The following is a 144,179-nucleotide window of genomic DNA, read 5'->3' as shown; positions in this document are numbered from 1 at the left end:
CGACACAGTGGCAATCGACAGGTTTTGAGCTCGTCGATAAGCTACTTTTACATTTGCATCAGTAACAGTAACAGTTTTGGACGTTCTGTATGAGGTTTCCCCCCCGACAGAGCTGTTATACCTGTATTATCTCACAGTCTCACCTGTGTGAAGGTGTCTTTTAGGCTGTAGTCCACCAGCACCATGATGAGTATGGCGATGGGTACTCCAAAATCACCAATGATCCTACGGAACTGAACAACACAATATGTTTACTTTTATCCCAACTGCAGGCTACTGTATGAATGCCAATCCTATCAGTCTATGCTCACAGTAGAGTATCGAAGTCCTGACGTCACTCCCTTATCGCCTGGGTGACCGAAGTATTTTCTATTCGAAATGCCATATGGTCAGACTCATCTATAAACACGTCAGATAAGAACTGTGTTCCAAAAATGAACAAATCAGCCTGTAAATTCTGTCGGGTATGTGACTGCGTCTTTATGCTACACACGTCTGTTTGGAGAACACCAATTTGTACTTTTTCACCGTCAGTTAATGCAATGGTATTTTCAATTGAAAGAATGTATGCCGTGACCGAGGGGGATAGCGACAGTGATGTCAGACTTCAGTTCTCTACTAAGTACAAGCTGGTTTTCTTCCACTTGGTGCAACTGCTATAATTTATTAAAGCACTTAAACCACATATTTCAATATACAGGGCATTGCATGTAGCCTGGTAAAACAACCCAGCCACGGAAATAATCAATATCAATGTCATATGATATCAGGTCTGCTGAATGAAAGTGAAATTGAATTCCACTTTCGGTTTACCAGGCTAGAATTTTATGCACATCCATTCAAGGCTTTAGATTAGAATAAGCTCTGGCATGAAATGACAATGAATAAATATTACATATGGCTGGACATGCCAATTTTGCTTCTGTTCAGCAACAATGGGCATTTGTCGCTCAATCAATAATGGAGGGTCGTGGCCTGGGCCGTGGCTCAGCGGTCCAGGCACCTTGGCCGGTAGCCCAAGTCTGGCAGTGTGCCGCGGGTTTGACTCCCGATCCCAACAGCATGCAGGTCACCCCCCGTCCCCCCCACGACCCCATCTCTCTCCACAAAAAAAACAAACATTAAAAATAAAATGATAATGGAGGGTCCTTCAAAAGGCCAGGGGAACCCAACACTTTGAAACATTTGAAAAGCTTCACCTATATTAATGACATATGCCCAAAACAAGGATGCCATATCAAAAGTGCATAATTGCCGCAATGTTGTCCGTCATAAAAACAAAGTCAAGTAATGTCTCTAGTCTGTTCTTTACCCTTCCGGGGAAGAAGGCGCTGTTCTTGAACTTGCGGAGGTAGAAGGCGATGAGGAAGGTGCCGGCCATGAGCACCAGAGACAGCAGTGCGGTGTTGGGCTCCCCGGTGTTCTCTGCCACGACGGGGATGCTGCTGTTGCCTAGCAGCAACGTTGTGATGTTCCCTGTCAGTGTGTCTTCGTCAGTGCTGTTGTCCATGTGGGGACAACGCTTCAGCGGGAACTCCTTGAAGATCTGCCCGGCAACAACAAAGTGATCAAACAAAGATCGCACACAGACACACAAAGTATCTGCACGCCACACGGACAAATGTCATGCACTGTACATACAGTAATGCATACAAGTCACATTAAAGCACAGCTTTCCTTTACCCGATGGGCGATGGCACAGTAATGCACATAAGGCACATTAAACTGCACAGCTAAGCACAACTTTCCTAATGGCACACATACTGTAACAGTGTCACACACGATTACTTTAGAGAAAGAAGAACTGGCACATCTACTGGACGGCAGGTGCAGGACCAACAGTGGATAAGGGCTATTATATACAAAATGTAACTTTGTAACGCTCCCAGGCTTTATTATAGATTAATGATTCGACAGTCTTCATCAGAATGAGGAACACACAATTACGTTAACACAGCCTCCAATTTGGCATTCATCACACTTATATATTGTAAAAGGGCATACGACAATAACAATGGAGATATGAATAATAAATAGAGAGATTACAGTTAATCGCTTTCAATGCTACACCATGCAGCTCTAAAAGTAATGTAAAGCTTGGATGAGGATGCATCCAACTCTTAATCAATTTGATCTCCCATTCTCCCATGGACAGTCCATCACCCAAGATTTGTTAGACAAAAACATGCTTATTTTGACCCCAGGATTTGAAACATATGGCTCTCCGAGTTCACATTACCAGTCAATTGTTTTGCATTTGAAGTAAGGAAAATAATAATCATCACACTGATGTATTGTAGTATCACAACACTACAGACACTCATCTTAAGCCTCTTAACCCATTAAGATCTCAAGCTTCAAGGAGTTTTACTGTCATTCCATAAGAATGAAATACAGAATGAAATGTGTTTACCCTGGAGCGCATCTGTCACTTTAGCTTTTAACCACTTTTTATACTTTAGCTATTGAAAAATGGTTGATATACACTACAGGCTCAGATATAAGTGTGTAGATCTGAGTTTTTTGAAAAATGTGTGTGTGTGTGTGTAAGTGTATGTGATTTAAAGCAGGGGTTCTCATAGTGTCACCAGGGTCTATTCTTTTAATAAAATAGACATTGCCAAAATGTTTGGGTATTGTTTTAGACATTATTTTAACACCATAAATATTTTATGGGGTCCTTGGCACAAAATATTTTTCAGATGGGGCTCAACGGCCAAATACACATTCGTTTAGGGGTCCTTGACATGAAAAGAGTTGGAGAACCACTGCCCTAGGATGATTAAATCAACCACTGTATGTTATCATCCGTCGTTGTGGCATTTCCATGTTCGCTAAACCACCACCACTTTGGGTGTGGTTCTATTCCCTCTATTGACTGAACAATATAGGATACTGTAAGCATTGATGACGGTAGATACACACCTGATACAACACACAGGGCCCCATAGCTCAGTGGTTAGAGCACTGGTCTTGTAAACCAGGGGTCGCGAGTTCAATTCTCGCTGGGGCCTATCAGCTTTTTAACCAGAGTTGATGAAAGCACAGTCGTGCACACACACAGAACAAGGGTGAAAGTGAGAGAGAGGTGAAGAGGTGAAAAGGTGTGTGTGCGTGTGTGTGTGTGTGTGTGTGTGGTGCCAACGTGCTCGTAACCCTGAGCTTAGCGCGCCACTTTGAATATGTTATTTTTTCACAGTAAACATTTCAACTCAAATCTTTGCTTCTAGGGGGTCCCTGAAACAACATATTTTCAGATGGGGGTCCGGCGGCCAAATACATTTGGGGTCCTTTGAGCACCACCGATATAGAAACATAGAAAACCATTAATGGGTTAGTGTTTTATATAACCGCCCAACCAAAAGGTGATAGTTATCCCAAGTGTGCAGCAGCCCTCCTACCCTGGTTAGTGTTTTATATAACCGGCGACCGCCCAACCAAAAGGTGATAGTTATCTCAAGTGTGCAGCAGCCCTCCTACCCTGGCCAGCTTGATGAAGGTCTCGCAGATGAAGATGAGGGAGATGAGGAAGGAGAAGATCTCCTGGGTGAAGCGAGAGACGAAGCGCACCAGGAAGCTGCCCTCGAACGCCACCATGACCACCACGATGATGATCAGCCAGAAGCCGATCCACACACGGCCCGTCAGGTACTCGATCTCGTTCCCTTTGCAGAACTGTCCAGACAGAATAGAATACTTGTATTAAAGGCAATTTACCTCGTAACCGGATGTTATAGGGAATACCTATTGGGTGGCAAAAAATATATATACTTTCTGGCCTTGACAGGCCATACATCCAAACAGAAATGTTTTATCTGCAGCTCTACAGAAAGATTGAATTTGACATCATGAGCTACTGCTAACATAAGCCGTTTCTTACAGTGGCGGTCTGCGAGTGAGGAACCCGGATGTGAAGACGACATGGTAGTCTAATTATGTGGTCATTTGGAACCCACTCAAGGACACTTTGAGACCCACTGTCTGTTTCCAGTCAGCCAACACACACAAAAGCTGCACGCCTGACTCTGTTCGACCAGAATGGAACATCATCGCTAACACCTGTGGCCATTGGATTGTGGTTTTGCCAGAGATCCATCAACTCACCGAGTAGAAGGCCTCCTCAAACACCAGCAGAGGTCCAGAGAAGCCCACGATGAGCAGTGGCTGAGCGCCCAGCAGACAGAAGATGATGCCCTGCACCGCCGTGGAGACGATCAGCTCTGACACACCGATGAGCCCCTCCGTCTTCTCACCTAACACACACACACACACACAAACCCATTCAGGACGGGAACCCCTTTTGGTGTTTTAAGCATTATAGGTTATACTTTAGCTTTTGAAAAATAGCAGATCTACAAGCTCATAGCGCGGCACTGAGATTGTAGATCTGCTATTTTTGAAAAGTACTACTTTTCTACTACTCACCGAGCAGGCCTCCGAACGTGATTGCCGGGGAGAGAGCGGCGAAGTAGATGAAGATGACGGCGGCCATGCACTGGGCGTTCAGGGCGTCCTTGAAGTCACTGACGTAGAGAGGGTATCGGCGGCGCACGTCTCTGATCAGCCCGCCGAACGGCCGTCCCGTCCTCGCCAGGGGGTCGTCCTTTTTAGAAGGCTGAAGAAGAGCTTCTGTGGGGGGGGGGGGATGTATTATGGCAGGGGTCGTCAACAGGGGGTCTGGGGACCCTAGGGCAGTGTTTCTTAACCTGTGTCCCGCGGTAGTTTACTGTGCCTTCTGATCTGTCAGGTGTGCCTCGAGATTTTGACCGAAAGTAACACTAGCCCACCCCCGAAAGCGATAGCTAGGCGTCCTATTGTTGTGTTGTTGTTGTTGTCACACGTGCGATAACGACATGCCGACGGAACAATAGACTCTAACGACCATCGGCCATAGAAATGTTAATCGCGCCTGGCAACTTTACTGTATAAATGGGGCACAGTCATGGCATTCACATTGTACAGCTACTACAAGATGGAACCAGCCGCAGACACAACGAAGCAGGCAAGTCTCTTGATACGCAGTACCACTAAGAGTTCTGAAAAAGGTCTGGAATTAAGCTACGAAATCGCAGAGATGTTGGCACAGTTTAAAATGCCACATACATTGGCAGAAACAGTAGTAGCCAAAACTATGAAACTCATAGGGCGTCACTATTTGCCACCAGATATTGTAAAGGAATTAGCAAATGTGCCGCTCTCAAATGACACAATTGGCCGACGCATTGAAGACATGTCTGCAGATATCGAGAGTGTTGTCATACACAAAATTATGAGGAGTGGTAAATTTGCACTGCAAGTGGATGAATCAACAGATATAAGTGGACACGCACAGCTGTTGGCAAACGTGAGATTCATTGATTGTGACGCAGATGGTGACTTCATCAGAGAGAATTACCTGTTTTGCAAACAACTGCCTGGAAATACAACAGGAGAGGAAGTTTTCCGGGTGACATCGGAATATTTGGAGAAATGGAATTTAAGCTGGGAAGACTGTGTCAGTGTGTGCACTGATGGAGCTGCAGCTATGACCGGGCGATACAAGGGATTTGTTAGCCGAGTGAAAGAGATTAATCCTGACGTCATGGCTACACACTGTTTTTTACACCGTGAGGCGCTAGTTGCAAAGACTTTACCAAAAGACCTGTTAGTTGTGTTGGAAAATGCAGTAAGCGTCTTTAACTTTATTAAAGCAAGACCACTGAAAAGCAGGATGTTCGCCAAACTGTGCGGGGAAATGGAGGCGGACCACCAAACTCTGCTGTTGCACACCGAGGTTCGATGGCTTTCCAGAGGAAAAGTTTTGTCGCGTGTATATGAACTGAGGAAGGAATTGCAGTGCTTTCTGTCCGCTGAGCAATCCAAATATGCCGAACTGTTTGCAAATGAGTACTGGTGTGCAAGACTAGCATACATGGCGGATATTTTTACCCATCTGAATGAACTGAACAGGAAAATGCAAGGGCGAAATGAGAACATTCTTACAACCACGGCAAAACTGAACACATTTCGGAACAAACTCGCCATGTGGCGGCGTGCTGTGGGCACGGGCAAGCTAGAAATGTTTCCTTGCAGCAACGCTGGATACAAAAACAATCGTGAATTGTGTGGGGTCATTTCTGAGCATCTGGAAACTCTCGAGGAGAAATTTGCAATTTATTTCCCCCAAGTTTCCGCCGAAGACTTTGACTGGGTCCATGACCCATTGACCGCGGAAAACGTGAACAGCCCAATGCAGGAGCAAGAGCAGTTATTGGACATACAGGGGGACTATCAATACAAAAAGAAATTCAAGGAACTAAGTCTGGACAGGTTTTGGTTGGCTGTTGGCAAAGAATATCCAGCCATCACAGCCAGCGCAATGGCAGTGCTGCTCCCCTTTTCCACAACCTACCTGTGTGAGCTTAGCTTTTCAAGCCTGACTTGCATAAAAAACAAACACAGAGAGAGACTGAGAGCAGTTGATGAGGAGCTCCGTGTCTGTTTGTCCAGCATCCCAGCCAGGATAAAAACTATTTGTTCAGGAAAACAAGCTCAAGGTTCACACTAAGACAGAACTTGTCAAACATACTTTTCTTTTTATCAATTATTTTTTACGATTTTCTTTGTACAAAAGTGCTCAAGTTTAAGACCATTGTATTGTGGCAAAAGATGTTTTTCTCTTCTTTTTTTTTTTACAACTCCTTTTTTTATTTAGAAGTATTACTTTGCATTGACAAATTGAACATGTGTGTGCTATATTTTGTATGAGTTTTCAAAAATAAATTGGTGAAACTGAGGCACTGTCTCTGTCCATTTCTTTCTCTTTAAAATTTAAATTTGACGAGTGCTGTCATGCGTGTTTTTAAAAGTATATTGGGTTCATATATATATATATATACATACACCGGTGTATATATACAGTATATACACACACCGTATATCTAGGTGTGCCCCGAGATTTTTAGGCTATGAAAAGTGTGCCCTGGGACAAAAAAGGTTGAGAAACACTGCCCTAGGGGGTCCTCAGAGTTACATGTTTGGGGTCCTTTTACTGTCTACTCTGGCATTTGCACCACCCACACTGTTTTGAAGTTGCTTGATTCAAATTCACAGTTTTAACCATGATAGATTAATTGGAAACACCCGTCCTTTGTTCTGGTGACTTATGTTGTCCTTCTAATGAGTGAGGGGGGGCTGTGGTTTTTCTACTTACTTTTTTAATTTATTTTGTATAATAGATTTTCTTTTGCAAAATGAAAAGTAAAATAAAATACATGAAAAGTTATAGAAAAAACCAGGCGACGTGTGTTTTCAATGAATCAACGGTTAATGGTTAAACTAGGAGGTGGATGATGATAAGCCGAAGGTGCGTGGTACCTTTGTCCTCCAGACTCTTGGGCTCCTGGGCCATCAGTTTGGCCCCCTGCTCCTCCCGCTTGCGGAGCATCTCCTTCTGGAAGCGCGCCACAGAGCGGAGCAGCTCGTCACCGCCCATCTCGGAGGGCGGCAGCACGATGCTGCAGTCCAGGAAGCTGTTGATGGCGTTGAGCAGGTCCTGTCTGTCGTCCGCCATGTAGGCCGCCTCGTGGAAGTGCTACGACACACACACACACACACACACACACACACACACACAGCCAAGAGAATGATCGTCTCAGCAGAGCATTGGGAGGCAGGCAGCGGATGCCTTGGACAGCTGAAGATAAAGTGGCTTTTGAGAGAACGTTCCATTGAATCAGCGATTCCCGAACTGTGGGGCCATGGTTATAAATGACACGTTTCATTGTTGCTGTCAGTGCAGAAACCTCTTATCCCCCATATTCTAACTTTTAGGATTAAAATTTTAAAAATATATAGCGAGACTAGACCAACCGCAACCATATACAATTATTGTAGTGTTGATATTGACTAAAACAATATCAACTAAAACAAATTTTGTTTTAGTCGTAGGGTCAGAAATAGTCAAGATATTTAGTCTTAGTTATCATAGCTTAGTTTTTATGAAACGGTACTCATACTTTCGTCATAGTTTTAGTCAACAACATAAACACTAGTATCTTATCTGCCCCACTATGTTCTGCACCAGGACCTCAGCCACCCTCACCTTGTCGGACATGAGCGTGGAGATGGAGCGTCCTATCTGGTGGTAGTCCATGTTGCTGCTGGGGGGTCCCAGCAGCACGAAGATGAACCTGCAGGGCACCGGGACCTCCAGCACAGAGTCCAGCTCCACCGCCTCCTGCAGCCGCACGAACGCCATGGTGGGCTGCTCCAGGAAGTCAACGCTGCCTGAGAACAGCCCCAAGATCTTTGTTTGCTATTTTGGTTCCTAAACATGTTTTCTTTCAAACTAAAGCAAAATAAACGTAAAAAAATACAGATTTAGATGTTTATTTTGATAATTTATTTTGAAAATCCACCATCTCTATTTTCATGATTAGTTGTTGGTACAAAGGAAGTGACCATATTTGGATCAGACCACAGTCAGCTCGAGGTCCAGACCTTTCCAATGATATATGCCATTATATGTTGTTGCCAAGGTTTGGATGAGATATTTTGTCTCAAAATAGTGGCTTCAAATAAAACGTTTTGGAATTTTAGAAATCTTTAAAGGCTGTTTTCTCAAAATTAGTTTTCCTCATACCTGGGACAAAGAATCTTCACTTCAGTTGAACTCACATACACCAAACGTTCCAGTCTTATTCATAACTATATTCCGCAGAAATTTACAGAGGGATTTGTTGATACATCATTCACAGCCTGATTTACATCACATTTTATACCTAAAAACATGCCAAAATTGGGTTTTTTATGCCTGTTGACACTATTTTCTGATTTGTGGAGTGATAATTAGATATCAAAAATCCCATCTGTAATTTTTTTTGTCTCTAATGTGTCAACAAAATGAAATGATAATTTTGAACCTGGCTTTATCCGATCTTAAAAAAATCTTTAAGTTTTCTTCTTCCTTCTAATCATTTGTTCAGCCCGAAAAATTGTGTTTGTTGTCATGATTTGTCACGACAAGAGTTGGCTTTGTCCACGGCGTAAACGACTTTAAATAAATACTTTCTGAAAAGTCTATGAGGAAAATTAACGGGGATTTCTTTTCCGGGTCTCTCGAGGGGGCGAGACTGCGACGCTCTATACAGGTAGCCGTGTACAGGATTACTCCAATTTAATGAGTGGAAGAAAAACTCACCCACGAGGACCACCGTGGCCTCAGCGTTCTCGGGGATCTTCTCCAGGAGTTTCAGCTCATGTTTGGACTTGGAGCGTTGCATGCCTGAGCCTGCTGCTGGAGTGGACTAGAATACAAGCACAACATGGGAGGAAACCAAACTATGGAATCATGTGCATCTTTGACTGGTGCTTACCGTGCTTTACACACACACACACACACACGCACGCACGCACGCACGCACGCACGCACGCACGCACGCACGCACGCACGCACGCACGCACGCGTGTGTCTGTGTATGTACAGACAAAATTGTTTTTGGATCCCGACCTCTGCCAAGGACCTGGTTGTTAGTGAGTGGAAGTGCGAATTTCAACGTTTGTTTCAGTCATCTATGACACCCCTGTTGACTTCCATTATAAAAAAGGTATAACTTATGTGAAAATAAATGAGTGGAGATACGTCTGTGGCCTACCTGTGTGTGTGTGTGTGTGTGTGTGTGTCTGTGTGCCGGTGAACGGTTTGAGAGAGATTAGCTCTGGACACACAGGCAGACACAGACCCTTATAGACATGAATGTTGCGCTTGGCTTTCGTTTCCGACGACCGCACGTGGCCTCACCTGCAGCTCGTGCTTCTCGACGTCGATGCGCGTGATGTCCGACTCCACCGCGATGGTGGTGGTGCCCATCAGGGGGTCCGTGACGGAGGGCTCCGTCTGATGGATGTGGTTGGCGCTGTGGTGGTGGGCCATGAGGCTGCCCAGGCTGGCAGCAGAGATGTTCCTGGGGAACGGGCTGGTGTGCTCCTTCTCATCGCTCGGGTGACTGAGGGGACGAGAGGAGAGGAGAGGAGAGGAGAGGAGAGAGGGACAGGCAGTGGGTGAGTAAGTCAAAGTAGTATTCTTTTGTATTTTAACAGTTCTACTGCGAATCACGCTTTACCCGCATTTTAATCAAATATTCTACGCTGCCGAGATAGTTTTATTACCTTTAGAGCATACGCTGAAGTATTTGGGTTTTTGATCCGTGAAAATCAGGCGAAAAAAACGTTCGTCCGTTTGTTATGAACGATCGCACCACCTGCCATCTTGGTGCACCACAAGACCGCACCACAAGACCCTCCATGAGGCGTTGTACCCCATTCATTTGCAAACTGCATTGGCCTCAATTTCCCAGAAGCCCTAGCAGCCCACAGCATGTGTTGATTTCCGGTTTCGTCATCATAACATGAAGGTCTCGTCTCCAGCTCCGCGGCAAAGACGGAGTTTCTTTTTAATTATTAAAATACGGTGAATTAAACACATAAAACAAACAGCGGGAATGTCGTATTAAAATTAGCGGCCGTCACACTGTTAAAATTGCCTTGTGTGTGAGTTGAATGCATGTAAATAACTTAACACATTTGCGGAGTACTGTCTACAGTAATTTGGTAAAGAGATGCCTCTATGCTAGAGTTCTCAATCTCTGCCCGAACCCGACCCTACCCGGCCCGACATTTTCGGGTAGGGTTTAGGCTACTATACTATGTGACCGGACTGCATGGTGGAGGAGGCAGCAGCAGCGCACCATAGAAGTGACAATAGAACCGTGGTTGTTGAACTTGCTTGCTACCGCTGTCTGGCCTCTGGTTTGCGAACCAAATTAGTTTCTTAGTGCTCAGCATTGTCGTAGAAGTTTAGATGTAAACATTTAATAATACCCCTTTATAAAGAGCATCTCCTCTAAGTTACAGTCTGAGATTATCTCATCTGTCACACCCCTGTGGAACCGTTTTGTTTTACAATGTTACTGTCCCATTTGTTGAACTGGCTCAAGTCTTGAGGCTATGTTGGGGGTTGGCTGTTGTGGGAGTGAAAGCTACAAAGGCTGTGACCCTATGTTACTCTGGGAGTCAGACTGGGGTTTCCATACATGAACATGTAAGTCTTGGCTCCTTACTCGAGTAAATCCTCATACTTCCAAACTCTGAATTCTTGTGTTGCCTCATTATTATAATTGTCCTTTTGAGCATGTGTCCTACAGACTGCCTAAACAGCATCAAAGTATAGAACTTAAGTTAACTTGCCATATGCTTAAATATTAAAGACCATCAATTCATCTGCAATAGCTCGTTTTGGAAACTTCAGGGCTTAACAAGACACTATTGTCTCGTTGAACCCAGCTGGGTGAATAACCTAAATAACCTAATCAACGTCACCACGGTAAATGCTCCATATAACTATTATGAATGTATTATTATATTATTATTAAATTATTATTATTATATGTACTATTATATGAAAGCGCTAATGTTAATGTTCACTCACTGCATACACATAATATATAGTTACATGACCAAGCAATGTTACAGTCCACTGTAGGCTACAGCCATTTGGTTTACAAATCGTAGCGCTGTACAGCAATTTAATTTCCCCATCGTAGCGCAGTGCGCCTCATTGTATGCCCAAAAGAACAGATCTGCAAGCTGTTGACACGCAATCGAGCGGCATGTTGATTGTATGTCTGTTCTTTTGGTTAGGCAACGCACATTACATGTGGTATGTGGGTTTGCGATGCAATGATTTATGTAAACTATATAGGCATACAGTAGCCTAGTAGATTATAGCCAAGTTGACAGTTGTCATAATATTGTTAGCAAATAACAAAAACAACGTTAGCAAATGGTGAATAATGAAAAAGTTGCACTTTGTTAACGGGGACAGACTACAGTATTGGACATATGAACTGTGTCACATCAGAGGATCGCTACTACTACTTCACAGATGTTTACTCACCCCTGGAAATCTCTGGAAACCATTAGAATGTTGGAAATGGAACATTATCAGCCAATTAACGTGAGTTACATAAATCCTTTATTTCGGTGATCAGTCCGTTCACACTCGCCTCAATAACATTTGAACCACGGCGCAAGGCGCCGCGGCCATATAGTGGCATTTTTTTCCCCCTTTTTATTCACTTTTTCAGGCCTAACATTATGGTCATTTTTAGGGTCGGGCCGAGCCTCGGGCCGACCCAGTTAGGGTAATTCTCAGGCCCGATGAGAAGATTTATGCTGGGCAGCAGACTCGGTCACAATTTATTTAACGTGAGCGAAAGTGAAAGGACGCTAGTTTGGACGTATTTGGGATGTCGAACAACTTGTTATTGCAACAGAAGACAAACTGTGGTTGTACAAGGAATTGTATGTGTATCTTTTATACTGAGCTAGTGAGCTAGCAAGCTAGTGAAAGTGAATTCAGATTTATGGAAAGTTATGCCACTATAAGTGCCTTTGTGCCTTGCACCTCAGTAAACAGTGAATGCCCTACCATGCACCATAAATTGCTTGAATAGGGTCCTTAGTCTTGTTCGTCTACGCTTATCATTTCCATCAATAAACCAAGCTATGAAAAGTGAAACTTGCAACCGCTGGTCACCTGTGTTTGAGCAGCAGAGCTCTCAGGACGTTGGCGCGGTCCTCAGCCTTGATCTGGTCGGAGATGATCATCTGCTCCACCACCTGGTGGGCGATGCCAGGCAGGGTCTTCTGCTCCAGGTCCAACAGCACGGCGCCTGAGGAGGAGCAGCATCACAGCGGGCTCAGAGCAGGACGCATGGGAGTCATTGGGAGAGCCTATGAGCTCCTGTAGCACAATGGTTCTCAAGACCCAAAAGAGACATTTTACTACTAGATCTGATATTTTCAGTACATATTTTTTTACCAGAGGCTTGAATAGCGCTGGTCTATAAATACCCATGAAAACTTCACGACAGGTCGACCCAAACAACAACACTGCATGTACAACGGTGGATTCGAACCCACAACCTCTTTCAATTCAATTAAATTGCCTTGGGTCTGTCTATCTCTTGATCACACACACACACACACACACACACACACACACACACATACACACACACACACACACGTCTCTTACCGTGCGAGATGGTCTTGCGTAGTTCCAGCAAGCTGCGGAAGGACAGCGAGGCTACGTGGGGCTTCCCCCAGCGGTCGGTCTCCTCCTCCACGTCCTCCTCAAACTTGATCCAGCGAGCCGTCTCCTTCCACTGCATCTCCTGGTTCTTGTCCATGATCAGTTCGTTCAGCTCCACGAACACCTGGGACAGAACATGACGTGGTGAGGGGAGGGGAGAGATGTTGAGGCGTAACGGGACGACGCCGTGGGAGAAAATACCATGCAGGTCCACTCCAGCGGGTGCTTAAATATTAAGTTATTAAACTGTGACGTCAAACCAAAAAAAACGGCAGATCATTTTGTGTCAGTTGTGTTAAGCTGGAATTTGATAGCAGTGTCACTGTACCTGTACATCTTACCGGTGAGACCAAGTCACACGTTAAAGGAGTATTTCATACAAAACAAATTACTTATTTTCTAGCAATTACACACCCCATGAAACCTTGAATTAGTGGATTTGTTTGTTTTTGTCGCATTCATAAGCCAATAATTTCACTCTTTTGGCTGGAAACCGCCGAGTCAGGAAGTAACATCCGCTATTTAACGAGTGGCCGAGTCTCCGGTAGTCTTCTACAGGGTCTGCTACTGACCACAGACCTAGTCATTAAAATATTGGCTCAGGAATGCGAGACAAAACATGAATTCAAGGCTTCATGGGTGTAATTGCTAGAAAATCAGTATATATTTTTTGCAGTGAACTACTCCTTGAAATGTTAACACACAGTTGACATGCTCAAGGTACCCGCAGCATACTTACTGTACCTGTAGAGTGATGCAAGTAAGCCATTGGAGTCACATCACCCTGTCATTGTTACGATTTGGGGAAATGTAGCAAAAGCTAGCATTAAAAAAAAAGATATATATAACAAACTGCCATATTCACTTTGTCCACCAGGTGAGACTTCCACTGAGCAGAGCAACAGCTGGGTAGAAACCCCATGCTGATCAATCAGCCGTTAAAAGGACACACCTCCAGACAAACAACGCCACCACAAAAGCCTACTGTACGAAACGGCATCAAGCCCTAACGGCACTAAATGTGCAAATGTACAGCCTCACATCACATCAGCCATGCCTGCTGTGATAAAAAAAACAACAACACACACACACACACACACTCAGGCACTCCTCACAAGACCTCAAACCTGGCTTTATGGGTCCCTCACCTTCTGGCGGGGAGCCATGTGACTATAGAAGTCCAGGTCTATGGCCTCTGGCCGCGAGGCTGAGCGGTACCAAATCACCGGTAACGGCTGGAGCGGAAGAGGAATGGACTCAAACACAGACACTAGCAGCACACACACACACACACACACACACACACTGGGCCCTCACATCTACAGTATGTACAAACACACACACACCTGACAGGGACTTGTTGATTACCTGTCATGCTGGGGGCTTGTCGTCCGTGTGTGTGTGTGTTGCCATATCTGCTTATTATAAGCAACTTTGGGCTTCCTTTTCCTGTAAAGTTCACAATTGTGAACTTGTAGATCGGCAATTTACAAATAGCCAATGTATACAGTATTCAGGTTTAAAGTGCTCATGTGGCCTATTAGTAGTTGTTTCTTTTGGGCTCGTTTTCATAGACCTGGTTCCTTATCTCTCGCACAAAATCTGGCAACACTGGTGTGTGTCCGTGTGTGTATCTGCGTGTACGTATGTGTACGTCCGTGCGCGTGCGTAAATAAAACATGGCTCCCTCTCTCAGGAGCTCCCCGTATCTGATTACGTGAGTGCCTCTCTTCCCCCTTTCTTTCCACAAAGGAAAGAAGTCAATTCATTAATTTTGAATTGTGCCCCCTCCCCGTCTCATTCACAAAAGAGATGTGAGCGGTATAACGAAGGGAAAACCTTTCCCAGGATTGTTACACTGAAAAAAAACTATTGTTTTCTGACAGACACCACAGCCTTGAAGCATAACATAAGATTCTAAATACATACATACATACACCTACTACTGTGAAGAAATACAATATACTGAGATAGCTGTAGATTGTGGACATCATCTTATTCAACAACAACAACAAAATATTCTAAGACAAGTTTTGGGCTGAGTGACTAAAGCTATGGTGGTCCATGGCTCAAACACTGAATAAATAATGGACCTTGATATGAAAAGGGTTAAAAACCACTGTTCACCCTCACATGCATTTCACAAGCCCTTGCCACTTGGAACTTATTTTCTTTCGTTATTTTTCCATTTCTTTGTTTTCATTGTTTTTGTTTTATATGTTAGTATCTTATCTGTCTGATTACGTTATCAAATTATTGATGTACACTGTCTTGTATGCAAGTCTGTCTAGTGTTGTCCTTGTGTATGTCAAAAAACCCTCAAAATAGGCCTGGGCTGGCCGAGCGGTCCAGGCACCTGGGCTGGTAATCCAGATCAAATAAATAAATAAATAAATGATGATTAAAAAAAGAAAACCACTGTTCTAGTAGAGCACTGAAGTATGGCGCTAGAGGTCGCTATCCCAGTGGCATTATTTCTATACTAGAAATTCCCCAAAGAGAAATCTGAGATTGTGTCATGCAACTCTGTTACAAACATAAACAAATCAGTCGGGCAATTTGACTCATATGGACATGAGCTCCATATCAGCTGACAATGAAAAAAGTACAAATTCATCTATATACATATATCTTGTAACAAACAGTGTAACTCAATATCATAAAGGACACACATATCTGACAGAATTATCAAGCTGATCTGTGTGTGTGTGTGTGTGTGTGTGTGTGTGTGTGTGTGTGTGTGTGTGTGTGTGTGTGTGTGTGTGCGGGGGGGGGGGGGGGGGGGGTTACAGGGAAGTAACAGGGAAATACTTTCACAACAGTGAATGTAGTTCTGAAATTGCCCAAAATTGGCAAAAATAAAGTTCTTCATAATTATATCATAACTAGAGCAGAGCCCGTTGGGCTCTGGCCTACTTGAAACGATGCAAGTTGGAAATTAATGCCCCACCCAGTTATTATGTCTGTGTCCCTGTTATATGGAGTTCTTTGTGAGGCATGCCCAAATATGGATGTCAGAACATCATTGTGATGTCAGAACAGGGAAGCTCAACTGTATGGAGATCCAGGGGGTGATCAGGTGTGATCAATTGGCTGATTAGGGCCCTGTCCAGAGCCGGGGTAGAGGCCTTTGTGCTGGTTCTGCACAACCGGCTATCCAACAGACTCCACACCGCACTGCACAGTCCCTGCGGTGGTGAGGAACGCGTGTGTGGGGGCAGCGGTGGCCGAACGGTTTGCGGAGCGGTTCGTATCCCCGGACCGGCACGTTAAAATTACCACCGCTGAAGTGCCCTTGGACAAGGCATTGAACCCCTACCATGAAATGTTCTATGAGCAGGGCCTGGCTGTAAACAAGTTCTTGAGCTTAGTCCAGTTACCCTGGGTAAACATAGTACCTTTCCTTTCCTTTCAAATTTGAAGTCGGTGGGGCGAACTCTTTTCAAGTTACATGGATTACAGACGTACATACTGTACACACGTACAGAGACTTGGTGCATATAGAAGATAGATGTGGTGGTGGTTCTCACCTCATGTGGGGTGCGGTCCTGCTTGCGGGTGCGGACGCTGGGCTCCTTGTGCTCCTTGTGGTCTTTGCCCGTGTGCACCACTTGGCCCTTGGTGCTCTTCCTGACCAGGTGCCTCCGCACCCCAGGGACATCTTCAAAACGATGGCCTGGAAGAGAAACACCACAACATAGTGTTCACTGGGGGGCACGGTGGCACAGTCGGTAGTGCTGCTGCCTCACAGCTAGAAGGTCCTGGGTTTGATTCCCGCTGGGGGCGTGTTCCCTCCTCCATGCCATCAGTGCCCATACCTGAGGCGGGGTTGGCGAAAGGGCCTTTCTGTGTGGAGTTTGCATGTTCCGTTCCCCCCCCCCATGTCCCCTAGGGTAGGTACCCTCACAAAAACATGCAGTAATCCTGGTCTCTAAACTACCTCCCCCTGGCCATCCTGATGGAGGGGAAAGGAACTGGTCGGAATAACGTGTTCCTTCCACGTGCTACGTCCAGCCGGGGAAATTCCCCCCCGTCAGGTGAAAAGAAGCAGCTTGGACTCCTCATGCATAGAAGGAAGCAAGGTCAGTCCGCTCCCCCCCCAGGTTGTACAGTACAGTACAGTACAGTACGTCATTAAAATTACTGAGATGATAATTTGGTCAGCCTACATAGCATACCACATCTAGGCTGACGCCCGAATGTCATTTTTGATGTTGCTAAATGTTTTTGAATTAAAATAATATATCTTTTCGGAGAACTTGGATGTAGAAGCCGTTTCTAAGAATCAGCCTCTAAATGGGCTCATCAACAGCTATCCCAATTTAACTAGTGTGGCAACCGTCAACACTCGTCACTTACAGACACGCTTGGCTCACATGCAAAAAACAAACAAAATAAAAACATTGTGTGAATGCACAATGCACATTGCACAAATATATCAAAAGACGTCATCCAAGCAACGGTGAACAGAGCTGGACATAAACGGGCAGGACTTTCAACAGTGGCACAGTTTAGCACCTGCAGACCTCAGCCTGCCTCAGTGACCCACTTGACCTGACAGATAAAATCTCAGTCCTCCAAAAAGGTCATGTGAAGGCTGGGTGGCTCTGGCTATTGTTCTTGTATACCCCCAGTAGGGAGTATAGAGTTACTGTATGCTGGCAGCACACAAAAGCACAGAGACACGGACCACAGTATAGGGTTACTGTACACTGGCAGCGCACAAAGCACAGAGACACAGCTCACAGGTCACAGACAAGAGACCTGTACGGCAGGGAGTACAGTACACTGTGGGATCCTTGGTCGGAAACTGCTTAAAAACACATTAACTGCCATGTATTCATTTCTAATTCCTCCGCTACCGGCAGTGTTTTTCAGTGCAACCACTCCCTTACGGAGCTATGTGTGTGGGTAGCTGGCTAGCTGGCTGGCTGGCTGGGTATGAGCACAAAAACAGCATGGTTGTTTTTCACCACCTGTGCGCAACCTAACGCACATACAAACACGCACGCACGTATTAACTGTATGCTTTCGGGTTTGCCAGTACAGTGACAGTACAGTAGAGGGTACAGTGCCCCCCCCCCCCCCCACTTATCCTTCAGTCATCATCATCGTCATGCTGCCTAAGCCAACGGGAGTCTTACCCCATACCTTCAAACGCCACCTAAGCCAATGGGAGTCTGACCCATACTCCAGAAACACCGCCAACCAATCGCATAGTACGATTGCCTGCCTCCTAAGCTATCATGACACACTGCCAGCCAGCAAAACAGTTGCTAATGTTATGAGCTAACGGCATGGATAGCAGGAAAGCCACAACAAAACAGTGATTGAACCACGCACAGAACGTCGGGACACGAACAAAGGACAAAACACGGCTCGAAGTGACACGTTTTGAGCTCGTCAGCTCCAGAGGAATGACTAGATGGCACACAGCTTGGTTCTCCCCCATTTGAGACAAAAACATCTACACACTCCTAACGTATTCTGAGATCCGGCTCTTTGTAAGACAACACCGTGCGATAGGGAAATCTCTAGGTACTACTACTGCATCTCTCTGTGTACGCGCAGTCACACACTACTTATTAGCTTCCTTCCCTTTTGTTTCACTGCCCCTAATGACTTGAGGTATTGACCCGGGCCCCGTTCCAGGGGCCTCGGCTGACAATTTAATTACACTGGCCTGTCTGCCGCTCCGCTCTCTCTGATAAGCTGCTTCTCCCCACAGAGGAGTCTGCCCCCTGACGTAAATCACCCTGCCCATGGGCACCACATGCTGGGTTACAGGGACCAGGGAGGGACGTCACAGGGTCAGTGCGGTGGGGGCAGCCATGAAGGGACTCACGGTTGTTGTTAAAGCTCGGCTTAGACAGAGCTGGGGTTTTGTTTTGTTTTTTGGTTCACAAGCGGATGATTTAGACTAAAAGCAGCAATATTATATTTGTCAGAAATCTAAATCTTAGAGAACTTGGCTGCTGTGTGCCTTCGTAGGGCAGAAATGCATATCGTCTCTATCGGGTGAAAACCTCATGTATGTGAAAAGAAATCATGTTACTTTTCAGGATTCAAATAAAATAAAAAATAGCAGATCTACAATCTCAAAACTAGCTTGCGGATCTGCTATTTTCAGGTTTCTCCCCGACAGCAACAATATACAGGACATCATGTTAAAACAGAGCTTAGACACACACTAAAACCCTGGTGGGTGAAAGGTGACATGAAAAGGTTCCACAGAGTCGTTCCGTAGTAAATAAAAAGTACTCACTCTTTATTCCGTCCAGGTCGGCCGAGGCCAGCGTCTGCGCCTCGGTCTCGTCGGTGGGGATGCGCTGGTACTTGGCCTGCTCGGCGCCCGTCATGTTGCCCGTCCGTCGGCGGTCCTGCAGGTCGTAGCTACGGCTGGCGGAGGACGCCCGGGCCAGCGGAGGGTGGCCCGGCTGGGTGCTGGTGCTGCTGGTGGGGAAGACCGGGCTGGGAGACTCAGAGGAAAGCACCTTTCTGTTTGAAGCAAGGAGGGGAAAAAAATGTAAGAATGAGGCCAAAGCGGAACCTTGTTTAGCATGGAGAGATGAATAAGGACTATGTTACTACGCTAAAAGGTGATTTCCTTTTAATGACCCAACACGGTCAAAAAAATGGTATGAAGACTATGAAGTAATGTGGGCGTGTTCACTCAATGAAGTCGTCCACTAAGACTAATTCTCTGTTGAATCACCGTAAACTTACCGTCCCTTTGACTGTCAGATCTCCCAATATAGCGGCCGACAGACACAGAAAACTGGGCTTGTACGGGAAAAGGTTTCACACCGCAGGCAGACAAAAATGTAATCGGCTTTTGAATAGACTCTCCCTCCAGCTGATATCAGGAAAACTTGTGCCAAATCCTCTGTGATAAGAGTATCTCCAAAGAGAGTAATAAGGAAAGGGTGTACGTGAGGTTTATCGCCACCCGCCCCGAGACAAAATACAGCAACTTATGTTTGGTGGAAGAGTAAATGTCATAGGCGGAGCCTTAACCCAATAGAACCGGGAAAGCATGTGTCATTTTAGATTTTTGCATTGGCCATTAAGAAAATAGCAGATGTACAAGCTTGTGACGCCGCTGCTATTTTCTTCTTTTTTTTAATCTAAAAAAGCATGAGAACCAACTGATTTAGAAGGCATTTGTAGAAAGAATCAGCCTCAGGTCTTCATGGGTTAAGTGGGTGAGGTGTACTGTGTTTTCCAGAAGACGGGTGATGTATGGCCCTGTGAGGGGACGTTATTTGGGCCCGTCAGAACAGGCCCACCCATCGGGGGTCCAGATGCCTGGAACATGGTAACGTACAGTGTGTTGCCCCAGCGGCCAGGAAGGAAAACTGCTCGGTGTATCTAAAGCCGGCCAAAGCAGGGGATTTCAACCCCGTTTAATTTCAAGGTCCTTTGTTTATTCAGAAATTGAGATGATGAGATTTATGAGATTTAGCCTCTCAGACCCAAGACTTGGAACATTTTGCTGTCGTTGGATATTATTTTGTCCACAATTCCATGCTGTATTAATATTGATGTGGTACCCTAGAGAGATGATGAGGCAAACAATCAAAATAACAATAATTGTACATAATTGTGTAATGTGTAGACTACTTGTAAATGAGGTAATGCAGATGTTTAACAATCTAACTCTTGAGACCACTGGTCTAAAGTCTCAGTTACACTTAGTTGCGTGCCGGTGTCGTGCTCAGTAAACAGCAGATCTACAAGCTCTCGAACGTCACGAACATGACGCGTTGTGAGCTTGTGTATCTGCTATTTATGGCAGGCAACACCGAACGTGCAACAAAGTATAAATCAGGCTCATGTCTAATCAGGACTGTGTCACAGAGAGAGGTACCGTGAGAACATCTCTGGGGACGTGATGAAGACATGCGTTATGCAACCGTCACAGCGTGGCATTAGAACCATTACAAGGCCAGTAGGGAGAGGCCTCTGGATGTTTGTGTCCATGTCTCTGTCATCCCACTAAAAACGGAGCACGTAACTTTGGGAAAGTGTCATAGTAGCTTGTTTACAACTGAAACGGACTTCCTGTGCATAACTTCCTCTTCAAAATAAGAGCCACGTGTAATGATTAGTCAACACTAGTTTTATTTCTAAGTCTACTTACAGGACATTAACATCACATCCGAGTTCCTTTTGAATGCCTGTCAGATTTCTCTACATAACTGTCTCAGCTGTTGGTGCATTAATTAAGATTCGAGTGCTAACACTAACGAGCGAAGGTTCGAACCCTGAATGTTCAGGGACAGCCGTATTGGCCATAGCAGAAATCATTTATATCGGATATCGTCCATCCCTACTAAAAACAATCAGCATCACTGCTAAACAATAGACCCATGGGCAGTTTGTCCAGGTGACAATTATTTATTTTTGTGCAATTTTAACAGTTTAGTAAAACCGTCACACACCTAGAATAAAACCGTTTAAGAACAGGTGTGTAGGCAAACAAGCTGCACATCAATAATAAAAACAATACGCCTGCAGCCCTGCACACTGCCGAACAGGAGCAGATTTATTTAAAGAATAATGACGACCTTCAGGCATGAGCAATTCTTTAACAAAATGTTCTAAAAATAGCAGATCTCATGATCTGATTGCGTTGTGAGCTTGTAGATGAGCTACTTCAGCTATGAATATGTAGGTGCATGCCTTGAAATGTACAAAGTATAGTTTGACTCACTCTGTTGAGGTTGCGTCATCGGTATCGGCTCCCTCACCGGACTGTGGCACGATGTCTAGCTCCCGGGCTGGCTGGGGGCTTTCCGAGCTGGACTTGGCCACATGGACATCCTCATCAGAGACAAAGAACTGTTGGAGGACCCCCCCAAAAGAAAACACACGAGTACAGTACTATTGAAGAAGAACCGTTTCTGACAAAGAAAGCTGTGTTCATTGATGAGTCATTGTGCGAAGCATCACATGTTAACAGATGGGAGTCTCAAGGAAAACTTCACTTCTGGTTTTCGGTTTAAATTATCTGAAATTATCTGCAATTCTGTGTCCTGTGTTCTGTGAAGGGTAAATATTTTTTAATACATATATTGTTTTAATATCAAAATCACACCCACAAATTGTTGTGGTGAATCAGCTTGGGGAACCCAATTTTGGTCAGATACCCATCCAACACTCGCCCCCCCACCCCCTCGGACTTGGATTGGCTTTAGATCAAGGGTGGGCAACTTTGACGATGGCCAATATATTTCCACATTCACTCCAGAGGGGCCACGTTGCATATTACTGTCGTAGCAAAAATAGCTATTTTTGCTATATTTGAATTGAAAACCTGAATAATTTTTAGCTATTTTTGAATTGAAATCCTGAAAAGTAACCTTTTTATTGAATTTCAAATGCATTTAGTTATAGTTATGTTAACTTTATGAACTGTTAACATAACTACATTGGACACAAAAAGACAACATTTTAATACTATAGTCAACTGAAATCAATACTATATCAGTATTCTGATATTAACATGCGGGCCGCATTAAGTGAAGGTGGGGGCTGCATGTGGCCCCGGGGCCGCCAGTTGCCCACCCCTGCTTTAGATGGACAATAATCTCAGTGTAAGGTAAAACCAACTGATGAATGATTAAGGCCACACTGCAATATTCATGGAGGAAAAATATGTCTTTAGCCCAATGCACTGTATACTACAGTAAGTGAGCAGCATAGGGTCAACTAGTGGTGACCATGTCATCTCCGTAACCGTATTCTTCTGACCACTCACTTACCCACAACAATTAAACACCATCAATTTAATAGTTATAGCCAGTCTTTTGAATAAAACTAGTTTTAGTCACATGAATTATTTTAGTTTTAGTAAAAGATTTTAGTCGACTAAATCTATAGTCGATTTAGTCGACTAAAATGTATTTTAGATGGTGTCGCAATCCCCGATTTGTGGATCTGCTACCGAAAATAGCCGATCCATCTCAGAGACGCGTTGTGAACCATGCGCAGCCAAGCATAAAATGACTCATCTTAGTTCTACTCAAACTCTTCCCAACTAATCCCTATTCCCTACCTAACATTTTAGTCTAGTTTTAATTTGTTGACGAAATTGTCAGTGTATTTACCGGTAGTCATAGTCATAGTTGTTACAGTATAGAATTAAGTATTTACAAAATGAAAATGTAATCGCCAAATTAAAATGAGTTGCAGCACACAACCTAGATGTTACTTGTACTAGGATATTAGTAACTGCATGCATTCATTTTTACTGTAGTTAGAAAAAATAACAGTTTTGATTGAGCGGAATAGCGACACGTTTCTCAGTAGCAATTTACAGGGAAATAAATCTAAGAAATTCCTCGGTTATGAAATTATTAGTTTGAAGATAGTTACGAAGATCTTAGTGACTCCATTCTCTTAAGTTTGTGTATCTTACAGTAGTAATGTATTAACTAATAGCTAGTGCAACCAAGTCCTGTGCTACAGGACAAATGCAGTTTCCACAGAATGCTTTTTTCTCAGACTAGTGCAACCCAGTCCTGTACTACGGTTGGGCCCGTCACAATTATTACATAATCGCCTGACCGCAATTATTTGAGATAATCGCAATTACTTTTGCATAATCGTCATAATCTTTCATGTTGAAAGATGTCCATACATTTTCAAACATTTTTCAAATTTTTCGTAAATAGTTGATCTACAAGCTCACAACACTACTGTAAGCTTCTACTATTTCTGCTATTTTGTAATTTTTTTGGAAAGAAAGAAATATTAAATGAGTTAGTGATTTGTGATTACGAAGCCTAAAAGGCAAACAAAAACGATTACGAAGCCTAAAAGGCAAACAAAATATGCAAAAGACACAATTAAATTGTTAATCTCAATTATTTGTGTGACAATTAATCATCAACTAAAATGTGTAAACATTGACAGCCGTAGCTACAGTCAGGAGGACAAATGCAGTTTCCATAGAATGTTGTTTTTCCCCCCAGGACAGAAAAGCCCAAAAATCATATTTGTACTCAACAATAACAGCACAATTCCTTTCAGGATGACCCATGCCAAAAGACAGACTGGTCTGGTACGCAGACAGACAGACAGACAGACAGACAGACAGACTATACCTGCACGTCTTTGGCCACCGCCTCAGACTCAGAGTGAGTGGCCTGGCTCTCCGTCTCTTCCTCCTCCTCCTCTTCATCGTCTCCCTCCTCTATGGGGGTCCCGCTGGGCCCCGGGCTGGCCCGGTGGTCCTTGTCCTTTTTCCTTTTCTTGCCGCCCTTTTTCCTCCGTCCGTCGGAGGGCAGCTTGGACAGGGGCCGGTGGATGTGATGAGAGGAGTGACGATTGTCTGGGGGAGAGTCAAAAAGACAGGAAAAACATGACTTCACAGTAAAATGGCATCACATCACCCCTGTACTCATCCGTTACTGTAGACGAAATTGTCAATATTTGGTGTTAGTCATCATAGCTTAGGTTATTATTTAGTTTGTAGGTGAAAAAAAAAAAAGGTAGTGGAATATTTTTCATGTCATGGTTGCCTTACACTCAATGTCCTCCTCATGGTAGTTGCGGTTCTCAGAGACCACAGCGCCGGGGTTGAGGATCTGCTGGAAGCGCTGGACGCCCAGGGCTTTGTTCAGGTCCCCATCGTCCTCCGAGTCCGGCCGCCGCGTCGGCCGCAAGGACGAGGCAGAAGACACCTCTGGCTGCAAAGATGATAATAATAAACACACACAATTTATATAGTGCTTTTCTAGGTATTCAAGGTCACTTTAAAAATAATTCACACAGGGCTTAAATCCTCACTATTTAAGCCCTCAGCCAATCAAATCATCGCTATGGGGTACGCACGAACAGACAAAGCTGGCTCATTTCCTGTTTACCATGTGATCACTACAGTATACACAAGAGTGAGGACGGCGTTGCTGAGATGAAAGATATATATTTTGTTAGCTTATATTAATGTCCCAGATGAAATAAAGGTATTTTATATACACAATTATACTACCTTTTTTGAACAGTAGTAGGAGATGCAGATGATTCACTGATCCAGTCAATCTATGAGTATGCCTTTCACCCAAAGGACCACTAGAGGGAGATCTTATCATGAAAGGAAATCTTGCCCTGGTCCAAGGACAAGATATACAAGTCTTTCTCATGGCATGACTTCTTGAAAAACCATCCTTTAATTGGAAACAATGGCCACGTGTTTTGGTCAGTTCCTCTTTTTTTCCCGGTGGTATGATGATATCACACCCGATCTCCTATCGGTTTGATAGGAGATCTGTTTTCCTTCTGCGGGACACCGAAGAGCCCTGTTGTGCTCTGCTGTTGTGATAAGGGTAGCCTTAAAGGGGGCCGTGCAGGTGGCAACAGTGATTTTGCGAGAGAAACAATATGAAAACAAGCCTAAAAGAAGAGACTAGGTCACGGCTAGCATATTTGCATATTAATGGAGGTCCTTGCGATAATGTTTACAAAACAACCGGTTTAAATATTAACAAGCACAAATAAGCAACTAAAATTCAGAAACAAGCCCCCCAAAAAAACGCAACCCGGGCCGCAAGTACCTTACAGAAAAATGTCACAATGTCACCTTACAGAAACATTGCTCTTGCTAACACACAAACACGATTACCCTGCGGTCACCTTGAGGGACGGCCGCCATTTTCCTTGGCTCCCCGAGGCTCCGGCATAGGAAGGGGGTCGCCGCGAGGAACGCATGGCACCACAGTAAATTTGACACCCCTTCACACGCCCTTCTCATACGGTCCAATACCGTCATCTATACATTGAATCCCTCATTTCCATCACCACGGGATGCTTCGATCCAAAAGAAATGAGACGATATGCAATTAGGGCTCGTCCCCGCCTCAAGCTAAGCCTCCTGCCAATTCACCCTGCTGTGGAAAACACCACTTGTATTTCAAAGATAACTTGTGGTCTTATGTCTACTAGAGCCGCTTATGAGTCTATAATCTACAGCAGTCCACAGACCTATACACTTATGCAGTGCCATATGGAATAAGGCAAGGGGCAGCTACTCAAGTTGTCATGTCATTGTCATTAACAAATACAAAATACTACATGTCATCAACAAATACAAAACACCAACTCAGAACTGGCTCATGTAACCACATGAGCATGAAGAATCTCAGCAGTGAACTACACTGTACATGCCACACACAGGTGTGAAAAGCACCACTGACTGAAAATGCTGTTGCAGAGTGTTATAGAAGAGCAGAGTCGACACAAAACCTTTTGCCTGTCAGACAGGCAGTGTTCATTTCGTTGACCAAAACTATGATGAAAAATGTTCGTCGACTACCTTTTTTCCACTGATGAAAACAAAATGAAAACGTAGCTATGATGACTTAAATCAAGACTAAATATACTGAAAATGTCATCAAAAAAATGTAAACTAGACTAAAATGTTAGGGTTTCAAACAATTCTAAAATAAAGCTGCAGGGATAGCAGAGTAGGGGGTTCACTGTCACATAATGCAGATGGGTGTCACCGTCACTGCATATTATTTACAACCAGAGTGGTCTGAAATGGTACTGCAGTCTGCTATTCCTTTCCAAAATCATTACAATTATGTTAAAACTAATGATCAGTTTGTCGAAGTCAAAACTCTAAAATAGACACACAGACAACGCAAGCTTTAATTATATCTCATCAGCATCAACGCCTCTCCCCAACGTTTAATTAGAAGTTTACTTAGGAAACCCTGAAAAACCTATATACACATTTTAATTAGAAGTTTACTTAGGTATCCCTGAAAACACATGTCATCTCAAGGGCATGGATCCCCCGGAGAGCTGCTGTACTGAGTGTACTCTCTCTCGGTCTGTCTCTCTCTGGTAGCTTATTTTTTTGCAGAGGGCTCTCATTCATATGCAGGTTTCACAGTAAATCTCCACAGGTGGAGGAGGCATGCGAGGGATTCTCAAAAACAAGCGAAAGAATTTTCCACTACCCAAAACCGCATGCGCAATAACAACAAGACCCGGGCAGAATGTTTGGCCAGAGCCATTGCGACAGCGGACAAAGGTGAGCCTGCAGTTACAAAAAGATGAAAAACAACAACACTTCAACTAATTATTGGCAAACAGTCAAGTATAAGTCCCATATTTCCTACAGCAATTTTATGCCTCCTTCAGCAAGTGTTTTTTTTGCTTACCTCACTCATGGTACAAAGGGATGGCAACGGAATCAATAGAATCGCGATCGGAGGCAAAAGGTATCAGAGCCGGCTACCACCATAGCAACACTGGAGTTTGGAATCTCCACACCTCGATTAAGAACGGCGAGCGGGACATATCTTCCCTGTCTCGCTTATCAGACCCCTCGTGATGGTTTAATCAGAACCATATCTCGCCGCATGCCACCTTCGCCAATCTGCCCATTGTGGCGAGGGGCAGAACAAACAAGACTCTCTCGTTCAGCCTTTGAGGACAAATGGCTGCCTGAAAGGACATGCCGGTGTTTGAACAGCCGGGAACAATGACGGCAACATTGACATTAATCTCAAAAATGTTTTGCCACATGTTAAGCCTAAATATTGACCAAGGCACTGTTAGTTAAACAACCTTGGAGCACATTCACAATGCAGCTGAATTGGCACCAACGCACCCAGTATGCCGTTCTAGACACATTTTTTTGGTCCGTGTCTCCTAGGAGGGCTGGAAAGTACAGAAACCTGCCTACCTGTGATATGGGGAATCCATGCTATAAGAGAAACTTCAGGTTCTTTCTATTCCTTGCTCTCCAGCATGCTATAATGGAAGCCACTGGCTCGCGTTAATAAAAATAAAACATTTGAAACAATCTGCCCAACGATGTCACAGTTTTTGAATTGTCCAGAGCACTCCTATGGAGACACAGACAGAGTAGGAAATAGTACCAATTAATTGCGACTGCAAGTTGAATTTACTATGAAATGTTAAATTTTTGTCCGTCAGTCAGTGTATCACTCAAAATCCCCATACATGGGAAAGCCCCCATATACCAGTAAGACGCGCAAACGCGGGAAGCGAACGCAGCTGAGACCCTGCAGATCATGTCTGTCTGTCTGTGTGTCTGTCTGTCTGTCTGTGTGTCTGTCCCGCTGTTACTGTATATGTGGACCTGGCCCCTTTTGTGCCCATATATGGAGCTGAGTGATTGCTGATGCAACACACTCCATATTTGGATAGCGGGACAGACACACAGACAGACAGACAGACACACAGACAGACAGACAGACATGATCTGCTAGGTCTCATAGTAAGTGCTCACTGCGTTCGCAATGATGCCCAGGTCTCGTGACATCATGTGACATCATCAGGGATGGAGATGTCATAGTCTAAGTTAAGCCCATATATGGATATCCCTGATGTCATCAATATTGGCCAAACCTCAAACCCTTAGATCTCCATATATGGATATATGTCAGAACCTGTTCGGACATTCCATATGTTGATCCTTCCCCATCCATCCTTCCTCTTCGATGTCTCCCTTTTCACAGGCCTGCCACAAAGTTATTAGTGCAGCCGGCGAAAACCGACCCACTTGTCCTGACATCATCATTTAACTTGTTAATAATAAAAAATAAACAATGCTAAAATAAGTGTAATAGGAAAGTCCTCAAACTGCTTTGGGTTTCAGGTCAGGGTGGTAATCGAGTTCAGGGAAAGGTATGTGGATACCACTTTGAGGTTTGGGTTGTGTAGTTACCTTGCCATGATGCAACCCAAATGTGGAAATAAATGTAAAAAAAAATCCACTGATTAGAAATTGATCATTCTTACATTGTACGCTAAAACAGCTCTCAAAGTCACTCTTTTAGTATGTAAACAAACACAAACAAAGTTGATTCAGACAATATAGAGCATCACCAAAGCTCATGTGGTTTTATTTTTTCATAAAAATTTTAACTTCCTGTTGATTTTACTATTTGAAGATCTGGATCCACGGATCCAGTCCGGGTTTTCTTGCTAATAAAATCGACAAATCAACAGGAAGTTAAGATTTTTATGAAAGAATTAAAACCACATGAGTTTTGGTGATGCTCTATATTGTCTGAATCAACTTTGTGTTTGTTTACGTACTAAAAGAGTGACTTTTAAGAGAGCTGTTTTAGCGTACAATTTAAGTCAATGAGGAGCATATTTTGAATGATCAATTTCTAATCACCGTTATTTTTGAGTGGTGCAACCACTCCTACAACCAGCATTCAATGTCCGTGTACCGGTTTGTGTACGTCAATGAGCACGAGTGGTGTGTGCATGCGTGAAATTGGAACGACAGAAGTATGTGACATGGCTGCCACCTGCTGGACGCAAATCCAACTTCTGACTATCTAGGTTCGTTAAAGAAGGAAAGGCCGAGCCAAAATAATAATGAAAAAATAGTTCTCAGTGACGCGGATTGATATCCATAATAAAGCTAATCTGACGGAGCAGAAAGAGAGAGAGAGAGAGAGAGAGAGGGGGGAGAGAGGGGAGTTGCACCACTCGGTTCACACAGGTGTGATTTTTTATTTCTTGTCCACATTTGGAGTTACATCATGGCAAGGTAAGTTTTAGGTAACTACATGACCCAAACCAAGGTATTAGGTGATAACCTAACCAAGTAAGTTAGTAAAAACAGAGAGATGTGCTGTGGTGAGCGGTGAGTCGCTTATTACCGTGGCTCAGTGACGTCATGTTGTAGTTTTCCAAAACACTGCGTTGAGTAGGTTACTAGGTTATCACCTAAAAACTGGATTATAAGCAAGCCTTTAGATTCTCAGCATTCAGATCTGCTCCGTCCAATATATTCTCAGCATTCAGTCTGCTCTGTCCTATTAGATTCTCAGCATTCAGATCTGCTCCTTACCGTCAAAAGTGCAGCAATGTATGGAGCAACTTTGTACAATCTGATCAAAGTGTCCTCCTCAACGTTTCATGCGGAACATACCGTGCGGAGAGTTTCACCCTCTAGCTTCTTACAGCCAACACGCTCGATGTTTGACTGTGGACAGTGAGTTTGACAATGTGTGGCGGCATTCACCCAGCCTCCAGGTAAAATGGGGCGATCGAAATATTAGGTTCATAGATTCGGGATTTGCAGTGCGCCTACCCCCCCCATCCAGTTATTATACTCGCCCGGGGGCACAGTCCTCAGCAAGATAAAAGAAAGAGAAAAAAAAACAGGAAGGAGTAGTAGGTGAGTCTTAAAGCATGTTTTTAAAAGTCCATAGGGTGGGGGGGGCAGCTTTGATCCTCAAAGGGAGTTTGTTCCACAACTTCGGTGCCAACACAGCAACGGCACGGCCCACCCTTCCATATACTGCGTTAGAATGTGCAGTCTTATAGAATAAGGCTCCAATAATAATCAATCATGTCGGGTGATTCAAGGCAGCATGCTACCGAGGTCTGTCTACTTGTGCCCTTGAGGGAGAACATCGGGTACAAATTGCACTTCCCGATTTAGAATCATATTGATGGATTTAGGAAATTAAGACTGAAGAGAGAGATGGTGGGGGGGGGGGGGGGGGGGGGGGGAGAGAACATAATCTACCACATGGGGCTTAAGTGCTCCATCTATGAAATTGAAAACAGAAACGTGTTTACAAACCATTTCAAGAAGTGTGCTCTGTTGTGAGCCAACATGCATGTGCTGAGGGCACAGCAGGTCATGTAGCCTACTGTATGCTACATATAGAGAGAGGGGCCGGAGTTATGGGTGTGTGTCGTATATACAGTAGGGCTCAAATGGCACACAGTCAGCACTTGGAACGGGAAGAGGAGACGGCAGCAGCGGATGAAGCAGAGCTCATATAATATAGGAGCTGTAGCTGATGGTCCACAAACCGCTGTGCGCCGGGGGACTATGTTAGTATGCACAGCTTGACTGACTGAACAGAACATTATCATATTGTAAGGCAGGCGTAGGAGACCTTTGGCACCGGTGCCAACATTGGTACAAAGGAGGGCGATGACTGGCACGCTGGCATAAGTATGAAGCCCAAACCACACCAAAGGGTCAGGAACAAAACGTTTATTAAGGTCAACCACACCAATGAAGTCATTGCAACTCAATGAAAATAAAATATTTGAAAATAAATGAAGTCTCTCACATATGTAAGGAAGTGAGTTAAATTAACATTGGTTTTACAATATAAATTGGGGTCCCCGAGATAGAAATGCCATTAAATGGGGGTCTGTAGCCTAATGCATGTTAAACTGGGAGTCCTTGAAATAAAGGGTTGAGAATCACTGCTACAGCCGTAGAAATCTTCTCTTATGGGGGTTCCTGGCATATCTCTTCAAATGGGGGTCCGCGGGCAAAAAAAAAATCAATGTCAATTTGGGGGTCCTTGGCGTGAAAAAGTTTGGGAACCTCTGAAGTAGAGGGTGGCAGAGTCACGTCAGAGCTGAAGGAAGTGGTATCAGCGTGGTTATCACAGACACCTCCATTAGTTTAACAAATCTCTCTTTTCTCATTTCCAGAGGTGGTGATTATGTGGATGTTCCATATTAGTCACAGATGCACACTAAACGGCACGATGTAACCTTTTTTAAATACCAGGCATATAACTTATACAATTGAATTGGGGTGGTTGCATTTTGTCTCCCTGCTCTTCTATCGAGACATTTAGATTGTGTCAAAGGTCATAAATCCCACTCAAATTTGCAGTTGAAACATTTTTTTCTCTTTTAAATACTGGTTTTCCTTGAATCACAGTAGTACGATCCAAAGTAAAGTTGTGGAATGCACCAACACCATCCATTAAAGGATGTGTAACACTGGTGTCTTTCAAAATTGGCCTGAAAGATATCCTATCAGTAGACCACAAAAGGAGGTAAATGTAATTTCCCCATCTCTTTTGTACATAGTGTTTGTATTTAACGTATTATTGTGTTAATTTGTATGCTACAGTATGTTGATGAATTGAATACATGGGACCAAACTGTAAACAAGTCCCCAGTACTTTTTTGTGTAGCTTTAATGTCCGACTGTGCCTCATGCCGTTTACATTTCCGACTAATAAAGTATTCAATAAAAAAGAAAAACTAGGTGTGTACTGTATTTACAAATGGTTTGACCGAGGAGGTTTTAGGAGAGGCACACAGTGTTCTGTTCTCTGGCTCAGAGAGACCCTGTGGGCTCCAGGCTCCTGGCATCAGTAATCCAGGACACCTTAAGACAACACTGAGAAGTAATTATTACCTCAGTTCATGGGAACCCAATACTAGCGTGTCACAAGCCCACACATGAGCACATGCATGCCATCCACAGACACACAGGAACTGGACAGGACATTAACCAACAGCTAAGTTAATGTTAAGCATTTATGTTTACACAAAGGAGCACATTCATTCAGAACGAGCACGTAAAACCTACAACTGTCAGTCTAAAAAACAACAAATTGTGACATACAGCGAGATTGTTTGAAAGCCTCACTAACAATCAACAAGGTATTCAATACCATTCAATACCAAGGGTCCAATGAGCAAAACAACCATAGTTGGGATTCTTCCATTATGGTGAATCCTAACAATGTTTCTTTTTGTTCAACCGGCACAAACTCACCTTTGATGTGTATAGAAACTCCATCAAGTTCCATATAGGGTTTTGTTACTTCGACCGTGGTTAAATATAGGGTGAGGACTTTAGCTTTTCCTGGGTGAAAGATAAAAATATCAACCTAGACACGATGACCTGTTTTTTTTTTAGACCCTCAATGCGGTATGTTTCCCGTTTCACTTCAAGTTCTCCCTTGTCACATGACTAGGGAATCTCTTTAGCAGCAGGAAGAGGCTATCACACGGTTTCACAACTTCAGCCCATCCAAAAAACCAAACAGAGGATTATCTGAACTCTCCCTGCACTACACACACACACACACACACACACACACACACACGTACAGAGAGACACATGCATGCACACAGTTATGGAGAATAATTAACTTTGGGAGAGGAAAAGCAAAGAGAACAGCCAACGACTGCTGAGGCGCTGTCACACAGCAAATAGTTTTATCTGCCATGAGTGTCTCCATGCCTAGGCTGTGTATGTTGGTACATCTACCATGCATATTCATATAGAAATATACCATGGGCCAATTCATCATTCTGGTTGAAATGAACCCATTAAGACCTGAGGCCGATTCTAATGGCTTCTAAATCAGTAGTTCCCAAACGTTTTTGTGCAAAGGACAACCAAAAACAAAATATATTTTTCAAAACATTTCAAAAATAGCAGATGTACAAGCTCGCAGTGCAGCACGAAGTGACGTGCAGTGAGCTTGTATGTCTGCTATTTTTGAGAATAACTGTTCTAATAATAATTATACTTTAACAAATTTCAAATAACCACAACGACTTTTCTGAAAAACGTATGTTGCTATATCTAGCTCAAATCTAAAATGACACGGCATAAAATATGGCCGCCCATCTCAATAAGAGACTTGTAATACACTCCCAATAAAAACGGATAAATTATGTATCTTTATGGCAGCCGAGAAAGATAAAGAGAAATGACACGCCGATTGTGCAACTGAAATGAATGAAAGCATGACATGTTATGGGATCGTAAAATGCCAGGGTTAAATAAAGGTGCAGCATCTGCAGCGGATGATCATATTTTGTTTAAAGGACACAGTTTTCTTTTACCTAAACAAAAAGGCCATCGGCGGGTTTAGCTTCTTGTATTGCATTACTGTAGCCACCAATTTGCATCGACTTCAGACTTTCATAGAAACAGCATTTTGAATGTCTGTTCTAAGGGAAGGCGCTCTAAGAATGTCAAAGCGTTCCCACTTCATTTCCTGCACACAGTGTGTTTTGCAGAAGGAGTGGGTGGGGTATGGTTTCAGACAGGAGCGGCAGAGCCTTTCCCTCTTGGTTGTTTGTGTCCAGATAGCGTCTGTCCACCTCCCAGGAGTCAGGCAGCACCCCCGCGGGGGTCGTCTGGACGGCCGAGGGATTGCGCAACGACATTGAGGATAGGATAGGAAGCTGCTGACTGGATGCTGGGGGTAAGAAAATGCAGACGTCAGGGAAAGCAGGCATTTCCTGACGCGGGTGAGAGGGGTGAACTTGAAGTGAGCACAGTAGCTCTGTAGTGCTGCTTGTCGGTGTCTTCTTCAGAAGGTAGCGTAGATGTGGGACTGGATGGACACCAGTGAGGAAACAACTACACTCTTTCAATCACCGTGCAATGTCAAACTAGTACACGTTTAGACATGGGAAGCATCCATGTCATTTTAGATTTTAGTTATATAGCAACATAAGTTTTTCAGAAAACTGTTAGGATTTCGAAAACATTTTCCTCCTCATTCTTATCTCCTTATAACTTTGTTTTTCTTTGTAAATCAACACCCTACTTGATCATACAACAGCATCACATAATCTAAGCAGATCTGCAACCTTGAGCTTGTAGATCTTCTACTTTTGGTATTTTTGAATTTGAATCCTGAAAAGGAACAGATGAGGTTTCCACACGACAGTGACGACTTGTAGAATCGGTCTCAGGTTTAAATGGGTTAAAAGGACTTTATATTCCTTGTTGATCACGGAGCAGAAAATAGCAGATCTACAAACTGGGTATTAATCCGGCTTTAAGGGAACAGGAGAAGTGTCTCTATCTAGAAGTCTCTCAGGAGAAGTCTGTTTCTGAAATGTTTCTGTTTTGACTGTGCATAAACCAGACCCGTATTAATTTAACCGATCTATAAAAAGGTTAACAGTCTGTAACATAATGGCGCCTCTAATATGATCTTACTGAGAGAGCCCTCTTGAGGGAGAGAAACAGTGCTTTCTTTGGCCAGTGACACTGACCGTACCGCAGGCCAGCCACTGGGCCAGTTTACCACAAGGGATCGCAACAGCAGCAATGCAATTACAGTGTGTTCAATACCAAGTGTTCAAGCATGTTATTTTTGTATGCAAGCACTGGCAAGACCGACACACTGAAGAAGAAGGAGAAGGATGCCTTTTGTGCCTGTTGCGCAACGTTTGATGTCCCCACGTGACTCCTAAGTTTAGAAACCGCAAGATTTCAAAATGTATATAGCAACCGTGTCGAGTTTACAGTTGAAACATTTTATATTATCCCATTAAATTTAGCCTCACAATCATTTTAACCATTTATATGTTGGTTATTCATTCAAATAGCAGGTCTACAAGCTCCCGCCGCACTGCAAGCTTGTTCTACATTTGAAAAACATTGAAAAGGATCAGAAAATTTGGAATAATTTTGATGGGGGTCTGGGGGTACAAAAGAAAAGTCAGATGGGGGGGGGGGGGGGTCCTTTAGTTTGAGAACTACTGGTTTATGTTTCATTGTGTGCATGTAATCAGGGGTGCTTGGCTGCATGGCTAGACAATAGACAGTGACTAGATGTGTATGTGCCCTCCTCCTCTGACTGCAGAAAGAACGGCACAATCCAAAACATACACTCCCAATGCCAGGAGGAAGAAGTCAAAGAGCTGACGCAGAGGAAACCCAACAGCATACAGAGATATTGTGTGACGACGGTGGACAAATATGTGTGGCCATTAGGAAATCAGGTAAAGTGATGCACATAGAAACTAAAAACAACAAAAAGACAGGAAGCGATTACTGTTAAAATATTTCGAAAATGCACACACACACACAATATGGGATGATTCAAGGGCAATGACGAATGCATTCTACAAACGTTTTCGTACCAAGGACCCGCAAATTGATAAGTATTTGGCCGCGGATACCCTCATCTAAAATAATTATTCAAGATAAAGATAAGCATGTTGGGCGGCACCTACGTTTTTTTTCCACGCTTGTTTGACCTTGTTGTTGGTTCTTAAGCAGGGAGGTTTGCTGGCGATGCCAGTTCATTCACGGCGGTTACAATTTTAGCTCATGCAGATTAGTTAGATGCCAAAAACCCTCTAGGGAAGATATGGCAGCTGAACAATCCGTACGAGCTTATGTGATAAATATATCCATCAATATGCCAACGTCAGCATGAGAAACAAAAGTTTGACCGTTTTTAAACGGTCAATGTTGCCTCACATGGTTCATGTGATTAATGTTGGAGCGTGCGTGCGTGCAGTACTTACACTCTGGGTGACCGATGAGACCAGGTTGGGGGAGTTGGGCTTGCTCATGGCTCACGCTGTTGAAGAGGTTGGTGAATGTTGGAACGTGTGGAAGAGGTGTGACTTTAGCCCTTCTCTTCCAACTGGGACTCAGGCAGCTTTTGCGGAACAGCATAACCTGGGGACAGAAGTTTATGGAACGTGAGTCTATAAGCAGTGGTTCTCAAACATATTTAGCTCAGGTTACCCCCATTAATACCTTTTTTCTATAAACTTTATAGCACCTTTTATCATATTAAAATGAAATATGTAAATCTTTCCCCCAAAAGAAAACTGGAGAAAATTAGAAGCCCTAATCGACAGTACTCCGACATAAAGCTTTGAAAACAAGGGACGAACAGTGTGCTCAAATAAGGGTGACATGTTAAGTACTGTAGATCAGGGGTTCTCAACATGGGGGTTGCGACCCCTCGGGGGGTCCAGAAATTCAAAGCCAAAAACTTTGAGAACCCCTGCTATAGATCCTCCAACAATGATTTATGGATTTTAGCATTTCATGAAAGTTGTCGATATGGGCCCCCGAATTCTGAGAAAGAAACTACCACCAATCTGGTTCAATAGAAATTCTCAGCAAAGTAAAAAGTAAAGTATCACTTGCATAAAGTAAAGAACGCAAGTCATATTTGTGTCTATGCAAGATCACAGAATGATTTGAGACAACAAACAAAAAAAATCACACCCGTGATGGGTGCTTTTATCATCATGACGCAACATGTCGATTTGCTCAGAATGGCAATAGGACAAAAAACTACACTATAGCTGAATATAGGAGGGGATAGCGCCACTCAAAAAATGATTAATTCAGTGGCTACTATGACAGCTCTGACAAACGGTAAACAAAGAAAAGCATGTCTCCATTCATTACTATGACTATGGGGGCCTGCAGGCTGCAGCACTTCCTCACCGCCATCCAAGGTCATTAGCTACTGTAGTCAGATAAGAGCTTGATAACACAGTGCTGCTGTGGAGTGGACGCTTTGATAAGTGGCGGCACGTGCCTGCCTCGGTCTGAATGCAGCAGAACATAATAGTTTAAGAGTTCAAGTAATTGTTCAGGATTTTCTATACTATGCGGTGATATGCAAGATTCATGTATTCGAGTAAATTCTCAAGACATTTTATTGTTTAGACAGACAGGCAGACTTGTAGATTGCTTCCTAATATTGTCTGCTTGACCTGAAACATGAAACACATGATATATGCGAGGTCACTCACAATGACCATGTCATGTTTAAGGTCTCTGTTTAAATGAAGATGGGAAGGAGACAGGACATATTAGGATATTATTTGACATGGATGCTGAGGCTGGATGCTCATATGATTGAAACACCTTGTGATTGGTGGGTAAGAATATAATTATGTCTGCTTGATAGGGAAAGAAATATTATATACTGTAAGTTGCTTGAAAATGAATGAAGAATCTGCCGCCACCTGCTCTCACGCTTCTTAGTTTAGTCCTAGGCTAGAACTAATGTTGTAAATGTACTTTTGTGCTGAATAAATAGTGCACATGCAGACTGGTTTGTCATCTTTGCTCAAAGTGCTCAATCAAAAGATGGATTTGGCTGAGAGCACAGGATGTTTGGGTTTATTGTCTTGCTTAGGGACACAGCCTGGGCCAAATGGTAACGGGTACGGTCGCCCCTATTCCATCTCGGCCCCGCCTTTTTTCTGCCGACCTCACACCGACCGCTTGGTGCGGCGGTTCTTGTATTCTTTGTTTTGTTTTACTGAGAATAAGGTTAGACATATGTTTAGGGTTAGGCGTAGTTTTACTGGGGTTAAGTTTAGAAATAGGGTTAGGTTTAGGCATAGTTTTACTGAGGTTAAGGTTAGGAATAACTAAGGTTAGGTTTAACCGTTTAAGCATAATTTACTTAGGTTACTTTAGGAATACCAGGCCTCGGGAGTTCCGCCGGCTGTACGCCCGAGGCGAGTTGGTAAAGGGGCGAGTTGTTTTGGTAACAGGCCAAGGGTCAAACAAGAGGCCTTCTGAATTCCAGAGGGCTTCTCTCAACCATAGCTACCTCTGCATTAAGCAACCTCATTAGCTTACAAGTTTTTCCATTGCAATGTAAACAAAGGCAAAGCAGTGGTTGCAATCGATCAATGACACACTGCTAAATGCTTCGGTTGACCAATCAGAACAGAATATTCAACAAAGATTGTGTACATTTTCAGGATTCAAATTCAAAAGTGGCAACAGTAGCAGTACAAGCTCAAAACAGAGCTTGTGGATCTGCTATTTTTGATACTTGTGTGAAAACCCTGTAATTCAGTGTACTATTATCAAGTAGCTGTTCTACAAGCTCAAAGCGCTGCACGAAGCAATGCGTTTTGAGCTTGTAGATCTGCTACTTTTGCTGTAATTTGAATCCTGAAAAGTAACAGTTTTGGACATATGGGGTTTCCACCCGACAGAGACGATGTGGTGTAGGTGAAGAAGAATGTTATAATAAATCTATTAGGTCAAAATATTGTTATGACATGTCAGATGCTGAATCGTGAAACAAACATAGGCTTTTTCCTCCACATCTCTTTGGTACCCAAGTGGGACTTCCTTTTAATCCTGGCTTCAATTCACCAGGCCTGGGTCTCTTTTATACGGGCGAGTGTCTTAGGAATAGCAGTGGTTTTCATTCAAACCTCGGCCAAAAAGCTAAGTAAAGGACTCCCTGCCTCCATCAATTACAGACTCTGAATGCCTTTTTCGGTGACACCACAAGAAATCATGCTCAGTCAAAAGCACTCTGACTCTCTTGGCAGCGGCTATCAAAGTCATGACAAGCCTCGCTGATGCCAGAGCATAATCATATCAATGACCTTGTTTACAACAGGGATTTGCTCAGATATAGTCCTGCTTTTAGTTAAAAGTACAGTCCGTCTATTGCCCCAAGAGATTACATGCTAGCTAGCTACACAGAGGTTTTGAGGGCCAGATGGTAGGGAAAGTTCGTTGATTGTGTGTGAGCAAAGACATGTAACATGACTTTTTGACTTCTATGTTTAAAAATAAAAAAATATATATATATATACAATCATTTTTGCCGTCTTCACTTTTCTGCCCTCACTTTTATCTTCAATATAAACTTTGCTCAGCCAATCAAGTCATCACTATGGGGTGATCAGCCAATGTATGTGTCCTGTTCACACAAACCCGGAAAGCTGGGAATAGGACGCCCCTCCAAAATATAAAATAGAAAAACAATGTATTTTTGCTATGCAAAATAAATGAGTGAGATGAAGAAGTTGGGACAGTAGATGTAGAGAACTGACTCGCCACCACACAAGTCTAGGACCCATCCATGAACTCCAAATCATTAACTAAATAATAAGTGCTATTGCAACACATTAACTAAATCATAAGTGTTACATAACACTTTTAGGTAAAGTTTTATCCCAACACATTAACCAAATCACAAGTGTAAATTAGTCAACTTAAGGTCAAACTCAAGAAGGGATGGGCAAACTTCCATAAACCTTGGCGAGAAATGAATGACCATTAGACTGATTATTAACATTTGGGTAAAAAATGTCAAAAGGATACCATCAAGGACACGGTCAAAATTATATAATATTCCATATCTCAGGAATGGACAGACTTGAAACAAGAGACGGTGTGAGCAGTGTTTGCACCTCCCCAGTGCCTTTTTGATTAGATTGATGTGACATTTTCTCATTAACTGAACCAACTCACAGGAGAGTACTTTCGTGACCTACAATAAATTAAAAAACACACACACACACACACACACACACACACACACACACACACACTCACTCACTCACACTCACTCTTCAGGCTAATTTTCTACCTTTGAGCTGCCACCATCTTGATAAAGATGCTCCAAAAAATCTAACACTTTGAACACGTTCCACAACATTTATTCCATTGTCTTTCCACTCATAAATGGCTACATTTATGGCTCAATCGGCTCAATAACAAATCATGGGACGGTTTTCAAGCGGATTGTCATGGATCAAAGGCGCAAATACTTCGGCGTAAGCTCAACAGGTAATTAAACAATCCCGGCAGTCACAGTATCTTGTCAATTATACTATAACGCGTGGAATGTGTTAACTGGCCTGGGTGTGTGTGTGTTCACAGCTTACTTTCTCAGTAAATCTAGACCCCACCGCTGTGGGTGAGGTGAGGAGGGAGGGCAGAGAGGCAGCGATGGGCTAAGGTTACAGAACACCAGGATCCCCCGACAGCAGAGCCATGAGAACCGGGTTAGATACCTCTGTACACATGATTTGTAATAACATGCATAGGGGATAACAATAATGATCTGAACGAAAACCGTTTGGAATAGCGATCTTGCATCGGTCAAAATGATGAAAAATACCTATGTATTCTAAAGATCTAACGTATCTAATGCAAATCATCTAATGCTGTTAAAGGCCTCCATACTCTTCGCTCATCCGCGGTCCAGTTCACTTCTTAGTTTACCGCTGCAGAAATAATGCCTCTTATCTCCTAATCTAGGGAGCTCTCCGTGGTTTTGATCAGATGGATATACTAAGCTCTTCATTTCTGACTTCTCACCTGCCTCTCGTTCAAAATATGAACGTGAGGGATTATTCAGCGATAATATTGAAACGAGAGAAAGCAAGCAAAAATATGTCTAAAAAATATGCCCCCCAAGGGGGGGGGGATTTACAGAGTAAAAGCGGCCATATCTTCCAGGCGCCCCGAGCTTCCATTCTGAAGCACTAATTGTGTTCATGGTTTATTAACAAGAGGGAAGTAATAGCTTATAAATTTGGCATGACCAACAGGAATTAGTCAAATGCTTCCATTACAAAAGAACCTGACGTCAAAATGGTCAGTTACCCTTCTAGGATATAGCTACATAATTCTGTATTCATGTGGGAGGAACTCTTGAAAACAGGAAGGCGGTAATGGCCTGTCAACACAATCGGTCATAAATAGAACCGGCGTTCAATTTGATATTCTTTATGTCCATAATGTGAAATCAATGAGTCATGTCTCACCACAGGACTGGGTATAGATCTAAAAAAATACTCAAAAAGTATAATACTATCATGTAGAAATACGACTGGAAGTGACCAACCTAGTTTAATTGGACACAGTGCACATGCACAATAAATGAAAGATGAGCGGTGGTTTAAAAAGTATTTCTTTTTTTACTTAAATAAAAGTATCAATGACACAATGTAGAAATACTCTGCTACAAGTGAAAGTCTGGTATTCAAAAGTACAGAAGTATTTGGCATCAAAAAAATAAAAATACCAAGAGTGAAAGTACTCATTAAGCAGAATTTCCCATTTCCCATTATTCTATGCGTGATTTCTTGAATGTGTACTTAAGTATAGTACTCGAGTACATGTACTTGGTTACTTTCCACTACTGTCCTTCACCATAGATGTCAGAGCAACTACCGTTACTACTAACTAGAGGCTTATAGAGGGTATGCGCATGCATAAAGTCAATGGCAAATCGAGTGGCAAAGTGACAGGTAAAGTGAGTTTAACATTGTTTAATGTCGTTTAAGGCAATTTAAATATGACTTTTCTGTTTGGATGAATGGGCTGTCAAGGCCAGAAAGTAGTTTTTAGCCACTCAGTAGGCATTCCTGCATAACTTCCTGGTTTGATGATGTCACGCGCATACCCTCCATTCAGCCAGTCACATTCACAGCACAAGCGGCAGCCACCAGTCATCTCCATGTTCCTCCTTGTAAAGAGACTGTACTTCTAAGAACATGAAATCCAACCATGTAACATGAGTACGGAAAACAAACCATGAACCAACATGTTTTTGCTTTTGACACAGATATTGATAATCATGAGTTGCAGAAGACCTAATACTCCTCCTGCATTTCATGTGTGGCCCTAATTAGGCACATTTCTGTTTATACTCAAAAATGCCTAGAACTACAGAATAGTAAACAGAATTGCTGCTGCATAATATCCAGGAACAAGCGCCTCTATTTAAAGCGCAAATAACTTGAGTCAGAATTGATTACATTTCATAATCCAGCTGTGGCCTGCAGGGTATGACCTCCAATTTACAGCCTCACAGGAAGATCTGCAGGGATAGTAGAAAAATAACACCTTTTCTTCTTAGAGTGCATCTTATCTGACGCAGTCCATCTTTACAGATTAAAGCCATTTAGAGGTCGATTCCATTTTCAGTAGTTCTCACACTAAAGATTTTTCTAAAATGTTCAAAAACAGACAAACTTGAATATATGGCAGCCGCTGATGGATTACTTGCCCAGGGATCTATCTACTGTGATTTATAAAGGAAGTGATTCACTGGATTGGAGAGCCCCAGCTGTACTCTTGCAATTTGCCTTCTGATGTGTGTAATATTCCCCATACTGAATAACTGACTGTATTGTGTATGTGCTGCTCGCCATTTTCTTTTGTTTCCGTGCTTTGTGTTTTTCTTTTATCCGTTTTATTGTATTGTGCTTAGAATTTATAACTTTCTAGTTTGTCTCACTTTATCTATACATTTGATTCATCTTTATGTGAAAACATAAAAATTCAATACAAGATAAACTTGTATAACTGCTATTTTTGAATAGCCAATGCGAAAATGACAGTCCACGGGGTGCATATCTCCACCAGGCCGGGTGGCCTATCCAGGGCTGCGTAAGTCGTGGGTTACGTAATCAGGTACAACTGATCAGGTAAAACATTTGTGAAAAGTGCTTTTGGAAGTGCAGAAGTGAAAAGCACTTTATTAGAGAGGTCTCGAAACATGCACTTTCAATTTATGGTTGATTGAATGTTGCTTTCATGATATACTAAATTTACTGTAAAAAATAACCACTGATTTTGGAGTAAGTAAGTAGTACCGAATATGAAGGACGAAAAATCTAAAACAAAAGGCAGTTTGAGAAATATTTTTGTCACATGACTCAGACGTCCAAGATCATGTGAACATAATTTTGTCTGACAAATTGGTCACAAACAGTGACATTTGTCACATGTGTGGTGATTTTGGCTGTGCGTTGTGTAGGGGCGACTGGGGCGTCTCATTATGGTATTTAAATGTGGGGTCAATCAGACAATGCATTTTTTTTAAATAGGCCTCCCTTGCAAACGTTACAAGCCAATTAGAGCCAATCAGTATGAAATATTTAAAAAAATGTGTACGCTACATGTTTATCACATGACTCCAGAGATCATGTGTAGCAATGTGTGAGAGTTTTGAACACACTTTGCAAAGAATTCAAAAGGTATGTTGAAGAAAATGAAAATGTTTAACTGTACAACCTAAGAGTTACAGTATAGGGCAGCCAAAAATGTAAATTGGGCTACTATAGCGCCACCATGAGGCCAGTTTGAAAGATTATGGGGTTGATTGAGTCCTTGGCCTACTGGCAGGTTGCACAAGAAGTTTGATGCCGATCGATTAGGTCTGGATTCACAGACAGACATGAAAACAAACTCTGTCCCCCGCCTGGTGGAGATAAAGAACGGCTTGTAATCGTTTTGATATCTGTGTTATTCTAACATTGATAAGAGCTGGTGAGATAAAGTAAGAGGGATAGATAAGCTGATCGTCCGTCTAATATTCTGCCAATGTATGGCATGCATGTTTTTCTTCTTTATTATTTTCCATCACAAACTTGCATTGCATCTACCGTAGATTCCCTGCAACCAAAAAGTAGTGTAACATCTTTTCTAACATTTGATGAAAAGGCGCCGATATGCTGCCCTCGCCTCCAGACAATGTAACACAACACAATAAGTTCACGCACTGTTGTGCGTTTAAGATCAGTTAAGGCACATTTTCAGTTAACTTTTACACAGGAAACCTGCAGCAGATCGAGCCGAGTCAGCTAAAAGTGATATTCCACCGCAATAATGGAAAACCCACATGCCAAACAATGGTCTGAGCCATTTCTGGGGACTGCCCAGTCATTTCTTAAGCAAGTTTGTTTAATTTATTTGTATTTATTTATGCTGTGAATCCATTTTTTCTTCGTACTTCATATCGTTTGTCATTTTCCCTCTTTTTTATATCGTTTAGACTTGTACCAGTGTCTGTACTTTGCAGGTCATGTTTATCTGTGTAAGAAAAAGGACACAGCTCTTAACATAATAATACAAAGTCAGCATTAGTTGACTGAAATCCAATCCCTAAGACGTTAAATATAGACTAGTTGTGTGCTCATCGATGCCATAGTGGTTAAGACACTGGCCTCCAGGACCACATGTACTGTCCTGTACTGGCTGAGAATCAAAACCCTACTACGGAGAGAGACCTTCCTCCCACAGCCTCTGCTGCTTACCTTGCTTATAGGAACCATTCATTAATGCGTAATTGATGGCACACAACGGAAACGAATGACACAGGGGGGGGGGGGGGGGGGGAATGACAATTTCAAAGAACTGAGAAGTAAAAGAAAAAGTATTGTTTACATGGCATGGTGCTCAGCCAGAGTCAGCCTAGGGATCGGCTGAGCCACCGCATCCGGGCCGGATTTCAACCGGCCAGTTTGGCATAGAAGCAGAGACCACGGAATGCATGTGATATTCTACAACTTCTATCAGAAAGTCCAACTTTAAGAACAGACCGATAAAACATAACTGTCTGCGAATGAAAATGCCTCTCCGGAAATGGACATTGGAATATAATTTCAAAACCACCACAGCAGCCACACAGACAGACCCGTACTTTGACACAAAAAAAACACAGGACAATGAAAGGGACGGAAGGACTGTTTCAACTAGAACTAGATTAGGCTTATAAAAAAGGCAGCCAGACAAATGAGTGATTTATCTTTCGTGTCGAGCACTGCCGAATTTGTACTGAATGAAATGTCCAAGGTGGTCGTTTTGTTTTTCTGTTCTTTCTTAAACGCTCGTTTAATTTGCACTACAGCCTTATTTTGTGGCCTTGGAGGTTTTGTATTTGTATTTACTTCAAATGATGTGATACAGCATTCCGCACTGTGTACGATTCAAAGAATGGATAACACTATCACCAATTTGATATAATTACAAGGTTCAATGTGAATAACAAACTTGAATCAAGGGCTGACTAGAAGAAAAATAAGAATTTGGCTGAACAGTGAGTGGTTTAAAAGAAAACCGACGTCAGTCGCTATAACGGTCCATCTTGAATTGCACGCAGCACTTACTAAAACCCTCCATCAACTCTAAAGGCTCTAAATTGGTATTTTATACGACACTGAGGAAGGACTCCTGGGCCATTGAAATGCTAGTCGGCAAACCCAACCAAAGTAAATTCAAAGGTTTTCTCATGCCAGTAAACTGGCATGAGAAAACCTACGTTTGCCAAAGCAAACATTATTTAAACCCAAATAAATCTAAACTACAAGATAATACGCATAATAAAATAAAGATCTGTAACAACAAGAAAGCTTTTCCAGTGCGCAACTTTAAATATTCGCAGGACCTCTCCTTCTCAGCTGAACTCAATTGTTTTCTTAATTGTTTTCCTTTTCAAGATCCTACAATAGTGTAAACACCTGGGCAAACAACTCCCTGATGTGTGATAAGCCTTCACACGATACGATTTGTAGGCATTTCCCAGTAACACTAACCCAGATCATCAAACCATTCAAATTACCGGTATTCAATTAAATAAACACATTGTCACTTATAATTGACGAGACAAATATTTCAACGGAGATAGGTTGAGCTGAGGGGTGAAGATGACAAACCTGGCCGGTGAAATGTCAATTAATGTGGAACACAAAAATAATGTAAGCGTTAACTTTTTACTGTACCTTTGTGTGCTCAATGCTGAGGAAGCTCCGATGACATGGCAGAGGTGTTCTGAAGGCTGATGTACGTTAGAGACCAGGACCTGGTCAGAGAGTGCAACACAAACGAACAAACAAAAAGAAAAGAAAGAAAGAAGAGAAAAGGGTTTAGAGATATTATGTACTGCAGTGCTGCATGTAGTCGAAGAGTCTCTCTAGGGGCCAGCCAATAAGGGCTCTCTCCTTCTCAGGCCAACATGCACAGTCAGACTGATAACAACAGCCTTCCTTCTCAGGATTATGTTTCCTCTCGGAGGCCGGTGACAAGTAGCCATGTGACTCTCCAGGACACACTCCTCGTCACTGAGTCAGCGTACTGCTGCTGCTCACATGCACGTGCACACACACACACACACACACACGTCACACACATGCACTTTAAAAAAGCTGGCATTTCGTGACATGAAATTCTACAAATTGATAAATTGGTCGCTTACTGAAACATTGTTAAATAAATACACAACACAGACCAGAACTGAAACGAGAAATATACCATAAAACTGTGCAAAAAATGTTTACCCCAGGGATCAATATCCAGCCTGAATAACAACATGAGTGGGAGATTTCTCAGATTTGTCCAATGTCATGAAATCACTGTTATTCGTATAGTCATATTGACAATGACAGACACTCGTGTTTTTTTGTCACAGAGACAATAGTTGACCAGCTGTCACAGTGCATTGTTTTGCCAGGGGGCTGAGGTGGAACATGAAAGAGGTAAGCCACAAATGAACGGTTTACCACCATGTTCAAACAATGGAGCACTGAGCTTAATAACACGGTTCATTTCAAATGGTAAACAATGGTTACAAGACAACCTACAGACAGTACATGCAATGACGCATTCACCTTTCCTCCTTTTGGCCAATGGAAGACTAAGTCCATGTCTTATAAAAACCACACAAAGTTGTATCAGAGAAGAGAAAAGGCTTTATTGTAGTGTTGTTTTTGCCCTGTGGTGGTCAATCTCTTTAATGGGCAATTAACCACATGAACCCTAGCGTTCCTATTCAAGGCATGTCATAATAGGCATAACATTCTGCAAAAAATAGCAGATCTACAAGCTCAAGACACAACTGGTCGCTTGTAGACCGAGTATTTTCGGCGAGATTTGGTGTAGAGGTAAAAACTGAAAAAGTACAGATGCCCGGACAACGAAGTATAGGCTACACTGCTACAGTGTTTTAAAACCCATTTAGACCGCAGGACGATTCTACAAATGTCTTCTAAATCCTGACAGTTTTCTGAAAAACCTATGTTTCTATGTCAGTGGTTCTCGAACGTTTTCATGTCAAGGACCCCCAAAAATAGATTTAATTGGCCGCCGACACCCCCCATCTGAAAATATGTTGTTCCAGGGACCCAGCAGAAGCAACCCATTGATGCCTGGTGCAACCTATACGTTGTTCTACCCTTGATGCCGGCACGCTCTCAGCTATTGCTAATTTGCTATACATGTAGCAACATAACTATTAAAAAAAGAATCATCAGAATTTGAAGGTTTTCAGAAACGTTAGGTCAGTCCCTAGAAGGCGTTCCCAGATTCGGCCTCAGGCATCAATGGGTTAAAAATGTTCGCTTTGAAAGAATATATACAAAGATTTGCGCCACATTTTCACGATAAAAAAATAAATAGCAGACCTATAAGCTCGTAGCGCGTCCTGAATGGGTTAATAAGCAGCAGCATTGCACTTGGCACTTTAGCCAGGTTATAATTCAAATGCACTGAGCGACAGGACACAATTAACATAACATTAGTTTTAGTCTTGCATATAATCTGAAAAGTACTTTGACCGGCAGCACCTCTCCTCTACACCAGCGGTTACTTACTACAGTGTGTGACGGTGAAAGATACAATATATTTTTGTGTTCAACTTTAGAAATTTGCATAGGATATTCACAGCATGTTTAATCCTTTGCAAGCGATGAACTAATCCCATATATTTATGCAAGACAGACAAAGTGTCGACGATTTTTATGGTACACGAAGGACACAGTCAAGCAAGTTGAACTACACATACATTTTTCAAATGGCTCTCTCGGTGTGACTGTGAGAAAGTCGACTCATTTAAATATCTTGGATCCAGAGTTTACCTTTAAACCGCATATACTTGTTTTTCATTTGAAGTTACGAAAAGAATAATCTCTCAAGTGTTAAATAGATTTATGCTGATGTGTTGTTGTGTATCAGAACAGCACAGACACCTCCATCTTAATCCTCTTAAGTTATATAACTTCTTATGCAGGTTTATGTCTTCTTGACAATCTTGAGGTGTCCATATGGAACTTGCCACTGCCTATGCCTAATGTACAACTCATTCAATTGGCTATATCAAGAAGGCAATTGGTTTCATTTTTAAATGTGTTTACCATAGTTGCCCTTCTTATTTGAAACAGTATTTGCTTCCATCTACATTATCATATCCACTTAAGACACCTGCAATATCTTTTGTTGTCCCACAAATCTTTAAAGAGGTTGGACGAAGGTCATTCTGCTTCAAAGTTCCATTTGCTTCATTCGAATAATATTTTCTTAGATGCATTACATCCTTTGTCGCTTAAGAACTTCCCTACTGTATATTCACATCTATCTTGATACAACTTGTTTATGCTTTTAATTTGACTGTTCTTGATGGGATATACACTAGGGGTGGGTGATATGGAGAAAAGAAAATAGTATCAAGATATTTTTTCAAGCCGTATCACCATAAACGATATTATCATGATATTGTTTCACACATTTTTTTATGGTTATTTTTCAAGTTACTTAACAGTACAAGGTAACAAAAAAGTTGAAAAAACTAAAAAGAAATACCATTTAGTGGACCCTCCAGAAAAATGCAGGCAAAAACCCTTGATTATGCGATGGATATGCAGGGTTTTATGTGAATTCATGCCGCAAAATTGTTGCTAAATATGATATAATCACTTTAAAAGAAGTGATGAACCTACACCCCATGTGGTATTGGTTCTCAAAGTGATCCCCAGCTAAATTTATGAAGATCATAAATATATTCAGTTTACAAGGAGTAGGCTACAATAAATGGACGTATAAGTAGGATTCACTTTAAATTAAATAACACACACACACACACACACACATATCGGTAAAATAAAGTCTGTTGCGTCTGCCTTGAATAGGTGCTAAAATGGGAAGAGGCTGTGAGCATCTAAAGACAGCGTGCAGACTTATCTCCTCCACATGTGCTACTTTTGGTCCGGCACCCGTCGCAATTCTTGGATGTGCGTGCAGCACCTAGACTGTTGCTAATCTGAGATCTGTAATCACACCAGCATGACATGAGCAGCAGATACATTTGTAAATGTGGCCTCAACCATAACGGCAATGCATCAGGCGGTACAGCACAGTACAGCAGCTGGATTGATCCCTGGCTTGAGCAAGACACGCTCTGCTACCTTTAAAAACCTATTGATTGTGCTGCAATAGTTTAGTTTTGAGATATACTGTCGATCTAGTCTATAGAATGTCACAATAGCGATTAAACGTTTATAATATTAGCACTGTAATTGTAATGGGACTGTAAAAATCCAGTCTCTGGTCACAGAGGCGTGTCTGGCCAAAATCCATACAATGAGGAAAAAAGCTGATTGGCCGTCGCGGTAGAGCACGGTCCTCAATCACCCATTGGAATGTAAATGCATGCCTTTCAGCCTTTGCATCCCACTCGTCTAGCAGGTATATCTCTTTGAAAACCTTTAGTGCTACGATTGTGCGCAGGGAGACGACAATTAACATATCTTGCCTGGCCAAAACGTAATTCCTGGATACGCCACTGTCTGGTCAGCTCTGAAGTAGTGATTTGAAAACAAGTGAAATGAACAACTCTGCCCAAGATAGACTATTATAATTATATAAGCCAAAATAATATTGTCTTTTGAGATTTGTGGTTTTAATGGTCCCCTATAACGCATTTAATATTTTCTTTAAAAAAAAGGGAAAAAAAGATTAACTGCTGCCATGATGTCTTTGACCATGCTAAATCATGTAAACACTTGAAATCTCATCAGTCATGCAGGGATCAGAATTGTTCAGCACCAACACAAAGTCATCAAAGCCATAGGATTAATTGTGTTTTCGCTCAAACAAAAAGCAGTCCCGTGATCCAAGTGTGTTGCTTACCAGTGTTGGCCAAATAATCAAACATTCCAAATCAGCTTATACTGTAGCATGCTTTACAGCTAAAGACATGGCTGTGGTGAGAGGTGTGTGCGTGCGTGTGTTGTTTATCACTGGGGGTGTGCGACGTGCGTGTACACGACAGAGTCACATGCAAGTCTTGCGGGTTAATAGATACACACCGCCAAAGCCACAAAAGAGCTAAAACTGTAGTCCCACTACAAAGCTTTGGGGGTTTTCCTCCGTGCCAATGTTGTTCTGATAAAAGAAATATCCATCAACACACACACACACACACACACACACAATAGAAATAGCCATGGCACCCAGTCAGTGTGCTCGACTATAAAAAGATTTGATGGGCGGAGGAGGATCTTCAGAGTAATTTATTTTTTTAACTATGACCAAGAGACAGCACGGTCTGTACTGCATATTATAGCTTCACCCTCGTCAGGGTGGAAACATGTCATCTTCAGTGATGGAAAGAAACTCATTTGAATGCATCTTCCCGCATCTTTACTTTATTGGAGTATTTCTAATTTGCAGTACTTTTACTTCTATTCCACTGCATCTCAGAGGCAACTAGATAAAGTGCCCCTCGGGGCACAGGTCTCCACCATGGCAGGTCAGGTTGTGGCCTCCTGGTGGCGCTATAATAGGCCAATGTGAAAAGGATGCCATTTCTTCTTACGCCTTGGATGGCAATTGGATGATTTGAGGCATTTTGTTCCAAAAATGTGTTTTGCAAAAATGCATCTGGTTGGTGGCGCTATAACAGGCCAATGTGAAAAGGGTGGGAAAAGTCTGTGAAAGATTTCAGGTAATTGCACGCTGCGTTCATGATTTGAGGGCCAATCCTGCAAACTTTGAAAGCCAATTAGGATGGAATATTGGACAGTTACGGCTTGAACACATGACTATAGAGATACCGTAGTGTTTAAAGATTTACCGGATTTTTGGACAGAATCTGGAGGAGTAATATAAAAAATGTGCACCTATTGCACCACAATCGGTTTTTAAAGGTAACCAGGTAGAGCAAGTGATTTTCTTTGGTTAAAATTTGTGTTAAACAGCTATATATTCCAATTTTCTCTCTGACAGGATACAGTGAAATTGGAAGTGATGACATGACAGATCCCGTGTCTAGGTGAGAGAAATGTCTCAATAGAAGAAATCAGCTAAAACAAATGCTCTATTCACAGGAATGAATATAGAAGAATTGTTATTTTAGATCAATGTTTGCCTCTCAATAAAGCATTGAATTGTGGACAAAATCTTATCCAACGATAAAAATATTATAGGTTTTGGGTCTGAGAGGCTAAATCTCATCAAATGGGGTGGTCAATGGTTCAAATGCTGAAGTGAATACATAATGTACTGTGTAATGTAATGTAATGTGAAAAAGGTTGAAAACCACTGCTCTACCATATATACAGACTGGATAAAATTACATTTAATTCATTAAAAGGTTACATAGTGCCGATTTAAGTTAACTGTGCGCCCCCTTGGTCTCACCTGAATTTCCTACCTACTGTAGCACCTAAGTCGTCTCCACAGAGGAAAGGAACTTGATAACCCTCTCCAAAGAGCACCTGATCACAGTTGGCTATAATAAGGACCGACGCAGCGCTCCTATAATTCTTTTATGTGCAACAATTAAATGTCATACAGATGATATAGCAAAAAAGATACAGATCACTATGAAGTGCAATCAAAAATGTTGTTCCATAAATCAGACAAATAACTGTGATGAAATAAATTCAAAATAAAGATCAGAGTATATTAGTATTATTATTTAAGCCACAAATTGTGCTGCATTGCTAGCATACCGACATTCCACACACTGCCAAGCACTCTGATGTCAGAAACTCACCACACAGCCTTGACCAGTACTAAACTTGCCCCCCACCGTCTCCTGAGGCTTGATCAGCCCGTGTGTAGATGAGCTGTGAGCAGCTGATCTCTATGGTTATCTGGCTGTGGCGTGTGTGTTGATAGGTCCGTACTTGAAAGCTCCTTTTTTGCCAGAAGTAGCCCTTTTGCCCAGTGCCAGGTCAGTCCTAAACCTATCAGCGTGCAGACGTTTGTCCGATTGTCCGTCCGTCCGCCCTCCCTCCCTCCCTCCTCCTCCTCTTCACAGCTATTCACTATTAGGGGAAGGGGCAGTTGGCCTAGGACCAGGACTTCAGCATGACTGTGTTAAGTTTTGTACACATGGTTACTGGAACCCTTCCAGCGTCACAAAGCCAACAGCTGCGGTCAACGTAGTCGTGCCCATCCCTCCCTCTATCCCTCTCTCTCTCTCTCTCTCTCTCTATGTATTCATCTATCTTGTGCGTCCTTGAAGGCTTCGGACAGCAGTGGACTGTTATTCCATTCTGGTCGGAGCCATTAGGGCAGCACCTGTTTTTTTGGGGTGCAGACAGAGGGATATAAAGAACGGGCAACCGAAGACCATGAAGTCCTGGCAGCTTATATAATGCTTGCCCATTGTCCTCTCGTCTAGAAATGGCAAATCCAATCACCACTATGGCCTTTTGTGTACTTCAAAGAGGCAAAGAAGAAAGTCTATTGAAATGCTTGTTCAGACTACAAATAGTTGATGTCTCTATGTAAACAATGAATCAAATGTTCTAAATACAGAAATGTACTGCAAGGCTGAATTAAAGCTTCAGAATATGAAATGCGTATGAGCATTCTCAAATGGTACTCTATGTCCTAGAGTACCATTTGAGAATGCTCATCCTAGACTAGGAGAGTTCCAGGCAATTTATATGTATCGGGTTGGGGAACCTTTCTTAAAATATACATTTAGAATGAGTAGTACCTCCAACGCTTCTTCTATGGAAGTTCTACTTCAGGAAAATAAGTCTAGAAATAAAATATTTAGTCATCATACAGTAGGCGTGCGTGACGGCATGTCTACCGTCTACAGCAGGCAATTTAACAAGCTTTCAAAACATTGGCTCACTCACTGTCTACGTTCTGTTTAAATCCTTGCATTCACTGAGGCTCTAGTTAGGGCACAAAACTAAATTCTTGCCTTGCCGTTGGTGTGTTTGTTTATAAGACCAAAATCCACAAGCCTTAAGAATAACAGATTAAAATGCTTTTAACTCAATGCGGTCCCAAAGGCTTTTCAGTTAATTCACAAATGTTCTGGAACAATCAAAAAGAAGCCTAGGAACCTTTTTTATCCCACGTTTTTGTAACCCATTTTTCACCTCATCATGGTGAAATACGGGGTGCTACTCTCAAAACGCCAACCTGGGGAGAGCCCTGAACTGAGGCTCATGCTTCCATCAATACATGAGGAGTGAGCAAGCCGCTTCTTAGCACCTGGCAGGGGAGTGTTTCCCTGGCAGGACAAATTGCAGAGGTATTCAACTGGCGGCCCGAGCACCCCCTAGTGGCCCTTGGAACCTTTTTTTAATGATTCTTTTCAGCATCCCTGGAGGACCTTCTACCTTTAACGCACCAACATCATTCTTTCATCAAGCAGATTACTCACACACACACACACACACACACACACACACATTACATAATCTCCTCATCTGATTCTCTAGATTTGGTGGCCTGTGCAGTGTGCAATTCACAAAACCGTCTTCACTACAATATGGCAGCATGAACACACATCTAAAATACATTATATCGTTGCTGTCGGACAGAAACCTTTGTTATTTTTCGTAAATGAATGTCCTACAGCTACAACATCATACTTCAACGTCTCACACACAAGTATACAAAATAGCAGATCTAGATGCTTGAAATCTGGCACGAAGCAAACAACGCATTTTGAGCTTGACGATCTGCTATTTTAGACATGAGGTTTCCACCCAACAGAGAGGCACTAGTTAATTAAAATAAATATTAAAAAGGGAGCAATTTTTTAAGTGTTGGCCTATAATTGACATGCCCAAATAGGAATGTGAGAGTTAAAGTTGTTAAACACTCACTGGCTATTATTAATAAGACCAGCTTGGAGGAGACTAAATTATGTGTTGTCCATTTACCTGATTCCTGCGTGGGAAGTAAGCCGTGTTACTTTTGGTCAACACTACAGCCCAGGCAGCTTAGGTTGCACCAGCAGCACAAAAGGTACGAGCAAACTCTCACAAAATATGGTAAACACGAAGCTTCGCTCCAGTGTGAGAAGTCTAGACGGGGGTGGGAAAAAAACCATCCCAGTTCCCTCAGAACCTGCACAATAGGCCTGAAATCCAACACCAAGCTCAAATACAAACGGGTCATTTATCCATTTCCTTGCAAATAATGCAGTGTCATTGTGGCGTGGTAGACTGTGCCCTACCTTGGAGAAGAGCTCAATGTCATTCCATGATGATGAGAAAATGTATGTATTAAATCTCCCATGAATTTCAAGTTCAATTTGCAGAAAAACGAGGCTGGCTATGACAGGCCAACCATACACCGTCTGTTTTCCAGTGCTTAGATTTGCAAAGGAGAATTTAAAAGAATACTACGTTCCATATTTCGTTCCAACACTGATCTTCAAGACAGATGAAGAAACACAATGGGTGCAGAGAGAAGTGAGATCGCCTTGGACTGTGGAACGTGATTTAGGCCCAAGCCCAGTCCAGTTATCGGCATTCACAGAATGTGAAAGGAAAAGAGGGAAGTGTTGGGGGGGGGGGGGGGGGGGGCATACAAGAAGGGGGAGAGAGATTGAGAGATCAGCTGGTACAACCAACAATGCACTGTGTGGGTCAGTATGATGTACCAATCAGAACGCATAATATGCCGTTTAATGGGGTTCAGTGTGTGCCAATCATGGCCTGACCAGTAGGTCACAGTGTGTGTTCTACTTCTGACGGAGTGCTTGCGGTAATTAACCACCACTTAGCTGGTAAATGGCTATGCTTTTCTAGGTTACAGCAACCCATCAAACACTGCAGAAGGGGACAATGAGATGGATCTCCGAGGAATCATTTGCTCAGGCGTAGTAGTAGTGGGGGAGGAAACTTTTGTCTAACAGCAACAGCTTGCTGGTACACCGTACCAAATACTAGTACATAGCATAACACAGACAAAAGCAGTGTAGCTCTAAAGCCCAAACCATACCAGTTGCAACTCCTTGCAACTATTCACAACTCCTTGCAACAAAACAGTTTTACGATGAACCATACCAACTTTTGCAACTGCCAGTTTGGGATAATGTTTGCAACAGGCTTTAGTTCCAACTTCCGACATACTATTGGTCCGACCGTCGTTAAACCGACCTTACCCAAACCCGGCCTAGCCTAACCCTAAACGCAAGCACGGCGCAACGCATGTCGGATCAACGCATGTTCGGGAGCGACGGGTGATTTCCGCAGAAAATCTTAGTTGAAACATCAATCATACCAGGTAAAGACTATACAAGATGGGACCCAATGCCTGCCTGCTTGGCACTCAGCATCAAAAGCTGGATTTGGTTTAAGTCCCTGCAACATACTAGCGTCATGTCCAGGAGATGCATGTATATCAAGCTGCCTCACGCTACAGAAACAGGAGATCCTGACATATAGGACACATGTAACGGCTCAGTAAAGCATTAAGGCCTATCTCTCAGTCTCATCTTCACTTGTTTTCTTGTCGCTTCACTGAAGGACTTAACGGTTGTGATCTGATCTCTAAAGGCACGTTGGTTTAAAAAGGAAACAAAATCAGACCCATCAGAACCGAGTGGTGCTGTACTCTGTGTGTGTGTGTGTGTGTGTGTGTGTGTGTGTGTGTGTGTGTGTGTGTGTGTGTGTGTGTGTGTGTGTGTGTGTGTGTGTGTGTGTGCGCGCGCCCGCGTGCGTGCGTGTGGCTGCGCAAGAGTGACACTTGGTGGTGAAAAAACACTTTCCGAGCTCGGACGGACCCAGCCAGCCAGGCAGGGACATACATTGCTTTACAATGGAGTGGCTGCACCACTTAAACATTAATATAGATATATCTCAATGCACTATAGACAGCTGAATGCTGGCTCAGGTTCTCATCCTGAAGTGGTTTATGCAGAAAAAGGCAAAGGAAGGACAAGAGGAAGATAACAGCTCCCCCGTTAAGCTTTCTTATCTTGACTTCTTGTAACTCTCTGTATATTTTACCTTGCCGTTTCCCTGCTGCAAATGAATGGACTCAGCAATGTATTCATCATCATGACAAATCTGAGTTTACTTTGCAAGGAAAAATAAAAAAGTTTCAAGATCTATACATATTTCTTTTTTACATGCACAACATGGTAGCCTATGTTTGAACCAGGGTGGAAAATCTGAGTAAATGAATCAAAGTTGCACACTCATTTGGTCAAGCATTTTGTTATGTAAAGATAGCCCTTTCAATTAAACAAGGGTCAAACTGATTTTAATATGCATTGTTTGCAAGTGGAAATGTTGTCCTAGTTGTGCGGTGCTATAAAGAAAGGCTATGCGGTGACTTGCGGTCACCAAAATCAGTAGGGCTCATCATCCAAGGAGTACAGCTAATTCTATGGCAATCCAGCCAGTAGTAAGTTAAGTAAGTAAACCTTGCTGATGTGTCTGCAAGTTTGAAATTTTAGTTTGGATGCTTTTATGATTGAATATAACATGAAAGCTATTGTACTGATCATCACAATACTTCCTCCCCCCCCCCCATTGCATTATTTTGATAAAACAAAGCTCAGCCAGGGCTTGTGTGTGTGTCAGTCTTCAGCAGAAGGCACATCCTGCATTCATGCCGTCTCCTGAGATCCATTATCCACAGGAGGGGAATGGTAATCCTGGGAATTCGCCCGGATATCAACAGCAAAGGACTATATCCATGTTTATAATGCATAGAGGAATAAATAAGAATTCCCAATTCCCTGAGGGTGTCTAATTTGTTTGGAGCAATGAAGCAAAACAGTCTTATGGATAACGCACTCTGCAATGATGAAACTAACTATTTTCCAGAGTGTTTTATACAAAACGCTTGTTTTGCTCCGCCAATGATGCCGCCATGTTCAAACAAATCTGACAAAACTGCACTTATAATTCCAGAGATTCATCGCTGGAATAAATTACACAATGACAGAACTGAGCTTGTTTGTGCCAAGTCCCCCTTCATGCAGTACCAGTGTGGCTGTTCAATCATCTGGTCACATCATGAGACTGGAAGCAGTCACTGTTCAATGGGATACAGGTCCAGTGGGTCCCTAAACCTCACGCACCTGTTACACCTATAATATACATTGTAATTCTCCATATGCAGACCGCAGCCATGTTTCCATCAGAGTTTGGAAGCACTCGTTTTCAGTAAAGCAATGTCCTGCTGTCTCTTGCATTATGTGCCAATTCAAAACAGGTGTTACACAGAGCAGTTGAGTGATATCTAACGAGCACTTCCAAACTCCAGCAATTAGAAAAAGAATCACCTCCAAGGACACAAAGTAGCTCATAACATGTATACAGTGGATTTTTATGAAACAAACACTTTGAGGATAGAAAGAGAATAATTCAAGCTTTCCGTACAGCTGCAATGTTGGCGAGTTTGACGTTGTGTAATACAATCAGATAGGACTTTTCTGTTTGGATGAATGGGCTGCCATTGGAAGTTGCACCTTGACATTAACTTATATGGTAAGATGGCCGTGGTATGCATATGGAGAATACCTTTCAAGCCGGGATCGCAGGAAAATGGTCCATAATAAAGTATAAATAAGTAAGCCTTGCTGGGCCATGAGGCCCATAGGGCAGGAGCCGATCTCCTGTTTCCCTATGAGGCAGCTTGATGTACAGTACACCCCCTGGACATGAGGCTGATATCAGATAGATGTGGTAGAACCATATATGGCTAGATCTAACTGGCTTAGTCATCGTGACAAGCATAGTCGGAGAATATAACAAGGGTCGGCTTCAGGGAGAGGGCAGAGGTCGAAGCATCCTGGTTTAAGTTATAACCGGACACCACTGCGACGGGTTCTAACCCAAGTAATCAGCAATATAGAGCCTTGAGCTATTTTATAATATATACATGATTTAAACATGCACGATACATCATTATCAGACGTACATTTTGCCTTGAACTTCTTGTTTATCCCTCAAATGACTGGCTATTACAGGTTTTGTAGCAATTTGTAGCATTTGTGGAACTATATATATATATATATATATATATATATATATTTGGGCCCTCGTTTGTAAAATAATGTATTATAAACGAAATATTTGTTTTAAAAAAAGTGCCCAGTGTTTTCAGGGATCCACGGTCCTCGTTACCATTCAATCTGATTATCACCCGAAACTTGCAACCAGTGGCAGTTCAAAAATCTGATAATCATCACTTCACAAGTTCACATGCAATCTGGGAACCCATTTGGCAAAAAACAGAGGAAAAACAGCGCCCTCTTTTCCTTTGAATTAACAGTCTGTCTCGAGAGACTACTTCACATGAGACTCAACTAAGCTGTAGCTGTTCAATTTGATTACCTGAGATTGAACCATTGACCGTCGCGTGAGACTCAACACTGTCCTTGTGGATGGTCATGGAGGTCAGCATAAATGTAATGTTTCATCATAGAGCTACAACTTCCTCTATCTATGGCAATTGTTTGGCCTTAAATTATATTATGCTGAACCAGCTCTGTTCAATCGGATCATCACACAAACAGGCTGTGGCCGTTCTGATCACATGGAGGACCATAGGCTATTAAATCAGACTCAGATCATCACCTGAGAGACACCAGTGTTCAATCGATTTCGAACCTCAACCATCGCATGAGACTCAACACTGTCACTGTGAAGGAGTAATGTTTCATCATACAGCTCAATACAACTCTATGTCAAATCAACTAGCCTTTCCAGCTAACTTAACACACCGGCTAGAGCTGTTGCCAAATTGGCCCAATGTCATGACTTGTCATCTTCGTAGTCTTGGATGTAAAAGACTGACTCGACGCGATACAAAAATAAATCTGTGCTCTTGATCCAACTATATCTCGTCATATTTCAGTTGCTGTCTCCTGGGAAACAAGGCGACGATAATATAAAAGCGGTGTCATTCAACACGTAATATAAATATTCCAATCCATGTAGCCTAATGACTGTCGGAGGCAAAGCGCGAGTGCCACTTGAGGGAAGAAAATCCAGTAAATAATAAGAGACCACTAGTTGGGAAAATAACGGAGAAACCAAACGCCACCTCTGAAAACCAATACTTTTTAAACGCAAACTCCGGGGAAAGTTAATAAATAGCATAAATTAAATTGTATTGTATCCATGCACTGCCATGCCACTTACCCGGCGAGGACTCAGTGAATGACCTGGCTGCTTGCTTCTTGCTCTGTTGGTGGTGAGGTCTGCCACACCGCTGTACCGCACCGCGCCGCGCCGTGGATCTATCTGCTGCCTGCTTCCTTACTGTTCCTACACCAACAGCTGATGCGCCTGCGTCGCTCGTGATGATGATGATGATGATGGCGATGATTCATATTTCTGATGATGATGATGATGAAGAAGGTCTACCTCCTCATTCCTGTGTGGGGGAAAAAAACACTCCGCTCCGTTAAACTTTCAAGTTCAACGGTTTAATCTTTCCATTAAATGTTGTTTCTCTACTGCAAGCGCATGTCCATAATATTCCTAAACGTAAACACAAAAGACATCGGCTGTAAACACGTGGGTAACTGTAAATTCAGGATTTGTTATTTGAATGAGGGAGCGTACGTAAGTATAACTATTTACTGTAAAGAAGAAGATTCACAAAGCTGTGCTCAACACGAATCTTTTCCATACACTTCCAGCCAGCCAGTTATCTACCAGTCAGGGAGCATGTCCACATTCACACTTGTAAAATGGGCTTTAAAAACCATTATCATTATTATGCCCTCCCATTAAGCGTTTCTATGAGTAAATTGAGAAAAAAATAACAAAACACTAGATGGCACTGCTGTCAAACAATAATGTAGATCCAAGTCAATAAATGAATTAATGAATGGACTTAAATCAAGGCTCACAAGCAGTTGGACATTCACATTTGTGGCATAAAAGCGGCTGCATTTGCTTTCTTGAGCATTGCATTAAAATGGGGAAACAAAACAATCTTCCCATAAGAAAAGCAAATCGTGAGTGCAACTGTGCAAAGCTTTAATAGGTAGTATTTACAGACTAAATGCAGTTTGTTTTTTTCCCTTGTCCTTGGCTCTGACAGCCTCATGGGGGGGGAAATAAGCAGCTTTGATGTTCCATAGTGCCCTGTCACCCTAGGTTTGTTTCTTTGAGACCCCTCACAGCTTGCCAGTCTGCATTGGCACACAAGCATGCCATTGCCCCCACAATGGACTGTTTGTGTTTGTCTTTCATAGTCCCTGCTCAGAACCTTCTGTCATATAGTGTATGCGTCCTGCAAAAGGTGGTGAGCTCGGCCCGACCACACCACCTTCTGCAGGGCTCAGAGGTCCTGGAAGGAGCTATAGTCCCATACACACCAGACAGTGATGACCCCTGTCAGGATGCTCTGGGAGCAGAATAACATTCCCTAGCTGAGGTGATACAGGCGTGGTCTATGGTATATTGATGAATTGAATTGGACCACAATGGAAATAAGCATCCAGGACTTTTTTGTGTTATCCTTTTAGCCCAAGTGTTTTACTGTACCTCTGTGCTGTTTTGTTTTTTTTTGTTTTTTACTAATACAGTATTTAATCAATCAAAACAAAAAGTCTAGCCTTCTTTACCACAGTAATTTGCCAGGTCAGGCCTTTGGTGATATGCACAGTACACTGATGTACTTCAAGAGGAGCAAGTAGAGGACCTCTGCCATTGCTTACAAAAGTCCAAGATTATCTCCTTGGTCTTTCTGACATTCAAGAAGACACTGTTGTCCTGACCTGTCCTGCAATAGGTGATTATAGGTCTGACACCATCTCCAGGTAGGTCCTTTCGTCAACGTTTGAGGTCGGGCCCAACACTTTGCCAACAGTTGGAGAGCTGTTCGCCACACAGCCGTGGGTGTACAGGACCTCACAAGACTTTCTGTTGGCACGCCTGCCTTATTGAGTTAACAACATGAAGACTCCGGGTGAACGTGCCTTTGCTGTGTGATGGGAAAACCGAAGTTGTGGGACAAACTCCCTTTGAGGATCAAAGTTGTCCCTGCCTGTTGAGTATGTGTTTCCTACTCCCTCCTGTTGACTGACTGACAGTGTGACTGAGTTCTTGTTGTCCTACATACCGGTAGTCTAGTATTGTTTGTCTTGTCCTATATGTTTTTCTCTTTCCTTCTTTTCTCTTTCTTCAGACTGCGCCCCAGGCCTGTGTAATAACTGGATGGGGCCCGCACCACAAATCCAGAATTTATGAACCTATATGAACAAAGACGAGTGCTCCTCTTCCACAACCATGCCTGGAAAAACACCCAGTAAAGTACATCGGATGGCTCAGTATACGCAACCCAACCCTGCGGCTAGTGGTGGAGTGGACAGTAACCAAGTAATCTTGTAATCTGGCCAGTAATCTTGATGTTGTTACTAAACCAGACACCATTTTGACGATGTCAGGGACTCAAGATCAATTGTAACAAATTGTTACATTTGACCTCAATCAATTGACACATTATTTCACATAATAAATACCCATGACACAAGCCACCTGCTGACCCCAATATATCAGATGTTGGCAGAAATTGTATACACAAGATGTAACCTTGATTCAAGATATGACCTTGAATATTGCAAGGTTCATTCGTTCAAGCCTAGGTCAGCCAGTTTGCTAGAGCTAGAAGGTTTATAGCTAATCAATGTAATCTGTATTGCTTATTATTGTTAGTGTACATTGATTATTCTACAGTGTATTTAATTTAATATATTAAAAACTGTAATTATTAGTAGGCCTACACAGTACCACAGTGGCCTACGCAGGACCACAATGAAAACAATTGTAGCCCTAGGGGTTTTTGTGTTATGTTTTTAGCATTATTGTATAATCGTACGATTAGTACAATGTAGGCTACTATTTACAAAATGTTAATTCACGTCAATTAATCAAAGTCAATGTTACTCTTACTTTGAAGTCCACCGACCCGGTAGTTAATACTTAGTTAAGGTACTATGACGGTTCGACACAGTGGCTGCTAGATGTGCTGGATGGCCAAATATCGCATAAGATACTGCATAGGATAGGCCAGTAACTCAACAAGTCTACAGTCGAGGGGAAGTCAGTCTGTCTGCTAACAACACAGCAGGCGAACAATAACAACAATACACAAGAAGAGAAGACTCAGAAGAGGATATAAACACCAGTAAAACAGCTGAGCGCCATGGATTCAGCTGCCTCTCCGGTAAAAATGAATGCTTCTACAATCTTACTGCATGATGCAGATGATAGCTTAGCTACTCTCACCAGTTTTCCAGGTTGTTGTTGTCCCCCACAACACCACTGTCCACTAGCTAACTGTTAGCTAAGTTAGCCAACTTTATGCTAACACTGTTTACATGACATGGTTAGCCGACGCTAAGCAAGTGAGGAACAGCTTTAGGCAATAATAGTTAGCGTATAACTTTAACAGAAGAATGAAAGTGCTTATCCATCTCCATGGTTTTCCATGGCGGTATTAACTTAAATGCTAATACAACATACACAGTCAATCACCCAACCCCCTGGCTGACCAATAACATGCATCTGCTGTTATTGACAATGAAAGACAAAGCAGCTAACTGATTATCATACTAATACTTTAAGGCAACGGTGTAATAAATCGTGTGGAATATGTGACCATAACCATTTCACGTATAAAGGAACAAAGAGAAGATGTGGACTTTTACTGACAAAATTATCTTTCTATATGTCGATTCTACACTTTTCCATCAACATTTCAGCGAAATGTGACTACAAGTGCCCCATTGTTCCTTGCATACAGTAGCCGCCTCTGTAACCCATCCTTTTATTGATTAACTTACAGTGGAAGTCATCTGACTGACCCAAAATAAATGCACAATTGGAAAACACTTACCTACTTTCTCTACAGGAAGCAAATTGTTAAATGACCTGGATCAGTGGTTCTCAAAGTGTGGGCTAAATTATTGATTGTTTAGGAACAATGAGCCCTTATACAGGTCTGTAACTCCCAAGAGTGTGCATAAAGGGTAAATGGTGCATTTATATTAGCCTGGCTAATAAGCCAGACCGTATCAACCGTTGGCAAAAAAATAGCCTGTGTGATTTGAGTCTGGGTTATTAGCCAGGCTACATTTATATAGCACCGGCTTTATCCAAGATTAAGCATTACATTCACACAGCGATGGCGGAGGAAACCATGCAAGGCACAAACCTGCACATTGGGAGTAATTAGGGGTTCAGTGTCTTGCTCAAGGACACTTCGACACTAACTCTGGGGGAGCCTGGGTTTGAACTGGGAACCTTGCGGTTTCTATCCACTCTACCTGAGCCACTGCCGCCCTGTGCATGAACCCAATGACCTAGAATGGCTGTACTGTATATGTACAACTACATTCATGTGTATATCTGGAATACATTAAGTGTATGTAATATCACAGCCATTTTAGGACTATATGGACCCTTGTCCGAATGACCCGGTCAATTTGTTTCCATTTGTACGGATCCAGGACCGGATCAAGACATTGAGGAACCGGAATTGGTTCCATCACATTTGGAACTGTGTCCGGGACCGTTTTTTATTTACTTTTTAAATCACACTGTCAGAGCTTTTATGAGGACTTGCTATGAAATTATAATACCGTTGGTTCTCAAACGGTTTAATTTGAAGGACCGTATATACCTGACGAAGGCCCCTGAGGCCGAAACTTATTTTTTGTCCGCTCTGTTGTCAATAAATCATTTTGGGATCTTTTAAAACGGTCTGCGGATCTCCTTTTATTCCTAATTTGAAGGACCACCATAACTCTGAGAGCAGCACAAATCTGGAACCAAATGATTTTTTTTCAGTTATGAGGGAAAATATATCAAACTGAGGTGTCCTTGGGAAAAAAAAAACTAATAAAATGTTTGAGAAGCGCTGACCTGTAGGATGTGGCGTTGTGTTGTTGCAGACGATTGGAGAGTTGTTCCGTACCCTGACTGAGATGGGCTTCACTGAGCAGCAGATCCAGGCAGCTGTTCAGGCAGGCCATTTTTCTGTCCCGGCAGCAGCAGAGTGGTGAGTTAGTTCGTTGTCTTTATTGTCTAAAATCTAAATCCTTGCTCAGAGAGAAGGCAGTTATCTGTCATCATCAGATTGTTCTCATGATGACTCCCGTTCAATCCGTTTTTCATCCATCTATTCGCAGGCTCTTACAAGACCAGAATGTGCGGCACAGATTGGTGAAGCAGCCCTCTCAGCCGAGCGAGACAGCATTCGCTGCGTTCAACCCTCCCAAAGAGTCCCATGCGGGGTCTTCTGATAACAGAGGTATTATAACATTGTTTGGATGGGTTCTGCAAAATAGGGAGCAATTTAGTCTTTGCTGTGTGAGCCGAGTTTGTATTTGTTGTAGCTACTGATAAGCAAAATTGTAGGCCATCTGGAAATTGATGTCTATTTCCCGTGTAACAATTCTAGGAACTATTATATATAATTACATATGTAATTAGTAGTATTATTACAACATACTAGTCTTAAAGCTACAATCCGTAGGTCCTCTCCCGGCAGGGAGAGAGTTAAGGAGATGAATAGAGCAGCTGTGGGAGTATACAGCAGCTGTGTGTCTCTCAGTGCAGTGACATACTGTGATTATTTGCCATAATCATATAAAATAATATATCACATTGGGCCAAATGCAATGAGACTGAGCATTGGGGGGTGTGTCAGCTAGGTCAGGAGGTAACAGGGGGTGCACGGCCAAAAAAGTTTGGGTACCCTAGTACACTTCATCTTGAGAGAATAAGGTATTTCCTGAGAAACAGGGAGAGACAGTTTGATAAGGTTTGGCTGCCCCTTGTCCATTACCTGAGTAGAAACGATTAATAGACAGGATACCATTGATATGGTTGACTGTATGCCATTTTCTTTTCAGATGTTTTCCATGAGCTTTCTATCATCTTATTATATAGTATGCAGTGTCACTGAGCAGTATGATTTCTTTCTCTTTTTTGTCTTTGTCTTTTCTTTCATTTTGTTTAATTCAAAAAAAGTATTTCATATCATAATGTTTATAATAATTTATAATCTGTTCAATAAAAACATATTTGACAAAAAAAAAGTTTGGGTACCGCTGCTCTACCATATACTGTACTGTAGATTGGTTAAAATAATATTTTATTAACTCTTACTCCGCTAGCTGGCCCTGCCCTCAGCCCTCCTCTTCCTGTGGGGAGCCTATGTTTTCATTCCCACTATCAACAATGTATACACATTCTGAATGGCCCTGCTGACAGATTCAGTAGCGCAGCCCGGAATCTGTTCTGGAGAGATTAGATGCTGCTTAGTTCCTCGCAGGCATCACTGAGCACAATCCTGTGCTTTGCTTTTTTCCCTTTTTTGAATGAAGGTAGCCTTTTTTTAAGGGCGGTGATCTCCTTCTCTTTCCATTTATTCTGTTCTATTGCCTGGAACTTGTCCTGTGCCAGCCATTGTCATCTTTTTTTCCATAATTCTTTTAAAATAAAATAATGGTGAGAGAGGGGATAACATGCGATTTGAACTGGCGTCAGCTGCAGGACCGACTATACCGGTAGCTTTATTTGGGTATTTTGATTTACATAATTAAACGTTTGAACTCCACAATATGACTCATTGCCTACTGTATTTATTTATATCAGCCAGATGATGTCTTACGTTGTAATTTACTGCCCTAAACAAACATTAGTCCATAGACTTGGCTGGCAAATGATACATCATAAGTGCCCTAAACAAACATTAAAGTCCATAGACTTGGCTGGTAAAAAAAAATACATTAACTGCCCTAAACAAACATTAAAGTCCATAGACTTGGTCCGCTAGACTGACATCAACACTAAGGCAAAAATCCATAGGGGAGACACCCCATTATTAGACGCTGTCTACTTGCAGTAGTCATGGCTGCCAGTTCCCACCTGAGGTTGTGTGGGAGTCCAGATTTCTCCAGACCATGCTGAATGACTGCTAGCTCGCATAACGTCTTCAGGCTAGGACTTACGTCTAAGATATACAGGTCATCAGCCGGTGTGTTGAATCCTTTGTATCCTCCAAAAAGGATATGATTTCCCACCACGCAACAGCACATCAGAGTCATCGAACATGGGCCTTTTCCCTTTGGGTCAACCTTCTTCCAGGAGAGGGTCTCTGGATTGAATTTCCAGAGATCACTGAAACAGCTGAACCAGCCACCAAATATGTACAGCTCTCCATTGTAGGCAAACGCTGAATGGCCAAAGCATCTTTGCTGCTGTGCAGAAGGTGTGCTCAGCCAGAGGTTGGTCTCTGTGTCAAATACTCTGATGTTGTTGTAGAGGACCCCCTGGTTCCCTTGGCCGCCGAATACAAACATCTTTGTTCCGATGATGGTTGCAGAGTGCCATGATGAAGCAGGTGCTGAAGCGCCTCTGGCGTTAATTAAAGCCCAGACCATTGTGGTGGTGTCCAACTTGTAGATGTCATTAGTGCAAGTCAGCTTGGCCTTGGTATATCCTCCATGAATATACATGACCTTCCCATAAACACAGGCTGAGTGCCTCCTCCTCGCCTTTGGAATAGTCCCAGACATCCTGGGTTTGAACCATCTGTGTGTATTGACATCAAATGCATAAAGCACATTGCAACATGCGTGGAGTACCTGCCGTATCAATCTACTGATCATATTTTGTCCAAAGTATCTTCCCCCCCAAATGTAGATGATATCCTGTATCAAGACAGCTGTGTGACCGCAGCGCATGGAGAGAACCTCAAGGTGACATTCTCTTCCAACTGTCACTGGGGGCAGCATCCAGCTCAAAGACACTGTGTTGAAGACATGTATGCCAATCTGGTCCTTGTTGTTCTCGCTGTGCCCTCCAAACGAGTACACCTTGTGCCCTACTGCCACGGAAGCATACTCGTCTCTCTTGGACGCTCCTTTTGGCTGCACTGTCTGGCGGGACATTTCACACACGGTCCACGTGGTCCGGTATAGTAGCACAGAGCCTTGCCTTGTAACAGAATGGAGTCGTGCCCACGGCCACTACCATTTATAATTATGGTAGGGCAAATGTCACACGAAGCTTGCACAATCCATGAATATGGCAAATTGATCTGCATATGTGCCACGGCAGGCTTTGGAAATTCCCATGTGCTGCGAAATCTGTTCAGGTGGTCACAGTAAAAAAGTAATTATCATTAACTGCTGACACACACACACACACACACGTGCACACACAAGAAAACACCTGCCAATGACAGCCAAGTGGTCTTTGTTATTGTTTGAGGCCCTGGTCAAGGTTCACCAAATTTGAAATCCATGTAAAGCAGAAGATGTGAATTTGCTTTGGCAATGGAAGCAAAATGTTTTATTCTTCCACTTGCTTGCATAGAAGCCCTATATGAGTTTCCTTTCTCACCTGCATATATTTCTGTGACGTGTCTTTTAATAATGTTCCCTTTTTGTACTGTTTTTATTGTGCATATAAATAAACTAAACTATGTCACTGGATTGTTGACAAAATGACATTTGATTCTGTATTTTCCACAGCATCCCCATCTTTGGCCCTGAACCTGTCGCAGCAGCCGTCCTCCACCACCTCCACAGAGCCAACGCCGGTCGAATCCCGGATCAAACAGGACAAGAGTGACTTCCAGGAGCAGCAGAGACACCGTGTGGCTCAGGAGGCCAAGGCAGAGAGAAGACAGAAGAAACAGGTCTGAAGACTCACTCCCAATCTTCCGCCGTAATATGAAGACTCAAATCTTCAGACTCCACCTTAGCCTGTAGCACTTTCCCTAGCCTTGACGACCTTGCAGGTTTATGCAAAGGCTAAAAATCTGAGGTCCTGACGTCACCCACTCATCCCCTGGTTCACGGAAGTAATTTCTCTATGGAGAATAACATTGGGTCATCTTAAAATCGTTTCATATAAGCATTGTGGTCCAAAAATAAACAAGCTGTGTCTGCGTTATTGTCGGGGAGGTGTCTCTGTATCGTTTACGACAGTCAGTCACTCATATATGTCTGTTTCTAGCGAAAATGTAACTAATTCCGTAGCAGTAACAATAGAGTTTTCTCAGTTGATTCTTCATTTGGATTTGCGCCCTCTACTGATATTGACGTCAGACTTCAGTGCTCTATGGTGTGTATAGTTTCAATTTGCAGATTATTTCTTTTTTTTATATGATACTGTTTAGACTCATGATAGGTTCTTGGTTTGCCTATCATCCTAGATTACTTTATATGTATTTGATGTATTACCTTGTGTTTACCTTGCTTTCTGTAAATTGCTCTGGATTAAGAGTGTCAAATGCCAAAATTGAAGTACAGTAAAAAACAAAAAAAAGGCTCAAATAATCTTTAAGCATGCAAAAATCTTCTAAATCCTCTAGTTTTCAGAAATAAATATTTTCACGATTTTTCAAAAATGGCAGACCTACAAGCTCGTAGCGTGCCACTCGGTGAGCTTGTAGATCTGCTATTTTTCAATAGCTAAATTATAACGATGTTTAAAACACCAAAATTAAAATGGTAGTAGTGTCTTCCTCCATTCAGAGTTTCAGACAACCATAAAACGCATCTTTCTGTGTGTTTTCGTTTTACTGGTCTACCAGGAGCGTGAATTGGTGCTGAAGCGGATTGCTGAGGACCGAAAGAGCTTGCAAAGAAAGACCCAGCCCAGTGCAGCCGCTGAGAGTGAAACTTCTCCTTCCAATGACCAAGGCCAGAGGCTAGGGGGGAAGATTCAGACAAATGTGGATAACAACTGTATACTCATGGTGAGACTATCAAACACTTCGAAGTGTGTGTGTGTGTGTGTGTGTGTGTGTGTGTGTGTGTGTGTGTGTGTGTGTGTCCATATTTGGATTTGACTTTGTGCCGTTGCGTTCCCGCAGATTCGGCTGCCCTCCGGAGAGTCCATGCGTGAGCGTTTCCCGGCCGACGCCCCTCTGCGTCACGTGGTGGAGCACATCGCCGGGCGGCACCCTTCCCTGCACGCCTTCTCTCTCCTGCAGGGCTTCCCGCGGAAGCGCTTCGGGGAGGCCGAGCTGGCCTGTTCCCTGCGCTCCCTCGGCCTCACGCCCAGCGCTGCTCTCTGCATCCAGACCACCCCTCCGGAGACGACCCAGGACCCCCCACGCAGCCCGGCGACTCAACAACCCCCAGCCGAATCGTCCCAGGAGGACCAGACGCCGTGTGCCGTTCCTCCGACGCCACCACCGCCACAGCCACAGGTCCCTGTTCAGGACGAGGCCGGGCTGGATGTGTGCGGTCCGCCCCCGCCGCTGCCACAGCAGCTGTGGGAAGAGGCAGTGGGCTATGCAGGGATCCCTGGTGTTGTTCCCCCACTGTCTGTGTCTGGACGCTCTCACTTATGGGGTAAGATTTACAGCAACATATCAGACGGTTAAAAAACAATACGTATGTAGTGAAGGTCCTATTATTTATTTTTTTACTGTACATCAAATCATAGTTTGAAGTAGTATATTAGCTTGCCTGTGCTTGCTAGGAGGCTGCAGCAATATGAGAGCTTGAGATTCACAGATAGAGCTAAGTGGCTGTCTGGGCAGTTCGCTAAACACATTCCTCGTACTGTTGCCGCTGCACAGGGCGGGGTAATAAGCTGGTTCCCGGAGAGGCCGGGGAGGCTGCCAGCGAGGACGACGAGGGGGAGGATAATGATGTCGTTGACCCTGAAGAGGAGGAGGGGCTGGAGGCAGAGGGGGAGCCGCCTCACGCGCTCGACGGTACTGCCTTTCTGTGATTGATCGCAATTAATTGACATGATCACTTATTTCGCATACTCGTTGCACTCGCCGTTTCCATGTTGAGAAAGGTTCATACATTTTTTACATTTTACTAAAAAGTTTGGAAATGGCTGATCTACAAGCATTTCCACTATTTTGTAACATTCAGACTTTTGAGTATAATGTATTTTGGCCATAATAGATTATTTATTTTAATTATTGGTACCGTCATATCTGCCCCACGCATTCTTTGTTTACAAAGTATAAAAGCCACACAATGAAATTGTTAATTAAATTATTTGTATGACTCCTCACTTGCACTTGCTTGGGCGCTCTTATCATCGTACAATGTTAATGTTTGTGGACAGACACCAAAAGCTGGATATAGGAGGGGCTAGCGACCCTCAAAAATTTGTGTCTTATGTTTTGACATGCAGGTGTATTGCTCACTTATGGTATTTGTTGCAGGAATGCCAAGGCTTCCCTTCTTTCCGGACAACAGGGTCCGAGTAGGATTTGAGCCAAGACACCACTGGCCAGAGCAAGGAAATCGCCTCCGGTAGGTGACAACTAAGGAGTTTTTTACAGGATTCACGGCTGACAGAAATATAACATATATGCTATACTCTGACTTGCAGTATTATCATTAATGAATAGTCTTTTGAAAGAAAAATATATTTGTAGGATTTCTTTCCATAATGTGCCGTTACTTATTTATCTGCGATATAACACAATATTGTGATATAACAACACAATATCGTGAAAATATTATTATTTTCACAATATTTATCTGGAACAGAGTCAAACTAAATGCAATGCCTCAACTCCTACAAGTTCAAGTGCCTGTCAGGGGGTGGGGGGGAAACCATGCCCTGAAAAGATTTGGGAACCCTTGCCCTAACGGTAACCCCTTTCACCGTCCTCTGTGTGTGCCAGGGGGGAGGCACCACCGGTGGAGGCCCCCCCAGAGCGTGATAACGCCGGTGGTCGGGCGGCTGCGGGCCTGGCTGCGGTAGAGCGTCTTCAGAGAGCAGCAGAACACCAGGACGACCCTCAGAACGTCCAGGGACACCCGTCGCCTCCCAAGAGACCCTTCAGAACGCCCAGCATCCCCTCCCTATGTGTCCTCTCTACCCGGGCTACGGTCCACCTCATGACGGGTCAGGGACATAAACAATATGACATTTATTTCTTATTTAGACGTAATGCTCTTTGTGACAAATATTCCTGAAAAATGGGAAGTCAAGTGAGACAACTCAGACAAGTACGTATGTCCAAAGTGTCAAAAGAGAAATGTATGTACCCCTCAGTAAGACATTTTATTTTAAAAAATATATATTTCTTTGCATTTTATGCTTTATTTAAGATAAAGTATTTGAGGCAGCCTGTTGGCCGTGCCACTGCCTGTATAATTTTGAAGTCCAACGACGCTGAACGAATCATTGACGGGACAAAATGCATGAAACCCAATTAAAGCGTTCCGCCAACCACTTCAACCACTCTGATCATTCTCTCTCTCTCCACCATCGCACAGCTCCCAGCATGCAGTACATCAGCAGCCTGTCGTGTCTGACACCAGAGCTGGCCGAGCTCCTGCTCAACCACATGTCCGGCGAGCGGCTGCTGCGCCCGCGCAACCTGGAGCTGTTCTTCGGCTGCCCGCTGCAGAAGTTCATCCTCAACTGCTACCCGTACTCCACCAACGAGCTCCTGCGGCAGCTCCGGGCCTTCAGCACTCTGAAGCACCTGAGCCTGGTCAACTCGCCACTCATCACTGGTGTGTACTGTATGTCGGCCTGTGTCTTCCTGATGTTGACGTTTTGCTGAATTGTGTGCGGCTGAGAATGCAACTTCTTCAGACATCCTTGTCTTGTCGGGGGAGGTCCCTTTAGCCTTTGACCTTCCAGTAGTCTCGTGACCATGATCGGGCGGGGGGGCTAACGGGTGCTACACATGCGTGTGTTGGCATGACAGTGTTGACCGTGTTGACCGTGTTGATGTTGTTTCTATTGTTGACTACTTGTCTCACCCCTCCATTCCACGGTGTTGTTCGAGAAATATATTCAACAATCTAACTTCCATGATCAACGCACTCACTGGGGAGAGCAAAAGCCTGCAGACAGCAGAGGCTTCAAAAAACGCGCTTCTAGGATCCCAAATATGTGCAGCTACAACTTGCAGCGTGGGCGGTGCTTCCCAATAGCACCGCCCACGCTGCAAGTGCAAGTTGCAGTTTTTTTTAATCCCGATCATATTCCGATCATTTGAAAATGATCGGCCCTGATTGTGATCGGACCGGGACAACCCTAATATGAATGCATTGCAGTTGCTAGGCGATTCTCCAAAGCCAAACGAGATTCTATAATATTGCATAATCATCTTTTGTTCTTCTATCATCCAGACGCTGGCCTGTCAGTCTTGTCAAGTCTGGTCAAACTCCAGTATCTCAACCTGGCCTCCTGCTGCAAACTGACAGACTCCTGTCTTCAGCACATCACAGGTATCGTCCTTTTACGACCTTAGCCAGTCACACAGTCTTGCGATTGAGGCCCAGAGAGTCTGCATAATAAGGGGCATGAATAAATCTATCTATTATGTAATATGTAATCTCTCCCCAAGTGCTACGTGCAAGAACACCACAACACAACATAAGCTGTTCTGTGAAACATGGTGTCTGAAACATAAGAAAAAATCTGATCCGTCTGAAGTGAGTGGTGCATGTGTGTGCGCGTGTATGTGCGTGTGCTCTGCTGGTCACTTTAGGTGTTGCAGCACAGACACGTACGTACACATACACACATACACTACGTATGTGGTTGTTTTTTATGACCAGAAAAGCATCTGCTCTTCTGAATCATGCAAAAAAAAAAAAAACCTAGTCGACTAAGACCCATTCCATACCATCGATTAGTAATGGTCAGCCCTAAAAATTATATATTTGATATATAGATATATTTTTTTAAATGTAGGAAAAATAAATGGGAATTTTACTTGAGTCGTGACCCATAGAAATGGGTCTGTGACCCACAAATGGGTCCTGGCCCAGTGTTTGGGAGCCAGTGTGTTAAACCATGTGCATTACTCCAAGTTTTGTTTCCTATTCCCAGGGCTGAAGAGCTTGTGTTCCTTGTCTCTGGACCACACCAAGGTCAGTGACGTGGGGATGGTGCCGTATCTGCAGTCTGCTCCCTCCTGCCTCACCCAGCTCAGCCTGAACCAGACAGCTGTGACCGAGGCCACCCTGAGCGCCCTGGCCCGCTGCGCGCCACAGCTACGACTGCTCAGCATCAAACAGACCAAGGTACTGGTACTCAGTTCAATTCAAAGGAGCTTTGTTTCAGTGGTGTGAAAAAATAATCAAATGTTTTACTTAAGTAAAAGTATCAATACTGCAATATAGAAATACAAGTAAAAGTCTGGAATTCATTCATTCTTGAGTGAAAGTACAAAAAAACTGGTAAAAAAAAAACTGGTCTCAAAATGCGGCCGTACTCGTTGCTCTTCCCTATACTGTAGGTCAGTGATGTATCGGCCTTGGCGGGGCTGACCAGCCTGCAGACTCTGAACCTGGACGGCACAGGAGTGACGGAGGGCTCCCTGGAGCGACTGGCTGACCACCCCGCCCTTTCTGCCCTCAGCCTGGCGGGGATCCCTGTAGCGGATGGAAATCACACTCTGCAGATAATCTCAGGTGTGTAGAAGGACGTGAAAGTTTAGTGAGTGCTGAACGTCGATGTGAATAGTACCATGTTTGCTAGTTCCTTTTTTTAAACGGTCCTCGGTGTGTCTCGCAGGTCTCAGGCTGACCCACCTGACCCTCCCTGGACGCCACTGTGTGACGGACACTGGGCTGTCCTTCCTCTGTAGACTGGCTCATCTCTCAGAGCTGGACCTCACTGACTACACGCAAGTCACAGACCTAGGAGTCAGCCTGCTTTCATCCATGACCAGGTAGAAACTTTTAACTACAGTTAGTTAAAGGGATATTTCACCTAAAAACTAATGTGGGTCATTTTATCGTCTACTCAGGCTGTTGTGAACACCCCTGACAGTTTTTAAGTTGCTCGATTCAGTGTTTAGATTTGATAGTAATAATTTGATCAGACACGCCTCCTTCCTACACAAACCCACTGCAACTTCAAACTCTATTTTAACCATGTTAGATTAATCAAAAGCACCCGTCCTTGGTTCTGGTTACTCATATTGTGAGGGGGCTGTGTTGTTTCAATTATTTTCATTTCTTTTTTGGAAAAAAAACAATACACATACTGAAATTACACACTGGTAGCTGATCGGTATTGGTTAGTTAGCATTGTGTTATGGAGACTTGTCCTACCTTAGTTTTCAAGTCGCCGGCCAGCGCGTAGACAGAATAGTTGAGAGTTGAGACGCACAATTCAAGGGTCCAGTGTTTGTAACAACTACAGTGCTGTTTAACAAACAAACAAACTTAAAACGATCAGCTTCGCTGTCCGTGTAAATAAATCAGTATAAATGTGAGAGTTCAATATAACGGAATCACACTATTTTCTTCTTAGTCAATCGTGTTGTATTGTGGTAAAAAATAAAACAGTTTGCTGCTGTCCTTGCTCAGGTGTGGGCTGTGTGTTCTGCCCAAATATTTCCCCCTTGTCTCTTTCTCATCAAGGGGTTCCACCCTGCTGTTGGGAACTATTACATCTAGCAGCAGGGGGCAGTAACGGGTGTCTGAACAATATATCTGTTCTTGGTTGATAAAGTAAGCCTTGCCGAGCCATGAGGCCCAAAGCACAAGTTGTGGGAATGGAAAACATGGTATCGTTACAGTACATCTCTAGTTCTATCATAGAAGTCCAGTGACTGTAGTGCTGTGGTGTCCTCTCTCTCTCTGTCACAGGCTGGTGCGTCTCTCCCTCAGTAGCCTGGCACAGCCAGCGTCCTTTCTGGTCTAGAGGGGAGGGGAGAATTTGAGCCGAACATGAACGAAAATAAAAGCTTGGGTACCGAGGCTACTCCCTCAGTAACACCCAGGTGACTGACACCGGGCTCTCTCTCTCTCTGTCACAGGCTGGTGCGTCTCTCCCTCAGTAACACCCAGGTGACTGACACCGGGCTCCCTGCGCTGGGCAGCCTTCAGGAGCTGCAGGACCTCTGTCTGGACCGCACGGCCGTCACCAGCCGAGGTGTGGCCGCTCTCATCACCCGTCTGCCACACCTCCAGGTAGACTGTTATTTAGAGCAATTTGGTTCTCAAAACGTTTTCATGTCAAGGATCCCCAAATTGATTATATATATATTTGGCTGCAGAGGTGAAAACCCCCATCTGATTTTTTTTTTGTTGAGACCCCCCAGAAGAGATTCATGTTAAAAAACAATTATCTAAAAGAATGTTCCAAACATCTGTGATTATATATTTTCTTTTTCTAATCAATTTAGAATTGGTATTTGTTAAATGTAGCTTTTTATCCACTGCTTCCTAGGTGTTAGGCTTGGCCAGCACGCAGGTGGGAGACACGGTAGTGAGGAGGGGTCTGATCCACTGTCCTCAGCTGCTGAAGCTCAACCTGAGCAAGACGCGCATCACAGATCACGGTGAGGTCACGTGCTAACGCACGCAGATGACTTTTAAGACATTTTTAATACCTCCTAAAAGAATGAGTCCATTACTGTATCAAAAGTCAGTGGAGTATTCAACTGACAGTACTTTATCTTGAAATTCACCCAGATTCTATGTTGAGTTAGAATACTAGATACACCAATGACAGCTGCCTGGCCACCTGGCTAATTAATGTAACACCCTGGCAGTCAGGAGGCCTTAGAACTGTTGAAATAAACTGCTGTATTGTTCACAACTTTTCTCTAGGTCTTAAATTCCTGAAGCACATGTATCTGGCGCAGGTGAACCTGGACGGAACTGGCGTGACCCTCACCGGCATCGCAAGCCTCCTTTCTTCCACCAATATCAGCAGCATCCGAGCCAGCCACACGCGCATCATCCCCCACGATGATGTCTCCGACGATGACGGAGAAGGAGCACACTGAAGAAGCCCGCCATGGATTTCGTTAGCTCCCCCGGACCCTGCTCATGCCACGCCTAAGCACAGCTGTACCTTCGGACGGCTGGATTCTAGTCACAGCCCCAAACACTTGTCTCCCGATGATTTTGCACTGCTTCGACTGCAGCCAGTGGCGCTAATCTCTCTCAATCACATGTCTACTGCTGAGTTGAAATCTATTTAGAAGGGAGCATTGCGTTTCTGAATCAGGCCCTCTATAAGATGTTAGTTCCATCCGCATTTACTCACAATCCCAGAGCTGTTATGATCCTGTAACATGTTTATGCCATATTAAATTGAGGTTAGCTCTGGTCCGTAGTGTTGGGAATTCTCCTTAAAGATATGTGACTCTTTGGGCATTTGTTTCATATTGCAATCTGTCGATTCAGTAAAAATAGAATACATTTTCTCTACTCACAAATGGTTTTGATGTGTCGAAAACCTACTCTCCTCGCCACCTAGAACTTAATAGAAAAATTCCATTGACCAAATATGTAAGATTGGAGTAACAAAGAAAATTCTGTCCGGTGGAATATTTTCTTTCCTGGCCAAAAACTTTATTTTACATGGAAGGTGGAGGGCTGAGTGTCTTTCCACACATTTAAACTTGTCCGTTTTGGTGAGTAGCATAAGTGCATTATTTTTTACCGGCGATGCCTCAGTCTCATAGCGTTAAGGAGAACTCTTAACTCTATGCACCATTGCTAGGTGGAGGTGAATGTTAGTGGTGCTGCATGCCTCGCCATGGCCATGCTTTATATAAACCAACGGTTAAATCCAATGTCTTTGTCGTCACCATCCACACACACTGAGGGCTCAGGACAGCACCCCCTCCTTTATCTACTGTAGCAAGTTACAGCTAAAGGTCAGCTACTGTAGCTTTAGTATGTCATGTTTGACCTGGATGTAGCTTTCCTGTTCTACCCCAGATGCAGTCTGGTGGGAACATGGTAGTCGCGGTCCACTACATTGTCCCTCAAGCCCTGGCTTATGCATAAATATGCTATAAATTGCAAAATGAATGCAAATGTAATATACGATAGAATGTTTTAGAACAGTCTGATATATCTAATCAGTAAAAAGACAAAGGACTTGAATTTAAAAATGTAATTTGGTTATTACTGTAATCTTTTTAGATTTTAGGGGACAGGTTTACAAAAGGGGGTAAATAAAATACCAGTTTAATCACTTTCAACCTGCCAACACTATTTTGAGTACTATTTATTTTTCATGGCAAATAGGTCTGTCTGCCCTCGTCTTATTTTAAGACATTTCACAATAGTGCTGCAGCCTGAGGCTATTTAGGGGTAGTTGGAAGGGCAAGGTTTAGGAACCCCATCTTGAGGCCACCACGTCATATGGGAATAGGATTTGCATTCATAGAAATGTCATCTGTAGGGTGGAAACCATGTCTTTCAGTATTCAAAAACGGCAAAAGTAGCAGATCAACAAGCTCAAAATGCATCGCTTGGCGCTGTGTTTTGAACTTGCGTGTCTGCTACTTCTGATGCTTTAGTGTGAAGCTGTAGTATGATCAAGTAGGGCATAATTTACGGGGGGAATAAAAACAAATTATATGGAAGTAAGAGTTTCTGCCCAACAATAGTGATGTGCTCCCTTATGTTTTGCATGACCTCCCCCCACCCTTTGTTTCCTGTCAATCTAGTGAAGCAATAAAAATGCATCCCGACGTCAAAAGTAGAGCAACAGGTGTACATTTTATGGGAAATGTGAGTCTAGAGCTCCTTGCTCCTTTACATTTTTTTAGTCACCTTCAAATAATGGCTCACATAATTTCTTTTGGGGGTGGGGGTTAAGTAAGTAATGCGTCCAGTTTTCTGAAGGATAACATGGGGCCGTTATGTTAAGGTGATGCTGTGACTTAGTAATGCATCATGGGTATTCATTTCCATGCTTGGTTTTTGGTTTGATTCTAGTGACTTCCTCCAGTCAACAATTGACCAGTGAACTTTAAAAGCTGCTTGTGGCTGTGTAATGAATCTGTTGGATTTAATGCAGCCAACCATGGTCCAGGTTGCATATTGAAGTTGATGCTCATAAAGCAAGAATCCAAAGTATCGGTAACTCCTTGTAAGGGGTTTTGGGGGAGTCTGGAGATACTGTTTGTCTGTGTTTACAGAGATGTAAAAATAACATTTATTTTCCCAAAATACTAATGTTTTTTTTTGATAAGTGCACTGCATTCAGTATGCATAATTAAAGAAAGTTATTTGAAATTTCTAATGTTTATTTATTTAAGGGTCCATGAATATGTCTGCTTGTAACTTAAGTAAATTTATTTCGGCAAAGATTATTGCATTTACATTTGTTAAATAAGGCATTGCTGCTCTTTTTACACAACAAAAAAAAAGTCTAAATTTTAAATATCTGAAAATATGACCCTATAAGCTGCTGCATACATGGTAAACATCACAATTGGAAAATAATAAACTTGCTTGTTGACAGCACAATGGAATGCATTCCAAAATGCACTGAGACGCTTCTGGTGAAATCAGCCAATCAGAGTGCAGCCTGAGGTGAAGGGTAGCAGGGGATTGGGTCAGGTTGAGTGGGGTTAGGGTACATCGTAGTCAAACTTAATGGAAATATCAGGTACAACAGACAGGTCCCTAAATACAAAGATGCATAAGAGACTAGTTCTGTTCAGGTTTTAATTCCTGAAATGCAAACCCAATCTTCATCCCTTGCAGGGAGTTTGAGGGTCAAATCCACGATGCATGATCAAATTGAGCGGTTCAAGGTGTGTTAGTTGTTGTTCTAGAGGTCGTGTGCTTGCTTGCTGATCTTGCTTTTCAAATGCTCCTTATAAGCCAGAATGCCGCGGGTCCACTTGGTGATGGTCTTCTTCTCACACACCCAGATCTCCTGTGCCACCTGGTTAAATGAAAGACATGAGGCCTTGATAATGGTGCTGTGTAGAGCGATGATACAGATTATAGAATCCACAAGGTTTACAATGATAGAACTTTACCAGAGTTGTTCCGATACCAGAATTGGAATCGTACCCTAGGCATGATTTTTTTTTTATCAGAGATAAAAGGGTGTTTTACAGACAGATCAACCAGTTCCGGTTTATCTCCGAGACACAGAGACGCTGACAGATTGTAGTATAGCGCCATCTCAAACTACTGAATCAATATATAACAGAACCATATGGAGGAGAGACAATGACATCTCCATCCATGTGTTAAAATGCAGGCATCGGCTAGAATGCCAGTCTATGCTATTCTGATGCCACATAATTTATCACGTTTCATTCATTGTACTATTTACATTATTGTTTTACTCTAACTTGAAGCTGCAAAGCTTTTAATTTCAATGACTGGGCCGTTTGATTTGCACACTCAAGAGTTACAGACCTGTAAGGGTACATTTGGAAGGGGTGCGCACGCTTTTCCGACACACCGAAGATCCGAAGCGGGGGGACATGCGATGCGAAAAAGCGATGGTCTGACATGCGCTGCTCCCGTGCTTGCGGTTAGGGTTAGGTTAGGATTGAGGTTTCGGATCAATAGTATGTCGGAACTAAAGCCTGCACCCCATTTGGAACACCCTCAAGGAACCCAGAGAGTCACTGGACTCACTTTGAGAGCCACTGTCCTAGATTAGTTTAAAATTATACACTGGTATCGGACCGATACATTTCTAATCTTTATGGGAAATCAACAGTGTGTTTTATGTACCTGCTGAATGAGTCGGAAGTCGTGGCTAACCAGCATCACTCCACCATCAAACTCATTGATGGCTTCGGCCAGGGCGTCGATGGTCTCGATGTCCAAGTGATTGGTGGGCTCGTCAAGGAAGAGCAAGTGCGGGTTCTGCCAGGCCAGCCAGGCGAAGCACACCCTGCACTTCTGGCCGTCCGACAGGTTCCTGATTGGACTGACCTGAACGTGGATCAAACAAAAGATTTGTTAGTCCCCAACAACTTGAACCCCAACTTCCCCATTCTGGGAGCAGAATGGTGAAGAGATTTGGTGTAGAGTGAAATGGTCACGAAGTGAGAGTCATGAAAGAATAATTATTCTGAAATGAGTTCAGACGGGCTAGCATCTCCTTTAAAAGACCATTTGTTGGATTTGTGAACCATTTCGCTTTGACCCTCTGGATAGATGTGTCCTTCTCACCTGTTGTTTGCCCGTCAGGCCATAGCGTCCAATGATTTTCCTCATCTCTTCCCGCTCTTTGATATCAGGGTAGCACTTCATCATATAATCCAGAGGAGACAGGTCTAGCTCCAGCTGCTCTGTCAGATGCTGGAACACAAATTCATATCGAATGTTTAATTGAAGCATACATACGATTAATCTGAGACGTGTATGTGCTCATCTCACAGGATGCAACAGTGAGTGATACATAATCCCTATGAATTAGACTACCTGATTTATGGATTAAAAGCAAAACAAAATCTCACGCCTGAAAAATGGTCTTAATGTGCGATTTGTGAGTGAGAAATGAGCTCCCACACACTAGCGCCGTTTCCTAAACAACACAATATGCAAAATTATGTTTTAGTAATTCTACATACAGATAACCATGTGAAGAAATCACAGATTGAGGATTTAAGCTTTGCTTTTATTAAATATATATTTATGAAAGATGCTTCTGCACATATTAAATATATATTTATGAAAGATGCTTCTGCACATATTAAATATATATTTATGGAAGATGCTTCTGCACATATTGCTAGTTTCACCACTTCAAATGCTCCGATCTTAAAATAACCAAAATTGCCGCTGCAAGCTCTCAACACATTTAGAGCTCATAGATGGTCTACTTTCGATGTGCAACATGGCGACTTCTATGGAATTCAAATGTCGTAACAACTGCCAGATTTATTATTGCTCATTATTGTCACACTTCTAACTTTTATGTATATAACAGTATTTAAGATCCGAATCGGTGTTAAACTCATTAGTTTGAGCTAGTAGCACCTTCTGGAAACCTGGGACTAGTTCATGCAGAGCCTATTAATTATCATGATCATAAAAGTGGAAAACTGATTGGAATTCTCAATAGAGCCACATTCTTCCTGACCGGTTCAGCATCTTACCTGGTGATATCTTCCAATCTTGACGTGAGAATGCTTGCGGATCATGCCATCGCTAGGGAGCAGCTACAGGGGGGAAAAGGGAATGCATAATAAGAAAAAAATATGTTTTGATTGATTCTGATCATGAACTTTTTCCGATAATGAAACCAGTATCATACAAGCTGCAACTAGTGGCTACAATTCTGGTATCGGTGAGTATGCCAGTCTAGGCCATTCCAATGCCACGTAATTTGATGATGTCATTCACAGTAATCAATTATTGTCTTTTGAATGCTTCAGTTGATCAATGGTTCTCAAACGTATTAATTTCAAGAACCCCTATAAATCAGAGTGCACAAATGGAACCCAGTCTCAGAGTTAGACATGTAATTTTGGAACAAAGAGGACCCCATTTTGAGAACCACTGTCCTAGATTTATTTATTACACCGATATGGGATTGGTACTGGGTATCGACCAATACACAACTTGGGTATAGGCATCGGGAAGGAAAGGATGGTCATTGGTACATTTCTAGTATGAATTTGAAGCCCAACCTACATCGCCCATCAGAAGTTTCAGCAGAGTAGACTTTCCGGCTCCATTGGGTCCTACCAAAGCCACTCGAGTATCCAGATCAACACCAAACTCCAGGTCTTTATATATGTGGGGCTAAAGGGCAAAACAGAAGAATGAGGGGTTGGTAAGTCGATAAATATAAATATGAATGTCCATTCATATTTGTTTTGCCCCAAACCAAACCATTATGTTATTATAAATTAAATAAAGAAAACAGGCAGGCGAGATGAAAACGAGGCACACTATATTTTATATAAATGACAATATAAACTACATAGAACAAATAACGTATACTAATGGTAGCACACACAAGCTGTAATACTCACTGTGTCGTCACTGTATCTAAAGCTGACATTCTGAACCATGATAACAGGGGGAGGGATCTTCCCACAGGGAGGAAAATTAAATGACAGGGTCTGTGGGGAAACACGAGAGGCAGGGCTTAAGTGTGTGGAATAAAGTAAGAAAACAAGTTTAAAAGAAATCTCATGAATGAACATTTTATGGCGATGTTTAAGGTATTATGTTGCGGCTGTTCTACATACGGCCAACCAGTTGAAGAAATCACAGATTGAGGCATTAACCTTTCATTTTCTGAGACCATTCATGTTTATGGAAGATTCTTACCTTGTCATTTGAAACTTTTTCAGTCAAGCCTGAGGCTACCATCTTCTGTAGCGTCTTCTCTTTGCTCTGAGCCTGTCGTGCCAGTTTCGCAGAGCCATGACCAAACCTGGCTATGTAATTCTGGAGGGGAGGAGGCAAAGTCAGGCGTTAGATTTTTGAACCAAAGATGTTTTCTTTGCAAAAAGCCATAAATGTGTAGAAGAATGACCGTTAGCATTGTCTGTCGTATGTCAAACTGTTACTGTTCAGGATTTAAATAAAACAAATTACAATCTGCTACTCCTGAGTGACACTGTAAATTAATGCCCTACTTGAATATATGTTCATTATACCTTCTGTGGAGCAGTACCCCCAATCCACCACACGGTGTCCTCATTTACCTTCATGTGTGCTATTTGATCTTGCTCCCAGTTGAAGCGCTTCATCTGGTTCTCCTCCAACTCCTCCCTCGTCTTCACATACTGGTCGTAGTTACCCTTCAAAAATAAAAATAGATGTTGCAACGGTCATCCCACAGAGGGCTGCACAAACCTACTAGTACACACACACGTGCATGTGTACTTAGTAACACATTTCACCCCCGCAACCTTCCATATAGGGCTTTATGAGATCACAGACTGCAGAGTCCATAAAAAGAACTGTAAAGGCTCTGCCGAATCAGGACTGATGCCGTTTAAGCTGGCCAATATCCTGCCTGTCTTTATTAAACTCTATATCTGGCTTGGTTAGATGACTGGTGCATTAGGGCAAGTGTTCTTAAACATTTCAGGCCGTGACCCCCCCCACAAAATAATCATTTATTTGAATGTGGGGACCCACCGCCACCCTGACAAACACTTGGAATTGTAGGCATTACATGTAGTTTGACTTTGTTCCACAGATAAATAGTGAAAATAGCCAAAGTACAAGCTTGTAGATTGGCTAATTTCACAATGTTTACCTCTTTCTTACGTAATATTTGGTAATTTGGCTAGTCACTTTGGCTACTTGGTTCTATTGACAATAGTACAATCTCAAAATAAAATGTGTTGAATGACCACATTAAAGAGAAGCAGCAAGCACTCAGTGGAGTAGTTTAAAGTAAGGACGTAACGGGTGCACGCTTCTGGTAGAAAAGAATACCAGCACGTTTTCCCCCAGCAGTAACAAACATCGGCCATGAGGAAGGCCTCAGGCCCTAAACATCCGATGTTTGTTGCTCCCTCTGCCACTTGTGTGGTACACCCCTTATGTGACGGTCTACTCAGTCAGTACTGCTGAAGCTTTGTTGTGAGCCCCCAGATTGTTAAATCCACCACTGCGTATGTTGTTTTTTTTAGGTTTTTGAGGGGCGCTGGCCTCTCCTATGCTTTGTGTGCATGTGTGTGTCTGCCTGTCCGTTGTGAATGTGATGTATGACACATGAGAGCGCCCCAGTGCATTGTTGTTGATGTGTTCTTACCGTGTAGTACGCCAGGCCTTTCTGATGCAGGTGGATGATGTTCGTACACACTCCGTTGAGAAAGTCTTGTGAGTGTGAAATGAGCACAAGGATTCGCTTGAACCTGACAGGAAAGCACAAAGACGTTTTTTTGTGTGTGCTAAAAACATGTTGGGTTCTCAAGTACCCAAGGATTAACAGGACACATTTCTATCATCGGCAGATTAAACAGGAGGGATCCTCTCCCATTTAAGTTTCTTAATGTCTTTATTTGATGCCGTGTGGCAAAATATTGAAAACAGGGGCCTGTAATTACCATTTTATCATTAATTAGCTGAATTTAGTAAAGTACATCACCCACACTATTGAATGTTTAAAGTAATTTGTTCTATGCCCATCACATAGGATGCACACATATTAGATGATTATATTTAAGGACGCACACATTAGATAATCATTTAAAGAAATTGGAAAATAAAGTGGATTTCCAAAGACTTGGAGCTTAACAAAACAAAATGGAACCACTCCCTAGGGGTATGTGTATGTGGCTGACTTACTGTTTGAGCTCTTCCTCCAACCACACACAAGCATCCAGATCTAAGTGGTTGGTGGGCTCATCCAGCAGTAACATGAAGGGCTTGATGAACAGGGCTCTGGGGGAACAGAAAACAACATCTAATCAGTTCATTACGGTCTCTTTGCTGGCAGGGATCATCTACACAACGCATTGAAACAAGATTAACACTCATAAACACCTCATCAGCTTCTTTACACTTGAATGGAATTATCACTGAGAACTTCTTTGGATGCCCTTTTTGAGGGGAGCTAGCCCCTCCTATGTCCAGCTTTGAGATCAGCATCCATGTTGACAGGAGAGATGGTCAGAGATTGCACAACCAACATGAAGACCTGGACTGATGAATAGATATAGTTTCTCAGTGTAGGTGAGGCCAGTGAAAGAGTAGAGATGAACTCTGGCCTCAACATCATAAAAGGAGAACAAATCCTCCTCATAATCCACAAACACTCCCACTGTCTGGAGCTTCTCTTACAGGGAGGACGACAAGAGGGTCAGTAAGATCCTTGTACTCATTTCCATTCCTCACCACATAGTCCAGTAAACACTGTTGGGGGCATATGTGATCCCTCTCTTCCTGTTGGACTCTCTGGCCACTCCTAGAGTCCACTTGGTCTGCCTTTTAACCTGAACCTCATAGTAACACCTTCCTTAGAGAATCTTTGTTCTCTGGGAGATTCTTCTGTACATTTCCATAACACACATTTTCCATCCTCATACAGGATGAGATAGGGCTGGGCTGTATCAGGGTCCACATTTACTGCATATCTCTTGATCATCCAGAGCTCAGCATCACACAGCCTCTCTCTCTCTCATCTCTTGACCAAGTATCTTATCCAGCTGAGAGACAGCTGTCCTCAGTCCCTATATGAAGACTGATGGACATTAACCTTTGCAGAGTTCTGAGTGTTTGACCTCCTGAATCGTCACTTGTCTCTCTTGGATCATCATCTGGATTTCAGCCTTCGTCTTTGCTTCATATTCTTCTTTCTACTCATGATTCCTGAACGGACGAACCATTTTCAGAAAACTATGATAGCTTTAGTCTCTTAACTAGCGGTCAAGGGGTGTCTTCAATCAGTGATGTCTATATTTACAATACAGGAATGTTTGTGATGTGAATAAAGTAGAATATTAAGTTGTAAGGGTATATCTTTCTGTGTGATGGTCTGTCTCTCGCTTCTCTTCAGTCATTCTTGACCAAATAAGAGTTCCACACTGACGTACAAATAAAGACAGCTTTTCGCAAACTCTTCTCTGACAAGGACTCTCCAATGCCAGGCTTTGTGGGTCTGTGTGTACCACGGAATGTGATGATTCGATTGCCTGAACACAGAATGTGATGATGTATGATGATAAGAGCGCCCCTCACTTCACACAAGTGTTTTTTATTTTATTTAAAGTAGCCTCGCCATACACATTTGTGTTGTCACTGCTGTTGTATCCTACCGACTCACCTGCCAGTGAGGAGCCCCCACCAGGACGATGGTGAGCCCTCGTACTACTTGTCCCACCCAACACTCCCTACTGACAGACGCCACCCCCAGCCTGTAGGAGCACATGCAATGACCATTGTCACCCTCCCCCCAAACACATGTGTTCACATAGACACCAGAGCGCCCTGGCCTATCAGAACCATGTTGAGGAAGGAAATGAAACAAGCAGCTAAATTGTGTACTACATCCTGTCACCACAAAGTGCTGTAATAAGAGATGTTCCTTCACCTGGCCAGAGAGACACGCATCCTCCAGCCTCCACTGAAGTCCTTCAGCTGCTTCCTCTGCATGGCAGCATCGAACCCCAGACCGTTGAGGATGCGACCGGCTCGAACCTCCGCCTTGTCAGCGTCCAACTCCTCCAGACGCTCGTACAGCTCCATCAGCTTCTCACTCTCCGCTGTTGGGTAGGACAACACAGAAATGGATTATACATAACATCAGTGAATAATCAAGTTACTGCACTTGGGACAGTGTGAGCTACTTCTAACATCCATTTCTTGACAATGTCCGCCTATGTCTCACGCCGGGGTTCTTATTACAATTGACTGGAGGGAGAACCAGTCAGTGGGAACGCCCTCATGTCACAACATTGACCTAAAAATGGCGCTATAACAATATAACAAACGATTAAAAAAAAAAAGGTTAGGCTTATGTCTTTTTCAGAAATTACTTTGGACTTACCGTATGTGGAAAACTTTAGTTAAACATGCAGTGACGCATTACTTTACCTGGGTAAAATCAACTTCTGATACTTGACTGTTTTGAAATAATTATCCTGTGCAGTCTCCATGTAGTTTTGTTTCATTAGCGCGATCATGATCAAATAGGCTGCAAGTGTTGTTGCTGCTGCTCGCTACAGCTGAGCACACATGAACAGTAAAGATAAAGGATTGGTCAATGATGTCAGTGTTATGCTACGCAACACGGAAGTAACAGATTCGAAGCCTTTGATTTTAGAGTAAAGAGACACTTTAGTCGGGGCGTAAACAAGGAAGTGAACGGCAGGATCGCTGAAGGAAAGGCTTCAGATTACATTTTTAATTACAGCGTACTCGTTTGATATCATGTAAAAGGACCTAAAGACGTGTACACACGTTTAAGGCCCCCCACAGTTTGATTAGAAAATATGTGTATAAAGTAGACATCCTAAGCATAATTAGTGTTAAAATAAGCAGAACTTACAGTCCTCTGAAGCGAGTCTCTCCGCCTCCTTCTCCAGTATGATCCTCTGCTCGTCCACCTCCATCACGCACTCCAGAGCAGTCTTGGTACTGGGGGGCATCTCTCGCGTCAGGTGGTAGATGTCTATGTGCTCTGGGATGGGAATCTCACGGTGCCCGATAGCACACAGCAGCATGGACTTTCCTGCAAAAAAAACATGACATTCATAAATACAGAATACATTTTATTAATTTCACACACATGATAAGCCAATGGCTTTATATCCTTTCTTGTGTAAGGCATATGGTTGAAAATAAGGTTGAAAATAACATTCACAAGCATGAGTTCAAGTCCGTTGCTCTCCCCAGGTTGGCGGAGGGTGTGTAGAGCCCAGGATCACATTAGATAATTGACACAGGGGTGAAAAATGAGTTACAAAATGGTGGGATAAAAAAAAAAGAAGAAAAAAAGAATAGAACATTCACAAATGCAGTTGCTAATAGTTTCTATCGCCAGCCTCCAACCAACACATGTTCAAAGTGCATGCTACTCACTTAGCTAGCAAACATTAGCCCTAATTTGAGTTTTAACATAAACAGAGCGAGCCAATATCTAGAACTAAACCCACATAAGCTCTATTGTTGTTACATCTATACCCATATAGTTTGTCTTAATAAAAGTCCATAAATTGTAACTTTAGAAATACATGCAGATCACCACTGGTTGTAAGGGGAGGCTAGTTTCTTACCTGTGCCATTAAGGCCAAGGAGGCCGTAGCGTCGGCCCGAGTTGAGCTCCAGGCTGGTGTCTAACAGCAGCTCCTGGCCGTGGAAGGAGAGCGAGAGGCTGGCGATGTGGACGTCCGTGCTGTTGGGGTGGGAGGCCAGCACCCCGGTCACTGAACGCGCCTCCGTCTTCGCCAGCTCATATTCATCTATCTCCTTAGTCAAGCCCAAGCTTTCAATTCCTGTTAAAAAATGTAAACATTTTGTTTTAATAGTGAATTAATGGCGACAAATTTTCAGACAACCCTAATGTATCTTCTCGTCCATAGCCTTAAGGACTTATGTTATTATCGACTTCCTGCCGCTAAAAACGATTTAGCAACAAAAAAAACATTGTCACTGGAAGAAAAAAAATATTTTAATTACTCTACTGCACTCTCAGATAGTCAATAGAAAAATCGCATCGACAATACTTTTCCTTCCGGTAAAATATTTTCTTTTATGGCCAAAAAGTGCATTTTATACTTGTGGTGGGGGCTGAGACGTCCCCTAGGGAATGTATAGGCACCAAACAGTCTATGTATTGAGTATTTTTATTTTTTGCAGGAGTCAAGAGTAACATAGCCTTATGAAGTCCAGAGCTATGGGAAACCCTGAGCTAGAAAAATAAAACAGTAAAATGTGTGTTTGATTTAAACCATTACCATTGCTAATGCTCTCTGCCCCGTTCTCCGCAGCTTCATCCTGCTGGGTTTCTTCCTCTCCATTCTCATCGGTCTTCTTGGTCCGCTGGCGGTTCTTGGCTGCTTCCTTCTTCTTAGCTGCCTTCTTCTTGGCCAGGTCGGATGGCATGGTTGTGTTTAGACTGTTATTAAGACCTGTAGGAAGAGGAACATCATGTACAGTCATTCATTCGTGCTGCTCGCTAAGGCATTTCAATATCATCCAACAGGCAACATGATGACGAGTCATTGACCACCGAGTGAACCAGCATTGTGTAGATACATTTAACGGTTTTCCATCACGTTAAATCGTGCGATAAAAAAAAAAAAAAAAAACAGCAGCCAAATTGATTTTAGATATCAATCAATGGCATATATTCATATTTAAAATGGCGTTTTCGGTGTATTCAATTTCCAGGAAAAACTGTGTCGCAATTTTTACCGGCTTACAGAAATAGTGTCGCAATTTTTACCGGCATTTGTTCCCAACGCTGAATACCGGCTTACACCACCATTTTGACCATTTACTTTTTGTAGAATACCGAGTAGAATACACCCAAACCACGACATACGTTTAGAGAACATTCAGTCAAAAACGTAGTTGCTCATCGTTTCTTTCACCTGCTGCTAGTGCTAAGTAACACGTTGTGTTCCAAGTGCCTATGCTACTAGCTAGCCAACATTAGCCCCTAATTTGAGCCCCAAGTTTACCATAAACGGAGCCAATGACAATTGCTATAACTAAGCCAACGTAAGCCCTAGTGTTATATCTCTACCTATACCGTGTGTACATCACACATAGCTTTGGTTAAATTGGTATTTCAGACAGTTGTCTGTCTCTCTCCACCAGGCTGTCCAAGCTAACAGGCCTAGTACGTATGTATCATTCACAATGCTATTATAGCATTAGCTTGACGGAGGCCCCGTTTTATGGACCCGGCTCTGAAAAAAAAGCCGGTTGGTTCATCTCTCTCTCCAGCCGAGATGTCAACAAAACCACGACTCAATGACACATTAATGTGACTCATAACGACACTGGCAAGGTTATTTAACCTGGACCGGTGTTAATATCGTCCTTACCTGGCGGATAAGAGCGTTGTAGCGAGATGTCTCGTGTCTTCTGGACCAGGACCAAGACCACACTACTTCACTCTGTACTGTACTGTGTCCGCCGAATCGACGCCGGGTGGACGCGGGGTGGTGCTTGATGAGGCTCTTCTCTCCAGAGCGCCAGACGCGCCGTATATGGTCACTGAGGGGCGGTCGCAAAAGCTGGCCCCGCCTCTCATCCTGGGACTGCGGTAAAAAATGGTCTGCTTTTCCTGCCCGGCAAAAGCCCAGCGTCGCTGACTGTGATTGGCTGGTTGGTTGTGAAAGTGATGGTGATGTTTCCACATGTCTTGGCAGGGAGCCAGAGCCAGCATCTCCATCTGTAGCTCAGCTGGTTTATTTTCTTTCCCATACATAATGCACGATAATAATAATAATAATAATAATAATACACAATGGGCCTTCAGTTGTCGTCTGTCTTGACTTGTCATCCTCCTGCTGTGGTTGGTAACTTGGTTGTGAGTGATTGAGGAATATTGAAACCATAATTCCTCATTTAATAACAGCATCAGCTCATTTCAACTGGCCAGAGGAGCTGGCCTGCAAAGTCTTAAGTTAACACGTCAGGGTTCCAGCCATTTACATTACCATTGAGTCACCTCAAACCTTTGAAGCCTAGCAGTAGGTGTAAACCTGATTACATATATTTTGTAACATGTGAAGACCCAGACTGGGTTTATCCTGCTTCAACTTTAAGGATGTTTATTCTGATTCTGATTCCTGAATCATAGGAATCACAAAGGATTGTTTCTGTGCATAAAGCTGGACACTATATGTGACTTTCCTAGGCTAATAGAGCTTGCTCGGGGGATAAATTGAATCAGGTCAAAAAAGGTGGCTGCCAGAATTGGGTTCTGTAGCTGTGTTATAACGTGAGAAAGCCCTGCCAGTGCTACTACCAACAGCCGGCAGGGTAAAATGAGCGCTCCCTAGGAAATGGTCTCCTACAAACACAGGACGGTGAACCAAGATGTCTATTTTGTGGTTCAGGAATAATACATTACATACCCATTTACTATTTTATTGTTGCATTGTGTATTTTGTTTATTGATCAAATTAATGTGATCAAATTGATCAAATTATTGTGATCAAATTAAGTTCAAAAAGACAAAAACATAATTGAGGTTTATCTAAAAAACGAAATAACATCTTATCTTATTATCAAAATAATAATTATCTGAGAATAACAATAGTAGGCCTACTGCTGTACCCACATACATGTATAATAATGATTACATTTGCATATGTCAATCCAGAATCTGATGAAATGGTATGAAAACAAAATAGGTCCATCCTTTAGGGACCTTTTATTGATGTCCGCTTGCAGGTTTTTGCATGGGTGTCATAGTAGTTCAGCTGCACACAGATCTGTCTTTAAGTGACAGGGAGAATTGGAGGCAGTCTTTTGTGTCCGGAACCCCTGGATGAGCTCCGTAGTACTGGAGACCGAGATAAGGCTCTGTTGTATCGCTGTAGAGACAATAAGACTTTAGGAACAGACCTATTAGCTGAATTTCTTCTATGCCGATAATTGTACCAATCAGGAGATATGCTCCACCAATTATAATGCGTTTTAAAGTTAAAGATAGGATAAGTGATATATTTTGGTCAACATAACTATATTCTGATAGTAATCATTGTTATAGTCTCCAGCTGTTTAATAAACAGAGAATACAGTTTCAGCCAGGTGGGTTGAAACATTTCAGCCAGTCAGGAAAAAGTACCCATTTATCAGGTTTAAAATTGATAGTTTTCCAGTTCCAATTTTGTCTGCTCATCACTTCCAATTTCACTTGTTTAATCTGTATTCTGTACAAGTTCTCTCTCCTGATTGGATATAGGCATCCCAACCTGAAAATGCGTTTTCTGTTTAATAAAGAGCAGGAGAGACGTTACTGCAATGCAGCAATGACATGAGTACTATCAAATATGTATTTAAACAAAAAACGTATTGGATACACTTATTTTAACAAAAAATATATCACTTAAATACACTACCTTTAAAACATTGTGTACGGTCTTTTGATTATGTATAAACCTGTGTAGTATGGACCACTAATGTGATATGACATAAATAATTCAGTATTATTACAGGTTAGTAGATTTGAGAAGGAGGCACCACCCACCCGTTGCACGGTGTTGTGGTGAGCATTATAGAAGGACACGGCGCTAGGACTGTCTGCCATCACTTCACACTGCAGCCGCTCAAAGTGATCATGGTCGTCCTCCTCCTGAGAACACAGGACAATCTCAGTAAATCATTCATCTTGCAAATTGTGCCTGAGTTAAGTTTCCAGGACAATTAAGGACAGCATCCACTGCTTCGCAGTGTAGTATAATGCATTTCTGTCAGGTGGAAATGCTTAATTCCCAGCTGGGTGGGTTTATAGATGGCTTCGAGACTCAGAGGAAGAAGTGATTTGAAATCCCTTCAGTTCATGTCCTATCAGAAGAATTATGGCAATAGCATCATCATGTTCATGTTAGTGTACTGTAAATTCAACGCCATCGCCATATACTGTAGCTTCACCTGAGCCAGATAAACAACATAATTACATTAATAAATCCAGATTTGGATAAACCTTGAATTATTTATGTCCACTCCACTGGTATAAACTAGATATGCATATTGTCTCTGTCGGGTGGAAACCTCATATGTTCCTTTTCAGGTTTCAAATTGAAGTATCTTGTCATTGAAGTATCTTGTCACACAAGATACTTTTGTGTAGTAGTGTAGTGTATGATCAAGTAGAGCGCTAATTAACGAAAAAACACAAAAAGTTAAAATATGGAGATAAGAGGATTCTGCCTGACAGCATCACAATATGCATCACCGTTACATATTATACCTCAGGTTTAGGTACAGCAAACTCACCAGAGCCAGGGCTCTGTCCACAGGTATGAGTCCAGGCTGGATGGGGCCTCCTCCTGTCCTAAGCACAGCATGCACCCCCTCAGACAGTAGGAAGCATTCATTGTACCAACTTTCAAAGTCTGAAACACATGCGGGAAAGAATGCAAAAATGATGATGTTTAGGAAGGTATTATCATTCTAAACTACATACAGCCGGCCTCGGACCACTTGAGGAAATCACAGATTTGAGGCTTTGACCTTTGCTTTTATGACATCTCTGAGACCATTCATGTCTTATGGAAGATGCTTCTAAACACGTATTCAATTGCTAGTTTGACCACTTCAAATACTCTTTAATCTTAACGAATAACCGAACATAGCCGATCTACAAGCTTGTAGATCTGCTATCTTCTGTGTGCACTGCACAATTGCTGGTCTGGACAGGAACAAACTGTAGGTTGAAAAGGCCCTCAGCTTTGAACTCAATAGAATCTGCACCTGGCTCGCTGATAACAAATTATCTTTACACCTGGGAAAAACTGAATCCATTCTCTTTGGATCAAATAGTAATCTCAGCAAGGCAGATGGCTTAGAGTGGTTGACAATATTATTACACGAAAAGATGAGATTACCTGCCTAGGTTCCATCCTGGAGGCAAATCTTTCCGGTGATAAAATGGCCATCAACGTAATCAAAAAATTCAACCAAAGAACAAGATTCCTATACAGGATGTCCTCACTGGTCAACAAAAAAACCTTGAAGACCCTATAGGAGCCCTCGTACAAGGTTTCTTCGACTATGCATGCACCTCTTGGTACCACAGTACCCCAAAGGTCCTTAAAACAAGGCTCCAGACTTCCCAAAACAAACTGGTCAGGCTACTACTTGGCCTCACTCCCCGAACCCACCTCACCCCTGCCCACTTTGGCAGGCTGGAATGGCTTAGGGTTGATGACAGAGTACAGCATCTTGCAATGTGTCTGGTCCACAAGATTCGATACACCACCAAGATACCCATGTACCTGTCTAAATACTTCCTTAATGTCAACGAAGTCCACACCCACAACACCAGAGGGAGTTCAACAAACCATGCGCAACCCAGATTCGGCACAAACAAGGGACTAAATTCATTTCGCTCCTATGCCATCAAAATGTGGAATGCCCTACCAACAGTCATTAAGACATGCGAATCCCAAAAAGAGTTGGAGATTACCGTCACATCAGAAGAATGGGCAAACATGTGCAAAACACAAATTACATCCACCAACTCAAGAATGTGGAGAGAATTCTGTTGGAAGAACTTAATGAGATTTTTTATTACTCCCAAAATTAAATCAAGACAACTGAAAACAGATCAGCCTTGCTGGAGACAATGTGGCCACAAGGAAGCGGGCCACGCTCATATTTTCTGGTCTTGTCCTAAAATTCAGAAATACTGGCAGGATATTCACTCCACCTTGGAGACCATTCTGTGTTTTGAGATACCTCTGTCTGTTTCTTTTCTACTGTTGGGAAATATCCCTGAAGAGTTTCTAACACATGATAAATATTTAATCAAGATGCTCTTAGCATCAAGTAAAAAAGCAATCACACGACGCTGGTACCAACAGGACCCACCAACGAAAGATCAATGGATGGACATTATTGAGGAACTGTATTCTATGGAAAAACTAACATTCATACTGAGACTACAAGAGGATAAATTCTATAAAAAATGGGAAAAGTGGAATCTCTTCTCTCAGCCTAGCGATAGTGCAATAGGATTTCATTGAATGTTTATTGTAATAAAAAAATGCAGCCTTTTTTTCTTTTACTTTATGTCCTTTTTCTTTTCTTTTTCTTTCCCGTATTGTCTTGTTAGTTGAGTTTTTGTTTGTGTCTGTTCTTCCTTCAATAAAAATTAAGTGAAAAAAAAAAAAGACATGCGAATCCTGTGACTCCTTCAAAACTGCTCTCAAAGGGCACCTACGCAATTCGAAAGCCCCGGTAAATCTGAATCCCCCACCCACCCCTTTTTCCCCTCACTGTATGTTTTTTTCTTCTATGATGATTTCCTGTTTTTGGCCATATAGAAGTGTATACTGTATTTGTACGTCTCTAAATGTTTGTGTTGGAACCAGATTGGAACTAACCGGTGAGTAGGCGCACCCTGCACTGGTCCACCAGATGTCTGCAGTAGTTCACCTCCGTCTTGGTGGAGCACAGCTCCTCGAACCTCTGACGGTACTCAGACTTCAGCTCTCTGAGACGCAGCATCAGGGTCACCTCTGGCTCGTCCAGCACCAGGTCCCCTTCTTCACTCACAAACTGACCTACACGCACGCACGCACGCACACACACACGCACGCACGCACGCACGCACGCACGCACGCACGCACGCACGCACGCACGCACGCACGCACGCACGCACACACACACACACACACACACACACACACACACACACACACACACACACACACACACACACACACACACACACACACACACACACACCTTCACTATCTCCATCTCCATCTAGAACAAGATGCCTGCGGTTCTACCTGCAATATCTATTGTATATCGAACCAATATCTTAAGGTTTGCATACATGTGCTATCACTTACTGCTCTGTGTTTTGGTTCTTTTGCACCTGGGTAAACCGCACTGTCTCCTCAGCCATGAGGGTCAGCTAGCTGAGTTTTATTGATGTTTGACATGCCAGTTCAGCATGGCGTGCATTTTCACTTTCTGCTGATTGCTGATTTTATCAGGGGCTTTATGACAGATGACCAATCAGTGCTCCCCACCTCCTCTACATTTAAATACTAGGGATTTACAAATATGCGACGAGTTGGGTGAATGAAAAAAATCTTTGCGATACTCTATTTGAAGTGAAACCTAGTTTTGGGTTTGCTTGTTTACCGTATAAACGAGAACTATGCTCCTTGGAGCACAGGTCTATGCCAGGCCGGGTTGCCTAACCCAGGCCAAGACAGAGTCACAGCCAACCATGAGGCACGCTGTAGTCTGAAATAGGTGATGACTACGTGTATTAGCTTACCGTACAACTAGCAATAGTAAATGTGATATTATTCAAGATTGAACAACTGCATGGACCATTTCTTTCTTAAAATGTGTATAGATGGCCCGGCCCGGCCGAGCAGTCGAGTCACCTAGGCTGATAATCCAGCCTGACAGCATGTTACTGATTCGAGTCCCGATCCCGACTACCTTTGCTGCATGTCTTCCCCCCCATCTCTCTCCCCCTTTCCTGTCAAACTACTGTAAATCTATCAGTAAAGCCAAATACAAACAAAAAAACAATGTGTATACTGATAATTTACAAACAAGCTTCCAGAGATAAGTATCGACTATCAAGTGTCTGTATGTATACTTCTCCCTGTCTGTGAGCTCCCCTTCTGGGCACAGCTGCCATCTTGAGCCACCCAGAATAGCAGAACCCATGCCGGACCACAATTTACTAATTTGTGAGGGTGTAATTGTGATAGATACCTCAGACAATCCACACTGCAGAAATCCACTAGCCACTGCTGGTATGAATTCAGTGTAACAGATTGCTGTAAGGAGGTGTTGCCAAAAACACTACAAAACACCCTGTGAGCTAAACTTAAAACGAAAGTATACAAGCTCACAATGTGTCAAGGTGCTACAGATTGTGAGGATGCAAATCTGCTATTTTTTAAGCTAAATATATTTCCAATGTCCAAAATACATTTTGATATCATTTTTTAATGCATATTTTGTGCAGTATGGCTCTGTGTCCTGAAGTTATCAATCTGCTGGGTTCATGACCTCTCTGTATTTGCCCCGTAAAACCTGTGTTTTGTTTGCACTGAACCAAATGAGCCAAGTCGTAAAGTCTTACTAGGGATGCCACCTGCCACACTGGGTTCAAGTCTCACACATACAGTGCAATGCACAACACCTCTGACATCCTGTTATTTGCACCTTAAAACCAAAACATAACATCAATGGAGACAGACGGTGAGGTGCAACTGTTGACATTTTTGTGGTGGCCCTTATGGGCAGAAGTGAAAGCAGTTTTGGACACTCTTGTTATATGCCTGTTTGTCAGTGTGTTTATTTGTAAAATATTCAGTAGAGAGTCAGGGATGATAGCATAAGATAAGAGAGAAGCGATCCTATTAATTATCACATGTGTAAACAGTATTGTAGGAGCAGCAGGTGTGTAGTTGCAGTAGTACTGTATGTTATTGGCATCTAGACGTGAATATCTCTGCTGTCGGAAAGAAACCACTCCAAAATGTTCATTTTTCAGGAAATGAAAAATATAATTGTTTCATGAAATGAAGAAAACCTTATATTTTGAAAACAAAGCAATACTGCCCCATCAAAGTTGCTGTTGTGACTTTATATATTATATATTGTTGTTTTTTGTACTGTATTGCAGGGGTTCTGGCTGGAAAATGGCAATTAAGAGTTTACATAGAGCACATAGTTTCAGTCTTTATTTATGATGTATTTTCTCTATTATTAATGTTATTGTAGCGGCCAATTTGTATTGGGGGTGGGGAGGGGAGCGGGGGCATGGCCAAAGCATTTCCGGGGGTCCCCAGCCAAAAAGGTTGAGAACCCCTGCTGTATTGTACACAGGCACCGGAGAGGGGATCATTTGGGTCTGAATGTCCCCGCACAATTGGGGAATGACTATAGTCCAAGAGGAAAATTAGCAAGAGAGGCCAACTTTGCTTTACTTTTGATTTTCCGTAACTTAGACTCTTGGTTAATGGGGGCTGATTTGGGAAATGGTAATCATGACATTTGCCATACAATGCTCAATGCTCGTCCACGTGACATGACATTGTCAGTGTTGTTGTCAGCCTGGGAGAGGGGGGGGAGGGGAGGTCGGGGAGAAGCAAACCACGCATACTATATTTAGGAGACCATTTGTAGGCTTTGTGTACCATTTCGCCTCTGGTGGCTCCAATGAAGGTCACCCATCTTCATACAGACCATCTTTGCTATAGTCTATCTATTTATTTATTTATTTTTCCCGACTGCCATTTTGTTGTGCAATTGTCTATATATATATATATATATATTGGCTACCGCTGCATGCTTGCCTCCCACCGCAATGACCATTCTTTTTTTTAAAGATTAGTTTTGGGGCTTTTTTATGCCTTTATTGATAGGGAACAGTAGAAAGACAGGAAAGGAGAAGAGAGATGGGGAGTGACACGCGGCAAAGGCCGTCGGGATCGGGAGTCGAACCCGCGGCACGCCGTCCGGCTGGCTTGGCAGCCTAGGTGCCCAGACGGTTGAGCTAACACCGTTCAGGCCCGCAATGACCATTCTGGCTATATAGCCTATACTGCCTACGACGTGCAGTAACTGCAGTTGCTCTCTAGTCTGAGTAGTCTCAACTCTCAATCTCGAATATTGTCCCCCCACTTTTTACGTCCCGATGCGCCACTGGTATTGTATGCTGCTGGTCCTTGTCTCTGAGACAATTTTCAAATTCTCAGAAGTAAATAAAGTACTGTTGAACTGTTGAACTCCTGTAATGAAACAAGGACAATAAAGTGTGAAGTACTTTGAGACGCTCTCCAGTCGTTGTATTGTCGAATGGACAGTGCCGTGCGGTCAATCTCTCTCTTGGCCACGTTGACCTCGTCAGTGAGCTGTCGGAGGCGGCCGCGGCGCTCCACCAGCCGGGCCTTGTTCTCCTTCAGCAGGCGGTTGAGCTCGCTGCCCTGCTCCGCCTTGAAATCCTCAAAGGCCTCGGCTTTGGGTGGAGGGGAGCTACTGTAGGAGGAGAGCACACATGCAGCGGATTATAGGCTTAGGATGTGAATCATAAGGATGTTCGCCCTAACGCCCTTATAATAAACCCCATCCTGACCGGTATGCTGCATTGGTCCAAAGTCTCATAATAATGCAAAGAGTTAATGCATTCATATCTTTGCACTATTATTAACCCCGCCCCTCATTCATGCATCTATCCCACTCCCAGTAAGCAGATAGGTCCAATCCATAAACCATAACCATATCAGTCAGTCAGTCAGTCAGTCAGTCAGTCGCACGCACACACGCACAGTCGCACACACACCGGCCGGTGGGGTGTGGTTCCTGTGTGTCCTGGCTCTCTGTGTCAGCTTCACGGCTCTGCTGTTCTTTCTCATGTGTGTGGGTGGGACTCTGCATGGATGCGGGAACCGCCTCCACTGATGCTTCCAAAACAGGGCCTCCCTCTGCTGCCTGTTTCTTGCTTTGGCTAGTCAATCGAACAGTCACAAGAGAATGGAGTATGAATTATACTTAAATACTTAAATGTATCCTTGGATGCAACGCGTTGTGAACTTGAAGATATCATACGACAGTGTCCTACGACAGAGCATACATATACATTAGGTAGGATCATGTTTTTGTATTAACCACTTGAACCCTAGCATCCCTATTCTGAGGAGAACGCTGGCCAAAAATAGCAGATCTACAAGCTCATAACGCCTCGCGCTGCAAGGCATTGTGAGCTTGTAGATCGGCTATTTTCGGCAGAAGTTTGTGTAGAGGGAGAGGGACATGGTGGTTTACCAGACTAGTCAATCAAGTCTATTTATGAAACCTAGGGAAGAGGTTTAATCTGCAACACAATTTGTTCACATTACAGTGTATAGTGGGGGTCCCTGCTTTATATTTCTCTCAACTAAGGAATAATTGGCCTGAAAAACGTTGAAGATCCCTGCACTAGAATGTTTCCCTCTCGATTCCCCAACCTGTTAATCACCTTGTCGTGACTGCTGCGTCCATGGTCTTCTTGGCTTTGACGTTTCCCACAGATGGGGGGCGACCGTGTCTCTCCAATGGCACCGCCACCCCTACCCCAAAGCCACTGCTCTGCAGCTTCCCCACGCCGCCTTTGGACTCCCGCAGCTGGAAATCATTTATGGGATTGGCATCCAGTCAATGTGATGAACACTATTAGTGCCTCATAGTCAGCCCATGTCAGTCAATAGAATAAAATGGGATGCATTCATGCTAAATCAATGGGGGGGCCCTTTGGGCCTCTCCTATATGCTGTCTCCCTCTCACCTTTCCTTCTATTCTGTTCCCTCTCAATGAAGATAACAATGCAATGAGGAGTCAACCACCCATTATCCTTAAAAAACAACCTTGATGTTTATCGGTGAATTGATCATTGACTGACCTTGTCCTTGTCAGCACCTGCACTCTCGTCTTCCTCCACCAAGTTGTGGGATTGATGTAGCAGATCTCTCACTCTCTGCTCCTGTTCCCTGGTCGTGTGTGTGTGTGTGTGTGCACGCACACGCACACACACACACACACACACACACACACACACACACACACACACACACACACACACACACACACACACACACACACACACAAATTCCTAGTCTAGCCAATATTTTTGCCCAGAATTCTGAATGTGAATACCGTAAGTCATGTTTTTGAATGTGAAGTGAACTGTTGGTTTGGAGCACACTCACTGCACAGCGAGTCGGAACTGGACAAACACTTCATGGAGCTGTCTGACACTTATTATCTGTGATTCCATGTGAAGACAAAAGACAGTAGAGACTATAGTAAGTATTAAAGGGTAAGTCAATGGGGAACATATTTTTAATTATCAAACAACTATTTTTGAAATTCTCGCCCACCTTTGGAGTTACATCATGGCAAGGTAACTATAGTCTACACAACCCAAACCTCTACCAAAGTGGTCCAGGTGTTATTTTGTGCAAAAGTGCATTATTGGCTATTTCCCCTAACATAAGACCTCAATGGGGGTTGGGGTTTTGTGCTAATTCGCTTATTTCCATCGAAATAAGTAGTAAAGTGTGCCACTTGGGATACTATTTACATTATGAAGAGAGGATATACAAAATAAACTGTATTTTTGAGCGATGGAAATAAGCGAATTAGCACAACATCCCGCCCCATTCAATTCAATGCAAGAATAGCCTTTTATTATGGAATTCTCCTTTAAGTATATGAGACAAGTTGATGACAGTGGTGGATGTCATGTGCTCTCTCACACTGATCTCCTCCAGGCTTCCCTCCTCTAGGTATCTCTGCACCTGGCTCCGGCTCTCGGCTACCTGGGCCTCGGACATCGTGTCGTGGGGCGTGCCGGGGTGGTTGGCCTGGTGAAGGGTTCACAGTTACACACTGGGCATGTCAGCGTTTCAAATAATTATTCAATTAACTCAAATGTTCGAGTTAATGAATAAGCCGGTGGTTCCGAAACTAGGGGCCGGGACCCCCTGGGGGTTCCCAAATGTTTTGGGACGTCCCCAGATGATTCGCTTAATGACATGTGCAACTTTAAACAAACCAACATACAGTATAAGTGTATACTTGGTATTTTCACATTTCTAAAGTGACAATTAGAGGACTTTTAATACCTATAAATAATAATAAAAGAAAACTATTGCGAGACATTGTGTGAGCTTGTAGATCGCCTATTTATCTGTAGCCTCGTGTAGACATATCTGTGGAACTGAGTCAAACAAAATGTAAAGCCTCAACTCCTACAATTCCAAGTGGTTGTCAAGGTGGGGGTTCCCAGGGGGGGGGGGGGGGGGGAACCCTTGGGATAAGCAACACTCACCAGAGTATTCTGTATAGACAGATTCTGTTTCAGCATTTGAACCTCCTTCTGAAGTGTCTTGATCTGAAGCTAAACACAATCATATATATTCAATCATGTTACGTTTCCATGTTGATATGCCCCTCTCTGCTCTGTAATTGGCACACATGGCACACATTGATTTCTGTACAACACTCTCGGAGACTATAGTCTCTCGACACAGACTGTTGAGGACGCTGTTTTTCCTTTGTTTTGCCAATGGGTTCCCAGATTGGTACAAATCTAATGCCAACTGCACCAACAATATGGTCAATGCCACTATGACATCATCGTGTCAGTATATGTGTGTACAGCAACCTGAACGTGCCCAGGAGGTTTAAAGTGTTAAAGTGTTAAAGTGTTAGACAAAGTTATCTTTGGTCTACAAATCCTTTGTTAATGATCTAAAATCCACATGGTTGTCTGCAGGTATATGTTCTTCATTCGTTTTCATTGTTTTTATACGCTATGCACGTTAGTTCTGGTCTGTGAGCAACGCCAAAGAAGGACGTGCAAAGTGGTTCAATTGTAACACACGCCATGCCATATCATAACATAATAATAATTATGTAATATTTACATATTTGGCATAAATGTATATTGGCCAATGGTTCAGTCAGCTGTCTTTCAATTACAGAGTGTATTCTAAATCAGATTGGGAACTCAATCAATCAAGCTTTCCATCTTTTTTGTGTAATCAATGTATTTTCCCATTGAACTGACTCAAACACTCAAATTTATGTTTGATACATTTTCTTATTACATCCATGTTATGAAAACAATGTTAAATGACAGTTGCTTCAATTAAATATAATTGATTTAAGCGCATGAATCATTAATTAATGACATGTGAAAGTTTAAAAAGTCCTCACCGCTGGGTCTAAGTGTTCGTTAACAGCTGGGTCACTCTGGACGCGCTTCATTCTACTGGCAAAACGCAGAGTGGAAAGCTGCAAAGAGCACATTCATGACCACCACCATGGTCACTCATGTATGGTTGAAACAAATTGTCGATAAAAAAGACCCCCACTCCGTTTTTCAGTGGTTCTCAACCTGTGTGTTGGCACCCCTAGATGACAGTAAAGTGACATTTTAAGGACTTTTAATACCAAATATCTAAAAATAAAAAGGGGGGAAATAAATGGGAAAAAACCCCATTACTGCATCAAAAGTAATCAACAAACGAATATGATTCTTTTGGGGGTCCCGGCCTGAAAAGGTTGAAAACCACTGTTTTACATCACACTGTATTTCCCAATACTTACTGTCTCTTCAATCTGTGCTGCTTCCCCATATATGTTGGCCACAAGTACAGTGTTGCAGTTCCCACCTACAGAGAAAGACACAATACATAGTGTGTCATATATGTAACAGAGCTGTTAATTTATTACCCATAACTGAGTGCTATGCTACTGAAATAGCAGAATTGTGTCTAATATTGTTGTGAATAATTCAGGTCCGAATAGAAAAAAATTAACTAATTGATTCACATTGTGTGTGGAACAAAAACTATGCAACGCCAAACGGAACACACCACCAGAACCCAATTGTTTTTCCTTTTTTCTTTTTTGGTGATGCCTGGAAATAAAACGTCTGGGTTTCCGAGGTTAACCTTACCCAGTGAGTCTTTGAGGGCGTGTGTCAGCTTGCTCTGTCTGAAGGGAACGTGGTCCCTGTGGTGGTCTGATAGGGCCAAGATGGTCTGCTCCAGGAAGGACAGAGACCTGTTGATGTACATGGCCTCCCTAACCACCTGACCCTCAGACTGCAAAGGGAGGAGGGAGGGACACAGCTTGAAACAAAGTTGTTTTGATTTGAAGTGGGGTTTTCAAAGAGTGCAATGTTTTTGTTATAGCTAAAGATGAGTTCCACTCACAGTTTAGCATAAAAGACAGCTATATAAATGTATAAACTTACCCCAGTCTTACCCAGCCTTTCAGAACCTGCCAGGTCCACCAGATTCAGCTTTGAGGAGACGTACTTGGCATCGGACAGAATGTGGGAGCGAGACTGTGTAACATTGGAAACATGGAACTCCCTATTAACTATATTCAATAGCACTCAATAGTCAGACATCAATCCTTTTAACCAAATTAATTACCTCAGTAGGTACAGTATAGTGAAGGTGCAGTTAACGACAGGTGTATTACCTCAATATGCACAGTGAAGATGCAGTGAGACCTGGAGGAATTCTTGTTCAGGGCATGAGCTCCGATGATGCGGTTCATCTCTCCCTGAGAGAACGTTTGAGAGTCATTTTGACATTCAACTAACGTAAAAAATATTTAAGCTAACAGCTCTCCCACACATCTTCAGGAATAACTATTTTGTATTAGATAAGATAAGGCAAAACCGATAATAAGTAATAATTGAATTACAAGCTCCAAAGGTAGGGGGGAAGTCACGTTCTGGCAGTTGGTTTTCCCTTTTGAAACCACAATGAAAAAAGCACACAGCACACAACACAACACAGACCTCAAACAGCAGGTTAAAGGCCTCCTCTTCAGAGTGGACAGGGTGCAGAGACAGACCTCTAATGGAGACCCCTCCTCCGCCTGTCTCCTCCACCACTGCCAGTGGTGCCCCTGTGGCCGGGCCTGGGCGACCCCGCACAGAGGAGGACAGCAGGTCCACCAGGGTCTCGTTGTAGATTTCCAGGAAGGACAGACGCACAGAAAAGGCGTGGTCAGACCGACTCTGCACCTCCTGAAACACCTGAACGCAAAATGCGACAGAAGGGCAATAGACGAATTGTACATGGCAGATAAATCATGAGAGAAAATACTGTGTACTTGTGATTAAGATACCTCTCTTTGGACATGTGTCTCCCTCAGTGGGGTTTGGTCTCAATTTGACAAAAAACAATGGATAAACTGGCCATTTTATTCTAGAGCCCAACATTTCTGTCTGGCTCTAGAATGGAGGACAGGATAAAGATACCTCCTGAAGGGCCCGTGGAATGATGCCTCTTTGCTTGTAGGATTCTGTGGTTCCTGTCATAGTGTAGGTCTTCCCGGCACCTGTCTGCCCGAAGCACATCACAGTACCTGGGAGACATGCAGGACAAAGCAAGACATTAATAACTTTATTTAATGGAATCACTTTCAGTATCTTAGGCGTTGACACAGTCACATACAGTATAAAGGTATATAGAAGAAAGGTGTGTGTGTGTGTGTGTGTGTGTGTGTGTGACTGTGTGTGTGTGTGTGTGTGTGTGTGTGTGTGACTGTGTGTGTGTGTGTGTGTGTGTGTGTGTGTGTGTTTGTGTGCGTGTGTGCGCGTGTGTGTGTGTGTGTGTGTGTGTGTGAGAGTGTGTGTGTGTGTGTGTGTGTGTGTGTGTGTGTGTGTGTGCATGTGTGCATGTGTGTGTGTGTGTGTGTGTGTGTGTGTGTGTGTGTGTGTGTGAGAGAGAGAGTCTATGATCTAATCTCGCAAATCGCTAGTCGCAGTGCCAAACTCATGCAGCCAGTAAGCGAAGGAAACCTTTTTTTGTTGTGCCAGCCCACTTTTCATACCGGTACTTACATAGAACCACAGATTTGTTAAATCTAAAAAAATAATATAAACTTTTAGTTTTCCTGGGATTCTTTGGATCATGACTCAATTCCTCATAGGCCATGTAATTTCCGCCTAACTATATTTTCCACCATTTTGCATTTTCCTCATAACACAATTTTTGCTCTTGCTCCTACAGATTTTGTACAAAACCCATAAAAACCGCTGCACATTAGCTCTGTAATATGATTAACATGTATGATAAATAGTTTTGCTTATAAATTGCCAAAATTCATGCCAATTTTGTATCACAATGCAGAGCCATGATTTCACTTGTAACCTGCATAAGGGGAACCACAACACAACAAATGAATGAGAGAATGAGTGAAGGGTGGACTAGGTTTATTTATAACTGACTTACCTACTCTACTATTGATTGGAGGTATTCAAACCACAGACATACCATTGTAGCCATCCAGTGCTCGCAGCACGACCCCTCGACCCACGCGGGCGTACACCTCCTCTTGGGACACATGATGCAGGACACCGTCCAACCGGAAAGACCTAGAGCTTAGCTGGTTGTTCACCGCCATCACTCTGCAGCCTTTCCTCTGGTAGACGTTTAATGTCTGACAGCAGAAGGACAAGAAGACAACGAATAGCAGCATTCATTTCAAAGAGCACTTTGGCTGACAACTTGGATTTGGTCCAATCCATTCCTGTCTTTCCAAGTGACTCACGCAAAGATATTAAAACCACTAACAAATCCAGTCACTTGTTTTACATGAAGTGAAGATACCAAAACATATAGGAATAGATCATGAGGCCGCTGCTTCTTTATAGTTAAAGCTTACTAACTGAGGTGATCAAACAAAATATAACAATTTCAACAGCGGTGTTGCAGCGCATTAAACTTAACTTCACCTGGCTTGATCAAATGTTTTCAGTTATTGTTTCACATTTTTTTTATGTTATCTTCTGAATCCACTTGAAACCATAAGGTAGGCCTTCTGATCTCACCTGTCCATCAGGCAGGTATTCAATGAGATCTTGGGCAAACTTTGCCGTTGGTCTTGTGCGCACAAAGACGCTCACTCCGTTCCCACCAGCCTTCATATCGCCTCTTTCTGCTAAATCATTACAGGCAACATAATACTGTCATTTGTCATTACCTTTCAATTAAATTCAAATGAGCTATATTGGCATGAGAAAACATATGTTTACATTGCAAGCAAAACTAAGAAAATAAATGGGGAAAGTAGGTAGAGTTGGAGGGGTTACAGTATTGTCTTAAAGAGATTTGTCACATTGCAATGTTATACACATGTTTATAGGGTAAAGCTTTTTGAGACAAATAGCAGCAATCTTTAGTCCCTTTTGGGACAATTTCACAATTAGCATTTTCCCAAAAACTAATTACAAAAAAAATGCTCAGATTTAAAATGTGCTTAAATGTAGGGTAAACTGTGATATTGGTTAAAATTTGGTTAAAACAAAAAGGGTATTGTTAGTGTTTGTTCAATAAGAGGGGACTCCCTGTCTCTCCAGCTCTTTAATAAACAGAAAATACATTGTCAGGTACTAAAGGTGACACATTTTCAGCCAATCAAGAGAAAGTAGCCATTTATCAGCTTCATTCATCAGTGTTCCAGTTCCAATTTTGGAGGAATTTTGTCTGCTCATTTCTTTGTGTCATCAGTTACAATTCCACTTGTTTAATATGTATCCTGAGTCTGACTGAGTTCTCTATCCTGATTAGCTATAAAACGTATAGGTATCCTGACCTGAAAATGCTTTTTCTGTTGGAGAGCTGGGGAGTTACTGAACAAACACTCTATAGCAATGAGTAGGCCTACTATCACAATAGGTTTTTAACACTTATTTTAACCAAAGAAAATCACCCTACCTTTAAGGTAGCATAGCAGCTCTGTTTACATGTGCAGTTCAGGAGGTCCCACAACACAATAATGGTTAGCCTATCTGCCTATCATCAACCACACTTATTTGAACGTATAGGGTAGAAGACTATTATTACCTGCACTTTACTCTTTCATAAAAAATGCCATTGCGATTTCATTATTCAGCTTAAATATTAGCGGAGGGGATCAGATATCACCTGACGGCTGACAGCGCCACATCTCCCAATGACTCATCCTTATGTTGACATGTTGTCATGACAATCACGGTGACCTGACCCTTTCTGCAATGTAAATATAAGAACAAACATGCAGTAGCTTAAATTAAGAAGAACAATAATAAGTAAATTAATAAATTGACAGCAGGATGATGCAAAAAGTTGGAATATTGTAGCATATTTACAATTTATAACAAAGTAATAATTATGGATGCGGCCAGCCGGCCACATATGATATCGGTAGTGAGGGATTGGATTGGTTTCCAGGATGCTGATACAGTGTCACTGACAGTACAAAGACAACTGCCCCGTTGTACATCTGCGAAGCTGTGCCCCCTGGCGGCAATACCAGCGAATAACACACACACACACACACACACACACACACACACACACACACGCACGCACACACACGCACACGCACACGCACACTACAGACAGTACAGTACAGCTCCAGTGGTGTCTCTGCTCTCCGTCCAAAGCTAGTTGGTTGGTTACCAGGCAGCCGCTACAAGCACACACACACACACAGGCTGCCAAGTGGCGCCACACTGTGCAAAGGCTCTGAAAGCTGCTCCTCCTGTCCTGTCCTGTCCTCAGTGTCCTGTCTGTCTGTGACTGTCTGTCTGTGGACCGGCGGGTGGTGGTCCGCCGATCGTTAAAGGAGGAGGTGATGATGATCCGTGCATCGATCGATGGAAGACATGACGATGATGATGTGTTAGTGACTTCTTGTTCCCCTATGGGGTTTAGAGGAAGGAACTGGAACTAAGAGGAAGAGGAACAGCCTCGACGTGATGCTAGCTGGCTAGCATGTCTGTGGATCATGGTTTCACTGGTGTAGGACTGTATACTATATATTTTAAACGCCGTATAAGAACCTAATCTATACCCGTCTTCCAGGTAGGGAGGTTATTGTTGTTATAGCTTCTAGTTGTCTTCAGGCGGTTCAACTTAAACCAGATACATCCAGCTCTGCATCTAGAACGTCACTGAGCTAATTGTTAGCTACCATTAAGCTATTTTTAATCATTAATTCTAAACTGCAGGGATGCACGTTGAAGTGCTTATTATTCCGTTATAGCGGATGTTATTAATGCATAGTTCAGATTGTCACGCATAACTGCGTTGCCCAAACATGTAGGCTACTTCTTCTACAATTAAGCTGCACATGGAGGAAAAAAAACCTAGTAGAGAGAGTGTAATGTTTGTTACTAGGCTACATTTATGGTTAATGTGATGGTGGTGTTAACAGGTTATCTTGGCTGCATAGTGGACAACATATTTATTACACGTGACATATGTTAACAGAACACTTAAACAGAAGGGGTTTCGTCAATGGCAACAACAAACATTTATGCTCAAATATGACACATTTTCGACGAAACTTCATGACACCTTAACACGTTTAAACTCTGCGTAGAAACACTGGTGACATTGTTCCCCCGGCGGCGGCTTCTGCTTTTATAGACCCAACTAGATCATGCGTCTCTCGTCCTTTCTGGCCGTGTTCAGGCCTGCTCTGCCCCTCATACTGGGGCTGTCTCTGGGCTGCAGCCTGAGCCTGTTGATGGTGTCCTGGACCCAAGGGGAGGCCGAGGACTCGTGTGGGGATGAGCTGGGGGGCAACGGGAGGGTCTTCCCGGGGGGAGGGGTTGACCCCCTGCACGGGGGGGACTCTAGGGACGGGAATGGAAACGAGCAGGACTTCCAGCCACGCGTCATTCCATATCACAAAGACCCCAACAAGCCTCACAAGAAAGTCATGAGGTGAGTTGGAATAAAAGTCCTCTGTTATTGCACTAACTAATGCACCATGCTGGGGTAGTTTCTACTAGTTTGTTGAGTTGCTGTTGGATGGATAAATCTAGATGGAAACTCTGGGAGTTCATTTTGGGGGTCCTTGATTTTATTTTATTAGTTTGAGAACCACTAACCTAGACTAATATATTACCTGTACACACACAGGTCTTCCTCCATTACTTCAAAACCGTTTCTGTGAGGCCTTGGGGCCAGGGGTGGAGCTGATTTAGGATTGGAGCTGTTCTCCCCTTGCCTCATTCCAGGGTGTCATGATTATGAATGCATTTTTGTTAGTAAACGTACGTATGCTATGAAGCCTTAGCAACATTTTCCACATGAAGGGAAATATTGTGACGTTTGCTGCTGATGCAAGAATTGGACCCAGTAGAGTAGACCCTTTCAGATTAACTTTATTGTCACTTAGGGGGTTAGTGGATTAAGTACTGTGAAAAACCATATGCTCGGAAGCTCCACTACTATAAAAAAAACTAAATTAAATGTCAACCTAAAACCTATAGTTAAAACACTCATACCAACACTAAATACAGGGCACAAATATCTGTGTGAGAGTGCAAGTGCTGAGGGTTATTTCAAAGTCACACTCTTTCATGCTATTTAATTTTAGGCCCAAACTGTACCAATGATTCGCCATGCAAGTCCTTGCAACCGGTTGTGACTTGTGAGTAGTTAACGTGCATGTACTGTATGACTATACTGTTTTGTTGAAGGAGCTGCATTGGTGCGGTTTGGGCCTAAGGGTCTGATCATGGACTGTGGGAAGAGAAAAAAAAGCTTAGCTAAGCTTAGTTTAGCTTTATGGAAGTATAATGGAGACACTTTATAGCAAACTCTTCCTTCCAAAATGTACAGTATAGGCTATGATTTGGTAATCTGTTGTCTCATGCCTCAAGAGTCGAGCCATTGCCTCACCTCAACTCTGCGGCTGCCAATTATAGTTTGTAATTACAAGGTATTTCGGCTAGTATATGCTTGTTTAATAGTTTCAGAGAAAGCATTTAAAGCACTGGCAAATGTAGATCTAACTGAAAATGTGACTAGATTTTCCCTAGCTATTAAAGCATATTTACATTGCCAAAGCAAGTGTCAAAACGCAGCAAAAAGAAAGAAGCAATTTAATAAAAAAAAGGGGAATGTATATGTTTGAGCCTGGGGGTACAGCTACAGCCTTGTCACATTGAGACCGTACACATGTACAGTACATGTTCTATTACAGCTTTTTGAAACCAATAGCGGAAACCTCTCACCGTTCCATGCAACTCTCTTCCCATCCCGTCCTTCCATGCAGGACCCGCTACATCCACACGGAGCTGGGCATCCGGGAGCGCCTGCTGGTGGGCGTGCTGACGTCACGCGCCACCCTCAACACGCTGGCCGTGGCGGTGAACCGCACGGTGGCGCACCACTTCCACCGCACCTTCTTCTTCACGGGCCTGCGCAGCCCCAAGGTGCCGCACGGCATGGCGGTGGTGGCGCACGGCGACGACCGGCCCGTGTGGCTGATGTACGAGACGGTGCGCCACCTCCACCAGCACTACGGCCTGGACTACGACTGGTTCTACCTGGCCCAGGACGACACCTACATGCAGGCAGAGAGGCTGGCCGAGCTGGTGGGTGACTGACTAACTATACTGTACTATACTGTACTATAATGGTTCTACCTGGCCCAGGACGACACCTACATGCAGGCAGAGAGGCTGGCCGAGCTGGTGGTGGGTGACTTATAACTGTAGGGATATGGGAGGCAGTGTATGGAAATGACATGTTACGATGTATCACGGCAAACATTACATTTAACGATATACATCTTCTGAAGCACCTGGACACGTCATGATCAGTGAGAGTATGCTTGCTTTGAGACTTCAAATGTCACGTTTGTTTAAGCACTTGGATCCCCAGCAGCTTCCCTATTCTGGGGGGGGGGGGGGGGGGTCGTTCGCCAAAAATAGTTGTGAAATTGTAGATCTGCTTTTTCTGGCGATTCAATTTGTGTGTGGAGTTAATTAAGAGCGTACCAAATGCGCTCTTTATAGATTTCTTAGTAGAGTAGAGGGTTTAAAGTGGTACTGAATTTGCAGCCCAACAAAAGCTAATATCCTAGTGTATGATGATGATGATGGAGGACAATTTAACGATAAATCAAATCAAAAATCTCTGCGATACGATTTATTGTGAGCGTAATATGATAATAAACTATTATCGCCGTCCCGTCGTCCCTAGGTGGGCCACCTCAGTGCGGGGCAGGACCTGTACATGGGCCGGGCCGAGGAGTTCATCGGCGGAGAGGAGAAGGCCCGGTACTGCCACGGTGGCTACGGCTACCTGCTGTCACGCAGCCTGCTGGCCCGGCTGCAGCCGCACCTGGACACCTGCCGCAACGACATCCTCAGCGTGAGGCCCGACGAGTGGCTGGGCCGCTGCATCATTGACTACCTGGGCCTCAGCTGTGTGGAGGTGCATCAGGTAAAATATGCTGTTGATTAATTGAACTAGAATTTCGCGGGCCTTCGGCCCGCTCATCCTAGCGGCGCGCAGCGCAAATTGGAGGAAGGAAATTGTGAGAGGTAGACAAAGTCACAACATTTAAAATGTTGGTCTCAGTGTATTTTTAATGGAGTCTGAGTGTATTTGTAGGAAAGAATTGTCATGGCTGGTTCTTGCCTTGACAAACATTCGGAGCAGGAGACGTGCGAAAGATGAACAATATATGATTTATTAAATAATAGGCCTATATAAGGAACTAAAAAGAACTGCAGTACTTAACATTATATGGAATGTGTAGTCAGTGAGTCAGTGGTGTAGGTGTAGTGTATGGATGTGTGATACATGGTGTGGTGCATGTGTGGATGGAAAGAACAATCAAACATAAAGGAACGGAGGCATGGAGGCTAATGAAGGGAGTGGAGGCAGCAGGTGTGGCTCCTCTGGATCTCTCTTCTCAACTGGGATGAGTGTGGTATTTATGGCCTCTGGGAGACACCGGGCCCAGGTGCTCTCCCATCAGCCATCGGGCCAATGCCCTACCCAGGCTCACCTACAGGATGAAAGTTAGGCAATAGGCAGGCACATCCACTACTCAGTATGTGTGTGGGGTATCACACTCCCCCCCCCCCTTAAAGTCGTGGTCCCAATAGGAACCATGACTGTCCATTTATCCTACATACATTTACTATACTGTACATGAAATGAATTAACATGTTACATTTTACAATTAAGTGCACTATATTCATCAAATGTATACCTACGGTTAATTAACGAAAATGTCCCACTAATCAAAAGATTTTACATTTTACAATGAAGTGCACTATATCATTTTTAACATGTTGTTAAAGGAACAATTATATTGGGCAGCTGATCCAGAGGAGGGCGTGGAGGAGTGGGGTGATGTGGAAGGGGTGTTTCTGGTTCCAGAGATTGTCATGGTTGAGCTTGTAGAAAAGGAGACAGAAAAGTTTGTCAGTAGAGGCTGCATAATGGGAGAAACATGTCCACCAGGGCAGACGTGAAACAAAGGATAGTGATTTGTTTGATCATAATCATGTTCAGGTTAGCATCAGTTTTATATTATTCAGAAATGACATGTGTAGAAATGACATATGTAGCAATGCAACAGCCTTACGTGAATGGGGATTGTAGGGCCAGGAAGCACAGCGCGAAGCAAGGCTTGAAAAACCACATTGGTAGTATGATGTTCCGGCTGTCTTTCTTTCTGCTTTATGGCATAGGTGAGAGCTTCTGTGGGAGCAAAGGTTGACAAAGTCAAAACATGTAAAATGTTGGTCTCAGTGTATTTTTAATGGAGTCTGAGTGTATTTGTAGGAAAGAATGTTAATGTTAACAGTGAACGCAGTTGTTGTGGAAAGGCCAACTTAGTAAAGGAACACTTATATTGGCCAGCTGATCCAGAGGAGGGCGTGGAGGAGTGGGGTGATGTGGAAGGGGTGTTTCTGGTTCCAGAGATTGTCATGGTTGAGCCTGTAGAAAAGGAGACACAGATAAGGGATGACTCAAGCACAAAATGTGAGTGTTAATGTTAACAGTGAATAGTAAAAGAAGCTGCAGTTTTGGTCAGTAGAGCCTGCATAATGGGAGAAACATGTCCACCAGGGCAGACGTGAAACAAAGGATAGTGATTTGTTTGATCCTAATGATCTTCAGGTTAGCAGCAGTTTTATATTATTCAGAAATGACATGTGTAGAAATGACATATGTAGCAATGCAACAGCCTTACCTCAATGGGGATTGTAGGGCCAGGAAGCACAGCGCGAAGCAAGGCTTGAAAAACCACATTGGTAGTATGATGTTCTGGCTGTCCTTCTTTCTGCTTTATGGCATACGTGAGAGTTTCTGGGTTACCCGTCCTTGAGCTGGCAACATAAAGCTGTCCGTGAGTGAAGACAGGGGACGAAAGCCAGACCCCCACTCTTGTAAGTGTGTGTCCTTGGGATTTGTTGATGGTGGTGGCAAAAGCGGTGCGGACTGGAAACTGCCGTCTGGCCCACACAAAGTAGGAACGTTAATGTTGAGGATCAGCAATGAACTTGATTCTAGGGATCAGGACTTCCTTTTGTGTGGCTGCAATTTTGCATAGCAGCAGTTTGTAATCAACATGTTAAATTGTACAATTAAGTGCACTATATTCATCAAATGTATACCTGAGGTTAATTAACGAAACTGTTCTACTAACCAAAATATTTTACATTTTACAATCAAGTGCACTATGTCATTTTTAACATGTTAGATACACTACTACAATACTTCAAAGTGTAAAACACCCTTAGAGCCCTGGCCTTGCAACACCTGGACCCTCCTCCCCCCCCAACAGTGAACACAGTTGTTGTGGAAAGGCCAACTTAGTAAAGGAACAATTATATTGGGCAGCTGATCCAGAGGAGGGCGTGGAGGAGTGGGGTGATGTGGAAGGGGTGTTTCTGGTTCCAGAGATTGTCATGGTTGAGCCTGTAGAAAAGGAGACACAGAAAAGTTTTGGTCAGTAGAGCCTGCATAATGGGAGAAACATGTCCACCAGGGCAGACGTGAAACAAAGGATAGTGATTTGTTTGATCATAATGATCTTCAGGTTAGCAGCAGTTTTATATTATGTGTAGAAATGACATATGTAGCAATGCAACAGCCTTACCTCAATGGGGATTGTAGGGCCAGGAAGCACAGCGCGAAGCAAGGCTTGAAAAACCACATTGGTAGTATGATGTTCTGGCTGTCCTTCTTTTTGCTTTATGGCATAGGTGAGAGCTTCTGGGTTACCCGTCCTTGAGCTGGCAACATAAAGCTGTCCGTGAGTGAAGACAGGGGACGAAAGCCAGACCCCCACTCTTGTAAGTGTCTGTCCTTGGGATTTGTTGATGGTGGTGGCAAAAACGGTGCGGACTGGAAACTGCCGTCTGGCCCACTCAAAGTAGGAATGTTGAGTATCAGAAATGAACTTGATTCTAGGGATCAGGACTTCCTTTTGTGTGGCTGCAATTTTGCACAGCAGCAGTTTGTTGTTGAGGGTTCTCAGGAAAAACAGTTTGGTGCCATTGCAGAGTCTGAAGTGTGATTTATAGACAATTAAAGGAGTTCAGTGTAAACAATGTTGTCAGTTTTGCCCTCATCATTATTGTCTATTAAAACTTTGACAGCACTGGCTTTCTTTCCCCTAGAGAAGGCTGTGTACAGTTGGCCATGTGCGAACACAGGCTGAGGCAAGTAGATGCCAACTCTGTCATTTTCCTGGCCCTGACCTTTATTTATGGTAACGGCGAAAGCTAACCTGACAGGGAATTGTCGTCTGATGAAGGTAAAGGGAAACTCCTCACCTCTGTCATAGTGCGGGATCCTTGGAAGGAAGATTCTTTCACCTCTGTTTGTCCCTAGTGCAATTTCACACTCAAGTACTTTGTCCATCATCTGCACCAGCACCATTCTGGTGCCGTTCTTGAGAGTGCGGTCGCGACCTGATTGCAAGTTTCTTAGCAGCATGACAGGAGCTCCTAGTTTGAGCTTCAGGTTATGGTCAGGGATTCCAGAGGGTGTTAGTGAGTTGAGGAATTCTATAGGCAGAGAATCCTTGTAGTTGTCCTCTTTAACTGAGTCAGCTGAAAAGTAGATTTTCTCTTGTCCAGGGAACTCAGCTAAGCACCTGTTGTTGATTTCGCGTATGTCCTTGTTTAATGGAGTGTATACAGTGCCTTTAAGAAGGTTGTCTTTGTGGACACAGCCATTGTGCAGGTCAGGAAAGGTGTTTGAAATGAGAGTATCCATATCCTTTACCAAGTGCTGTGGTGGAATGTGGACTTGAATGGCAGTATCTCCATGTGTGATTTTGTCTTCCCCCAAGTCCAGGAGGTAGTTGGCAAACTCCCTCTCAGCTATGTCAGTCCTCATGTTGAAGTGTAGTTTGTGTTCTTTCATGAGAGGATAGAGTGGAGACATTTGGATGCAAGCTCTAACAATTTGGGCTCTGCTTGCTCTCTTGATAACGGGGAGTGTCTGCCTAGGGTCTCCACCTAACAGGACAGTTTTGCCACCCCAAGGTTGGTCAGAATGCATCAGGTCCCTCAGTGTTCTTTCCACGCACTCTACATTGAAGCGGTTAACACTGAAGATCTCGTCCCAAATGATTATGCTGCTTTCTTTGATTAGCTTAGCCAGGGAGGACTCAGCTTTTATGGCACAGACGGAGTCTTCAAAGATAGGGATTGGTATTTTAAATCTTGAATGAGCTGTCCTGCCACCCTCAAGGTTCTGAGCAGCTAAGCCTGTGCTGCCAACACACAGCACAATGCCATTCTGTGCTCTAATGTTGGCTGCAATGACCTTAAATGTAAAGGTTTTGCCATAGCCTGCTGGGGAGTTGAGAATGAATTGTCTTGTGATGGTGTCCTCTTTTGGTGCATTCACTGCCTGATAAACCGCCTGGCAGAGTGCCATCTGTTCCACATTCAGTAGAGGACTAAGCAGCTGTACAATTTCTTCTTGTTCTGTGTTGTTGAATCTTTCTGATGTGAAAATTTGTGTCAGCTTTTCCTGCTCAGTTAGTGGTGTTGGCTGTGGCATGTCCGTGTAGTTGGATAGACGATTTCCCATTTGTGAGAGCTCATCATCCAGTGCAAGTAGTACCTGGTTGTGGATAAATGCCTTGTCTACTGCATCTGTAGGGCACATCTGTGCAGTGGCTTCTGCATGGAGGAAGTCATCACTGAGCTTTTCGAAGAATTCTTCAAAGAGGTGTTTGGGCTGTGATGGGTGACAGTATTGGAGGATGATAGCAAAGGTTTCTCTGAGTTTTCTTGAGGATGCATAACTTGAGACTTCATGCATGGCAGTGATCCATTCTCCATCGTCCTCCAGCAAGCCCATGGCTCGTGCTGTGTCTTTGAAAGTTGTGTAGTGGTTGCCCTCATACACTTTAAGGTCGTCATAGCTTGTTGGTCCCCTGATATGAGCCAGGAGCATTTTTAAGTAGAATCTTTCTCCCTGGAGTACTGATACATTGGACATCCTTCCTATTGTCGTTGGAGTGTGCGTGTGCGTGGATGTTGGAGATCTTTCCTTCCACATGTGGCTGTTTGAATTCCAAGTGTAGTGTTCTGGGATGTCCATGTACAGATGTTGCCTTGCGTGATGGTCACTGACATTTAGCTGGAAGAAGGCCAGTAATGTAGTGGGTTTGGCTGCTGTCAGGGCCTCCTGTGCATGGCCTTCTGTGAAGATGACATTTTGTTGGCCTTCTGTGTGGATAGCGAGACTGAAGACAGCAGGGACTCTGTGCTGGATTTTGTACTCCATTGTTCTCCAGTGTGCGTCATGAGCATCAATTGTCCTGGCATTGATGAATCTGGAAATCTCATCCTTATCTTCAATGGTGACAGTGCCAACATCAACTCCCTTATGGATGTACTTGTAGAGGTACTTGATGGTGTGAAAGGAGCCGACAAATTCAACATTAATGTGGCACTTGTACTTCAGAAGGACCCAGGGGTTGTAAGGCACGACCCATCTGCTGTCGAAGGTAAAGCCGTGCTTGCTAGCAGTGTGACCGTTGATGGGTCTTCTGTACTCTGGGTAGCCATGGCCATTGTGAGGTAGGCGAGTTTCATCACAGTATGCTTTAGGGAATTTCTTGGTACAGATGCCATTGACCATGCAGGGGCTGTTGGGGTTGACTGTTCCACAGGGTCCATGCAGCATTGTTTGAGACACCAGCTCATACAGCTGTGGCTCTGTCTGTGGGTTGGGTATGTCTGCCCTAATGATGTGATCGATGTCATCAACACTCAAGGTCTCATGTAGGAGTAGGAGGATGTGAGCGTGTTTCAGTCCTCTCAACTGTCCCTCAATGGTGTGTACTCTAGCCTTCATGTTCCCAAAGACACCCAACTTAATGTCTTTGAGGAGGTTATCCAAGAACCATTTGAAAACTTTGTTAACAATGTCTGGTCTGTCATTGGGCTGCTGTCCTGGAAAGAGGTTTTGCAGAACACCGTCACTCCGTGGGTTTGCAGTCATGGTGATGAATAAGTCAAAGTTCTTGTATCTGGCTGCTATTGCAAGGGCATCAAGATAGTGCTTGTACAGGTATCTGGGGCTCCCAGTGTGGCTAGCTGGAAGAATGATGCGTTGACCAATGTGGGCAGCCTCAGTCTGTCCTGGCTGGGTTTGTTGAGTAGCCAGGATGTCAGACAGACCTGAATACTGATGTACCCTGTATTTGTCTTGCAGTTCCTTCCTCCTGTAGAAGATCATCCGGCAGCTTTCTATCTTGCTGTACTGATCGCAAAAGTACTCTTGGCCAAGTCTCCCCGACCTCAGTAGAGTGTTGAAGGAGGTAGTTCTGGGATGCATGTGGAATCGGAAGAATTCTTGAAGGCTGACTTTTTGTGTGGTTGAAGTTGCATGAACTTTCATAATGTGATTATCAATGCTGTAGCCGGCATCTCCATGTGGCAAGATTATGGGATAGGCGGTTGGATCATACATAGGATGGAGTGCATTGATTCGTGTTGTTTGTCTCTGATTAGGTGCATTAGCTGCAGTTCTGTAGAGTACAACATCCCTCGGCTGTGTTTGTTCCCCGGGTGCCAGAATAACCACATTAGTCACATCTGGATTAAGATGACGTTTGTGTGCTCCCTGTGAGCTTTTGGCCTTGAACACAATGGTGAAGTCCTCACTTGGGTTGAGGTTGAACATTTCCGCTCCGCTCTTAAAGGACCTGACTAAAGGATTAACTGTTTTCAGGGCATCCTGAATCAAGGTCAAAGTGTCTTCCCTAACTCCATCTCCCCTTGCGTGATGAAGGCGGTTCTTAATTTCATTGTCTTGGTCATAGACAAAGATTTGTGAGTATTTGGGTTTGTGTGTGTTGTCAGGAAAGACTGCTGAGGGAGTGAGGTGGTACATCTGGCCACTCATCTTGAATGGTTGTGGGCCACGTCCTCTGAAGTTCATTTTCGTGCCAGACACAGACTTAGAAGCCATAGAAACCAAGCCATTGTACTGTCTGATGTTGTCAAAGAACTCCCTTGACTGTGGTGACGTTCTGGCAAACAGAGATGTTAGTGCAGGAGGTGGGTCCATGAATGGTTTGAGTTGAATTTGGCCATAACGGCAACAGGCACTGAAGGTTTTTTTTCCAACAGGACCTTTTGACGTCTCCCAGGGGAACATGAGAGCATGGCATGAAATGCAGACCGAGTCCATCCTAGGTGTCTGTAATGGATTGCTGTGTGTAAGTAGTTGAGGTGGTGTCCAGGCTTTTCGGAAGTGTGTTGTCTTTTGTCTGGTCATGCGTGATTGTGGTTCTGTGAAGGTAGATAGGAGAGTATTAATGAGTTATTAGAAGTGATGAGAGTTGTGAAATGTATGCATGTTAGGTCATGGAGTGAATGGTTATCAGCAAAAGTGCAGTACAGGGGTAATGGGAGAAGATGAGTAGTTAGTTACCTGTGGCCAGAGGCGTTTCCAATGAGCGGGTGTGTGTCGTTGTGTGGTGGCTGGCCTCATGATGCTGAGCTGTAAAGGTAGTGGTGAAATGTAAATTGTATGTAGTTATGAGAGCTAATGTTATCATCTGTGGTGCAATAGTTATGTAATAATGCTGCTGTGCATTAATGCAGTCAATTTAAATATTTGTGAAGTTGGTAAAGCACACACATGCAACATGTTATGAACGTGTGATTACCTGTTTCTGGTGCTGTTGCGTGAGTGGAACGCTTCCGTTTGGCGTTGCGTGTATCTGCTGAAAGTGATGTGCGTTTTCTTTGTGGTCTGATGTGTGTTTCTGGGGGTGATGTGGTAGTTGTCCTGTCCTCATGGCTGGGAGCTGAGATGGTAGGGGAGAAACGTAAATTGTATGTTGTTATGATAGCTAATGTTATCATCTGTGGTGCAATAGTTATGTAATAATGCTGCTGTTGCATTAATGCAGTCAATGTAAATATTTGTGAAGTTGGTACTACCATGTGGGTAATGATATTAGTGTGTAGTTACCTGTGGCCAGAGGCGTTTCCAATGAACAGGTATGTGTCCGTGTTTGGTGGCTGTCGTCATGCTGCTGTGCTGAGATGGTAGATGAAAAATGTAGATATTGGGTTATGAGAAGTAATGATAAACTGTATGTCAGTAAAATGTGTTATTGCAGAATGTCAGTAGTGCATACATAATGTAACATAGATGTGTACACACACACACACACACACGCGCACACTGAGCAGGGGGGAGGTGTCACTCTCTGTGTGTCACACGCACACACAGAGCAATGCAATGGGCTGTATAGGAATGAGAAAGCAATAAGCATACATTGACATTGGCAAAGCTGAAGGTGAAATAATGGCATCCCCATGCATCAAATGTCTGTTGTGTAGAAATTCTGAATGTCCATGTAATCTGTGTTTCTGTGGTAAGGCTGCTCCAATTAATTGATGAGTCGTTATGGAGTTGCTGAGTGATTGGCAACTAATGTAGTGATAGATTAATTGAATGGGCCTGAATATATCTGTGTAGGCTGCAACAATGATTTCATAAAGCGTAGTTTAAAATAGTTTTGAACAGGCAACTAATGTAGTGATAGATTAATTGAATGGGCCTGAATAGATAGATAGATAGATTTCTTGATTTTTGTGTCATGCACCAAAGGCGTCCAGCCCACATGGGCTTACAGGACACACCATGTCATTGCATTCAATATTGCATTGTGTACAATAAACAGATATGTTTTGTTGATATTCCCTTTTTTTTTTGTTACACAAACAAAACATTCTGCCTTATTTCCCACGCCCTGCATAAAAAGTCTGGCAAAGCAAAAGTACCTTTCCTAAAACAAAATTCCAGTTTTTCATAGTCCTCCAACCAGAAAAAGTCTGCAAATGTGTTAATGCTTCATATAATGGGCAGTAAAACAAAAGATGATAGATTGAACAGGCAACTAATGTAGTGTTAGATTAATTGAATGGGCCTGAATAGATCTGTGTAGGCTGCAACAATTGGCGTGCTTTGTGTGAATGGCTGTGGTGAGGTTCACTGTAACTTTTTAGACATTCCACAGCGCCAGCGCCATGGGGGAGGGAGGAGGGGCACACACACACACACACACACACACTGGGGCCAGCGTGTAGGCATAGTGTACTGTAGTAAATATAGGCGACTAATAATGTGCATGGAATGGATAGTGCATGAGTGTGCAGGTGCAGGTTCAGCGCACAGGCGCAATTGCGATGTATGGATAAATGAAATTATTAAGCACGCAACATTGAGAAGCATGCAACATGCTGTGTGATTACCTGTTTCGGTTCGCGACACACACACACACACACACACACACACACACAGGGCGATGTATGGATAAATCAAACGAACGATTAAGCAAGAAACATTGAGAAGCATGCAACATGCTGTGTGATTACCTGTTTCGGTTCGCGACACACACACACACACACACACACACACACACACACACACACACACACACACAGGGCGATGTATGGATAAATCAAACGAACGATTAAGCAAGAAACATTGAGAAGCATGCAACATGCTGTGTGATTACCTGTTTCGGTTCGCGACACACACACACACACACACACACAGGGCGATGTATGGATAAATCAAACGAACGATTAAGCAAGAAACATTGAGAAGGATGCAACATGCTGTGTGATTTACCTGTTTGGGTTTGTTTTGCGCGACTGGCTCGCAAAAGTTTGGAGGCACGCGTGTATTTAGAAAGTGCGCTGCGTTTTCTTCGTGGCATATTGTGTTTGTGGGGGGGTGATGGCAGAGTATATTCCAGTCCAGTTGGCGGTGGCAAGCATGAGTCGTTGTTGTTTGTGTCTTTGTTGTTGGTGGAGTGAGTTGCCTACAGTGCAGTCAGAGAGTAGTTCACAGGTCACACACAGGAGCAGTGAAAGGGGGAGGGGACTTGGGATGGCAGTGTAGAGTAGGCACGACATTGAGGGGTAGAAACCATCCCGGGCGCGTGGTTGATCTAACGCGTGTGTCACTGTGAAGGACTGGCCCCATTAAGTGAACGTAGTTGGCGTAGTAGACGCCAACATGACGATTCTGACGTAGGCTGTTGAGGTTGAGCAAGAATAGCGTGTTTCAGAAAAGTAATATTTAAACAGTAAATAAGGCATTTTTGGCGAATGCAATGTAGTCTATGTCTTTTGTGGGAGTGTGCAGGTTTTATTTTGCATAGAGAGATGTGTGGTGGAAGTGTGGCTTGGTCGGAGATAGAGCACGAATGAACGGCCAGGTGCTCATGCACCCCTTTCTATTAGGGTAGCAGGATGCTTAGGGCCACAATGGAATTTTCGAGTTGTTTTCCGATAGCTGCCGATGCTGCCTAAAATGCTGATACCCGTATCGGCGAGTATGTCAGTCTGTACTGTATCTTTGCATCTGCCGTGTGAACGCACCATTAGCCTTAATGTCTGACTGCACCACGTGCTGTTTACATTTCTAACTAATACTAATAAAGTATTCAGTCAATCAATCAATCAAACAAACAGGTGGCAGAAGGGTGTCCTTGTGGTTAAAGTAAAGCCAAAGCACATCCGTTTCTCGAGGTAGACTGCTGCTAATGTGCAAACCTCTATTCTTTCAAAACAACATATTGTTTCCGACCAATACCTATAATAATGTCTTAGGCAAATAGTAGGAAAATGCAGACAGCACAGCATAATGGAGGCTTGACGCTTGAAAGAAACCCACCAGGAGCGCAAGCAGGAGCTCACGGACGCTGATCTTATTCCACTCCATGTTAATGAAAGCAGCCGTTCTCACTGGCCGCACATTCCACTCGTACACATGAAGATTTACTTTCCGCCTCGGTCGGGGGGAAAATGTGCACAGAATTAGTCTGATTACAATTTAGGCATTTAGCAGACGCTCTTAATACAGAGCGACTTACAGTAATCAAGGTAAAGACAAAAATATACATCTAATGCATAGAGACTGTGTAGTGCCTCAGTAACCTAGGATCATAGACCAGACGTCCTGCTGTGGCGAGAACAGTCGCACACAAAGCTCTGCGTGCGAGCGGCGCCTTTTCTGGTCACCATCAATTATGGGTCTTCTTGACAAGTACTGTAAGTAAGCCGTGCTGAGCCATGAGGCGGATAGGGCAGGAGCCTATCTCCTGTTTCTGTGGCGTGGGTACACCCCCTGGACATGACTGACTGACTGACTGACTGATTGAATACTTTATTGGCAGAAATGTACGGTTAAACACACACGTCTAAAAGGATATCACCGACATGCAGTCTTGTTTCCATTCAGGTCCTGGGTATTCAATTCATAATCATGACATGAAAACAAAATTCAAATCATCATTGATGCTACAGGGTTCCCACACATTTTTACCAATGAATTTCCAAAATCTTTCCAGAATATTTAACCCAATATCCAGGCCTATATATCAATCAGTGCAATAATGAGTGTTGTACTCATACTGTATGTGCAATGCCAAAAGAAAGTGCAGCAAAAATAAAGCATAGAATATAAAATGAATGGTATAATTCCATTCCAAATCCTTTGCTTTACCACCTATCCTAATCCTAGGGCACAGGATCTGTTCTTTTTGTCACGTCCGGTACACATTAGGTAATGTTATAGATGTTTTGGAAAATGCTTTTATTAACTAAACTAGAATTTCGCCCCCCTTCGGGGGGCTCAATCCTAGTGTCGTTGCAGCGCAATATGGGAAGAAGGAAATTGCGGGAATTGACAGACTCCACTTCATGTTTCAGCTGTGGTTTTAAACTCAGTAGTGTGCCCTGCACACAGCGCACACTCGCAATTGCAGCTGGAGGGCGACGCGACACACACACACACACACACACACACACACACACACACACACACACACACACACACACACACACACACACACACACACACACACAGAGCGATGTGTGGATAAATCACTGAGATTTGGGAAATGTGTTCAGAAGTACAACGATTAAGCACGCACAGGCAAATGTCAGAAGCATCTGTTTCGGTTTCCAAACAGGAAGTTGTAAATGTGCTTATTAGACGGAGGCAGCGTGATGCTGGCATCTATTGTGATGCCAGCATCACCACATTTCACATAGAAATATAAGCACCCATTTACTCGCTTAGCGGAGACTGTGGGGTGGTAGAGGACATCTCCCCGGACGCGTGGGTATGTCCAGATAGTTGCCTCGCGGAGGCCTCTTTGTCCAGTGTCCATTCTGGGTCTGGAAACGGCACTTTTTTGAGTGTTGACCCCAATAGAAGGTCTGCTGCTCTGAATTTTACACCTCTCCCGCTTAGCGGAGACTGTGGGGTGGTAGAGGACATCTCCCCGGACGCGTGGGTATGTCCAGATAGTTGCCTCGCGGAGCCGTCTTTTGTCCAGTGTCCAGTCTGGGTCCGGAAACGGTAATTTATTTTGCATTGACCCCAGTAGAAGCTCTGCTGCTCTGAATTTTACACCTCTCTCGCTTAGCGGAGACTGTGGGGTGGTAGAGGACATCTCCCCGGACGCGTGGGTATGTCCAGATAGTTGCCTCGCGGAGGCCTCTTTGTCCAGTGTCCATTCTGGGTCTGGAAACGGCACTTTTTTGAGTGTTGACCCCAATAGAAGGTCTGCTGCTCTGAATTTTACACCTCTCCCGCTTAGCGGAGACTGTGGGGTGGTAGAGGACATCTCCCCGGACGCGTGGGTATGTCCAGATAGTTGCCTCGCGGAGGCCTCTTTGTCCAGTGTCCATTCTGGGTCCGGAAACGGTACATTTTTTTGCATTGACCCCAGTAGAAGCTCTGCTGCTGTGAATTTTACACCTCTCCCGCTTAGCGGAGACTGTGGGGTGGTAGAGGACATCTTCCCAAACGCGTGGGTATGTCCAGATAGTTGCCTGGCGGAGCCGTCTTTTGTCCAGTGTCCACTTTATAAAGTCCATGCACTCCAGTGAATAGCATTTATCCATTTAGATAACTTTTTTATGTTATTTAATTACTTATTTTTACACAGAAACATAATGTGTGTCTTTACAATAACTGTAATGTAATAATAATACTAATAATGTAATGTAAAAATTATTTAATTAACGAATTAAATAATCTTATTTTATTCTGAAAGCAACCGGATGTCTTAAATCTGCTAGCTGTCAGACCGGAAGTTCTAAATTTGCTCATAAGACGGAGCCTTAGACGGAGCCAACTCGCAGGCAGTGCGAGAGGCTGGTTACAGGATTCTATAGGTCAGCCGTTTTGGTGTGACACACACGGCTTCCACATTTAGCTTCATACTGGGTGAAAGTGTCCTTCCAAAAATTATTATTTCGCTCGAAATTCTTATTCACAATGACATCGAGTTGAGGTGTTTGTGTTTTAGGGTAATTGTTGCATAAGCGCTATTTCGCACTATTTCTCCCTCCCCTCCCCTGTGTCTGAAGCAGCTAGCATGGAAGCTATATGGATTATGGAAGCTTTCCCTCCGATTGCACACAACCATGCCGTTATCCACGCGTCCATCCGATTGCTTTTAATGTAAATGTCCCATCCACTGAGCAATAGCGATATAAGCGCCTTATTCATTCATTCGATTCATTTGGGTGTGGGGCTGTGCAGTGCTGTGGGCAGCCTTTCTGACGGAGGCTCGGAGCTGCTGCTGCTGACGCTGTTCGAGTCGCATGGAGCAGTATAGAGTAGGCGTGGCGCAGCATTAGAAGGGCGCAGCAAATGCACGACATTGAGGGGTAGAAACCATCCCGGTCGCGTGGTTCATCTAACGCGTGTGTCACTGTGAAGGACTGGCCCCAATAAGTGAACGTAGTTGGCGTAGTAGACGCCAACATGACGATTCTGACGTAGGCTGGTGATGTTGAGCAACAATGGCGTGGTTGACAAAAGTAATATTTATTCAGTAATTAAGACATTTCTTTCAATGAAATGTAGCCTATATGTATTCTGGGAGTGTGCCGAATTTATTTTGCATATAGAGATGTGTGGTGAAAGTGTGGTTGGGTCGGAGAAAGCTGTTGGATAAACGGCCATGTGCTTATGTACCCCTGTCTATTAGGGTAGCAGGATTATTATGATTATTATTATTAGTATTGTTATTGTGATTATTACATGGATTATTGTTGTGATGTGAGCTTGTGGCTGACTCACTATCTAGAAAATAAAAACATGGCACTTCATTTAAAATAGGTTACAGACCCCTGTTATATGCGCTTGTTTTGGGATTCTTTTTAAAGACCTATTTACTTGTTTCTATGAGACATGGCAACGCCAACAGCGCAGCGAAAGGCATCCACGTCTTTCTCTTGTGAAATGCTGAGATTAGAAACGACCATAATTATTTCATTTCTCAACCTTAAAAAAAAAATAAAGACATCTCCATAATCCTTGGGAAGTGTGTGTAGCAAAAGTAGTCGGCATTGTCATGGTTGAAAGTATTCATGCAACACTGACGCTGTAAGCTGTGTGATGCTAACGCGCTAACACCGTTAGCATGGTCTGTGTTGGTCAAAGGAAAAAGGATAGATATGAAACTACTGGCCAAAGTGTCATACAAAACACAACACCTAAAATCGGAATGTGATGGTGACCTATTGAGCACAAACAGACAATCATGATTTGCTTGCTGGACCTATAATTAATTTATGTGCATTACATTTCCACCTCGCACATATAAATGAAAAGCAAGATGGATGCTAACGCGCTAACACCGTTAGCATGTTCTGTGTTGGTCGGAAAAAGGATAGATATGAAACTACTGGCCCAAATAAATGTCATAGAAAACACAACACCTAAAATCGGAATGTGATGGTGACCTATTGAGCACAAACAGACAATCATGATTTGCTTGCTGGACCTATAATTAATTTATGTGCATTACATTTCAACCTCGCACATATAAATCAAGCCACAGTGCAGTCAGAGAGTAGTTCACAGGTCACACACAGGAGCAGTGAAAGGGGGAGGGGCCTTCGGATGGCAGTGTAGAGTAGGCACGACATTGAGGGGTAGAAACCATCCCGGTCGCGTGGTTGATCTAACGCGTGTGTCACTGTGAAGGACTGGCCCCATTAAGTGAACGTAGTTGGCGTAGTAGACGCCAACATGACGATTCTGACGTAGGCTGTTGAGGTTGAGCAAGAATAGCGTGTTTCAGAAAAGTAATATTTAAACAGTAAAGAAGACATTTTTGGCGAATGCAATGTAGTCTATGTCTTTTGTGGGAGTGTGCAGGTTTTATTTTGCATAGAGAGATGTGTGGTGGAAGTGTGGCTTGGTCGGAGATAGAGCACGAATGAACGGCCAGGTGCTCATGTACCCCTGTCTATTAGGGTAGCAGGATGAATAGCCAAAACCAATAGATATACAAATATTGTTTTCAGGACCTTTGATACATTCCAGGAACCTTGATAAATTCCAAACCTTATCCAGGACTGGATTTATTTTTTTAATATCAAAATATTTCCAGGAATTCCAGGAACCCTCCCTGACGATAGCATGTCGTAGGGACCGATCTAACCCTTGAGTGCCAAGCAGGGAGGCACTGGGTCCCGTTTTCTTTGGTATATGACCTGGCTCAGGGGGATCGAACCCAGACCTCCCAGTCTCAGGGCGGACACTCTACACTTCCTTACCAGTACACTAACAGTGACTCAATGTAATGAGTCCCAGGATGCAGGGATGGTCTTTTAGATGAGTCATGGGCCATTTTTACAAATTGCAGCATTTAACTCTAATTTCATTTTATATGGTTATAATTAAATTAAATTTTATTAAAGTGTCAAATCACAACAAGTTTTCTCAAGACACTTTACATATAGAGCATGGTGTGGTTATATTCATGTAGAAAACAGAAGAAGAAACTATCATTATTTATAACTAAAGCTAGCGAAATAAACTAGAACAAAAAACCAGTAGGACAGTAGTGCATCCCGTGGATGCAGAGGTCGTTGTTTTATTGCGTCCCATAACTATAAACTGCGTTTTGGGATGCAAAATGCACCCTGTTTTAATCTCTGCACTAAACTAAACCTCGCTGCCTTCACAGGAGATGACCTATCGCTACTTTGAGCTGGGGAAGAACCCAGACCCGGAGCGTGAGGAGAGCGCACAGTTTAAGAACGCCTTCACCGTGCACCCCGTGTCAGAGCCCAACGTCATGTACCGCCTGCACAAGCGCTTCAGCCAGATCGAGCTGGAGTGGACCTACCGGCAGATAGAGCAGCTGCAGGTGAGAGCTGACAGAAAAACGGGGGAGAGAGATGGGGGAGTGACATGCAGTGAAGGCCGTCGGGATCGGGAGTCGAACCCGCGGCACACTGCCGGCCAAGGTGCCTGGACCGCTGAGCCACGGCTCAGGCCTGTGCTGCCTCTTTTATATTCCAAACTGGTACAGGCGGTTTTGTCTAAACGCTCCCATGTTCTAATTTCTATTTTTCGCACATGTTAGTGTATCACAGTACATTATATAATATAATTTTAATAATTTATATCTAATAGAGTCAGGAAGGAGAGAGAGAGACCCCAGAAGTGTATAGTGTATTTGTTCTCACAATAACTACTGGACAATAATAGTTAGATCGCCTGCTCAAGTGCTTTTTTTTAATACGTAATGGAGCTTGGAATTGTATAGAAGTTCATACATGTTGGAATCTATGAAGGTGATACGGCCGGGCTACACCAGGCTTTTTCGCGCATGTTTTGTGCACGTTTACGCATGCGAACCCCGCGTACACTGAAAAGATGGTGTAGCTTGGCCGTCAGTATGGCTGTTTTCAGTATTTGTGCGATTCTTACTGTATCTGATACGACTGCTAAAGTACAAAATACTCGTCCAAGGATGAGTGCTGCTGCTGCTGCTGCTGCTGCTGGCAAATATTCCATTCTCCTCCTCCACAGTCTGTCTAGAGCTCTGGAAGACATTCCTGACAAAACAAATATTTAGATATGTCAGGCAGGTCAGGGATAGCCTGTTTTGTCCAGGCACAAAGTGAGACATTTCAGTATTGAATGCTTTGAAATGATATCAGCCTTTTGACATCGACGTGGCAGTCACAAATGTAAAGCCTATGATGCGCTGTACTATGTGAATTGTAAAGTAACCGTATTGATTTCACAGACTACTGGAAAATATCTGATTTACCCAGTGCTGTGCAGCCTAGAGTTATTTTTTTAATGGATTTCTTTTGATGAATGAAAATAGGTAAAGGCCTTGTGCAAAACTGATCAGCTCAGAGAATGGTGCAGGGATCAGACGTCTAGAATACAATAACGATAACCTGCACACCGTCTACACCAGTGGTTCTCAAACATTTTAGCCTGTGACGCAAAAGAGAAATGAGATGTTTGCCCAGGACCCAAACTAGTCAAAATAGCAGATCTACAAGCTCACAAGGTGTCGCAACGCGCCACTTTTAGTTTCTTCATGAAATTACAGAAATGTTTAATTTAGTTATTCATTCATGAAATGTTTAGCTTTTTTGGTAATGTTTGTTTTTTAATGTTTTGAAATAATAATTAAAAACTAAATGTAGGAAACAAAATAAAGGAACCCATAAAAATGTGTTCGCAACCCACACATGGGTCCCATCTACACTACTTGCACAATAAGGACGTTATTTAGGCAATGTTTTGGTCAATAGAACTTCTGGCATCTTGAAGATGCCAGGTCTATTGTGTGTCCATTTTTATTATATTCTAGATAAATGAAAATAAAAATGTACTCCCACATTGCAATGCTTTACCGTTATTATTTTCTTGTGCACCAGATGCAGATCAGCAACCTGAGCGAGTTGACCCCGGAGGGCAAGGCCGGGGCCACGTGGCCCATCGGACTCAACCCTCCCTTCAGGCCCAAGACCCGCTTCGAGGTCATCAACTGGGAGTACTTCACCGAGGAGCACATCTACGCCTGCATCGACGGCGCGCCCAAGTGCGAGCTGCGCGGCGCGGACCGCGCCGACGTCAACTCGGCGCTGGAGATCGCCGTGGAGCGCCTCAACGACCGCTACCAGCCCGTGCTGCGCTTCCGCAAGCGCCGCCTGCTCAACGGCTACCGGCGCTTCGACCCCACGCGCGGCATGGAGTACGTGCTAGACCTGGCGCTGGACGTGTTCACGCAGAAGGGCCACAGCCAGGTGATCGGGAAGCGCGTGAGCCTGCTGCGGCCGCTCAGCGCCATCGAGATCATCCCCATGCCCTACGTGACGGAGGCCACGCGCGTGCAGGTCATCCTGCCCGTGGTGGCCCAGGACCAGGACTACGTGGGCAACTTCCTGGACATGTACGTGATGAACACGCTGGACACGCACGACAACGTGCTGCTCACCTTCCTGTTCATCTACGACCCGTTCGACGCGCAGCGCGTCAGCCAGACGGACGTGTTCGCCGGCGTCAAGGCCATGATCGCCGAGGTGGAGAAGCGCTACGGCGACGTGAAGATCCCCTGGATCAGTGTGAAGACCGAGGTGCCCTCGCAGGTACAGTATGGATCAGTGTGAAGACCGAGGTGCCCTCGCAGGTACAGTATGGATCAGTGTGAAGACCGAGGTGCCCTCGCAGGTACAGTATGGATCAGTGTGAAGACCGAGGTGCCCTCGCAGGTACAGTATGGATCAGTGTGAAGACCGAGGTGCCCTCGCAGGTACAGTATGGATCAGTGTGAAGACCGAGGTGCCCTCGCAGGTACAGTATGGATCAGTGTGAAGACCGAGGTGCCCTCGCAGGTACAGTATGGATCAGTGTGAAGACCGAGGTGCCCTCGCAGGTACAGTATGGATCAGTGTGAAGACCGAGGTGCCCTCGCAGGTACAGTATGGGTGGCACGATAATAATCGCTAATGTCGTTCGTCGTGAATAAAAACAAAATGAAAATTGTCCTCCATAATAAACTGGGATGAATTGGCTTTTGTTGAGCTGCAAATTAACTTAAACCCTCCATTTGATAAAATGGACCTGTAGAGATCGCATTTGGCACGCTCTTATTTCACTCTACACACATCGATTTGCCAAAAATAGCAGCTACAAGCTCACAACGCATTGCAACAACGCGTCGTAAACTTGGAGATTGGCCATTTTTGTCGAATGTTATCGCGTTACTATCGTCAATCGCAATTATCTTTGACTATTCTGTCTCAGATAGATGCGTGTCCCTTCTACATCCCTTTACAGATAGCGAACATCATCATGGAATCAGAGTCGAGAACCAGGGTAGCATTCCAAACTTTACTGTCCTCTTCTTAATATCCAATAATGGTTAATTTGTAAAACTGAAATAAACATGACAAAGTCTTGATCAGAAAACATACTTCAACACAAATGTATAATCAATTACAGCATAGAATAACCTCTGTGCATGTTGACAAAAAGCTACTGTAGTCTAGCATAATGACAAAAGCTACAGTCAGCTTAGCTTAGTATTTTTTACAGCATCAAGAAATGAATTTTAAACTCAACCACACATGAATTACATTATTATTTAAATGCACACTTGTACACAATACAGAAATGCAATTGTAGAATTAAACACTGAAAACTTACAAGCAAAGGCTTTCCAAAGCACAACAGAAGAAAAGGGGGAGAGGAGCTCTGCCTCTGTGTCTGACATGAACAAACTGAAAACTGCATGAGCCTACAAACAAATTAGGGTTTCAGGTGTGCTGGAAACAATTGAGCTGAGCTAACACATCTGAAATTACTAAACACTAATTACTGGCTCTGATACAGCAACTGCCTCTAGGAGGTGCAAAAGACTACATTTTAGAAGGCCACATAATGTGTGCCATGACATTGACAATCGTGACATGTTCTCGCAGGTGAAGCTGATGGACATCATCTCCAAGAAGCACCCGGTGGACACGCTGTTCTTCCTGGCCAGCGTGTGGACCGAGGTCAACGGCGACTTCCTCAACCGCTGCCGCATGAACGCCATCAGCAACTGGCAGGTGTTCTTCCCCATCCACTTCCAGGAGTACAGCCCGGCCGTCATGTACCGCGACCAGCCGCCATCGGCCGCCTCGGCGCCCTTCGCCTCGGAGGCGCTGCGCGACGGCCACTTCGACCGGCACGTCTTCGACGAGGCGTGCTTCTACAACGCCGACTACATGACGGCGCGCACCAAGACCGCCGCCGACATCCTGGACAACGAGGAGCTGCTGGAGAGCATGGACGTGTACGAGATCTTCGTGCGCTACTCGGGGCTGCACGTGTTCCGGGCGGTGGAGCCGGCGCTCGTGCAGAAGTACGTGCGGCGGACGTGCAATCCGCGCTTCAGCGAGGACATCTACCACCGCTGCGTGCTGAGCAACCTGGAGGGCCTGGCGTCGCGCTCGCACCTCGCCATGGCGCTGTTTGAGCAGGAGCAGGCCAACAGCACCTAGGGACGCCTGTGGGTGACCACTAGGGGGGGGGGGACCCAGAACCGCAGGAATCGGAGGAAACCGGATCCAACGTCGAGGAACCAGGTATCTGTTCCATCACGTTCGGAACCGTTCCTGGAACCGTTTTTTATCATACACTGTCAGAGCTGGTTTATGTGGACTGCTATGCAATTACAATACCGGTCACTCTCAAACGTTAATCGTTAAGATTCCGTTAGGATCCCAACCCTAGTGAACACCTGGGGCAACACGGTGCCTTGTCAGTGCATGAACCACAGCTACACTGCCTCGACAGTCATTAAACAGGCAGGGTAATGACAGAATAAATCATCCTTATGGACCTAAAGAGAGCGCTGCCATGTGCAGTGCAGATGCACGATTGTTCCGCGCCGGGTACCGCTGCTGCTTCCAATAAACTCTGTGACTCATATGAACCTTGACCGTAGACGGTCAACACTCCTCCTGTGTATAGTTGACTGTATGGAGTCATGTTACAACTTCTTCCTGCCATATTCTCTCACATAAATCGACACCATTTGGGTAATACTCCCAATTAAGCCTCATGAGAGGTTCTGTCGTGAAGTAAATGAATGGACAAAGACCTTCATTGTGAATCAATATAGCTAATATTTTGTTTCACAGAGAGAGAGAGAGAGAGCTTGAGCCATAAAGTCTTCCTTGGGAAGGTTTTGAATACTGGGATTAAAAAAAAGAAGCCATTGACTGTATTTTGTTTGTTTTGTTTGTTTTTCATGGTATTAAAGAGTGCTGCTCTACTCGGATCAGTGTCCCCCCCATTCATGTTTTACAAAAGGGAAGGGTTGTTGTGAACACAATACCGGTATTGTGTTTGTTTTGTACAGCGTCACACAAAAGTATCCAAAAATAGGGCTTGTAGATCTACTTTTAGCTTTTTTTTCTTTGAATCCTGAACAGTAACAGTTTTGGAGATATGAGGTTTCCACCCGACGGACGATATGAAATACTCCTGAGGACAACAGAGACTCCAAACAGGTGAAGATCGTTGTGGTTGACGTCGTCAACAACAACGTCGTCATGTGGCTGATCATAATATTCAGAGTGGCACATTCGATGTTTCTTTCACCTCTGAGCATTCACTGTGATGCCCCGAGGTAACGAACAGTTTGTTCCCATGTCTCCTCTCGCCCCGTCTACTCGCATTAAGGCAGCCGTTCTCCACCCCTCCCCGGGCCTCCCTGGGATTTGGGCTACATTCTGTAGTGTAGTGTACACACACATGTGTCTTTGGAGAGAGAGAGAGGGGGGGCAGTGGTGGCGCTGAACCCACCACAGGGAGGGTCCTATGCACCTGGCCGAGGTCCAAGGAAGGGTGGGTGGTTATAACCTTCACAGGAGGATGGTTGAGGCAGCCTCAATGAGCCACTTCACAACCTCCCCCTCCCTCTCCCAAGGCACGCCACTGAGAGGTTTTCACTGAAGGCTGACATACTGCCCCCCCCACAACCCCCACTCCCGAGTCCCAACTGCAGCTGAAAGAGTGAAATTTTCCTGACCGAGGTAAGGTCAACTGAAGCCATTACAGCACAGCCGCTATTCTATCAGTAGGAATTCTATTAGCAGTCAATAGTTTGCCGTGGTTCCACAGATAAATATTGTGAAAATAGTCGATCTACAAGCTCCTCGTGTTTGCCTACGTAATATGACGTTTTGGCCAATTTGGTATTCTAAAGGTCTTAAACGACAATACATTGTCACGTACCCTGTATAGATATAGTGATACCCTGTATACCCATAAACTGTATGTTGGTTTGTTTACTGTTGAGTGAGGAAAACAACGTTGCACATTAAGCTAATCATCTGGGGATCCCGACCCACAGGTTGAGAACCACTGCTCTAGATTAGAATGACCTCCACATGTTTTCCTAGCAGTGAATTCACAAATTCCTGAGTTCCATCCACCTCTTTTGGAACATGTTAGTCATGCTGGAAATGTAACCCAGACAAACAGAGAGAGAGAAGTCTGCTCTCTGTTTTAACAATGTGATCTCCTCAGCGTGGAGGTATGTAGCAGTTAACAGGATGCTCTGACTAGACATGTTTTACTGTAGCTCATATGACACCAAACTAATTTGCCTATTGCTACTATACTTTCGGGCAAAATCCTTTATCTCCATATTCTAACTTTAATTTCTTTCGTGAATTAACACCCTACTTACTTGATCATACTACAGCGTCACACAAAAGTATCAAAAGAAGCAGATCTGCAAGCTGTAAATGCGGTGCGAATCAACGTGGTTTGAGCTTGTAGATCTGCTACTTTTGCCATTTTTGAATTATAACCTGAAAAAGTAACAGTTTGGGGATTCGGACATATGAGGTCTCCCCCCGACAGACGAGTTAAAGTTATTGCTACATCATGTAAGTGAATGTTAACATCAAACTGCAGCGCTAAAAAGTGCATAAAAAAGCTGCAAATCAAGATGACAATGTTATTATTTTAAGTGCAGGTAGGACATCTCAGGCGGGCTCGGGCAGGCATTGCTACAAGGAAATTACAATTTCCGTTTGAGCAGTCATGGAAGAAGAACTCATCATTTTTTTTAACTTTAAAGTAAATAAAAGTATCAATACCACAATGTAAAAATGGTCTGGTATTCAAAGTTTGGTATTCAAAATTTGCTTGAGTAAAAGTACAAAGTATTGCATCAAAATGTACTTGAAAGTACCAAAAGTATTAAAGTAAAAGTACATATTAAGGCTGAAGTGGTTAATGGATGTTTTGTAATAATAATCTTAAATCAAAGTAACTGGAAACTAAAGTTTTCAAATAATAGTAGTGGAGTAAAAGTACACTATTTGACTCTGGAAATTATAATGGAGTAGAAGTTAAAAAAAAATATTTAAAATTGTAAGGCTGTAAAGTAGGTTACAGTACTTGAGTAAATGTACTTCCCCTACTGCATTTGAGCTACTTATCCAAAATGGTTTATATAAGTAAATATGCAATAACGACATACCATGTACTTATTGCTTCGGCTCATGTTCTTTACCTGAGCAGAAGAGAATCCACTCCGTTCTGCACCTGCAGGCAGACATCTATCTGTCATCACTGCTCGTCAAATTACCTTCTCATTATGAACTAAAGTCATTTTTAGTTTGAGATCTTGAAAAATAGCAGATCTAAGACCTCATAGCACATCACATAACATGCTGAGCTTGTATATCTGCTATTTTTAGTAACCCACATTTTGAGAACCACTGCTCTAGAAACTAACACCACTGTACCTGACAACATTGCACAACCCAGTTTTTATAGTAAGTGTCTTGAGCTTGTTTAGCCAACCTATTTCATCTGGTCATCATCACTTCACAGGTGATGACACTCAGGCTCATCAAGGCTTCAGGGAGATGAGAGTGGAGTTAAAGGGATAGTTCAGATTTTTTTTAAACTAAGCTGTATGGTTGCAACTGTATTAATTGATTGCCATTGATTGATTGATTCCTGTGGTGGAAGTTCTGCTCTGGTTTTGGTGAGGATGTGTGAGTCAGCAAGTGCCAGAGATTTTGGGTATTGGAATTTGGCTCAGAGAGAGAGCGAGAGAGATAGAAGACACAGAGAGAGAGAGAGAGAGACACACACAGACAACTGGGATAGGTCCAGGGATCATCAATACAGGTATGTCCCTACACAATGTCTGTGGCAAGACATGCCTTGTCCGTGGCAAATTATTTTGTTTTTACATAACTTCATGTTTTGATCATAAGACCATCAGTCTGCAGGTTTTCTTCAGCATATATGTACAGCAGTGATACTCAACCTCAGGCCCGCGGGCCACATCAGGCCCGCGGGACCATTATGACTGGCCCACCAATGAAAATCTAAGCGGAAATGGTAATTGCGGAAATTGCGGAAATTGCTCTTCACTTATAGCTATCTATTTTCAGGTAGATTGTTTTATTTTACTCAGTCAGCCATATCACTACTCATTTTTTTTCATGAAAAAGGTCATAGCTGGGTAATCTATTTTCAGGCAAATTGTGTTTATTGTATTTTATTTTACTCAGCCATAACAATTTATTTTCTGTTAACCAACTTGCTGGCTGGCAGGCAGGCAGACAGCTACTCATAGACAGGCAGACAGACAGACAGCTACTCATGGAGAATTGGACAGGCAGGCAGTCAGACAGCTACTCATAGACAGACAGACAGAGAAAAGGTGCATTCATAACAAAAGACAACGGAGATATCATGGCATTTACAAACTTTGGCAAGCGCTTCTTTATTTACATCCAGGCTGTCTCATAATGTCACAGCTGCAGTTTCAATCATTTTTTCCCTTTTTTATTTTGTAGACTGTAATCACCCAACAAATGTTGCTCTTTTGATATAATGCATACAGTATATCTTCTTGAAGGTGATCGATCCACTGACAGTAAGTGTAAACAGAGGTCTAAGAGCAGTGCCGGTCGGTGCCCACTCTTTGGAAACATGCAGGGAGTTTGGACAAACATCTCAAACAGTATGCCAGGGTTTTTTATAACATGAGTCAATTTTCAGAGAGAATACACCAACGTAGTAGTCCATTACATTAGTCAGATATTTACTATTTCCATTAAAGCCAAACTTATACTTTGTCGCAAGGGTGGTGTTGCACGTCTATCCGAAAAGGTAACAGGATAGGTGGGCACTAGGGACATCTGGGCACCTCCATTTAAAATGTAACAGGATAGGTGGGCACTAGGGACATCTGGGCACCTCCATTTAAAATGTAACAGGATAGGTGGGCACTAGGGACATCTGGGCACCTCCATTTAAAATGTAACAGGATAGGTGGGCACTAGGGACATCTGGGCACCTCCATTTAAAATGTAACAGGATAGGTGGGCACTAGGGACATCTGGGCACCTCCATTTAAAATTTGCACCTCAATGTAAGTTTATACTAAAAAAATAAATATTTGGAAAATGTTTTAAAGTAAAGTATAGACCTACAGTACATGATTAGAAAATGCTTAAACATTCTACAATAGGGTCTAATAGGATAAAAGGATAAAAGTACGAAAATGATGTACCGTACATGTTCACATCCTGTATACTTTTATACCAGAACCAGATGTCCCTCGTGCCCAGCTATCCTGTATCCGTCGAAAATAGAAGACTTTCAAGAAGCCTGTAAAATCAGTGAGTGACCACAGCATGCGAGGAAGTACAATAAATTAGACTTCTCTGTTCCCAATAGTATCTGAAAGTCTCACAAATGAGTCGCAGATTCTAGATTGCGCCACAAGAGGGCGCCAGTGTGCCAGTGATGCTATATAATAATAGGACAACATACGGATGTGAATGAACAAAAGTCAACCTGGGTCAGGTACAGTCTTAGAGTATATACTCTATGGGTACAGTACATAGGCTGGCCTGAGATACTAGAATGACTGAAGCAACTCTTTGCCCTTCTAAGTGAATGAAGCTAAGTCAATGGTTCTCAACCTTTTCAGGCCGTGACACCCCCCAAATAATCATATTTGGACAGGGCACCCCACACCCTGACAAGCCCTTGGAATTCTAGGTGTTGTTGAGGCATTCAATTTAGGTAAGTATTGCGAACATAGCCACACAACGTTTTCATGATTTCCTCTTTCTAATATTATTTGACAATTTGGCCAATGTTTGACCACTTTTTTATAGTATGAATAAACAGTTTGTTGATTACTTTTGATGCACAGTATTTATTTTCTTAGGTATTAAAAAGGTCAATTCACCAGTGGGGATCCCCCCAACAAAAGAGTAATATTTAAAAAAAATCATGTGGGGACCCCACTGGGGGTCCCAGCCCACAGGTTGAGAACCACTGGTCTAAGTAACACACAAAATAATAAACCACACAGCTTTTGAAAAATCACGCTTACAAGTTAGTTTGCTGGTAGGGCATATTGTTTTTGGCAAAAACTATCCAGAAGGCATTTCAAACAACACCATGGAAAAGTGTGGCAAGTCCTGTGCTTGACTAGCCTGGTAAACCCCTCCCCCTTGAATTTCTTTTTTCATTTTGTCCAAAATGAAAATGTTTTCAAGGGGGAGGGGTTTACCAGGCTAGTGCTTGACTGTCACATTGACTTCTATGCCAGCTTTACATTATATTTATACATCATATTTACACACGTACGTACTGCTTTTTTCAATTTTTAACTCATTTCCATGGAGCATGCATAGGTCATCGTTTAATGATCCAATCACTTTTAGTTTAAGGACGACTTCACCCATTATCAACCTATCCATCTTCAAATCATTATTGGTCCTCACTATTAATGCTCACTACAACATTGTGCCATTTTATCATGAGCATTATAGTGAGTCACCAACTGTATGAAGAATAAAGATAGGTTCAAGTAATCCTTTAAATGCTGAGTTCCTAACTCAGCATGATCTCATCCATGACAAATAGTCTCGACAGAGAACCAATAGCACAGTGCAAAGGACCCCAAAAGTTTTTCAGCAACCACACAAAACAAAAAAATGTCTGCTGAATAACTTTCATCAGACATTACAACATATACATACAAGTTGGGTGTCATTCAAAAATAACTCCCAGTTGTTTCGGAGTCAGGGGGAGTTCCCCCCCCCTACTCTCTCTCTGGGTTACAGCATTCATTCTAATCCCCATGGTAGTCAGTCGAATGAGATGGACCTAAAATAAACCAGCCCCCAAACCCAAGAGTACATTAACAGAGGAACATTAACATTCCACTCTCCTACAGATTTAAAACTTAGTGAGTTCCCATACTGCACCATGTAGTCCACTGCCCCCCTTCCCCCCCCCTGCAAAACAACACAGTCATATGCTATACAGTTGGCCCTCTTAAGGGAAAAAAGACATATTTACATTCACATCTCAGTTAAAAAAAATCGTAATATTGTCCCTTCAGCTTCTACATTAGTCATGTGACTTAAGAGTTTCATGTGACTGGCAGCGGTTTCTTTTCTCTTTAGGCCAGACTTGGGTTAGTCAGTCGACGTAACTAATATTTGTAACATTGGTTTGAGCTTTGCTTACTTCCCAGGAAGACCAGTCAATTATGCGTCCTATCTAGGGTTCCCATAACGCCCCCCCCCCCCGTTACATTTAGTTTGACTCAATAAATATTGTGGAAATAGATCATCTATTTTCACAATTTTTGTAATACTTGACAAATATTACAATAATATTTGACAATTTGGCCAATATCTTTAATATAGTTTGTTGGTTACTTTGGACATAGTGATGGTCTTATTATTAGATTATTTGTTCATCTTAGAGGTATTATTTAGGTTTTAACAATCCTTAAATTGTGACTCTAGAAGTATGCAGATACTGTGTAGGTGTCACAGTACCGTTGGAAAACCAGTCAGAATGAAGGTGACTTGAGCCACGAGAGGCACTGCTGGCAAGTGAGTATCCGTTCCGAGCGTTCCGAAGTCACCTTCAGGCGCACCGTCCGAGTTATGTACCGATAAGGGACAGAATCATAAATCATGGCCCCCCTAGTCCTTGTACCTCCAATGTCATTTTTCATTTCCTTTTTTGACGGGGACTGCCCCCCCAAAATAATTTGTAGACCCCCAGTTTGGGAACCATTGCTTTCTGATAGAACAATTACACAACCCATATGGTCCTGTTGCATTAAACCAAATTAGCTGTTCTTCAAATTGTGCCAAACAAATACTGATGGATTAGCCATAACCTCTATTTGAACCCAGGTATGGTTTTGTCCCATTGTCTTTCTCAGTGATCATAATTACTCTGTTGTTAAGCTTTGGTGACACTTTCAAGACATTACAGCTGCTATAAGCAATATTTCTCAACATTTTAATGACATTTCTTTATTATTATTATTATTTGGTTTCAGACGCTCCGAAAAAAGTGACAAATCTAGGGGGCACAATCTGTGTTCAAAGATTTTCCTAGAAGCTTTGTCATTGATTGAAAAAAAATGACTAACCAATCAGGAAGTAGACAGGCAAATCGACCAATGACAAAGCTTCTAGGAAAATATTTGAATGCAGATTGCAGCCCTTAGATGTGTCACAGAGACTAAAGTTTTTGGGAGCATTTTACCCATTGCTGGCTGTCTGAATACCAAAAATAAAAAAATAAAAAAAGGTCATTAAAACTTTGACATAATATTGCTTATAGCAGCTTTAAACTGACACAAATACGGGAACAGCAGGTAAGCTGGTAACTTCAAAAAAGAAAGATTAGTCTTTCAACGTCTTGTCGTGGTAGTACATTGTTGCTGTCAAACATCTTATCTCCATATTCTAACGTTTTGTGTTTGTCCGTAAATTAGGACAAACAGTCCTAAATTAGGACTGCTCTACAACAAGCTGTAAAGTTTGTAGATCTGTTACTTTTGCAGCTTTTGAATTAGAATTCTGAAAAGTGGACACATGACGTTCTCCACCCGATAGAGACGACGTGGCATAGTTTTTCAAGGCCCTTTCACAAAAATACTGTACGATGAAGAGCCAAATAATTATCCTCTCCATTAAAAAAAACACTGTTCTTGGTATATAGTTGAGTGTTTTGTAACTCTTCCAATACTACTGACTACTGACATTAATAGATGCTACGGTAGTTACGATAATACTGCAGTTTGAGCTTTACATTGAGTCATACCTTACGGCGCTGTTTCAAGAATGACTGTAAAAGGAAAATGAGTAATGTCAAGTAGCTAATAATATTAAGACTGAAACAAACACACATTTAGCTGTTCTTCCTTGAACATTTCAAGTCAACTGAAATGAGCAAACCTCCACAATGGGTTTTAATGTGAACTTGACCCGATACTTCATATTATATTCTTCATTCTGCTGGTGTAACACATTTTGTAACACTAGAAACACCCCCAGACAAGCACACATTAAACACACACTGGCACATAAAAAATGCACTCTCCCCCTCCCCCTACACGGTGTGAACTGAGACACAGAGAATTTGGAAAAATACCAAAATGAACACTTTGAGCGTCACCCAAAAAAGAACAGCGAGGGACTGCGGGGGACTGTCAACACATTTGCACAGTGTAAAATGGCCATCGGGTCATAGTAGCCAACTCCGCCTCTATGCACGTATTTACATAGAACAGATCCACTTGTTGGAAAACCAGTTGGTTTTAATTGGGTTGGGATCCGGAACAGGATCCAACATTGAGGAACCAGGAATCGGTTACATCACATTTGAAACAGTTTCTGGAACCGTTTTTGATCACAGCTGGTTCTGTGGACTTCACATCTGCTGTGCAATTACAATACCGGTGGTTCACCACTGGTATTGTAGGACCACATTAACTCAGAGTGTTCAGGTCCATTTGGTTCCATTTGCACACTCTCAGAGTTAGACATGTAAGGGTCCATTTGGATATAGCAGTGGTTTTCAACCCGTTTCATTTCAAGGACCGTTATTTATTCTGCTTTTGCGCCACGGACCACCGTTTGATGACATTTAGCCTCTCAGACCCAAAACAAATGAATATTTGTCGTCGTTGGATAAGATTTTGTCTACAATTCCATGCTTTAGGCAAACGTTTATCAAAATAACAATTCTTCCACATTCTCAAATTGTGTAGACTTCTTGTAAATGAAGTAATGCAGATGTTTAACAATAATGTAACTCTTCTCAAGAGTTAAAAATCTAAAAGGGTCCATTTGGTTACCAACTCTCCATCATTTAGCTGGGGACCACCTAGAACCGCTTCAAGGACCACTGGTAGTCCCTGGACCACTGGTTGAAAACCACTGCCCTATTAGGAATCGTTAACAGGAACCGTTAAGGATTTAGACTGTGAACCGCAATCGTTAAACTCCTAAAAGATCCCAACCCTAATTGACGATGACCTAGGGTCCAAGGGGTGATGAAGAAGGCTGTGTGAAACGTGCTAACGCAGATCAGTCGGCCATGCTGCTAAAATACATGCGGTTTTGGGGATGACGTTCCTCACAGTCCCGCAAAGGAAGAAAAGACACATACACACACACACACACACACACACACATGTGCAGTGGATGCATGTGCGTTGAGATTGACCTATCACGCATATAGATACAGACGTACATACATACATTCGTACACACTGACACAGCTCTCCCAGGCCAGCTACGGGATGGAGGTGGCGGTGGGGGTGTGCTTAGGTGTTTCTGACAGCTAAGGCCTGCTCCAGCTCCTGTCTCCTCTGCTGGATCTGTAGGCACAGTGGAGAAAAGACAACATTAGGCTTGCACATACGTATAGGTAAAAATAATATCCACACACTCGTCATATAGACCCTCTACACACATGTGTAGTCAAACAGGTGCTACTGCACTCTCTGATGGGATATAACCATTCTATTATCTGTACCGACGGACATCTCTCTGACCTATAGTTGAGGAGCATAGGGATATTTAAGCAATATTACACAAGACAAGAGGGTGTGGTTTAACGTGATTATTGCCACGACAGTGATGCGGTCAGGAACGAGACGAGACGAGAACAGTTACCCTCAAAACTAAGAAAATCACTGAAAAAAGATATATTTTTAATGACAGTAGTCACTACGATCACAAATGTCCCAAGAAACTATCTAGCCTAGCCACCGAGTTTGCTGCGCTATGGGAAAACAGAGCAGCTGAATTCTTTGTTTTGATTAGGTGTGGAGTGATGCTCGTTTGAACCACGGCTAGAAGGCTGTTTCAACCAATCAGATTGCTTCCTCGAAACGACCTGTTGTATAATTTGTGCTAATTCGTCTTAAAGCACCACATTTTGCACAGATCTAGCCCAGGGCATGCTCTAATGATTTAGCTAGGGCGGCCCGAGCCGGCGACCTCCGGGGTCACTACAGTGGCCAAATCCATATGGCCACCATTGATGGCCGCGTAGTTGAAATACATTCGTATGAATATATCACACACAGGTATATACGCCACTTACTCTCACAGCGGAAAGAAACATACAGTACATTTGTTTAATTGAACATACATAGTAGCAACATGTGAGGAGAAATACAGGAGGTGTTTTCCTCACCTTGACGTAGAAATAGCGACTGACGGCCTCTTGGGACCATGGCTCATGGTAGAACTCCGCCCTCCTCTCTTCCTCAGGGTTGCCCACCACGTCTGTCATCAGCTACAGCCCCCATGACAGACAGAACGCAGAATTAGAAATAGTAGCAGGGAGGTCAATGCAACGCGCTAAACAATCAGTGGTGTAAAAAGTATTCATTTTATGCTTGGCACACTGAAAATAGTCGATCTACAAGCTCGGCATTACAAATCAGGCATTAAAGGTAGAGTAAGTGATTTCACTTAATTCAAATATCACTTATTTTTTTGTTTTGTTGTGATAATCCTCTCTACTATAGAGTGTGCTGACCATATAAGGAGTTCCTCCCTGTCCCCAGTTAACCCCTGGGGGTCAAAAAACCTTAGGTTTCGTTTTTGACTCTCTATCCTGATTGGACGAAGGCTTAGGTCCCACAGCCAAAAATGAAACCTAAGGTTTTTTGAGTGAAATCACTTACTCTACCTTTAAAATGCCAAGGCCTGCAAGCATACATTTTTGTTGAGTAAATCAACTGTAGATTTAGTTGACTCAAATCTTATTTAGTCAAATAAAACTGGACTAAAAGTTTAAAGGAAAATCGGATGACTAAAACTAAATGACTAAATCACAAATTTCTGTCAAAATCAACACTGGCGTACAGCAGACAAAATCACTGAATGTAGAACTGAATGTACTAAATGGTGCATTTATAGAGCGCTTTTATTCAAAGCACTTTACATAAATTGTGCATTACATTCACCCATTCACACACACATTCATACACCGCTGGCAGAGGAAACGAGGCTTAGGGGTTCAGCCCTGGATCGAACTGGGAACCTCACGGTTCCCATCCGGCCAGTCTAGTCTACTAGGATACATCTGGTAGTTCTAACCTTTAGGTCCCTGCTCTGGGATTTGAGCCAGTCCTGGATGTAGCCCTTAGGATCCCTGGAGAAACTGAGCATGAAGTCCCTCTGGATCTTAAGCTGGTTGATGGACTCGATGGTCTCATGTATCTGAAAGAGACAAACCACTCATATGAACGATGGGACAATATGCAAGGGGCCATTTACAGTAAATGCTGTTCCCCGTCAGTCGAACCCACAGCCGTGCATCACGAGACCGACTCCTACTCAGCCTATGAAAAAAGCAGATCTACAAACCCACCACGTGTGGCCCTTAACTAATGATATATTAATTAAAGATGGAGTGCCGTGATTGTTATACTTTTTCTGTTTTGCATGTGTCTATGGAGTCAACATTACTCTAATAGACCCCCAGGTGTGGTTATAATATTCAAATATGTCTTCCCAGTGTATTTTTGGTTTCTTCCTTAAAGCTGAAAGTCTTTGAGTCAAAAGGCCCAATTGAAATAACACTTTTAGTGACATCATAACCCTAACCCCTCCCACATTATCATACAACAACAGCTGTGAGCGAGACTTAAGTTCAGGTGGGTGAAAACCAGGCATACTTAATAAACTGGTGGGTGTGGCCACATAAAAACATAATTTTAACACTTTCTGTACACTTTTTTTTAAATAAATCTTCCTCCTAGTATAATCATAGTACCTGATGATCATGTTTTAGGGGTGGAAAAAAAATCACGGCACCCCATCTTTAAGAGATAATTGTGTTTATGAATTTTCAGATTTGTCTCCCTACAGTAAGTTGTGACCTGTGGCCTTTCCCACAGTGTCCGTGTCCTCAATGGCGTGACATTGTATCATAATTACAGTATGGAATGAGCCAGATCGGTTCCACACCACATTGTCGGCGAATCTGCGCCCCGTCACCTTGTTGTCCAGCGTGGCGATCTCCTGCTGGTTGGCGGTGGACAGGAGGAAGCTGCTCATCTGGCCCTTCAGAGGGTCTTCCACCTCCACGTCA

At 43.2% G+C, this 144,179-nt stretch overlaps 7 protein-coding genes across 21 annotated transcripts in view; 2 read left to right on the top strand and 5 right to left on the bottom strand.

The window, feature by feature from the left end:
- The window catches only part of slc4a2b (solute carrier family 4 member 2b), a 66,405-nt gene extending 6,854 nt beyond the window's left edge, over positions 1–59,551 (bottom strand). Inside the window, exons 1-21 of one of the 7 annotated variants that reach the window (XM_080794167.1) lie at positions 59,396–59,551; positions 45,980–46,059; positions 36,200–36,356; positions 24,669–24,831; positions 24,247–24,473; positions 21,852–21,979; positions 19,401–19,633; positions 16,666–16,811; positions 14,284–14,370; positions 13,079–13,259; positions 12,578–12,713; positions 11,936–11,947; positions 9,782–9,986; positions 9,182–9,287; positions 8,084–8,268; positions 7,357–7,573; positions 4,426–4,629; positions 4,105–4,253; positions 3,481–3,675; positions 1,313–1,546; positions 144–233 (exon numbers count right to left, since the gene is read on the bottom strand). In XM_080794167.1, coding sequence (XP_080650293.1) covers positions 144–233; positions 1,313–1,546; positions 3,481–3,675; positions 4,105–4,253; positions 4,426–4,629; positions 7,357–7,573; positions 8,084–8,268; positions 9,182–9,287; positions 9,782–9,986; positions 11,936–11,947; positions 12,578–12,713; positions 13,079–13,259; positions 14,284–14,370; positions 16,666–16,811; positions 19,401–19,633; positions 21,852–21,979; positions 24,247–24,473; positions 24,669–24,831; positions 36,200–36,247 — 2,946 coding nt within the window. In that variant the 5' untranslated portion in view covers positions 36,248–36,356; positions 45,980–46,059; positions 59,396–59,551. Of the gene's footprint in view, positions 1–143; positions 234–1,312; positions 1,547–3,480; positions 3,676–4,104; positions 4,254–4,425; positions 4,630–7,356; positions 7,574–8,083; positions 8,269–9,181; positions 9,288–9,781; positions 9,987–11,935; positions 11,948–12,577; positions 12,714–13,078; positions 13,260–13,874; positions 13,920–14,283; positions 14,371–16,665; positions 16,812–19,400; positions 19,634–21,851; positions 21,980–24,246; positions 24,474–24,668; positions 24,832–36,199; positions 36,357–45,979; positions 46,197–52,026; positions 52,100–59,395 lie in introns of those variants that run through there. The other 6 variants (XM_080794168.1, XM_080794166.1, XM_080794170.1 and 3 more) reach the window with 6 other exon arrangements.
- A 2,668-nt stretch (positions 59,552–62,219) lies between these two features.
- LOC308336680 (uncharacterized protein) lies at positions 62,220–78,228 on the top strand. The gene is made up of 17 exons (XM_080794173.1): positions 62,220–62,432; positions 64,162–64,268; positions 64,399–64,520; positions 67,753–67,919; positions 68,820–68,984; positions 69,102–69,585; positions 69,816–69,953; positions 70,422–70,512; positions 70,890–71,113; positions 71,488–71,730; positions 72,355–72,453; positions 73,061–73,254; positions 73,470–73,644; positions 73,748–73,904; positions 75,000–75,153; positions 75,413–75,524; positions 75,796–78,228. The coding sequence occupies exons 1-17, from the start codon at positions 62,412–62,414 to the stop codon at positions 75,972–75,974; spliced, it is 2,832 nt and encodes a 943-aa protein (XP_080650299.1). The 5' UTR covers positions 62,220–62,411; the 3' UTR covers positions 75,975–78,228.
- Positions 78,229–78,267: 39 nt separating this feature from the next.
- On the bottom strand, positions 78,268–89,548 carry abcf2b (ATP-binding cassette, sub-family F (GCN20), member 2b). Its single transcript, XM_080794174.1, has 15 exons — positions 89,433–89,548; positions 88,335–88,508; positions 87,654–87,872; positions 86,927–87,109; positions 85,970–86,141; positions 84,226–84,321; positions 83,690–83,792; positions 82,629–82,724; positions 82,249–82,368; positions 81,948–82,037; positions 81,604–81,714; positions 81,066–81,128; positions 80,137–80,265; positions 79,693–79,896; positions 78,268–78,883 (listed from the first exon to the last, which is right to left on the bottom strand). Exons 2-15 carry the CDS (start codon positions 88,480–88,482, stop codon positions 78,767–78,769), a joined length of 1,851 nt encoding a protein of 616 aa, XP_080650300.1. The 5' UTR covers positions 88,483–88,508; positions 89,433–89,548; the 3' UTR covers positions 78,268–78,766.
- A 1,034-nt stretch (positions 89,549–90,582) lies between these two features.
- Positions 90,583–106,562, bottom strand: kif9 (kinesin family member 9). Of its 5 annotated transcripts, none has more exons than XM_080794054.1 (21): positions 106,464–106,562; positions 105,449–105,558; positions 104,892–105,057; positions 103,874–103,980; positions 103,409–103,648; positions 103,084–103,167; positions 102,851–102,943; positions 102,551–102,698; positions 102,199–102,263; positions 101,806–101,883; positions 100,916–100,984; positions 100,341–100,448; positions 99,792–99,847; positions 99,485–99,572; positions 99,065–99,210; positions 98,384–98,554; positions 97,874–98,082; positions 94,449–94,628; positions 92,338–92,456; positions 91,589–91,693; positions 90,583–90,932 (listed from the first exon to the last, which is right to left on the bottom strand). In XM_080794054.1, the coding sequence occupies exons 2-21, from the start codon at positions 105,542–105,544 to the stop codon at positions 90,837–90,839; spliced, it is 2,424 nt and encodes an 807-aa protein (XP_080650180.1). In that variant the 5' UTR covers positions 105,545–105,558; positions 106,464–106,562; the 3' UTR covers positions 90,583–90,836. The 5 variants fall into 5 exon arrangements, with proteins under 5 accessions (XP_080650180.1, XP_080650182.1, XP_080650184.1 ...); XM_080794056.1 differs by having other exon boundaries at positions 97,874–98,085; positions 98,390–98,554; XM_080794058.1 differs by having other exon boundaries at positions 98,390–98,554.
- A 482-nt stretch (positions 106,563–107,044) lies between these two features.
- Positions 107,045–132,033, top strand: chpf2 (chondroitin polymerizing factor 2). Its single transcript, XM_080794064.1, has 6 exons — positions 107,045–108,332; positions 109,672–109,993; positions 110,604–110,846; positions 126,922–127,104; positions 128,642–129,352; positions 130,688–132,033. Exons 1-6 carry the CDS (start codon positions 108,046–108,048, stop codon positions 131,249–131,251), a joined length of 2,310 nt encoding a protein of 769 aa, XP_080650190.1. The 5' UTR covers positions 107,045–108,045; the 3' UTR covers positions 131,252–132,033.
- Positions 111,588–118,989, bottom strand: LOC308336622 (uncharacterized protein). Of its 2 annotated transcripts, XM_080794061.1 has the most exons (6): positions 118,570–118,989; positions 118,332–118,400; positions 113,524–118,189; positions 112,615–113,342; positions 112,003–112,358; positions 111,588–111,811 (listed from the first exon to the last, which is right to left on the bottom strand). In XM_080794061.1, the coding sequence occupies exons 1-3, from the start codon at positions 118,847–118,849 to the stop codon at positions 113,955–113,957; spliced, it is 4,584 nt and encodes a 1,527-aa protein (XP_080650187.1). In that variant the 5' UTR covers positions 118,850–118,989; the 3' UTR covers positions 111,588–111,811; positions 112,003–112,358; positions 112,615–113,342; positions 113,524–113,954. The 2 variants fall into 2 exon arrangements, with proteins under 2 accessions (XP_080650187.1, XP_080650188.1); XM_080794062.1 differs by lacking the exon at positions 118,332–118,400.
- Positions 132,034–137,287: 5,254 nt separating the features above from the next.
- Positions 137,288–144,179, bottom strand: part of smarcd3b (SWI/SNF related BAF chromatin remodeling complex subunit D3b) — a 70,009-nt gene continuing 63,117 nt past the window's right edge. For 3 of the 4 annotated variants that reach the window (XM_080794314.1, XM_080794315.1, XM_080794313.1), the window contains 4 exons: positions 144,086–144,179; positions 143,183–143,305; positions 142,272–142,373; positions 137,288–141,447 (listed from right to left, as the gene is read on the bottom strand). The exon at positions 144,086–144,179 is cut by the window's right edge and continues 42 nt beyond it. In XM_080794314.1, the coding sequence (XP_080650440.1) occupies positions 141,394–141,447; positions 142,272–142,373; positions 143,183–143,305; positions 144,086–144,179 (373 nt within the window). In that variant the 3' untranslated portion in view covers positions 137,288–141,393. The remainder of the gene's footprint in view (positions 141,448–142,271; positions 142,374–143,182; positions 143,306–144,085) is intronic. The other variant, XR_013966179.1, reaches the window with a different exon arrangement.

Source organism: Protomyctophum bolini (genome assembly GCF_963924005.1).
Source record: "Protomyctophum bolini genome assembly, chromosome: 21".
Taxonomy (NCBI): Eukaryota; Metazoa; Chordata; class Actinopteri; order Myctophiformes; family Myctophidae; genus Protomyctophum; species Protomyctophum bolini.
This window is presented reverse-complemented; position numbering and strand designations above follow the sequence as displayed.

Bases quoted from the DNA above. Each gene is read 5' to 3' on its own strand.
- LOC308336680 (XM_080794173.1), top strand. From the start codon at position 62,412: ATGGATTCAGCTGCCTCTCCG. The intron at 64,269-64,398 runs GTGAGTTAGTTC...ATCTATTCGCAG, and splicing joins GTCCCGGCAGCAGCAGAGTG to GCTCTTACAAGACCAGAATG. The intron at 70,513-70,889 runs GTAGGTGACAAC...TGTGTGTGCCAG, and splicing joins GAGCAAGGAAATCGCCTCCG to GGGGGAGGCACCACCGGTGG.
- abcf2b (XM_080794174.1), bottom strand. From the start codon at position 88,482: ATGCCATCCGACCTGGCCAAGAAGAAGGCAGCTAAGAAGAAGGAAGCA. The intron at 87,873-88,334 runs GTAATGGTTTAA...ATTTTTTAACAG, and splicing joins GGCAGAGAGCATTAGCAATG to GAATTGAAAGCTTGGGCTTG. The intron at 82,725-83,689 runs GTAAGAACACAT...TTATTTTTGAAG, and splicing joins AAGGCCTGGCGTACTACACG to GGTAACTACGACCAGTATGT.
- kif9 (XM_080794054.1), bottom strand. From the start codon at position 105,544: ATGAAGGCTGGTGGGAACGGAGTGAGCGTCTTTGTGCGCACAAGACCA. The intron at 103,981-104,891 runs GTATGTCTGTGG...CATGTCTCCCAG, and splicing joins AGCACTGGATGGCTACAATG to GTACTGTGATGTGCTTCGGG. The intron at 100,985-101,805 runs GTGAGGACTTTT...GATTGTGTTTAG, and splicing joins ACGAACACTTAGACCCAGCG to CTTCAGATCAAGACACTTCA.
- chpf2 (XM_080794064.1), top strand. From the start codon at position 108,046: ATGCGTCTCTCGTCCTTTCTGGCCGTGTTCAGGCCTGCTCTGCCCCTC. The intron at 108,333-109,671 runs GTGAGTTGGAAT...CCTTCCATGCAG, and splicing joins CCTCACAAGAAAGTCATGAG to GACCCGCTACATCCACACGG. The intron at 127,105-128,641 runs GTGAGAGCTGAC...CTTGTGCACCAG, and splicing joins GGCAGATAGAGCAGCTGCAG to ATGCAGATCAGCAACCTGAG.
- LOC308336622 (XM_080794061.1), bottom strand. From the start codon at position 118,849: ATGGTAGTACCAACTTCACAAATATTTACATTGACTGCATTAATGCAA. The intron at 118,401-118,569 runs GTAATCACACGT...CTACCTTTACAG, and splicing joins CGCAACAGCACCAGAAACAG to CTCAGCATCATGAGGCCAGC. The intron at 118,190-118,331 runs GTAACTAACTAC...CTACCTTCACAG, and splicing joins GGAAACGCCTCTGGCCACAG to AACCACAATCACGCATGACC.